We start from the raw sequence: 144,179 nt of genomic DNA on the forward strand, positions 1-144,179 counted from the left end.
AGGCAGAAAGGGGTATAAGAAGAGCACCTAAACCCCCTGAAAATCGGATTACTGCTGGAACCAAGGAGAAGAGCTGGAGAAACTGGAGGAGGAATACTGCCCTTTTGCCTGTGTCTATGCTTTGCTGGATTGGCCTGCAGTAGCTGTTTCTGCCTGAGACAGGAGAAAGACTGACTTTTGTGTGACTTCCCACTGGTGAAGAATCTCTAAGGTCTTGAACTGAGATTGCCTACTGTTGTTGAAGTCTCAGGGACATCAAAGACTTCTCTCTGCCAGCACCTGGGCTTTCTGTTGAGAGTCCTGCCTGCCAGGTGGTGCCCTAATCTGTCTCTGGACCCTGGAAAGGTGAAGCTGGTGCAAAAGGACAGAAATCTATGCAAAGACCGCCGTGCATGGAAAAATTTGACGGACCACCCACCTCACTGCTGATAAACAACGTATTGCTGGCCTCGCACCTAAAATCAACACTCCACCTGCATTGCAGGCTGGAAGATCTATGCAACATGGCTGGAGAAATGACTCCCAACACCCGCAGTGGCTGCTGTTAACGACGCAAGCCCCCACGCAGCATGGTTTCTTGACACCATGCGACCAGATCTAAACACAACATCGATGGGCACGGAAAATCAACTCAAAGCCTCCCAAGGATCTGAGGCGCCCGTCCAGATCGGTGCATCGCTCTCTTGCGGGAGAGGAGAAACAACTGCTGCCTACCTGAGCAGAGGACGAACGATGCATGGTTTCTCTTGCAAATGAGAAATCAATGCATCGCTGGCCCTTTTCAACACACACTCACCCGTGAGGCGTTATTGTGATGCTACCCAGGTACTTTTGTACAATAACAGAATTCTCACTTTTTTCTAAGGATTAAGACTCTGATTCTTTTTTAAATTTATATCTTGACTTGTGTATGTCGGATTTTTATTGTTTTGGTCTTCTTTTGCTTAGATAAATATTATCAATTTTTCAAAAATAGCATTGTGTAATTTTGTAGTGTTTTCACTGAGTTACTGTGTGTGGGTTGGTACAAATATTTTACACATTGCTTCTGAAGTTAAGCTTTCCTGCTTGTGCCAAGTTACTAAGAGGGTGGGGGGGGTTAACTGAGGGTGATTCTCCTTTGCCCTGACTAGACTGAGGGTTCTTGCTTGGACGGGAGTGACCTGACTGCCAACCAAATACCCAATTTCTAACAGCCACCATCTTCAAGAAAATTATCATTGTATTTTGATGGTCGCAATGAGTAGTGTAACATTTCTGCCCCTACTAAATCTAACTGTTTCTCCACTTCCCTGGATGGTTATATCAAATGTGCAATGGGGTTTCAAACAAGGAAATAGAACATGTGGAGTGCTGCCTCTCTGGTACCTCTCTGTTGGTAAGAACCGGGTCCAGGATTATGCCATCGGAGGAATCCGACACACACATTGTGTGTGAAACAGTGTAGGACCCTGTACAGGACTTGAATTCAGTACCCCTAGTCGTTTCCCCTGTCGATCTTGGATAGATTCCTTGTACTGCTTCCTCTTCACCTCATAGTAATGGCCCACCGCTAAGAAAAAAATATGCCAGGGGTTACAAAGGCCTGACCCCCTTCCTCGTCTCTCAACTCAACAAAGATGTAGAATCTATTTTTCCCAATTCAGTGGATCTAGATTTCTTCCAGAAGACCGTTTTTGTTAATGTGACGGATGTGTTTGAAAGTTTGCTTGCTCCTATATGTTCTGGGCTGGGGGCTATTGAAGACTTTTTATCAAGTGATAAGGCAAGGGGTGTTATTTCAATCAACAAAGCACACCCAATATCAGGTGCTGCTTTGGTTGAACATACACCAATTGCTACCTTCTTGAGCCCCTAATACAACACCTGGTCATTCTTGGGAGAGTCAGACTATCATGCCCTCCCTTGACCCGCTATGTTACCCTCACAATCTTGTCCATCAGAGGTTGTTTCTTGGTCTAGGAGGGAAGGTGGCCTTAATAGATTAGGGGGTGCTTTATACTTGGGCGGTCTTTCCAATTTTGTGCGGAGTGTGCAACATCCTTTGCATGAGCAAGCAGCAACTAATGATGCAGTTGGCCCTAATGATAGCTCTCCCTCCACTGCAACTTTTTCTGAAAGCCTACTCCAGGGAAGAAGAATCACAAGGATGCTCAGTAGAGGGGATGGTTGTCTGAATAAGGATGTGATCAACTTACCACCTGCCTGTAGCCCCTACATTGTAATACTGGTTAAAGCCCCACCTTTGCCCCAGTATTTTGTATAGTCGCCTGACCAGTTAAGGAACATAGGGTCTGATTTATAAGTCGGCGGACGGGTTACTCCATCGCAACGGTGACCGATGTATAATCTGTTGAAATCCAAATCCAATAGGGTAGAATGGGATTTAGATTTCACCACACGGAATATCAGTTACCGTGTTAAAGAGTAACCTTTCCGCCGAGTTCTAAATCAGGCCCAAAGTTCTGCGATATTTGCAGTGTAAGTCTATTTTTCCCAAATCTGGAACTGATAACATTTTAATGACAGGGTAGGCCAGATTGGCCCATCTAGAAAATCTTTAGAGGGGAGTTGTGTCATTAGCCATTTTAAGTACCCCAGATTGATCGTGGATATCTTGCACAAATTTTCGCCTGACCCTCCTAATGTGGGCAATGTTTATCCCAAGTACCTGTTGCCTCTTCATGCTGACTTCCTGATTCCCCTATCATTGGCAATCACCTTTTTTACCCTCACACTGTCAAATAGGTACAATATTCTGAATAATCTACAGGAGGTAGTCTGACTCTCACATGGAATGGCCACACCCAATCAATCATATTCAAACAATCTGTCATTCCCCATTACTCCATCCCCTTGCATTATATCCATGCTCCCTGAATATCCTAATGCTTCTGTACCTGGAATTATTTCTTCAGAAGGCATCAGGGCTTTAGTGATGTGCTATTGTCTGCCTGTTCTTACTAGCCCTCTAGCTTAACATAGCTATGATGGTCTATGTGATTTTGTTTCTTGGAATATATCAGGGCTCCAGAACAAGTTATTTTTGCTAGATTGGTTGAACATCACCTCCACTAAAGATATAGGCCCTCATTCTGACCTTGGCGGGCGGCGGAGGCCGCCCGCCAAAGTCCCGCCGTCAGATTACCGTTCCGCGGTCGAAAGACCGCGGCGGTAATTCTGACTTTCCCGCTGGGCTGGCGGGCGGTCGCCTTCAGACCGTCCGCCAGCCCAGCGGGAAAGAGGCTTCCACGATGAAGCCGGCTCGGAATCGAGCCGGCGGAGTGGAAGCTGTGCGACGGGTGCAGTTGCACCCGTCGCGTATTTCACTGTCTGCCCAGCAGACAGTGAAATACATGTAGGGGCCCTCTTACGGGGGCCCCTGCAATGCCCATGCAGTGGCATGGGCACTGCAGGGGCCCCCAGGGGCCCCGCGACCCCCCCTACCGCCATCCGGATCCCGGCGGTCCGACCGCCGGGATCTGGATGGCGGTAGGGGGGGTCGGAATCCCCGCGGCGGTGCAGCAAGCTGCGCCGCCGCGGAGGATTCAATGGGGCGGCGGTACACTGGCGGGACCCCGCCAGTGGTGCCGGTCCGACCGCGGCTTTACCGCCGCGGTCGGAATCCCCATTGGAGCACCGCCGGCCTGTCGGCGGTGCTCCCGCGGTCCTCCGCCCTGGCGGTCAGAATGACCACCATAATCTGTATACAGGAAACCTGGCAGGTGGATTCCCTGCATATTGAAGGTTTTTCCTCCCTATTTACTGCAGCAATACCATTGCTGCATGGTCGTGCTAAAAGTGATTTACAGATGTTCATTTCAAACTTATTACCTGCTACCATCAGGAGATTAGCTATGTCCAATCCTTATTACCAATTTGTGTTATTATCCTTGAAGCGGGGGAGAGACATTTTGTTAATTAATTTGTATAACAATGTGTTGGATTCCACCCGCTGTGATGTTGTCACTGCCCTCGAAGTGGATTTAGATGCATTTCTGTTGCTATCCAATCCTAATTGTTTAATTGTATGGGCTGGTGATTTTAACATCTAAAGATGCAGCCATCCTGCATGACAGGTGTGTGGCTTTACAATTTGGGTGGGAGATGAAGCATTATACTTCCCCAATACTGCATATGGAAAGGCTTAAAATGCTTTGATGTACAAATATGATCTTGTGCTGCTGGGGTAGCGCAACACTTCATCTAATATATAGACAGTCATATTTTCATTGGTAAAAGTGCACATTCCATAATTGGTGACTTCTTCCTTATCTCTACTGCTAGTCATTTAGTCCATAATATTGCAGTTGAACAGACAGTGGTGAATGATCATGATCCGGATGTGTTCTGTATGGCCCTTACGGCAGCCTGCCCTTTGGCCTCTAAACATGTAGCTAATGTTGTTTCAGTTAGGTGGAATGGAGCCCACATTAGATGCTCAGGAGTTGATCTTGTGAATACAAATGAGTTTCATCTCTGCCTAGAACTGGATGTGGATAATGTTGGTTTGGTTTGTGCATTTGAGTTGATTTCTAGAGCTCTTAATATTCTTTCAGTGCACCCTGTTAGGGCTGGGACCTCCAAGGTACATGGCTGGTTTAATCAAGTATGTACGCAGGCTGCCAGGAAGCTGAGTGATGTTCTCTATTGCATCCCTAGGAACTATCTAGTTATCCGAGTACTTAGGAAGCAAAACAACGTAGTCTTTTGGTGCTCGATTTAGTGAGGGGCCGACGGGTTACTCTGTTACAAATTTGACAGATATCCCATCCATCGTATTGCGGTCTCCATTGACTGCTATGGGATTGTAATACAGAGGACGTTATATCCATCTCATTTGTGACGAGTAACACCCTCCGCCAAACTCTAAATCAGGCCCTTAGTCTCTAGGGAAAAAGGACTTAAGGGTAGAGGCCTGGGTGAACCTAGTTCAGACAGCTGAGACTAAGGATGATGTTTTGTTCTGGAATACGGTAAATACTCCATTTTTGAAAAATGATTCCATGCCTGAATTTACTTCACCTGTCCCCTCTCCGGCCTGGATTGATAAGTCTGAAAGGGTCTTAGACCATTGGTTAATATGTTGACACATACTCATCCGTCTGTAGAGGATGCAGAAATAAGTATTATCTCTAAGAGTGGTAGGTCTCCAAACTTTACCTTGGACAAGGTCCTTGAAGTACTAAAATGTAGTTTCGGACGTAAAAGTTTCTGACCCGATGGGTTCCAGTTGATACTGTTAAAGATATGAGCGAGTTATGGGGACCCATTCTGACTCATGTTTTTAATGCAGCTGCAATGGGTATAATACCTAGTATGTGGGCTAACTCCATTATAGTCCCTATTTTTAAGAAGGGAGACCAGTCTGACTTGACATGTTACAGACCCATTTCTCTCCTCAATTCATCTGTTAATCTCCTGGGTAAGGTTGTTGTGCAGAGACTGGAAGATTAGGCTACTGATAACTCCATTCTGATGGATGTCCAGTATGGGTTCAAGAAGGGTCTTGATATGATGGAACAATGTGTAAAACATGAAGTTCTCTTTAGGAAGTATACTAAAGGCAAGCCAGCATCACTTTATTTGTGTTTACCTGACCTTAGCAGTGCATTTGACTTGGAAATCCACTTCATTGTGTGGCAGGCCATGCTCTCATATGGTGCCCCTGAAAATATAGTGTGTTTACTTTCCTAGCTGGATAAAAATCTTTCAACGAAGGTACGATATGGCTCCAACGGGGAGTGTTCCCCTTCTTTTAGGATTAGACAGGGCATGAGACAGGGGTACATACTAGCCCCATTTTTTATTTTCGCTTTATATAAACGGTATTGGTGATGATCTTCATGCCTTATAGGCAGATGGTCTAACTGTTGCTGGTCGCCTGGTCCCTGTTCTACTATACACCGACAATGCAGTCGTAATGTGTAGGACAGCAGTCAGCATTCAGTGTTCATTGGACATTTTTGGCAGGTTTAAGGCTACCTTGAGCAGAGTAACTGACCCACTGCACGCTGAGCCGCTGCAGCTTGTCCAATTCCTGTGTTGCCGCAGCTGGGTTCTGCTCTGTGGTGCCGCGGACTGCCGTGGGCATGCTGCTTGGAGGCTGAGTCCTGGAGGACCTGTCCGCTGCCACCTTCACCCGGGGTCGTGCCTACCTCCCGAAGGAGAGACGCAGCCTGTTTAGCAGTCTGGGGCTGGACAACTACGCCGACGTAAGGAGGACACAACGGGAGCAAGGACACATGTGGACAAGGACACAGGCGTGGAACTGCAGCTGCAGCTGCAACTGCTATTGTTGGCTGGAGCTTCATTTGTTGGCCTCTCACCTGCAGGTTCAGGGGCCAGAGAGGTTCTGCTCAGGGGCCCTCCGCCATGCAGCCACCACCCGCCACCAGCCATCAGCTTGTATACCTCCGGGGATCTCAGCGCTACGTGCTGTGCTGTGCTCTTTCTGGGCAAATGCTTAGTGCTTCTCCTTGTGCCCCCCACAGTCTGTGGGGGGGTGAAGGGCAGAAGGGGGTTTGAAGAGGCGAGGAAGCAGCGGAAGGAGGCTTGGAGGGTGTGGAGCCTTTACAGATTCACTAGATGTGCCAGACATACTGTATTGGAGAGTGGAGCTAGGAGCCCCTAGGCCTGTAGAGTCCCAGGACTCTCCCTCTCCTAGCCCCCCCGTCCTCCACTGGGGTGAAGAGGTTGGATGAGGTGCAGTAGCTGCATCTATAATTGTGATGGTAGCCTGATGGGCTTTGTATGAGTTTGGAAATAGCACTTTGTAACCATTGGCGCATGTGGTGCTGAACAGAGAGTTGGGCCCTGCTGATTGATTTGTGATTGACTTGCGAAACAGACTTATATACTGTGCTCGTGCCCACTGCAAGGGAGCAACCTCCTCTCTCCTGTAATAACATTTGTAGCTGTGTCTGCATCAAGGGACGTAGGGGGCCAGCCTAGGGACCTCAGGGCTGGAGCTCTTCTTGGAACTACATTGAATTATAATGAGCCTCACTTATTATGGATAAGATGTCAGAGTCCTAGTGGAGACCATCATAAGCTGATAAAGCCTGCTAAAACGAGGGGGAGCAAGCTACCCTGCGAGTGGAGGTGGCGTTAGTATTAGCAGGATAAGAATATGATAAGACAACTGTCAAACTATAAAATTTGTCTGCCACCTCTCTGCCAAGTCTGCTTGCCATCTAGAGCACATGCAGCATGTCAGCAAGGAAAAATTGGTCACACAGATTGTGTGGCGCAAAGAAGGGACCGAAAGGACCGAAGGGTGCTCCCAGGAGAAGGGGGGCACTGAGGGAGAGACGGCCCCTGGGGGCATCAGCCATAAGCCAAAATGGGGGCGACACATCTTAGTGTCTGCAACTAGAGAGTGCCCTGAATGATGCCATGAGAGACAATGAGGAAAGAGCTGCTGCAACACCATTAGGTGCATCGATTAAGGACTTTGTGGGGAAGTATTTTAAAAAGTCTTCCAATGCGTCAAGAACCCTTAAAGGGGGGAGCATATTAAGCCCTGACCAGAGTAAGGTTGAGCGGGGCCATATGAGTGGTTCTCAGACCCTAGAGTCACTGCAGTTTGAGGATGGGTATTTGGGAGGGGGTGAGACAGGCCGGGGGAGGTTTTCACTTTAGCCCAGGCTGTCTTCATCTTCATGCCCCCATCCCAATTAACAGGTAGGGACATCCTAGAAGGTTGGTCCTCGTTGTACTCAGAACCAGAGAAAGAGAGTAGGGGAAAGGAGGAGAAGGGGAAAGAGAAAAAAGAGGAGCAGGGAGAGGGGAGTAGAGATGTTAACAGTACGGGGAAGTCTGCTCCATCACCTCTTTCTTTTCTGAGTTGGCAATCAGAAAGACAGTCAACCCTTGGCTTAAACACCACTGCGGTACCCACAGATTCCCTACTTGATGCAATGTTCTTAATGCAACAAACTCTACAAGCAATTTTAGAAGTAATAACAGTAAACAATAGGTTGGGTAAAATGCATAAAAAATCGTTTACAAGGGATAATGGATGAATTGAAGCAAATGAACCGTTGTATGCCGGTACTGGTGTGCCCTGTGTCCGAATAAAGGGACCAGGAAACAGAAACATCCGATGAGTACAGTGAAGTAGTGTGCAAAGATAAAACAAAGAGGATAGAACCCTCGTCAGTATATGTCTCGAAGAGACCTATGTTTGTGATAAAAACGAGTCGAGGGCAGGGGGTGAGAGGCTATGGACCCTATAACCTACATTATTATACCATAAGAATTAAACAAAGTAAATTAAGAGAAAGTGAGAGGCAAAGATCAACAGAGCTAGGGGTGAGGGCTGCTTGATGTAAGAAATCAAGAACATTACCAAAAAATATAGGAAAAACGTCTACCCCCAAAAATAAGTTTCAAAAGGTTCCAACTGTTCTACAAATGGAAGAGTCTCAGGCAGTAACAAGGAAAAAGCATCCTCTCAAAATTGAAATGAAAGAAAGGAGGGGGAGCAGGTAAATGGAGGAAGGGAAGGATGTTAGAAGGTTGGTAGTAAGTAAAAAAAGCGGAGAAGATTATCATCGGAATAGGAAGGCAAAGGGGAGCCCCGCGCAATTGCCAAAAGTCCCGGAAGGTGGGAGGCTGAAGGAATGTGTAGGAGGAAGGGTGAGTAGGTGGGTTTATTTGGAGCCTTGGGGAAAGCAGATGGGGAAGAAAAGTCAGAGAAAGTTAAAACCCTTGAACCGCTCACGCCTGCTAGAAGACATGGCCCTGTGTCCAAGCTCATGTAAGATTGAGTCGGATGATATAAAACAAATAGGGTTCTTCTTAAACACAGAGGGGGCAGAGGTGACAAAGGTGCTTTTTTACTCAGAGTGTTTGAGACAATTGGTAGTGCAGGCAGAGATGGAGTTAGTAAAGGAGGGTGTAAGGTTGGTTCAAGTAAGTGGGCCGGAGCCTGGAGAAGGAAATAGTAGAGCTCTAAAGTGTCATGGAGGTTTGTTTCCCAATCAAGTGCAGTACAAGTGTAATTTGATAGGCTCAAAAGACCTAAGAGTATGTGTGGATGGTAACAAGGGTAGTTTAAGTGTAACCATAACAAATTAACATAAAAACCGTTTTGAGCCCATTGCAAACTATTGGGTTAGCTATAGCGAGGAGACGATGAGTGATCTAGATTAGGAATTAACCCCTTCGCACAGCATTCGGATTTTCTCTTGGAACCTAGGTGGCTACAAAAACATCTAAAACAAGATTTATTTAATGGAAGGCTGGAAAATGATGATATAGTATGCCTCCAAGAAACGTGGCTGTGCGAAGAACCCGCACCAGTAGATGGATTCATAAGACATTTCAAGTGAGCTACCCGCCAGGGCAAAGGCCGCCCCTCAGGGGGCCTAATTACCCTGGCTAGAATAGCCAATATATTTATAGAAGTGAAAAACAAAATGTTGTTGGATTCTGGCAGAACATATTGACCTATACAATACCATTTGCGGGTTTATGCAATTTCTGATAATTCATGTATATATTCAGCCAGGGATGACATTAGATTACGATGTTTAATGGGGGCTATTTGAGGAAGATCTGGAAGTGACTTGTATCAGCAAAGCAGAACTCCCTATATTAATATTGGGGAATTTTAACCATAAACTTGATCCCACTAGTAGTGATAAACTGTATAAGGAATTGTTGACAGCAGCACAGATCCCACAAAGCATTTTCCCCTGCACAGTCTGCACTGCACGCAATAAGTCCCTATTAAGAACTTTAGGATCTCTAGGTTTGTTTTGCATCAATGGTCGCCTGAAGGCAGATCGCCTGGCAAAGCAAACCTTTTGAATAGGCAATCAAATATGCCCCATTGATTATGCTATTATAAACACCTAGAAAGGTGCAAGATTTCAGGATTGTGCAGTTAGAGGCCAGTGATCACTGGCCCCTACAGTTAACTATTGGGTCAGAAATTAATGCCCAAATAAAAAGAGAACAAGTGATGACACTACAGGAAGAGTACCCACGTAGGATAGCGGCCTGTATTACTGAAAGTAGCCTAAAAACTCTTAATTAATTTTTATTAAACTATAGAGACCTAAGGATAGAGGAAAACCCCAGCAATATTTTCTGGGGCTATGATAGAGCAATAGAGTTAATAGTAGGCTGCTTAAAAGTAAAATTAAAAACGGCCTTGGAGTGCAAGATGAAGGGAGAAGCAAATAAGTAAAAAAAAAAAGACACTTGGTACGATCACGACTGTAGGAGCAAAAAGCTGAAGGTGCGGAGATTAGAAAGGGATTTTAAGTAAAAACGCACCTTGGATGTAAAACAGAAGCTCTGCTTAGAAAAGCAAGGCAATAAAACAATCTTAAGGCTGCTGAAACGGAAGTATGTGAACAGGAATTGGGAGGCAATGGTAGAAGTTATAAGTACATGAAACATGAGGGGGGTTTGGCAAAGTTGGTAAAGGAGGGAAAAGCTATAGGAAATATACGGTGTTTGGTCGGTGAAGACGACTGGAGCAAACACATAGGCAATATATATGGAGGCAAGGCTCTGGAAGGATAATGCGGAAAAATTAAGGTGGGTAGGAGTGTAAGATCAGCTTTCTCTCTGCAAAAGATAAAAGAAACAATAGCAGGGCTTAAACTAACTGAAGCAGCAGGCCCAGATAACCTTCCAGTGACGATAATAAAAAATAATGGAGACTGGTGGATTGAGCTCTTCTATGCTACTTATCAAAAAATCTTTGACACAGGTAGTTTTCCCGAGAATTGGAAGGGCGCTATAATTAGGCCGATATATATAAAAAAGATGATCCAACTCAACCAAAAAATTATCGCCTAATTAGTTTATTGGATTTTGGCAAAAAAGTCTTCTCAGAGGTGTTGTTGGATCAAATAAAATCCTGGGCAGAGTTAAATGACCTGATTCCGGTTGAGCAGGACAGTTTTAAAGAAGGGCACTAGACAGTCGACCATTGCTTTAGTCTCTGGTCATTATCCAAAAAACGTCATTTAAAATGCGAGGGAGTCTATTCTGCTGTTTTGTTGATTTCTATGCTGCATTTGACCTAGTGGATCAAAATTTGTTATGGAATATGCCCTTCCTCCTCCAGGGCCTGCATACACAAAATTGGATCGAAGTAATCTTAGAAACTAATGGTTCACTCTCAAAGAAGATACCCATAAGGAATGGTTTACGCCAAAGTTGTGTATTGGCCCCAGTACTTTAAGCTATATTTCTGTCCGATCTGCCAGGTTTGTTAAAGAATGTCAAAGGCCTGAGCCCAAAAATGGATGGAGTTCACATTCCTTGTCTTCTATACACAGATGACCTAGTGATAGTCGATATGACAGAGATGGGGTTACAAAGAAAACTAGATGCGTTTGAGTCCTATTGCAATAGAAAAAAAATATGGAAAAAACAAAAGTAATGGTATTAGGGGAAAAAGGAGAGAGTAATCTTGGTTCATGGGAGGAGAAAAGGTAGAAAAGATTGAAAAATAAAAATATTTAGGTATGTGGTTTGATTCAAATTTAAGATGGAATTATCACATAGAAGCTCTAAAAGCAAGAGCCCTAACATCAGTATGGGGATTAAAACAGTTTAGTAGAAAATACGGTGGACCGGCCCTAAGACCAGTAATTTCGGCATTTAATGCAATGGTACACTGCCAATTCCAATATGGAGCAGAAGTCTTAGCATTTTCTAGGAAGCTAAGTTGGGAAATGGAAGAAAGCAAATGTGTAAAACGTTTGCTATCTTTACCACCCTCAAGGATAATACAAGCCATAAGGGCAGAGTGCCAAATCACGGCACGGAGTTATCCGGGATTGCAAGCTACATTGAAATTCTGGCTGAATCTGACAGATGAGGGAATTCCCAAGATTGCAAAACTATGTAAAACAGAAATAAAGACAAGTGAGCTAAATTGGGCAGCACAAGTGAGAGGACAGCTAGGAAAGATATGTACCCTACTAGGTCTTAGTGTTAACCAATGGAATGGGGAACCAATTCGGAGGGCGGTGCTGAGCGATATGACAAATAGCAGTGCAAGAGAATTAGATTTAGAGTACTCTGAAAAGAAAATTTACACCCAGCATATGGTGGGAGTGTGGAGGAAGCTCAAAAATGTTGCTTATATAGCGGCATTACCCAATCGGAAATTAAGAGATACAGGGGGTGATTCTAACCCTGGCGGTCGGTGTTAAAGCGGCGGCCAACCCGCCAACAGGCTGGCGGTAAAAAATATGGGATTCTGACCCTGGCGGGAACCGCCAACACAGACAGCCACCTTAACACTCCGACCGCCACGGCGGTACAAATAAACAGCGCGGCGGTCACCGCCAACAGACAGGCGGCAGACAATGTACCGCCCACACTATTCCAACTCACCAATCCGCCACCTTTTCCGGGGCGGGAGCACCGCCGATAAAAACACGGCGGAAACAGACTACGGACGGGAAAACGCTCACCACTACGCACTCCACGAGGAAGGAGGACAGCATGGAACCCGAATTAAACATCCTACCTGCTCTCGTCTACCTTCTCATCTACCACGAGTACGAAGTCCGGCGCAGACGACAACGGTGAGTACTGCACCTACGACACACGGGAGGGGGAGGACGAAAGGTTACGGTCACACACATATGCGACCCCCCCCCCAACTATGTACTCACCAATGCAGCGCACCAAGTCACAGTGACACCACCCAAACACCCCTGAAAAATGCTAGGACATAATCATATTTGGAATAAATATTTATGTACCAAAAAGCTCCAGAATATTAGCGTACAACCATGAAAGATATCCACAACAAAACTAATTACACACACATCAGTGTATAACTGAAGTACCAAGTCCTGCACAACCTACGATTTCAGCATGTCCGTGGGCCAAAGTCTTGAGAAACAAGGGCAAAGCCCACACAGGAGACCTGAGTCCTTTGGAGAGAACACTGCAGGGGCATCAGATGTAAAAACTACAGGCACCTCAGGGGGAAGGGAAGGGGGGGCACCTCAGCCACATGAGTCCACGACGCCAGATCCACGAGGAGCCACCATGCCCACTGGACCATCCTGGGGAGTGCAAAGCCACAGTCTCTCAAGTCTCTGCAGTGGGTGGATTGCCCACTGGACCATCCTGGGGAGTGCAAAGCCACAGTCTCTCAAGTCTCTGCAGTGGGTGGATTGCCCACTGGGCCATCCTGGGGAGTGCAAAGCCACAGTCTCTCAATGTCTCTACAGTGGGTGGGCTGCCCACTGGGCCATCCTGGGGAGTGCAAAGCCACAGTCTCTCAATGTCTCTACAGTGGGTGGGCTGCCCACTGGGCCATCCTGGGGAGTGCAAAGCCACAGTCTCCCAATGTCTCTACAGTGGGTGGGCTGCCCACTGGGCCATCCTGGGGAGTGCAAAGCCACAGTCTCTCAATGTCTCTACAGTGGGTGGGCTGCCCACTGGGCCATCCTGGGGAGTGCAAAGCCATAGTCTCTCAATGTCTCTACAGTGGGTGGGCTGCCCACTGGGCCATCCTGGGGAGTGCAAAGCCACAGTCTCTCAATGTCTCTACAGTGGGTGGTCTGCCCACTGGGCCGTCCTGGGGAGTGCAAAGCCACAGTCTCTCAATGTCTCTACAGTGGGTGGGCTGCCCACTGAGCCATCCTGGGGAGTGCAAAGCCACAGTCTCTCAATGTCTCTACAGTGGGTGGGCTGCCCACTGGGCCATCCTGGGGAGTGCAAAGCCACAGTCCATCAGGTGGATAAATGTCCCCACTGGACAAGGAGGATGCATGGTGGGCACAGTGAACCCTGAACAGTGCCTGACAGGAAGGGCCCAGCGGAGCGGTGCTTGAGAAGAAGGGCCCAGCGGAGCGGTGCTTGAGAAGAAGGGCCCAGCGGAGCGGTGCTTGAGACGGCGGGGCCCAGCGGAGCGGTGCTTGAGAAGAAGGGCCCAGCGGAGCGGTGCTTGAGACGGCGGGGCCCAGCGGAGCGGTGCTTGAGACGGCGGGGCCCAGCGGAGCGGTGCTTGAGAAGAAGGGCCCAGCGGAGCGGTGCTTGAGACGGCGGGGCCCAGCGGAGCGGTGCTTGAGACGGCGGGGCCCAGCGGAGCGGTGCTTGAGACGGCGGGGCCCTGTTCAGCGGTGCTCTTCTCCACCGCGGGCCCTGTTCAGCGGTGCCTATCTCCACGGCGGGGCCCTGTTCAGCGGTGCTCTTCTCCACGGCGGGGCCCTGTTCAGCGGTGCTCTTCTCCACTGCGGGCCCTGTTCAGCGGTGCCTATCTCCACGGCGGGGCCCTGTTCAGCGGTGCTCTTCTCCACGGCGGGCCCTGTTCAGCGGTGCTCTTCTGCACCGCGGGCCCTGTTCAGCGGTGCTCTTCTCCACCGCGGGCCCTGTTCAGCGGTGCCTATCTCCACGGCGGGGCCCTGTTCAGCGGTGCTCTTCTCCACGGCGGGCCCTGTTCAGCGGTGCTCTTCTGCACCGCGGGCCCTGTTCAGCGGTGCTCTTCTCCACCGCGGGCCCTGTTCAGCGGTGCCTATCTCCACGGCGGGGCCCTGTTCAGCGGTGCTCTTCTGCACCGCGGGCCCTGTTCAGCGGTGCTCTTCTCCACCGCGGTCCCTGTTCAGCGGTGCCTATCTCCACGGCGGGGCCCTGTTCAGCGGTGCCTATCTCCACGGCGGGGCCCTGTTCAGCGGTGCTCATCCAGCAGGTCAAGGGAGCCAGACCTGGCCTCGACTCCCTGCTCAGTCGCCCTCGGACCGTGACGTTTCGGGACCCTTTGGGGACGGACTCCTGGCCTCCTTAGTGTCCTCCTTCCCAGCTGGGATGTGGCATGTGGGGTCCACCTTCTCCGCGCTCCTGCTGCCCTTCCGCTCCTTTGATGGGGCTCTCGGGCCCTTGCCTCCCCCAGATGGTGTGGGTGGTGAAGTGGCCGCACATTGCTCCTTGGGGGCAGCCCTGTCGGTCCTCGCACGGCGGTCCTTGGTTTTGCGGGTCCTCTTGCCGGGGGGGGGGGGGGCTGGACGTGTCCTTGCTGCAGCTCGATGTGTCACTGCTGGCAAAGGGTGGGCTCCAGAACCCAGGCACAACAGTGACACCCGAAGCTGGGCTGGTGGTGGCTGCGGTGCTCTTGGGACTCTTTGAAGATGGATGGGGGAGGTCATCGGGGGGAAAGAGGTTAAGGTTAGCCAGGAAAAGTTTTTTAGGGCCAAGGTAAAGGGTAGGAGGAGTGGAGATGGAAGTGGAGGTAGAGGAGGTGGTTGTAGGAGAGTCAGGTGTGCTGTCATTGGGTGAAGGTGCTGGTGCTGTAGGCTGTCGTGAGGTGGATGGCTGTTGGGTGGGTGGCTGCCTGCGTTTGTGTGTCTTGGAAGAGGGGGTGACAGACACAGTGGGAGAGGACACAGGGGACGTGTACATGGCAGTGGGGGTGGTGACTGCACGAGTGTGGACTGTACTGGAGGGTGAGGTGGTGATGGAAGCACTGGCTGATGTTGGGGTGCATGCAGGTGTGAGTGTAGACGTCACAGGGAGGGAGGAGGGAGACGAGGAGGAGGGGGACACAGGGGTGGCAGTGGCTGTTGGCATGTCTGCATCTGGGTGTTGAGGTGTGTGCAGGCTGGTCTGATGGTGTGGATGGGATAGGCTGAGGAACAGGAGACAGAGACAGGCTGGAGGCAGTCAGAAGAGGGAGGCTGGAAACAGGGACAATGGCTGCCGTCAGTGCTGAGGCCAGAGCAGTGAACGCTCGTTGATGGGCAGCCTGACCCGAATGAATGCCCTCCAGGTACGCATTGCTCTGTTGCACCTCCCTTTGCACACCCTGGATGGCATTCAAAAGGATCGTCTGCCCAACAATGAGCGTCCTTACCAGGTCAATGAGCTCCGCACTGAGGGCAGCAGGGGCAACAGGGGCAGGGGCTGAGGTGCCTGGGGCGAAGGAGACGCGCGCCTTCCTGGGCGAACCGGCACGGAGCGAAGACTGAGGGGCTGCTGGGAGGGCGGGGCTGGTGCGCTGGGTGGCGGCTGTACCTGTAGAGGCGGGGGTCACGGATGTTGCTGCCACCCCTAGGGAGCTCCCATCCGAGGACGTGTCGCTTTCGCTGCTCTCACCAGCGGTCCCCGTCGTGGTGCTCCCCTCGCCCTCCGGATCACTGGTGCCCTCGGTGTCTGTTCCTGGGCCCACCGGGGCCTTGTGTCCTGCAGCTCCCTCGTGCTCCGATGCCATATCTCCTCCGCCTGATGATGCCAATGCACACATGCACAGGAAGATGAAGAGAAAGGGTGGGGGGAGAAAAAAGAAGACCAGGTTGAGTGCATGCAATGTCAACACCGTTGGCGGAGAGGACAGACACAGGTGCCTAATGCACTAAGCCGCGCATTCGGGGTACACTACTCAGTACTACTGACTAAGACAACAGGCCAAGAGACGTCAAACGCGCACATGGGAGATGCTGGACCTTCAATGGCTGTACTTGTCACCCTACCGAGGTGGGGGCCGGGGGCACAGGGCCATGCCTAAGGGAGAGGACTACACTACAGAAAGCGCCCTGGCCTAATGTCACCCACAGCCCTCCTCCCCCACCCAGACGCCTCCACTGCGCAGAAAGATAGGAGAATGTGCTGATACTCACCCCCTTGTGTCTGCTGTGATGTCTTAAAGCGCCCATCCAATTCAGGGTAGGCCACCGCCAGGATCCGGGACATCAGGGGGGTCATGGTGCGACTGGCACCCCTCCTAGGTTGGGAGGCCATCCCCAGCAGTGTTTCTGCGGTCTTCCTTGTTCCGCGGCGGATGTCCTCCCACCTCTTGCGGCAGTGGGTGCCCCGTCTGTTGTGGACCCCCAAGGTCCGGACTTCCTTGGCGATGGCACGCCAAATGTCGATCTTCTGATGGGCGCTGACCTATTAGACATGTACAGGGTGGAAAGGAGGAACTCATCAATGACCTGCATGTTAGATGTAATTGGCCCCCCCCCACCCACTTTGTCATATGGCACATGCTCTCATCTGTCGGGCGTTGCACTCCTCATTCGCCCCCCACCCCACCAACTTACATCCACCCCAATCCACACAGGCATAGCCCATTCCATTAGCACCCGGTGTACTCACTTGTTGGTCTGGAGGACCGTAGAGTAGCGCATACTGGGGGAGGACCCCATCCACGAGCTTGTCCAACTCTTCAGACGTGAAGGCAGGGGCCCTTTCCCCAGGCGCAGCAGCCATTGTATCTTCCAGACCGAGGTCACAGCAGCACTTGCAGTATAGGTCCTCTCCTGTGGATGATCAGGTCTCGAGTGATTAAGCAGATAGAAAATGGCGGTCACGTCCGCGGCGGTGCGTACCGCGGCGGTGCGTACCGCGACCGCCGGCGCACTTCGTTATTGGCTGCTGAAACCCATAGGCTTCAATGTTAACCAATGCGGCTTTGCGCCGCGGTCTGCGACCGCCTACCGCCACGGTGTGCCCCGCCAGCGCATTGACCTCACATCCCATTGTCCCACTTCACAGGTCAGGCAGCCGCCATTTCAAGGGCCCACATGGCTTAATTTTGACTGCGACACACAGGCCTAGGCCTTGCATTGCCACACATACACGCCTTTCAACCCATTGCCATTCTTTAACTGTGCAAGCTGTCTGTACGTACCTGTGTTTTGGCTGACTCTGTGCTCCATGTTGTCCTTCCTAGGCACCGTCCGCTGGGACTTGCGATGAGAAGGAGGAATCCTCGCGTGTACCGACCGCTGGTGGACCTGTCGACAATGGAAGAACGCCATATAATACTTCGATACAGACTTGACCGTGCCACTATCCATGAACTGTGTGCCCAGCTAGAGCCAGCCCTGATGTCCCCCATCCGCCAACCCACAGGGATTCCCCCTCTGGTGCAGGTTTTGTCAGTTCTCCATTTTTTGGCCAGTGGGTCATTCCAGACCACAGTGGCCATGTCATCTGGAATGTCTCAGCCTATGTTTTCTAAGATTTTGAGCAGAGTGTTGTCTGCCCTGATGAAACTCATGAGGAGCTACATCATTTTCCCCGAGGAGGGTGACTTGCCTACAGTGAAGGGTGATTTCTATGCCCTTGGACACATCCCCAACATCATTGGTGCCATTGATGGGACCCATGTGGCTTTGGTACCCCCAAAAGACGATGAGCAGGTGTTCCGAAACAGAAAAAATTATCATTCGATGAATGTCCAGGTGGTCTGTTTGGCTGACCAGTACATCTCCCATGTAAATGCCAAGTTCCCTGGGTCAGTGCATGACGCGTATGTGATGCGAAATAGCAGCATCCCCTATGTGATGGAGCAGCTACAGAGACAACGTGTGTGGCTAATAGGTGACTCTGGTTACCCCAACCTGCCGTGGCTACTGACCCCAGTAAGGAATCCCCGGACAAGGGCAGAGGAACGCTACAATGAGGCCCATGGGCGTACTAGGAGGGTGATTGAGTGAACCTTTGGACTCCTGAAGGCCAGGTTTAGGTGCCTGCATATGACTGGTGGATCCCTAATGTACTCACCAAAGAAGGTGTGCCATATCATCGTGGCCTGCTGTATGCTTCACAACCTGGCTTTGCGACGCCAGGTGCCTTTCCTGCAGGAGGATGGTCCAGATGGTGGTGTTGTAGAAGCCGTGGAGCCTGTGGAGAGTGAAGAGGAGGAAGACTCAGAGGACGACACAGACAATAGGGATAGAGTGATACAACAGTATTTCCAGTGACACCCAGGTAAGATTCACCCACGCCATTTCCCAATTGCTTCTAGCCTCCTGCATCTGTACTTTCTGTAGTTCCCCACAGATGTTTTTCAGTAATTTTTGCCTTTCCCTTCCCTTCTCAGTGCTGTCTGACTCAGTACCTGACTTCTGCTTGGTTCGCCCATGAAATACAGCGTATTGACATTGGTATGTTGTCATGACTAATTGACAGAACAGAAATTGAACAGTGATATGTAATACATTTGTTAATAAGACAGCATGACTCAAAACAGATTATTGTGCAAAATGTGATTTATTTACAGTGCTAGATATCGGTACATGTGATTCTAAGGGTGATGGGTGGGGGTGGAGGAATATCCATGGCAGAGTCCAGTTCTCAGTCTCACAGGTGCATTGTTCTTTTGCCTGGGGAAGGATGGAGCATAGGCAGTTCATGGTTGGACAGGGTGGCAATGTGGGACAGTGGGAAGAGTTCAGGGGGTATGTCCTGCTGGCGGGGGTCTTGACATCCTACTCTGTCTTTTTCTTTGGTCTCAGGCTCCTCTTACGGGGTGGTTGTTCTTCAGCAGGAGGTGGGGTTCTGGGGGGCTGTCGAGGTGTTGGGACCTCCTGTCCACTAGCGCCGGCAGAGGTGGTAGGCTGTTCCTGGTCCGGCCTAGTGACAGGGGCCCTGTGTGGTGCACCATGGTCCCGCAACGCGTCCTCTATCCTGTGGAGGGCCAGGACGATGGTCCCCATTGCGGTCCCGATGATTCTCAGCTCCTCCCTGAACCCCATGTAGCGTTCTTCCTGCTGTGCCTGGACCTCAGTGAACCTGGCCAGTACCGTCGCCATCGTTTCTTGGGAGTGGTGGTAGGCTGCCATGATGGTGGTGAGGGCCTCTTGGAGAGTGGGTTCCCTGGGCCTCTCCTCCCCCCCCTGTCGCACAACAGCCCTCCGAGCTGCCCGGTTTCCCCCGGCCTCTGTCCCCTGGCCGGTGTGCCCGCTCCCACTGCCCCCAGGTCCCTGTTGTTGTTGGGGTGGTGGGTTAGCCTGGGTGCCCTGTAGTGGCGGACACACCGCTGATTGAGCTGTCCTAGAGACAGAGGCATGGGCCCGCTGGCTGGGAGCTGTGCTGGTGTCGGCAGAGGGGGTCGGGTCTGGTGTGGCCTGTAGCTGCCTGAGGGGAACCGACTGCCCAGAGGTCCCCGATGGTCCGGGCTGGTCATCAAGTTCACTGTCGACAGAGCTGCTATCCTCAGTGTGGGCCTGTTCCGGTGGTGGGATGGACAGTTCTGGACCCTCCTGGCTGGTGTGTTGTCGTTCGGGTCCTGCATGGGGTGAGAGAGTTTGGTTATTGTTTCTGTGTGTGCAATAGCGTGCCCTTGTTCCCCAGTTCAGGCATTCCCTTGAGGGAGGTGTTGTGAGGGTATTTAGTGGGGGGGAGGGGTTAGTGCAGTGGTCATGCATAGGTGATGGGTGCCCATGATTTGTGCTATCATGCAGGAGTTGGTGTTGGGATGGGTGGGTTGTGCTGGTGAGACATTGTCAGGGAGGATATGTGCTGGGGGGTTGGGGGTGAGGGTGGGGGTGTGGGTTGGCATGCTGGTGGGGTGGGGGGGATATAGTAGTTGAGATGGGACTTACCAGAGTCCATTCCTCCGGCTACTCCAGCGAGGCCCTGAGGATGCAGGATGTTCAAGACCTCTTGCTCCCACGATGTAAATTCGGGAGGGGTGGGTGGGGGTCCGCCGCCAGTCTTCTGGACCGCGATGTTGTGCCTGGAGACCATCGATCGGACCTTCCCCCGTAGGTCGTTCCATCTTTTGCGGATGTCCTCCCTATTCCTGGGATGCTGTCCCACCGCGTTGACCCTGTCCACGATCCGCTGCCATAGCTCCGCCTTACTGGCTATACTGGTGTGCTGCACCTGCGAGCCGAAGAGCTGGGGTTCCACTCTTAGGATTTCCTCCACCATGACCCGGAGTTCTTGGTCCGAAAAGCGTGGGTGCCTTTGGGGTGCCATGGGGTGGTGTGGGTGAGGTGTGGGGTGGTGTATGTGATGATGAGTATGTTGGTGTGTGGTCCTTTGTGCTACTATGTGGTGTGTGTGATGGTGTAGTGTGCCTCAGTGTGTCTTGCTTTGGATTGTCTGCTGTGTCTCTCTCTCCTTCTCTCAGTAATTCTGGTCGCAGGGGTTTGTGGGTGATGTGGGTGTGTGTTTTATAGTTGGTTGATTGTGTGGGAGTGGTGTGTGTATGTGTATCAGGTGTGTGTATTTCAAATTGTCCAATGTGGCTGTGTTTTGGTGATGTGTGTGTATTCTGACCGCGGCAGTGTGTAGCGCCAATGGAATACCGCGTTTGAATGACCGTCGTGTGGATTCGTGGGTCGTAATGGGATGGGCGTATTTCTGTTGGCGTGACGGTGGAGGTTTGGTCATCTCCAGTTTATCGCTGCCCGCCGATGTGGCGGGCTGCAGTGGAGGACGGATTTTTGGAGGTTTGGCCGTTGTGGGTCAGAATGACCGTGGCGGTTGACCGCGGCCGCGGCGGTGTTATGGCGGTTTTATGACCGGCGGTAAGGGCATTTTACCGCCGAGGTCAGAATCACCCCCACAGTGTTAAAATTTAGAATTGGGTTAAATCTTGCCTATATGGACCCTAAAGTAAAAATGGTATTTAGAGATGACCAGGGTTTATGTACATTTGGCTTACAACAAAAGGGTAGCGCCCAACACATTTTAGTAGATTGCTTATGGTTGTTAGAAGTGTGTAAACAGTTTTTAAAACCAACATTTAAGGAATATAATATTAATAATCGGGGCCAAGCGCTGACATTGATAACAGATGTGAGATCTTTGAATGTGACTTGCGCGCTAGGCCGTTTTCTAGTTGCAAGAAGAGACACCTTAGCGGGACTTATATAGGACTTGCGAGCAAGAAGACAGTATGTAAAGTTTAAAGTTAGGGGTGTCTCTTTTTAGGCAAATGAATTATATTACAAAGAAGGTGCTGCCTTATGTTATATATGTTGTATTATTGTCCGATTAAATGCACAATGAAATTTATAGGATATATTTTACATAGAGCTGAGGGTGGTAAAAACTGGGATATTTTGATAGGGGTCCTCCCCCACCTTGATATCTGTATAATTGGTTTGAGGGAAAAGGTGAAATAATATAGCCTTAGAACCCGCCGTAGCGGGCTCTACCGGCTATTAAAGGCCCGCTCCTGAGTTAAATGCCCGAGCCGAAGGCGAGGGCATTTAACAAGGGAAAGGGCCTTTAATAGCCGGTAGAGCCCGCTATGGCGGGTTCTAAGGCTATTAGAACATTCTGCCACTCAGGGCAGAATGTTCTCTTAAAAAAAAAAATTGCTCACGGAGCCCAAGGGGATTAGAATCCCCTCGGGCTCCGTGAGGCTTTGTTCACAGCTGCTGCTGTGAACAAAGCCCATTGGAATGTTGGCGCTGCGGGCTTTTACCGGCCAGTAAAAGCCCGCAGCACTCCATTGTTTTCAATGGAGCTGCCAACTTCCAATGTTCTAATTTATGTTATACTATTTTGTACAACCCTGTCTGTATTGCCTTTTTAGTATTTTAAAGGTAATCTACATTTGATAACCGAAGTTTTATTATTCTTAATGAGTGTTAATTGTAATACTGTTTTATGATGCATTTTTATGGTCTAAATCAGACCGAATAAATATATTTGACTGACAAAGGCTACCAGGAAATGAAAAATGAATAACTTAAAGACATTTATAATGCCCATGGGAAAGCTGCCCAGAATGTTAGAATGTTTTTTTATATAGGGTGCACCTATTGCAAAGATCAACTCTTTTTGTTGTCTCAATATCCTCTTCTTTATCAATGGTTCATGAATCCAACATATTCAGAATGCACAACTAAAATTAAACAGAATATGTGAAGGTGTGTTTAGGTTTTCGTCACCCCACTAGGGAGATGATTACCATCTAAAAATTGTGAACACTGTCAATCACACTGTTTGGTGGAGGCGTCTGGGGTTCTACAACTAAGAGCTCTTTACAGGCAGAGAACAATGCCTTTTTAAAGCATCTCCTGTGCTTTCCCTCATCATCATCATTTGCTATTGTTCATAAGGAAGTAGGATTATCCCACCTGAAAGATCTGTTGTCACACAAACCTATAGTATTGTAGCATTCAACATGGGCCAAACCTGAGACATATTTCACAAAAGCAATTAATTGGGATTGTTTTATCACTAGACCATGCTTTTAACATGTCACAGCTCTTCTATATCAAAAACACCCTTTAGTTGGTGTGTGGCTTCTCTGGGCCCTTGGAGCCCTTGAGATATCTCAAACCCCTGAAGTCTGAGGTCAATGTTATCGTTCTCACTTAAAGGCAGAAAAATGAGCACTTGCTGAGGCTCGGAAACCCATGGTTATTACATATATGTGGCATGGCCTTCCCAAGGGAGTTGAAATGTGCCTGTCCCTAGTGACTAATATCCAACACCGTTTTGTTTTGCTCTAACAGAACAGGGATATTGAGCTTTGGTTCTGTGCCCATGTGATGGTACCTCAACACAGCACACTCAGCACTTTATGCTTTTCTGTCAATTTTATCATGATTTAGGAAAGCCACTTTTTTAGATCAATTTTTTTTGCAAACTACATCAGGGAGTATAATAGTGCAATGTACCTACTGTATTCCATGGAGACTCTCTCAATATGTTTTAGCATTGTCTCTTACATCTGGAAAGCAATGTCTCTTAGGAAAAGTTTCCTTTTTAACTGTAGTACTGTTTTCTTTTATATTGGAGCATTGATCAATTTTAAATACATTTTTTACTATTTAAATTTTTTCAATGTTTTATCATGTATTTTAAGATGTTTTGCATCTAATATTTGTTCTTTTATGGTTTCTGTTGAAGTACTGAATAAAGATTTGAATTGATATTGAATCAACCATGTAGTGGAAATCTTATAAAATCTATTGCGCTACCCATCACTTTCTTTAAGACCCAGGGTCAGGAGTTATTCTTTCCAAGTGAAAACTGAAGCCTCACTCAGATGCTCGCCTTTGGTAGGGAACAACTGAAAGGACAATTGACGCTCATATGTGTTTTTTTAAAGTTGTCCTCTATCACAATATCTGCAGATGTGGATCCTCTCCCTCTTTGAAAATAAAACCTTGTGAGAGATTGAAAACCTCCTGAAATTATTTTATCTCTGAAATAAAAATGCTATCACTGACAATCATGTGAAAGTCTGACTTGATCACGACCAGAAGACAGAATTCTTTATCTCCAGGTCCTTACAAAAACATCCTTGAAAAAACCTTCCTCATTGAACGCGGAACCTTCTCTAGATTAGAAAAGGATGCTTCATATTTCCCTAATTCCTTAAAGAAATATCACAAAAGAAATGGCCCTTTCAGGATTTTGCATTGTCTATAATACAAACCATATGCTTGATCCAGCCTCTAACAGTCAATAGCAACATAAACCCCAGTTAATACCATGTAAAATACATGAGAAACTAGTCAGATTGCATGAATCAATTTATCCTGGCATAATTATAGAGATTCTTCTATCCCTTTCTTGGGGTATTTCTTAAATTTCTGCATATCTCTAGCAATCATTGGGTACAATTCAGGAGTCTAGCTAACTTTTTCTGCCACCACATATCTTGAGAACGCAAACTGTAAAATGTTTCTTAGCTCTGCCTCCAGAGGTATCTTTAACTTTGAATGTAAATATTTGGCATGTGTGTGGTATATGGCTTGTGTGGGCTCAGCACAGGGGTGGAATGCTCACATAGTTCTGCCTCTAGCTGAGGTCACATATGACCTCATATAGAATGTGGAGTGTTGATCTTGTTGGAGGAGAGCAGAGAGGAGAGCAGTTGTGCTGGGCTGTAGTGGATGGGATGCTCCAATAAAAGGACCTGCAATACTTATTTGGAGACTCTTTGCCTTTTTTCTACACTGGCGACGAGGGTCTTTGGAGCATCTTAACATTATTTTGGACCCTTTCCTTCAATCTCCTTTGATCCGCCAGGAGGTTCTTGCTGTGCTAATCGGATTTTCACTGGACTTATCTGGATTTTGAAACTGGTCTACTGCTCTTTGGGCTTCGTACTTCTTCTTAAGGTATTTTTCTTTATTATCTTTGTTTTTTTTGGTAAATTCTCATCAAAACCTTAGGCCTACCCGGCCAACGTTTTTGTTTCCACGCGTTCCCTAACGCATTCTATTTAATTTTCTGGCTCGCGCTACTCTTGCGCTGGAGCCGTTTCTCCGATCGCGCTCAGGAGGGCGCGGTTGCATTGGCTTAGAGTTCACAGCTAGCGCTCTGCTTGCACTCCAGCCGTGTTGTACACTCGCGCTCAGGAGGGCGCGAGTGCATTAAGGTGTTCACGGCTTTCGCTTCTTCCGTGTTTCACCCGTGTTGTACACTCGCGCTCAGCAGGGCGCAAGTGCATTAAGCTGTACACTCGCACTCAGGAGGGCGCGAGTGCATTAAGCATAGCACGGTCAGGATCTGGCACTGTACCGTGTTATACGCTCGCGCAATAGCGCGGCTCACACAGTAGCGCAAAAGTAATTTATTTTGGATTTTACTTTAAATATAAAGGAAGACAAAAGTGTACTTACCTTTTCAAAACTTCTACTGATACAGCAGAACCTCGAGTTGTTACTTGCTCGGTCTGTGAACATCATCTCTAAAAAATAAAAATAAAAAGGAGGAAAAAAAAAAAAGGAAACAAGGGCTATTTCCTCCAGAAAATGAACTGAGGGGAACCTCTTTATAAACATCGATTTGTCTACAAGTGATCTGAGTGTATGCAGTATAAGAGAATAGTGTATAGAAGCATTTTCTGACCTAACATAATGCAGAATATTCCACCACCTCCTTTCTTTCTAACAATACCAGGAGAACCAATAATAAAATGGTCCAAGTGGAAGAAAACATTTCTTCATTATTCCAGAGTTTGTGAAACTAATTTATCAAATGAAAGGAAAACAGCACTTCTTATGCACTGTCTAGGTTGTGAGGGTCAGGAAATATTTGAAAGCCTTCCTGATCCGGGTGAAGAGGCCACAGACCTTAATGAATTCGAGATATGTTTAAAGAAACTTGATTTACATTATTTTCCTAAAGTCAGTACAATTCTGGAACGTTATCATTTTGGCATGATGGAGCAGAGACCAGGTGAAAGCATTGAGGAGTACATCACTGCTCTTAGGAAACTTGCTTCTACATGTAAATTCGGGATCACGATTGAAGAAAGGATTCGTGATCAGTTCATGTTGAGATGTGCAAGTGACAAGATCAGACAAGAGTTATGGAGCAAGGATGATCCAACGTTGCAAGAAGTCATTGTTCTTGCCAAGAGTGTGGAGCACACCATGGCTTGTGTAGAGGAACTAGAAAAGGAAAAGAAAATTGAAGTGAACAAAATTACCATATAAAAAGAATCAATGAATACTAAAGGCAACAACGTTGAACGAGAAGATGACAGAATTGATCAAGGAGTAGAGAACTGTTACAAGAATGCTAGGTGTTTCCGTTGTGGGAACATAGGACATTTTGCATCCTACAAAAAATTTCCAGCTTTGAACTCAACCTGTAGGTTATTCAACAAGAAAGGACATTTCGGTAAATGTTGCAAATCACAAAAGAGTCAGGCAATGGTCAAGATAGTTGAGGACTGCATTTTATCAGTATCCATGAGTACGGAAAAGAAGAAACATCCAAAGGATACAGTAACCATTCTTGGTGTATCGAGCGAAATGTTATTTGACTCTTGGGCATGGTTGACGTTGATCTCCAACGAAGTTTTTGATGAAAGTCTGAGTAATAAAGTAAAGCTAAAAGATCCTGATCTTGTTCCTGGTGGCTATGGAGGTCAAGTCATTGATCTGAGAGGATATTTTGAGGCTGAGATTACCTTCAAGTCGAACACTATTTACGGGAAGGTTAATTTTCCTGTTAAAGGGGACAGTGTTCTAAGTTGGCCTCATCAGGAAGGATTGAGGGTCATTCTGGATCCTAACTCACCTTCACCGGTCATGATCAAGGAAGACTATGTTAATACCTTGCATCGCATATGTGAATTAGAGGCGATGGAGCAAGTGTCTTTGCCTGGATTTATCGAAGAGTTCAAAGAAGTCTTCAGTGGAAAATTTGGCTGCTTGAAGAGATACACTCATGAGATAAGGTTGAGAAAAGGCTCTGTTCCTGTGGCAGCTAAGGTGCGTCCTGTTCCAATCTCTCTAAGAGATGATGTGGAGAGAGAGATTAGGAGATTGTGCGATGAGGGTATCATTGAGCCGGTGGAATCGTCGGAATGGATTTCGCCTATTGTTGTGGCAAGGAAACAGTCTGGAGAACTGAGGCTGTGCGTTGACTTGAGGAACCTCAATAGATGTGTTGTCAGCGACCAGTTTCCTTTGCCTAACATCACAGAAATGGTCATGATGCTGTCCGGTTCCAAATACTTCAGTAAATTTGATCTGACCTCTGCGTATCATCAGATTGAATTACACCCAGATTTGCGTGATTACACCACGTTCATTACTCCGTTTGGTACATTTAGATTCATAAGGATGCCTTTTGGGTTAGTTTCAGCAGCTGCTGTGTTTCAAAGACTTATGTACAATCTGTTTGGCTCTGAACCTGGAGTTAAGTGCTTCCAGGATGATATTTTGATACATGGAAGTACTTTGGATGAGCACGATCTGAGAGTCAGGAGGGTTCTAACCATCCTCAGAGACCATGGGTTAACTCTTAAGTTAAAGAAGTGTTTTTTCAGAAGAACAGAAGTTGAATATCTTGGGCATAAGATCACAGCAGGAGGGTTACGTCCAAAGGAAGAACTGGTAGAAAACATTTTACACCTACGTGTTCCTGAAAAAAAAAGAAGAATTGTTGTCATTTCTTGGGATGATTGAATTTCATGCTACATTTTTACCTAATCTAGCATCTAAAACGGTGTGCATGCGTCAACTTTTGAAGAAAAATGCTGAATTCTTGTGGGACGAAAGGTGTCTGAGAGAGTTTGAGAATATCAAAGCGGAGTTATCTTCTATTGGGTCATTGGAATCGTTTGATTCTGATAAGAAATGTGTGATAATGACTGATGCGAGTGAGAGAGGATTGGGAGCAGTGTTACTACAAGAAATGGACAATCATGATCGTAAACCTATAGTATTTTGTTCTAAGACGCTGCGGGACCGGAGATCAACTACTCCACCACAGAAAAGGAGGCTTTGAGTGTGTATTGGGCAATTAATAAACTCAGAAATTTTGTGTGGGGTAGAGAGTTTGAGATTTTTACGGATCACAAACCTTTGGTGGAGGTGTTTATGAAGAAGGGCCTGGACATGATTTCTGGTAGAGTTAGTAAGTGGGTTATCAGTCTACAAGATTACAACTATACTGTGCATTATGTCCCAGGTTCCTACAATAAAGTTGCGGATTGTCTATCCAGATTAAGCTCAGAAGTAGAAGAGTTTCCTGAAAAAAAGGGATTAAAGGATATATCTGTGTGCAGCATAACCAGTAGTGTAGTAGAACAAGAAGAGTGGGTAAAGGCTGTAGCAGAGGATAAGATTTTGCAACAGGTGTGTGAGAAAGTCAGATTTGGTTGGGGCAATAGTGCTAAACAGGACAAGGATCTGTGTGGTTCCTGGAAGGTGAAAGATTAATTATCAGTGGAAGATGGTATCCTGTTACGTGGATTAAGATTGGTGGTTCCAGTAAAGTTGAGAGGAAAAATTATTGAACTCGGGCATGAAGGGCACCAAGGTATGAGCAGAACAAAGGCAAGGATTTGTCTGGATTATTGGTGGCCAGGTATGGATTTGATGGTGGAGAGGGTGGTAAGGGAGAGTGTAGACTGTTGCAACAGTGACAAGGTTTACAAGACGAGGGTGCCTCCTATGTGTGTAAGAGACATGCCACAAAAACCATGGGAAGTAGTGGCAGTTGACATTGTAGGACCGGTGCATGGTAGAGGTGGCTCCAACTATCTTATTGTTTTGATTGATCAATTTTCCAGGTGGGCAGAAATTGGTATTTGTGGCACCACAGAGACTAGAAGGATAATTGAATTTTTTAGGGATGTTTTTGGTCGAGAAGGTTTGCCCAATACCATAGTGACAGACAATGGTCCACAGTTTGTTTCAAGTGAAATGAAGGATTTTCTTCAAAAGTTTAGTATTAAGCACAAGAAGTATTCACCATATCATCCAGAAGGGAATGGGACAGTGGAGAGGTTCAGTAGGTTTGTGAAGGAATGTATACAGCTGGAGGTTGCGTCAAATAGGGACTGGAGAGATGGTCTGAAAAGATTTCTTCATGCTTATAGGGTAACTTCTCATTCCACTACGGGTAAGGTTCCTTTTGATCTTTTCAGAGGTCGCAAAGCCAACACTCCGCTTTCACCTGCGTGGGTGAGTTGGGGAAAAAATAATAGGTCACTAGAGAGTGTTGTGGATGTGGAGAATGAGTATGAGAAAGTATGTATACAGAAGAGGAAGGTGTACTATGATGACAAGAAAAGTACGCATGACTTTGATGTGAAAATTGGGGATCAAATTTTAGTTAAGAAACCAACTTTGTGTAAAGACAGGAGTACATTTTTAGGACCGTTTGAAGTTGTTAAGCTTTTTATGAATGCCGTGAAAATTAAGGACGGAAGAGTGTGGAATCTTAATAGAGTTGTCAAATCTATAGGGAGAAGTTAATGATGTTAGTAGTATCTGTATTTTCTTGTGTTTCATTTTTTTTAAATGTATTTTCTCTATGTAGATTATGTATATAGTTTCCTTGGGGTTTCTTTGTAAAGAGGGATGGTGTGTGGTATATGGCTTGTGTGGGCTCAGCACAGGGGTGGAATGCTCACATAGTTCTGCCTCTAGCTGAGGTCACATATGACCTCATATAGAATGTGGAGTGTTGATCTTGTTGGAGGAGAGCAGAGAGGAGAGCAGTTGTGCTGGGCTGTAGTGGATGGGGTGCTCCAATAAAAGGACCTGCAATACTTATTTGGAGACTCTTTGCCTCTTTTCTACAATGTGCTCTAATGGTCACAACTCTCTTGATATGGGATGATGACCCCACCAACCCCCCTGATGAAACATTTCTCCACCTTGGGAGTCTCTAACCATCTCCTTCCTCTCATTACCATTTCAAAACCTATCACCTAGTATATCCACATCCATGCCAAGAGAACATTGCAGAAGCAAGACATCCTGCAATGTATCAGTGTCTGGTCCATCAGATACTATCATTTTAGAAGGTCTAGAGGTACCAACCTTCCTCTCCCTAAAGTTTTTTTTTTTACTTTTAGTCAATCCATGCCTTGCAGAAAACCTTTTGTTTCATCATATAATATTTCCTGGATATGGTGTGTATTACAGGAGTTTTAATTGTGGTTATTTGTGAAATAAGCTTTATTTTTCTATTACCCATTCTTGACTTACCATTCTCAGAATCAGACTTGGAATGAAAATGTCCATCTTCTAGGCTCTCTCTGGTAACCATTCTGTTCCTTGTCTTTTCTGTATTTGTTTTTAACAAAAAGCAGCTTTAATCTGCTCAGCCATCATTCATGTGACATCATTTGCTATTAAGGGCCTAATTTAGAGTTTGTCAGATGGATTACTCTGTCACAAACTTGATGGATGTTCCATCCACTGTATTACAATCTCCATAGGCTATAATGGGATTGTAATATGGTGGATGGATATCGGTTATGTTTGTGACAGAGTAACACATCTACCAAACTCTAAATCAGGCCCAAAGTGTCTAATCTTTTCTCTTGCAAATCATTGCTTCCTAATGCTGACTCAATTGTATCAACAAAATCCTTAAAACACTCATCCTCTTTTACATAAAACTAAGAGATAGATCAGCATCTTGTCACACCTTTATTTTCCCCAAACCAAGTGGCAAATCAACAAACTAAAACAGATATTTACAGTAATAAAATGATCAATCCAAACTACCCAACATATCTCAAAGAAAGCATCTTGTTTTTTTTTTTTATGTCCACTACTTATGTACGTGCACCATTAACCCTAACAGGAGCCACCTTTGATGAAGAAAACAAACAAGATGGAGGCACGCACTCTAAATCCCTGCAAGTTGTAAATTCAAAACATTGCCACATTATAATCCAATAATCTTACCACTACAGAAAAACACAAAACATTCAGAATAACTTTATCAGCAACCTTTATCTCACTTTCAATAGCATATCTCATTCATAATACTCAGTGAGACAGAGCAAAAATAAAGGTGACATCTTTCTGGAAGCACATTACAAGAAGCTGCATTTTAGGAGTCTTAAAGTAGTGTTCATCCTAATTTTCTGTTACTTTAGAAATGGGCTGCTGACTTGAAGTAGATGGTAAGGGGTAGTGCACATAGTCAGATCCTCTGATCTGAACATAAAACCAGTTTTGACCACATCCTAAAAGCCACAGTCCATCTCAAACTGCATTGTCACATCACCGCTGAAAAAGAACACAAGAGACCCCAGATATTATGGCCTTCTTGAGTATCATTAGTGAGTTCCAGCTTTAACCTTTATAGCTACAGTACCAGGTCTGGATCTATTCATTCCTCTCCTTGCATCTCCCAGTGAAAAACAAAAAGAGTGATGAGGGAATGCTTAATCCAACAGTAATTACTGTGGATATCATTCCATTGTATTTGCTCTCCCTGTTCACAGAAGTGGGCAAACTATATGTAAATTGCCTTTGGTCCCATCCCAAAAGTGGCTATGATAGACGAACAGTCTACCCCCACAAGTAAGCAAGTAGAATAGTACTTTGTACAGTGCAACATGGTAGACCGGAAGACATCTGACTTGAGCAGTGGATGGCAAACACTATTGGCCTATTCACAAACTGCATTTAGTAGAATGTTGTGGAACTACAAAATACTATTTACAAAACTTCATGTGGAGTTTCCGCCTCCAACTTTACTATCTTTTTTGGTGGATCGATGTCTGCTCCAACTGTGGAGTCTCTGCACACGTAAGCATATGTTTTCACGGTAAATATAGGAGAGATGGGGAGTGGCTAGAAAATGGTAAAATCTACTAAAGGGAAAGGGAATAGAGAGGAGTAAGGAGAGGAGAGAGTCAGGGAGGGGTTTAGGGAGATATAATGACCCACACACTAAAAGGTAAAACTATTGTTGTTCACAAACTGCACTTCTAAAGTTACTTCAGCCAAAAAGGGACCCAAAGCTGTAATAAAGTACTCCAGCTCAGAGCATACGTAAGTCTAGTACCACATATTGCCAAGCATTGGTAATGCAACATGCTCTCATGGAAATCAATGGAGTTAGGAACTTAAAATAAAACCCAGAGGAAATGATGCTTAATAAAATCAATGTAATGTTTATAAAGTTAAAAATATAAATATATACAAATTAAAAACTTATAAAAATAGTACATATTTTTATTTAAACATTACCTATTTTAGTAATCTTTTTAATTATATTTTTATAAATATTTTTATATAATGAAACATTTAATTAATGTAAATTGTTGAGGTTCAATTTTTACAATTAATCATTTAAAGAAAATATATTGCATTATCGGTTTTAATTTATTATATTTAAAATAATTAAATGTTTAATTGCAAATTAATTTGATTGTGCAGTAGCATTATTTTACATTTGCACCTTTAAAATAAATACATAAAAATATTTTGTGTTGATAATTGGCCTAAAAATATTGTACAAACTTTTAACAAAACATCGTGAGACTGCAAGTGGATGGATATCTTCATATGAAGAAGTGCAGGGAAATGTCAAAACATTTCTGACACTTCTAATAACAATGTCAACAATAATTTTACTTTAGACATTATTATAGAATATTTATATATGTTTATTTTAAATGTCGAACTAAAAATAAAAATAGGTAGAGCCTGCAACTATAATACTGTTTAATGTTTGACCCAGGAGAATTGTGTGTTTCTACAGCTTAGTTATAGTTCCTTACAACCAAATGTGTGACATGTGATTACAAGGATTAGAACACTTGTAACATACCTGGTAATGAAATGAGTGAACACAAACTGCCCATCTCCATATGGAACTCATTTCAACAAGACCCAATCACAGCCAGGCTGACCTCACAAGAAAGGAACCCACAAGCCAAACCTCTTCTGTCTTTATTATGACGTCTTTATAGGTTTACCACTTCTTTTGAGGAGGGACTATTTGAGGAGGAGGAGAGAGAGGGTTTACAGGAAAGGATCAACACATTTGGTTTGTCAAGTGAAGGTGTCATTGACAGATGCTACTTCCCACATGATGCTATCTAGGACATGGTTGTGATTTGGAGCAAGAGAGAAATTCACATCCAGATAGTTCCATAGCTATCCCACCCTATGTCAAAATGCAAGTGCACTCCTTTTTATTGCACTGGATTTTTTTCTGAGAGTGTCCTCTGACAATATTGACTTCTCACAGGCAAGACAGTCTCAATGCTTGCACCATGTTAATGAGATGCATCAACAGAAGCGTGCACCAGTTTATCACAATGCGATATTCACTGGCAGAAAGGCAAATGGTAGCAAGGAAATTCTATGTCTTTGCCCACTTCCCTTGTGTGCTTGGTGTCATTTACTGCACACATGTGACACTTCAGCAACCTCACCACATAACGCACCTTTTCCACATCAGACACCTCTGGAACTTAATCAACATGCAGGCTACCTGCCTATGCGCTGGATACCCCTAAACTAATACACCCCAAGAAACACCTTAATAGCATGCCCACAGTGGTGAATCAGAGATGGTGTTAAACCTCAATTTCACGAGGCATTGTATCTCACAATAAGGTGCAAACCAAAATATCAGAAATACAGTAAAATAGGAAAGGACAGACTCAATAAGTGAGTTCTAGGGCACAATTAGAACATTTATAAAGATTTGTTGCAAAAGTTTAAAAGGTAGAAAACATAAAATATAAAGTGCAGATGCATTACGTCATTGACATGAGGGATCTCAGTAATAAGACAATGCAGCATAATAGGCAAAATCCCAAAATAGTCTGAATCCCAAATGAGCAGCAAAATTAGGAAATTAAACAGCATCCCTAGCAGCATAGGAAAGTCATCTGGCTCACCCCCAAAGATTGAGGGTTTTTGTAGGAAATCTTCTCATTTAACATCAAGAAAACTGGAGATTGAGCATGGTGTGAACAAAAGACATACATCTTCAACAAACCAGAACATTGAATTAAAAAGTGTCGTAGAGCCTTACCGTCTAGGTTCTATCCCGCTACATGAATATTGATTCATCACCCTCTAAGCTAGCATCATTCCGTGATGTCGTGCAGGTAGAAGTCCCTTGGAGAAAAGTAACATTACTGATCCAATGCTAGAGAGTCTTCTCCAAGAACAGTGTCAATTAGAAATAAACAAAGATGACTTGCTTGATCACATGCAGTAGAAATAATAAAAAAAAACATGAACATGATGAGATATCCATTTTAAACCAGTTGGCATGGAAGCCTAGCTAAGGCCTGGTTAGCTAAGCCAGGAAAATTTCACTTTAAAGGATTGTATCAGATCATCTTAAAACAATAGCATCATATCAGTGTATGCATGTGAATTTGAGTATTAATCAATATAGTGAACATTGTTAATAATGCACAAACCTGATTAGTGTACAAAAGGCCCCGGCAACTGTGATGCCTGAAGCTGCTTCATTGTTGTGTCTGCTGCCTATCCTAAAAGCTCACATGACAGTTTCTATTTCCGACAGTTGCTTCTTGTGCGTTATTTGGTTTCTGGGGATTTTCATGACTAGTGGCTTGTTGGTAAGCAAAAACATCTCACACTGGCCTACATTAGCATTCGTGGATAACATATCAAACATAATTAGAAATCAGAAATTAGAAATCATTACAACAGAATTACCAGGCACTACCCTGGTACAGATGTAGGTAGGCTTGATATACTACAATTTCAAAAAATGTCCCTGTATTAAAAAAACACAATTTGATTTTTGCAGATGATGTCGAGTATACTATCTCTCCCCATGTCCTCACACCCTACAGATGTGCAATCATAGTATATAGCCAGAGTTACAATAGGGCATGCATGCATACACAAACACACTCATGTCAAACATTATAAAATCATAAATAAGCACCACTACATTATATCCAGAAACCATCCCTGCCTATATTTTATTACTCTTTACCATTTCTGGGTCCTGGACTACATGAATGGTGTCTTCTTCCAGCTTGAGGAGTGTCTGACCTATGGGTGGATATTCTCCTCCACACACAGTATGGAACCTACATTCAGGGCAGAGATTTCTACCTATTGGAAATAAACAGGTAATGACATACAGGAAGTCAGCCATTTTGTTTCTATTTTGAGCCATCTTCCCCTCTAAGCTGCATCCTCTTCTGTCTTTCAGCTTCTTGCCACAGTCTTGCCCCCACCTTAGTTGAGGGACATGAAGAGAAATACACCCCTTTCTCAGAATCAGAATTAAATATTGTCACAGAGGAGGTCATAGCCAAGTACCCTAAACGTTATAGGGGACCTGATACACAGCAGAGCCCCTAGCACTGGGAGTACATTTATCGCTGTGCCTGTGTTAGGGCCCAGGACTTTATGGGTTTGTCTTCCCCACCACACACACAGCACCCTGGCATGACCCTAATGTACAAGAGGGTTCTGAAAGCTGCCTAGCCAATCCCTCATGTTGAGCTGGAAGAGCTTGAGCAGCAAAGAGATGGTAATTACATTTACATCAGAGCTTGGCACATAGGTGTATGTGACTTTTGCGAATGCAGTCCTGTCATGTATTCACTGTGAGCTTTGTCATAATCTGAATTATCATCACAGAGGAGGAATCCAGTACTTACTGGGTTAGTGCACAATCATTGGGAATTACTAAATCTGCCACCAAGAGATTATGGGCAGAGGCTAGAGAGACATGTGGGGGGCAGTGGATGTCGGCACCAGCAGCGAGTGGGAGGGAGTTGTTTGTTTACTTTGGGCCTTGAGCAAGATCAAACGGTGATATCCCAAGAACATGCCCTATTACCATCTGGATATATCTACAGCCCTCCTTAACTCCTCCTAATTTATCAGGGTCTTTAACTGTACACCCAAATCACCTTTTTCTCTGTCAGAATACTGGTTGGACAAACTTCAAGCAAAGTACAGAAGCACGAACCTGTGGTCCACTGGCCCAGCAGGAGTAATGTACTGAAGGGAGCTCAGAAATAGCCAAATGTGTTTTCAGGGAAGATTGCTCATGAAGCGTGCTGTCCCAAAAGAGCCCTGAGGAGAAAGGGGTTTCACATATAGATATGCCAATCTGCTCTTGTGTTATGGATCAGTGCCTCAGCTCGGCCTATCTTAGATGGGCTTTCGCTGTTGAATCTGATCACACTAGAATATTCTGCTCTTCTGACTGTGTTAGAAATGGGGTCCCTGGCTGGCAGTCAGTTTGCTCTCTGTCGAAGCAGGGACCCTCACTCTAGTCAGAGTAAGGGAGAAGCACACCTAGGATAACCCCTGCTCAACCCCTTGGTAGCTTTGCACAAGCAGTCAGGCTTATCTCAGAGGCAATGTGTAAAGTATTTGTACAAACACACACAGCAATACAGTGAAAACACCACAAAATCACTCAACACCAGCTTAGACCAATAGCCAGTAAGTATCTTAGTAAAACAAGCCCAAAACAACAAAAATCAAACATACACAAGCAAAGTGATGAATTTTCAAAGATTAAACTTCAATATAGCACTCAGAAACACAAAAGCTCCAATTTTGTGTTATCACAGCAACAATCCAACGCCAATGGTGCCGGTTATGGAGTCACACAGACCCCCCAGATACAGTACCTTTGGTAACAAAGAAACAAGCCAGTGCACGGAGTTGAGGAGGTGAGGTGTTGTGGGATCTGGTGCAGCATTGGTTCCTTATTGCAGAGCAGGGGAGGTGATGCAGTGTTAGTGAGAAGCGTTGGTTACTTACGCTCCGGCAGAGTCGATGTCTGGTGGGTCAAGACGAGGTGTATAAACCTCACACAGTCGCGGTTACGCCATGGGGTTATAGGTGCTGCAGTGGAGTCAGGTGTCACGTATGTCGGTGACATGGCATTCGGGACTCACAAAGTCATGGGACATCAGCGGGACTGTGGCAGCGTCAGGCCTGAGATATCAGGCGGGGTCATCACACTCCAGTGGGGACCATGGCTTCAACTGCAGGTGGCGTCATGGGGTCAGGTAGCAGCGTCAGTCTTGGCATCATCCAGAGTCAGTGCAACTGGTATTTCTTGTTTTTCAATCAGCTTTCACTCCCAGAGGCCCAGAGACTGGAATAGGAACCACCTGGTGAGTTAGGATCTACAGCAAGTGAATCCAGAGTCTGGTAGATGAAGTCTTTGCTGTCCCTGAGACTTCTTAACAGGAGGCAAGCTCAGTCCAAGCCCTTGGAGACACTTCACAAGCAGGTTTTCAGAAAGCAAAGTCCAGTCCTTTCCCTCATAGGCAGAAGCAGCAGCAGCAGGCCAGCACAGCAAAACAACAGGCAGAGTGGAAGGTCCTCCTCAAGCATCAAGCACTTCTCTTTGACAGAGGTTCCTCTTGATCCAGAAGTAATCTAAAAGTCTAGGGTTTGGGGTCCACTACTTACACTCATTTCTGACTTTGAAGTAGGCAAACTTCAAAGGAAAGTCTCTGTTGTTTACAATATCCTGCCTTGCCCAGGCCTGTCCCCAGACACACTCCAGGAGGTTGGAGACTGCATTGTGTGAGGACAGGCATAGCCCTTTCAGGTGCAGGTGTCAGCTCTTCTCTCCCCACTCTAGCCCACGAGAGTCATCAGGAAATGAAGGATACACCTCAGTTCCCTTTGTGTCACTGTCTAGGGGGAATTCACAAACAGCCAACTTTCAGTCTTACCCAGACATGGATTCAGGAGGCAGACACTGGCACAAAATGGTTAAGCAAGAACATGCCTACTTTCTAAAAGTGCCATTTTCAAACTGGCAATCTCAAAACCAACTTTACCAAAAGATGTATTTTTAAATTGTGAGTTCAGAGACCCCAAACTTCAATCTCTATCTGCTCCCAATGGGAAACTACACTTAAAAGATATTTAAAGGCAATCCTCATGTTTATCTACGAGAGGGATAGTTCTTGCAATAGTGAAAACTAAATTTGGCAGTATGTTACTATCAGGACATGTAAAACACACCAGTACATGTCCTACCTTATAAATACACTGCACCCTGCCCATGGGGCTACATAGGGCCTACCTTAGGGGTGACTTACGTGTAGTCAAAGGGAATTTTTGGGTCTGGCAAGTGGGTACACTGGCCAGGTCGAATTGGCACTGCAAGTCTGCACACACAGACATTGCAGTGGCAGGTCTGAGACAGGGCTACTCGTGTGGATGGCACAAACAGTGCTGAAGGCCCACTAGTTGCATTTGATTTACAGGGCCTGAACACCTCTAGTGCACTTTACTAGGGACTTACTAGTGAATTAGATATGCCAATCAGGTATAAGCAATCACCAATACAATTTAGAAAGAGAGCACTTGCACTTTAGCACTGGTTAGCAGTGGTAAAGTGCCCAGAGTATCAAAACCAGCAAAAACTAACTACAGCATAGGGTCCAAAAACAGAAGGTCAGAATAAAAAATTACAGGGAAACGACACCAAGAGATGCCAGGTTTAACAGACTATCTCGGCTTACGTTACTACAAAAAGTAAAAGACTGTCCAAACATGCATTCTAATTTAGCAATACACATTAGCTGTTCAAATACCCAACTATCTTTACTTTTTTAAGATGCAGACCTTTGTTCAATCATACTTGAATGCTCATATATATTTTACAAGTCTGTTGTTACTTTCTTGCAGCTTCTTGTGTTTCTTTCGAAACCCTGTTACTGCACAAGGAAAATGGCATTAATGAATTAATGATATCTTGGAATTAAACTCTAATTTGAAGTGTGTCAATTTAAACTGTTTGCAATGTTTGTAAACAAGGGCTTGCTTATTGGTATCAATGACAAGGCCATCACTTATCGTATCTCTTTCTTTTTATCAGAAGTTCATCCAATCTAAAGACGAACTGCTGGAGTCAACCAGAGTCATCTCCCCTTAGCAATTGAGGACTGGAAATCAGGTAAGTCTGCAGATGCATGTGGCTTCCTCAGCTCAGCTTACCTCCTCATCGCTCTCTGACTGCCAAGAAAGGCGTGGCTGCCAAGAACACGTTTTTTATATCTTTTGGTTGTCCAGGCCCCCAAGATGGGGCCAATGTTCCAGAATGTTCCAGAATATGCTGGAAGAATCTACCAATCAGAAATGTTCCAGACTATTCTGGAAAAGTCTACTAACCAAAGTGAGTCTCTAATGAACTGACATATCACTGTATACTACCCTGTAATCACTTTGTCTATCAAGTGTTTGCACAGTTGAACATATTTCAGTGCCCATAACTTTTTACATGTATCCAAGACCTCTTCTATGCCCATACGTCTTGTGTCCAAACTTTTGTTATGGAGGTCAACAATGGCTTGTGCTGTTTCAAAGGGCTGGTCATTACCCTAACAATCAGGGGGGCATAGGTGGTCATGGAATACTCCCAGTTCCCAACTGGAAAACACTTCAGCCTGAAAGCCCATACCCCTTTTGTGCTGCACAATCACTTCCTCAAGATTCTGTGTCAGTTGGGGCATTGAAGCAGGTATGATGGTGTAGGTGGTTAGCAGCTATTATGTTTTGCCTGCCTCCCCACCCCACCCCACCTTCTGTTGTCCTGTTGCCCAGCTTTTCTTTCCTAACTGTTTCCCCTGCTACCTCTTCTTTTATTTCTTCCTGTGGGGTGTCCGGTCCTACCGTGGACAGCCAATTTACATCTGGGTCAGAGGAGGATATCAAAGCCATCATAAAAACTGAGAGTGAGGATGGTCCAATGACGTGTGCCCTGACAAAGTTGTTGGTGTACAGCCTTTATGACAAAGCACGTGTTGGCTACGCAGGTTTGTGGAATTCAAGAAAACTACCTATATGATTTAATCTACTTTGAATACATCAGAACAAACAAGTGAACTAATGGACAATTTTGGGCTTTGTTGATGCAATTGTTGTGAGCTACTTTACTGCATACTACTATTAATCTTTGTTTTTAGAGATTTGGCTGGAGGGATTTGAATCTATAATATAGGGGCCCTCGTCCCCTTTTTGTGCAGTATTTGGTGGCTTCCACATCCCTCCTTTGAGCTAATACTAATAAGAAGTGCACTTTGAACACACACAGGTTGCACTTTTATGGTCCAGCCCCCAATTGTTTGTTGCTTTTAGAAAGTTATTATGTGATTTGTGATGAACAATGCAGGTATGAGCGAAAGGCAGTTTTAGATGAGAGCTTGTAGGTATGTTTTTATAGAGATAGAGCTGCCACATTTTCCAGATTCATGCATGATTAGCCGGGCCACTGACAGTTTTTCTTAGATATCTGGGACTTTTGGTCTTATTTAACTCATTATCAACCCATGGCTGCAAGCCCCATAACTCAAAGAAAAAATTGGGACTGCCTTACCTTGTCACTCATGGATCTCAATAATTTGCTAGTTAGGAGAGCAGGGGGAGCGATGGTGATATGAGTTTACCAGAAAACACATTAGTGTTGCCCTGAACAGGCAGTCCATATAGCAGAGGCGGGGGGGGGGGGTGCATGGTGAAGAAGATATTCTTCTCAAGGGTTGTGAGAAGCAGACAGGTTCTGTTGGTCCTCCAGAAAGAACTTAAGCCAGCTCAATACTGGGGAACGTCTCCCTGGCCCGTCTCCTCTCCTCTTCCAATTTTTTCTGACAATGCCCCATTGTTCGGACCGCCTCCTCTAATACATTGCCTGAATCCGTCAACTCCTTCCATAAGGATGACTTCTTTTTTCTTCTGATAAAGTGAAGAAGAAGCCCATGTAGTTGCTTGCAGTTTGTCATCCCAAATTTGACCAAAAAGGCTGCCTCTTCGACACATACAGCATTGTGACTTCTCAGAGGCGCAGTGGTGGCTGCACAATCCCGAAGATGTAGAGGAAAGAAATAGAACCTGTGGTGTGGGCAGTATTCATATAGTTGTTAGGGAATGTGTGTCAGTCGATGCCAATTTATTTCAGGTGGATACCATTTTCCTATTAATGGCTATGCAGAGGTCTGCTATGCACTGCCATGCAGAGGTCTCTGTCCCATGAGCAGAAACTCTACCCTGTGTGCAGAGATCTCTCATTCACTACCATTAGGAATCTCTGCACTCTTGGTTGAGTATCCGCCGGAGTGCAGTGATTCAATAAGATGAAAAATACAGTCATAATTTACATGTAGTAACTATATATTCATAAATTAAGATTACAGTGCTTCCACCCCTAAATTGAGAGACTGGAAACATTTAAGTCTACACTTTTGAGTAACATTGAACTTGGATTTTGTAACTAGCCAAAAGTAATATATTTACTTCAAAGTGTAAGAGTAAACTACACATGTAAATATACTCACAAATGTACTTTACTTTTGTCAATAGCCCAATATATTTTAAAACTAGCCATCTTAAAGCATCCAGATGCAAAAAAGTATTCTGCCGCACTATCTTTTATAATATAACGGTTTGAAGGAGAAGACATTCTTGTCACTCCCACTAATGAAAGTGTAAAAGTATCTTATAATGAATATCTTATTACGTCCCTGTTCTTCTTCTCTTGTTGTCATAGCAACAATTATGTACTGCTCATTATATGTGACCTTGTATTTGCATTCATTGGTGCTGGGAGTTCTCTTGCCAAGGTTACTTGTGAAATTGTATAGGTGATTCTGGGTCACGTGAGCATTCGTTGGCCTCTTCTGTCTAATTAGTCTTTAAATATAAGGTTAGAAAAGCGTTTGCCGAAGCGCCTTGGTTAATGCTTATCCCAGACTAAAGAAAAAAACGTCCTTTAATTAAAAAAAAAATGACAACTATGTGGCCATACTTCAACTATTTCTCACCATTGTTCACGTTTCAGTTTCAATGATAAACAGACACAATTTGTATGGGCCAGTTTGCTCGATTTTGTTTTGTTTTGTCCATCACCTTTGGTAAAAATGCACACAAAATTGATGAGTTGTGAATCCTAAAGCAACCATAATATTTGCTGCAAGTTTGCTTGTGCCACTTTGAGCCAATCAGGATAGATCGTCAGGCTTTATATACCAGTGTACTTGAGCTTTATGTGTAACATGTAACTAGGAATAAATGCATTCAATGTTGTACCTGAAAACACAGCGGCGGTTCCTCCTGATGGGTAGAGGAGCATCGCCCCACCTGCAGCAAGAGCCGCAGGAAAACACACTGAATAATGAAATGGTGATTACTATTTTATTATTCCAGGCTGCAGTGCTGGCCCACGCTGCTGTTAAAGCGCGTATGTGTGAGGGGGGGGGGGGGGGGGGGTCTTCAATAGCAGCATGCTGACTGCTGCCTGTGCGTATGCCGGATAGTCAGGCTGTCTACAGCTGGCCTATTTGACTTGGGCAGTGTAGACCCAGTAATCCCAGGGCTGTGAAACAGCCGGGAATTGCTGGCACAGGCCACAAGGATCAAAAGCAGCACTGGGTTAGCCTGCTTCCACGACTCCTGGAGCTGGGCTCATGCTGAAAACAGCATAAGAGCATCTCCAGGATTGGTTGTTTGTTGGCACGACAGGAAGTTGTGAACCACTTTTCTGCTCGTCACCGAGACTAGTAGGAGAAGGAGAGGAACACAGCATGGGTAAGCCTTTTCTGCATTGAGCCACCACCCGCCCCACCGTTCTAAAATATTACTAGTCCTGTTGTGAAAACATGAAGAAGACTTTTTTGTATCAATGAACATTGTTCTTGCCGAAATTCTACGATTCCCTCCAATGACATTGCATGATATCCTCGCTTTTTGATAAATAATTCTATTGATCTATACAGTAATTATTGGTAGCTCCTGGAACTCCATAGTTACACAAATGACAGGTGATTGCAATATACAAACAAGTATTTTTTATATATTATAACCGCCTCATTTTCCTTTCTGTTCCAAGACTTTAATAGAACTCATTATAGATAAAGAAACATCACGTATTATATCAATATCTTTATAGAGCTGGCAAAATTCAGTTTTTCTGTGCAGGAAGAAAGATTTTGATTCATAACTAGAAGCTGATTTTTTGGAATTCTGGTTTGTGACGTGGCAGCAGGGAACAAAGAAAAAGCTGTACATAGACAGTGTTAGTCATTTTTGGAGGTTTGTCTTCGAAACATTGAACTTTAGATTTTAAGTATGTATCTTTCTTTGGTGTGGCCTTTGAGAATGGGCGGTTCTGAGAAGTGTAAAGTGTTAGATGTGACCTTTTTTGCCCACTAAAAAAAATTATGGATCAAGAGGACTCTGGTACTGGTTTTGAAATGAACCAGAAAAAAGTACGACACATCAGGGGCGGCTGCTTTGCAATGGCAAAGGAGCGTCCCCCCCTGGCTAAGCCAGAAGCTGAATGATAAAATTATATTTATTTACTGTTTTATCTTTCAGCTGTTGGCTGAGCCAGCAGCATTTTTAGGGAAGGGCAGGCTGGGCCATGGATGTGGAAGCAGGGAGGAGGAGAAAGTGCACCTAAGTGCACATATATGGTTGGCCGGCCGTCTCAGGCCAGCCAAACACACATGCACACTTAGGTTTTTCCAGCCCAGCTGTGTTTAACAGCTGTGCGGAAGAAACTTCACCGACCCCAGGGTTGCGTATGAGCTGCAGTCCAAGCCACTCAGACCAATCCTGACGCTGCTTTAATGCTAGGTTTAGCCTGAAAGAAGCATCAGGATTGCTGAGGAGCCTGTGCTGGTGTCCCAGTGAATGCTGGGACACCACATCGAGGGAAGAAAGAGGAGCAATGTGGCAGGAGTCGGCAGTGACAGCAAAAGGTACGTTTTAATTTTTCTTATTCCTTCCCCATTCTTGTTCCTCCCCCTGCTCAACTCCCTTCTTGCAATTTGCAGTGGCCACTGCTGCTACAAATGGAGAGCACCAGCTTTTGTACAACAGAGAAGATTACAAGGCTCCGGGGGTATGTGGGATGTGTGGAAGCTCAGAGTAAAAAATAGCTTTTAAAGTTCTTTCCTATTGGTCAGGAGCGAAGGTGACAGTCGTCTCAGTTATAGAGCTGCATTGAAGAGCCTTTTTGGTCCTTGCTTTGATTTTCATCAGGCCTGTGCTGTCCATGGCACAAGCGGAACCAGTGAAGGAGAGTTTTGCTAGTTAGTTGATCTACTGACTAGTTGTAGGAAAGTCCTCCTTTTTGCCCTGGACACCCCCAAACCTTTTGGACAGATACTGGTGGTTAGTGACCCTTGGCTGTGCCCTGGGTACTGCTTACCAGTCCCAGGGCCAGTGCTCTGTGTAAAGTGGATCTGCAAATTAGGCTAATTATAATTGCCAAAAATTAACCTACCTATAAGCCCCTAGTATATGGTAGGGCATGTAGGTTTAGGGATCCCAGCATAGGTAGTGCACCCATAGGTGCACTGCTGAGGTGCCCAGTGTCATTTTAAAGGCAGGTCTGCCTTGCTGGCTGCTTTTAAATTTAAGTTGCATTTGATTTTGGAATTAAAAGTACTTCCAAAGTCTTAAACTATCTTATTTTTACAAATTTGTCACCCCTAAGGTATGCCCTATTTGCCCCTAGGGCCGGGTGCCATGTGTCTATAAGCAGGGACCTTATAAATATAGTTTTATAAGCCCTGGTAACGTAAAACACCCAAATGCGTTTTTTCCCCTCATTGTAGTGAATGGCCTCCATAGGCCAGAATGGGGAGACTTTATTTTAATTTATAAAGTCCCCTTAAGTGACAGATGACACATGTTTGGTATCAAATTAATTGTTATAATAAATCCCACAACTTACAATTGTTGGATTTAATATAACATGTTCAGATAAAGAGCTTTAAACGTTACCTAAAATGTTGCCCACTTCAGGCCTGCAGTGTTTTTGCTGCTTTGCTCTAATTGGCCAGCGTCTGGCAGCCTGGCCAGGCTGCCTTGATGAGGTGTGAAGTTGCCTGGCTCAACACAAAGAGATGTGCCTGGGGGAGGAGATCTTCCCTCAGCAGATGGGGAAGCAGGAAGGGGTTAGGGCTGCCAAACAGGTCTTCAAAGGCAGGGAAGGACATTTGGAGCAACCCAGCACCTCCCTCACATCCTGCAAATCCAGACAATTAGGTGCCTCATTGATTAGATTAGGAAAGGGCAGGAGAGGAATGTGTTTAGGACTTTAAGCCACACCAGTGGGTGGGCTCAGCCAGATGTAACCCCCAAAAATCTTTTTCAGCCATGATGGATTTTTGAGGAATGGTGCTCCCTGGGATTGATTTTTGCCACACTGCTGGGGAAGTGGTCGTCACAGGGGGAAGGACCCTGCACCTGATTGGAGAACCAGGACCCCCCTGTTTTTTACCCAGGAACAAGGATAAAGCTGGCAGACCTTCACCCACACCTCAGATCCCTACCAGGAATAACTACAAGAGAAGAAGGACTGCCCTGCTGGACCCCTGACCTGCACCTGTACACTGCACTCTGGAGGACTGGATCAGCCCCACAATAGGGGTTCGCCACAAGAAGGACTTTGCCTGGCTTCAACTGGTTCACGGAGGGACTCCCTGTTTGCTACAGGTGAAAACTTGCTAACCAGAGTCCCCTGCACCAACTCCTGAAGAAACTGACCAGCTGAACACTGTCCAGTGACCAAAAAGGAGATTGTGCCAGGTGCATTCTGGGAGTTGTAGTCCGCACCCTCCAGGAGCATCTCAGAGCTTCTGGAACCTTGGGATGAGCTGTCAACCTCAAAAGAACCTTAAAGGAACATCTGGAAAAAGATCCAGAAGTTTGGAGAACTTTTGGAAAAAAGCTCCATAAACGGAAGGACCCGCCGTGCCGCGCCAACTCTTGCCGGCTTGCCTCAACCGCAACCCACCCTGCTTTGCAGGTTTGTCCAGGTGAAGAAGATCTCCAAAAAAGTGACTAAGTCCGAACGTAGGAAGTTGACCGGGATCTCCCCAGGCCGGGTATCCGAAGAGGGCTCCAGGGACGTCGGATCAAGATTCAGATTTGCCCCGGTCGAAGGATTTTCATCTTATAAAAACAACTAAGTCCCAAGGTAAAAATCTCCACCGAAGGCTCCCGTGACGCATGACTGAGGAAGAGTTCCAGGAGGTCAGATTGGACTAGCGACTTGGTCCCGGTAAAGAAATTCTCCAGAAAAACGACTAAGTCCAAAGGTGAACCTTTTACCAAGGTCTCCCACTGGCTGTAGCCAAGCAGGGCTCCATCGCAGTCGGCCTTAAAATTTGGCTTTGCCCCGGTCGAAGTGCGACCAGATGACCAGATTGGCGCTATTAGTTTCTAAGCGCTAAAAAGCATTAATTCTTTAAAAATTCATATCCCCAGTTCCCTTTATCTGATTATATTCGGTTTGGTGTCATTTTAAACCTAAAAATATTTCCTGTTTTTATAACTTGGTTTTGGATTTTTAAACTATTTCCTGTGTTTTATTTAATTACTGTTTTGTGATATTTGAATGCTTTACTCTTTGTCTCCTAATTTAAGTCTTGTCGCTCATTGCCAAGCTACTAAGTATTGATCTGGGTTGAAAATGATTGAGACCTAACTGAACTTAAGTGGAGGTTGGTGACCTATTGCTAAGTGTAGGTACTTACCAATAACCCATTTTCCAACACTAGTACAGATATTTTTGAGATACGAAGCATGAGGAGGAGCATGAGGAGCAGAAAAAGCTGGACTATTTAACTGTGTACTTGAAAGTATGTGATGTAAAGAAAGGTTATGATGTGCAACTGCCTTATCTTCAGGTTTACTTGCGTCTTTTGTCTAAATTCCTTGAGTAATACAAGAGGGCTAAATTATCCTTTCTTGACTCCTGCACAAGTCACAAATCACCTTCCACCACCCACATATACCATTCTGACCAAGGGTGGTTGATCATGAACTGTCATATGTTGCTGTAGTGCCTCAGATTCTCCAACATGCACAACTATGACTGGATCATAAGCCTGCCTCAGACATTATAAAGCAGTCCCTTTACCTTTTTATGCCTTCTGATTCCTGCACCATTGAGTACTTTTGCTTCTTAGTCCTCTAGTGCCATCTTTTGAGTGAGTTTTTAGTGTGGACTTTTGGAAACTGGGGGGCATATTTACAAAATAATCATGTAGCCTAGTGCTTCAAGCCATCTTGCATTATTGGCACCTTAGCCACTGATGCAGGCACCCTTGCATCAAGGGTTGCTGTTTTGAAAGGATGATTGTTTATGTGCAGGAAGTGACACCTTCTTGCACATACACAATCATTAATGGTGTTTTCCTCCTTCTATGTGTGCTGCAGAATGAAAAAAATGAGTAGGAATAAAAATATTTTTCCTCATTGTGCCACTTTTAAGCCACCCCTAGGGTGACGTAGGAATCAGACGCATTCTCAGCTTGTAAATCTGGGAATGTGTTAGATTCGATGGGTGTTGCGTGGGAACACCCACAGCAGCACCCATGGAACACACCCTTTCACACAGATTAATTTGTGAAAGGGGCCCATATTTACAAGGTCATGGAAAGACACACAAGGCAGTTTCGTGTGGCCTTGTAAATATGGACCAGCACACTGCCACCGGAGGCATCAAAAAAATTATGCTCCGGTGATGCTAGGGGCGTGTAGAAATGTTCTAACTTTCTAACTGGCTCCTTACACCACTACACCAAAAGACCAGTAACCCAACCTTTTCAAACCAGAACAAGCCAACTCCCTATTACCAAAGGTCTATATCCTTGAAAAGGTACATGCTGTGACTGTTATTGACAGCATAAATATGGTGAGCACTAATGTTGCTCATATCTGTTCTCCTGAAGTTCTCAATTACAAAGTTAAAGTTTTCTAGTGCACATGGTTTTCATAAGTGCACATTGAAGATGCAAAATGTCAATATCTCAGGGATTTCACCATCTAAGTTTTCTGTAACACTGTTGAGACTTGCTCCAATAACTGGCAGTGCCCTATAATTGATTGGATACTCAAAAAAAATAAAGGAATACAAACCCCAAAAAGCCCCTAAAAAGGGTAATCAGTGTAGGCAATGCCCTGTTAGGTCCAGCATAGGAGTAACAGGTGAGGCTGAGCTGGCCAGCATTTCTTCCTGATGTAGTCAGGGATTTAGCAGTGGAGGATCAAAGTATAACCTGAGGGCCTAAGCAGACGTAGAGATGGTTACAGAGAATCTTTTTAGATGCATGCAATTGAGCTAATCCTTAATCTTGGCCGGTAGCTTCCTGACAGTGATGACTTTTGTTAAAATAAACTTAAATATACATTTAAATATAAAGTAGACATTAATGATTGGAAGATGTTCAGTCAGCATTTTAAGTGGTGTGTAAAGGTATGTAATGCATACCATACTTTGGGGGTCATTCTGACCCTGGCGGTAGTCAACGACCGCGGATGCTCCGCCAACAGGCTGGCGGTGCATCCCAGGGCATTCTGAACGCGGCGGTACAGCCGCGGTCAGAAACGGAAAACCGGCGGTGTCCCGCCGGTTTCCCGCTGCCCTGAGGAATCCTCCATGGTGGCGCTGCAGGCAGCGCCGCCATGGGGATTCCGACCCCATTACCGCCAGCCTGGTTCTGGCGGTTTTGAGCATGGGCACTGCAGGGGCCCCCTAACAGGGCCCCACTAAGATTTTCAGTGTCTGCATAGCAGACACTGAAAATCGCGACGGGTGCAACTGCACCCGTCACACCCTTCCCACTCCGCCGGCTCCATTCGGAGCCGGCATCCTCGTGGGAAGGGGTTTCCCGCTGGGCTGGCGGGCGGCCTTCTGGCGGTCGCCCGCCAGCCCAGCGGAAAACTCAGAATTACCGCGGTGGTCTTCTGACCGCGTAGCGGTATTCTGCCGGCGGAACTTTGGCGCCAAAGTTAGAATCACCCCCTTTGTGTTATAATCCCTAACAAACTGGTAAAGGGTGATAAAGGAAGTCCAACCACATATACATTGGTTGCCTGTTGTGTTTGGGTCAAAGATCATTCACTCTACAATATTTTCACCAACATGCTCCACCTTACTATCTGCAAGCTGAAGCCCTTTGATTGTTCACAGCCCCCCTGTGCAGATGAGCTGAGTGTGGGGTATGTTTTTCTGTCCTGGCCCTTCAAATGTGAAACTCTTTGCTGTCAGACAGCTAATAACATTGCCCTCTATAGGGCACTTAATATTTATCGCTTCTGCTAATTGCTTTGCATACTTCCTTCAATATCCAGTTTGCTAGGGATAGTTCTAGGGCCAGATGACTGTGTGCATTACTGACAAGACCTCTCTCTCTTTCTTTCTTTCTCTCTCACTCACCTACTCACTCACTCAGAAGATAGCAGGAAACTTAATCAACAACACCTGCCTTTAATTACATGTAATTGTAAATTATATTTATGTAGTGCTTACTACCACTGACGAGGCATTGAACTGCTTTCACCTCCTTACTTCTTCCCCCATTCAAATTCATTGCTATCATCTTATCCCTATTCTAAATTCTACTGAACACAGAAGAAATTCAAGAGAACAACTTTTACTAGTCTACTAACCATTAACCTCTAATGTTGGTTTCTGGAGTAGCCTGGCATCAGACCACAGCAAATAATACACTAAAATGCTGTCCAGTTACTTTTAATCAAAATAGCTCCCAGCTTTTTTATAGTGTCATGGTCAAAATTACAAGCTGTTAGTGTGGGAGACTCACATCTTCCCTGGTCCTCCTCCTTTGTCAAAAGAATACACTGGGATCTTGAACTAGAGCATTTGAAAGCTCTCCAGGTACATTGAGTGCATTTAAGTAAAGTATACCGGTGAAGCTGTCGGCTTCCTATCTTACAACTTTGGCATCCTGCTACAGCAGGGATGAGATCTATGCAGTGCAATTACTTTTAAAAAGAAAAAGAGTCGGGGCTTGGCCAAGACGATGGACATGGCGGCCGCAACTTAGTTCGTCTCCATGCTGCCACCCGTCATCCTCCAAGATCCTGCAGCACACAACTTAGGATTCATCTCACATGAGGCACAGCGGGTCGGCGGGACCCCCAAAACACTGCACAGCCAAAATTTGAAGCTCTGCATAACAGTGGAATCGCTGTCAATGAGGTGAAGCATACTGCTCCCATAGGCTGAGGCCCAGAACAGACGGGGCCTGGTGGGAGTCCAACGAGAGGGTGTGGCTGAGACCTGAGGGGGGCACAGCCTGAGAGCTCAGTCTCACTGTGACCCACGGACCAGAGGCATGAGCTCGGGCCGTTCTCAGATCCCCCTTGGGGGGCATGCTGGGCCCGGCCAGAGAAGATGACGAGGGCATACGGGCCGCAGCGGTGTGCCTGCTGTGGACTGCGGCCACTCAGAAAGGTGACATTCATCAGCGAGCTCAGACAGGAACCAGCGGGGCTCAGAGAAAACATTCACCACCACATTGATCAGGTAAGGACCACTGGATACTAGCTAGTGGGGCCACAGCGAATAGCACATCCGGACAGACTTGGGGCATACCTGGGGTCAGGAAAAGCAACATTACCCACAGTAATATATCGCTGGGACTGAATAGGCCAATCTAAATCACACTCAATGTGCTTTTAATTCAGCCTCTTACAGACAGGACATGCTGTCCAATGACATGCAGGCCCTAAGCCCCAAACCCATGCAGAGGAAGTGGTAGAAGAAACCAGAGGGGACACTCAGGCGCCATGAGGACACAAGGGTCTCAGAAATAACCAGCCACTAGGTATTGAGCACAACCACTGAGGGAGTCTAAGGAGGCTGCCCATCATGGCCCCAGTGTATGCACACATGTGAACTGACTCCATTAGGGGGTAGCTTAGAGGTGGGATGTGTTGGTTACAGAGATGTCTACACTAGGCTTCAGTGCGGTTTGTGACCTGACAGGTCCCTCCTTGTTACTAATAGACTTAGGCACGTTCAGGAGACAATCTCCTGGTGCAGTGTGTACATGAGCCAGTAGATTTGGCTGACTGTAGATCTGACTGCTTGTGCCACCCTGGAGTTCAGTAGTGTGGGACAGGTGGGTCAGAGTTAGATTAGAAATGTCAAAGCACTGGAGCAAGTGCCTAAGATTGCCTGTGCAACATGACAAAGGACAAGGGACCAGCAACAGCAAAACAAGGTACCCTAGATTAATATGCCCAACCTAGTGGCCCTCCACCACTGACAGCGCAAAATGGTCAGACATGGGCAGTCCTAGATAATGCAGCTTTGCTAATCACCATCACCCAATCACGACATGAATTGATGCCAAAATAGGTTCTGTGGTCTCGAAGGTGATTCTGCTGCAACAAGGCCTCCCCAATGCAGTGGAGAGGATTAACAAGGTGAAGGCCCAGTTCTCTGAAGTAGAGGACTCATTTACAACATTGCAGGCTACCATGTCCAAGCATATGTCTGTGACCAGGTAGTTGGTGGCCTGCGTAAAAGATGAGGAAGGAAAGGTGTGCCACAATAACCTACACTTTGTCAGATTTCCAGAGGGGTGGGAGGGTGCCACGCTAATTTTTTGAATCAGTGGCTTTGAGACTTGCTGCCAGTGGTCACCCTCCCCCCATGTTTTGTGATAGAGGTAGCTCACAGGGCTTTAGTATGCCAGCCTCCTTGCGGGGTCAGACCCCATTGAGTTACTATGAAACTGCTGAATTATTTAGACAGAGACACCATCCTGAAACATGCCTGATCAGAAAAAAAGATCAAGTACCAATCACACATCATTATGATATTTCCAGACTATACCAGGCTGGTTCAGCAGTGGCATCAATCCTTTCAAGCAGCAAAACAGTGTCTTCCTGAATTAAATATTAAATACATGCTTCTGGATTTGGAAAAACTAAAAGTGTTATATTAATTCCAGTCACTCTTTTTCGACTCCCCAGAGAGTGTGTTCAAGTAGACAGATGAACAGATCCAGATTAAGCCTCATACACCTCCTCACTTCCCAAAGCGACACATCAAAGAGGGACAAAAAGGCACCAACTGCTCACCTCCACAGATACAGCATGAGATGGCAGAGCTCAAGGATTATGGATGACATGCCAACAAACAAGGGGGCTCCCTGACTTCCCGGGCCTGTGGTGCAGGATCTCCTAAGTGACAATGCGGGGTATACCCACTAGATACTAATATCCTAGATTCTGACAGTCTTTGATGCTACGTGTAGCTGCACAATACAGTAGCCAAGACCTTATGCCCTTCTACGCATAAGTTCATGTCGAAAATGTGGATCCATTGTCTGGGCCAGAAGAGTCTATCTGTTGGGGCCTGCCGACATCACACTCCGTGACAGATACTTCAGGTTTTCAGAGTATGGGATGCGAGGTGTTGTGTATCAGTTGTTCATGTGGCACATATTGCAAGTCTGTTGTTTCATTAACGCTGCTACTAATGATATGTTCAAATGTTTTTCCTTTCCTTTAATCTCTTGATTGGTACCTGCCAGACAATTGTAACAAGACATAATCATGTGTTCCCATCTGCAGATGAGTTCCTCAAATTTAATCAGAATGGAGTTGTGGAATGTAAATGGCCTACTTGATAGGATGAAGAGAGAGGCAGTTCTGAAGCAGGTTAGAAGGATGGGGGCCAACAACTTACTAGTGCAAGAGACTCACCTCATAGGTAACAAGGTCTCATGCTTGGCCAGATGGGGTTATACACAAGTTTTCCATTCAGGGTTCACACAAGGCTCAAGGGGCACCAGGATCCTCATTAAACAGACAGTCCCCTACCAGGATCCTAATTAAACAGACAGCCCCCTTTCAGCACCAGAAGACATGGACTGATAAATACGGGGGATAACTAGCAGTCACGGGGATGCTCCATGGAGAAACTATCACGTTGCTGATTGTATATGCCCGGCCCGGCACACTTCTTCATAGAATTACTGACATTGCTGTGTGGAAAACTACCAGATGGACTTGTGATAATGGGGGGGGAATTGGAACTGAGTTATTGCCCCAGAGTTAGATATATGGCACCCACAGGGGTTGCCTCCAACGTCAGGCCAGATGCCTTTATCCTCCCTTGTCTCAGCGCTGGTCCTAGTGGATGTGGGGAGCGAATAGCAGCTTCTGTAACGGAGAGTGCCGCACAGATTGAAGGACATAACTGACCTTGAGATGTAAATCTTGGAGCTAGACCATCACGGTCACCATCCAGATGGCCAGCGAGTGTGTAGACAACTCAGCTTGGCACAGCAGCAGTGTGACCAGGCCCTGATGGAGCAGGAAAGACTGGCATGGCAGGCCTCTCAGATTTGTATTTATCAGAGGGGTGATAAATCAGTTCAGTTGCTACATAGACTATGTCAGGGTACCCCTGAAGCACCCCCTTATCCTCTTATTAAGAGTGTGGGAAGTACCCCTCTTGAAGGTCCAAGAGACATAGCAAATGCCTTTGTGACCCATCTAGAAGGGGTCTATGCCAAGCAAGAAGTAATCTCAGAGATACAAATAGAAGAGTTTGTTTGGGCACTGCCACTGCAGTCCCTATCCCCAGGGACATGTGAGTCAATGGAGACTAGGCTCACAAAGGAAGAACACCTCAGATGTGGTAGCTGACATAAATTCGGGCAAGACCCCCAGGCTAAACGGCTTTCCAAGTGAATTCTTCAAAGTATATATTCCAGGCTTCAGGCTCATCTCCTGGAGGTGATACTGTCTGCAGCGGCGGTGGGGATCAAGCCACCAGATTGGTTCCACATAGAGATTGTGGTCTTTCCCAAACCAGGGCACCTGGCAGAAGATCCAGCATAATACCGCCCTATTTCTCTCCTGAACCTAAAGGTCAAGATACTTGCCAAGGCCCTGGCAAATAGATTATTACTCACATCCTGAATTTGGTCCACCCCGATCAGTCCGGGATCATGCACCTCAGGGTCACCTACCACAATATAAGAAGAGCCTATCATGCATTGGTGATTGTTGATGGGCTGAGGGAGCCAGCGATGCTTCTTTGGGCCAACATAGACATGGCATTTGATTCTGTGAGCTGGACATATCTGTTTATCCTCCTACAATGCCTCAACTTCATCCCACAGTTCCTCTCTTATCTCTGATTGTTATACACGGACCTGATGGCATTGGTATGGGCTGGCGTAGGCTAGGTCGGATATCTTCTCCAGACAGTGAGGAACAGGGCAGAGCAGCTCCCTTCCCCCCACTACTGTTCGCTATGGCTATGGAGCCACTTGTGGTCTGAATGCAGATGGATGCGCAGGTGCGGGGCTTCGAGTGGGTTCGTGGGTTGTCATATAGGATTGCACTTTACACGGATGATGTTTTGTTCTACATCACAGCCCCTGACACAACGGGACCTCAGCTGCTGAAAATAATGTGCATATTTGGTTAAACCTCCAGCCTCTACCAGAATCCCTCCAAGTCCACAGTATATGCTGTAGGTCAAGGCCAGCATAGACTTGATGAGGCAAGTGATATATGGGGGGCTACCGACGAGTTCAAATACTTGAGCATGTACATATCGACAGAGGAGACTCTTATATGGATAATAAATATAGAATCCTTGCTCACACAGCTAAATAATGACATAAAGATTTGGTTTGGGCTCCCACTGTCATTGACAGGACAATGGGTGATCCTTAAGGTGGCCTCATTGTCCAAATTCCTTTACCAACTGTAAAATTTCCCATTTGATATTCCCTGACAATAGTTCTGTAAGTTAAACTCTATTCTTAGCGCCTTTTTATGGAGGTGTACTCCCTGCATGGTGCTCCGTAAATGCTTCGAGTCAACATACTGTGGGGGCATCGCAGAGGCAGATATTGAGTCATATTACCTAGAAGCCCACCTTCAGATCATAAAAGATTGATGGTTTGATATACCAGGGGACTCCCCATATGCATGACACAAAATGGCTTCCACTGCAAGCCTATTTATATGGGGGAATGAGGCGCTACACTCCCAGTGGTGACAAGGGTGGTCCTGAGATTGTGGCATTTGACCATTAGTCAGAAGAAATGCTGGGACAGACTGACAGAACAGACACCCCTGTTGTGTGGAGCTATGTTCCAACAAGTAGCCGCATTAGAGGGATTCCAGAAAAGGGATCTTTTAGGGATTGTCACGTTGGGAGATGTCATGAAAGGCACAGGTATGCAGTTCTATCATGCACTCCAGGCTGAGTTCCACCTACACCACAGCCAGTTTCACAAGTTTTTGCAGCTCTGTTAAGCACTGACTCCATATATAAGGCAATTGCTTGAGCACCCAGAATTTACTCTTTTAGAGGATAAACTTATTATGGAGTATTTGGGCAATAATAAAATTCCCAAGATTGATTAGACCATTATATATAACCAGCTGGCTTTGTTTGGAGCCTTACGAGCTGTGTAGGACGCCAATGTAGGCAAATTAGGAAATGAAGACTAGTCAAAGATTCTGGGTTCTCCTAGAGAGGTTACCATAGCGGCATAAATCCGGTTGATCCAGTTCAAGTACATTCACAGAGTGCTACAGGCTCTGGCGTGACTGCCTCTCCTGAGTGCCTCTGATGAGGGGCTGAGGGAGGTACCTTCATTCATAGAGTATGGAGCTGCCCAGAATTAGAGACGTTCTGGTGGAGGGTGGACGCATGCCTGGGGAGGTCCTTTTGTGGCGGATCCTAACTGATCCACAATTGGCCCTCCTACACTTTAAGGAGGATCTGAGTGGGAATAACTATAAACTAACCCTCCTAAGGGGCATATTTAAGAGCGCCTAGCACCTCCTTGTGCCACATTAGCAGAATTTTTCTACACTAATGTTGCCCAACGAGGCCAAAATCCCTGCACCATATTTACAAAGTGGCACAATGCATGCATTGTGCCACTTTGCAACTCTTTGGACCACATTATGCCTGCGCCAGGCATAATGGATGCAAAGGGAAAGTTTTCTTGCATAATTTTTTCAGCACTTTTAACGCCTGCTCAGAGCAGGCGTTAAAAGGGGGCACACCATTGTTTACAATGGGCCCCTATGTACTCTGTAGGAGTAGAACCAAAATGTTGGAGCTACTCTTGCAGAGTACATCAATAGCGTCATAAAAAAATGACGCTATGGCCTCGTACCCTGCGCCATGGTGCACCGTCTTTTAAATATGGCGAACACATGGTGGCAATAGGTGGGTGATAAAATGTGCGCAGAAAGTTTTCTTAAATATGTCCCTTACTCTGGGTCTGATGCACACTAAAACCAACATAGCTAATGAATGGAAAGCGGTAGCCCCTCCTTCAATGTCGGTGTGGAAAAAGGGAATGGACCAGTGCATGGGCATGGAGATTGTGGTGTAGAAAGCTAGTGGTTGTCCCGCAAAACACCAACAATATGGAAGAGGTGGTCAGAATATAGAGGACTTGTCCTAGCACCGTCCAACAGATCCCTCAACTCATGGACAATGAAACTAAGACATGCCACTGCCAAAAAGAGACAGCCCCACACTAAATTGAGGAATATCATGGGCTACATTGTCAAGAAGGGGTATTTCATTGCTTCTTTGTCTCACAGAATGTACCAATAAATTGAGGGTGGGGTTGGGGGAAGAATTGCAGGACAGTTGTTTTTAAGTATATGATATATTGGATGTATTTGCCTATTTACAATATTGGCCATCTTGGCCATGTTGTAAACTTTCTATATACCTCAATAAAATGTGTTCCAAAAGAAAGAAAAAGATCCTCATTGTCAGACTATGAGTGCATGACAGACTTAAAATGTAGAAAAGAAGGAATTGTCAAGTTTGAGGATGTTATTATAAATTCACCCTCCCCTCTTTGGCAAGATTGATTTTCTTAAGTGAACCCGTCCACCCTTCGTGTCCAGGGCAGACCAGGGATAGTTGTGAGGGAAGTTCCTTTACCATTTGATATTTCTGCCACTCCTACAACAGACCATGAAGAGTGTGTGCACAAGTGGGTGGGTGCACTTATCAATTGTGAGTGGTGACTGACATTTCTTCCTCTCAAAGCTCAGGAAAAAAACTGAAAGATCATTTACAAAGCCAGCTTTTTCTACTCATTTGCAAACATATTGATGCTTGTGTTTAAATACAAGGGAATCAAACTTGCTGCCATCTGAACAATTTCCAGAGAAATTCCTGCTAATCATGTTAAGTTCTATTTGAGAACGTTAATATTAAGAACTTTGGGCCTTATTATGAGTTTGGCAGTTGAACCTCCTGAAATCCAATACGGCGATGGGGAGGCGGCCGTCAATTCTTGTTCTTCATTATATTTTGTTTTCACGGAACGTAACTTTTTTTCCTTGTGACAATATTTCTCTTCAAACTGCGATGCACCTCATGTTTGGGTAGATTTTATTTGGTTCTCAGATGAAAGTTTCTTGTACCTGTCCTCAAATGTGCTACATTTCTTAGACCAGACTTTCGCTATTTACAGACATTTATTGGTCCTTTAATATGTTTTGATAGAAGATATTTTCTGTCTGCTGCAATAAGGAAAAGGGACATAATGGCTTTGTAAAAACAGTAGCAACTTTATTTATCATGTATTTTTATTCTCATCGTTGACATGTTTCGAATCCAGTTTTGGTTTTGGTTTTGCTTTTACGTGAATAAAGGTTTAAAGATGAATGGAATGCAGGCACACACAACACAACCTTTCTGATAAATGCTAGGGTGTCTTCTGTCACTCTTGCTCCTTGCATTAGTATTAGAGCTCTTTTATGTAAAATGTTGAGAATATCACTCCCCTAACATGGACACTAATTCACCAAACGCCTTGGGTAGCGGAAGTGACCTCACACAACACACCATCTTTACTTTCACTCAAACACATATGCTTACAGAAACACACATTCATTCATACACATACTCTCTTTTACATAAGCACACTCTCACCCACAAGTATGCACACAACATACATGTAAAAGTGTTTTTAATGTACCTCAGCTACCAAGAAGGGTCATATTCCAGTTAACTGTAGTCAATAATTTATTACACTAACAGTGAATATTATGTTATTCACGATTAGTGTAATTAACAAATTGGTTGAAAACAAGGAAGTGGAGCTCCAAGCAACATTCATAAGGACGAGCTGCCCCTATGTTCCTGGCACTGATTTTGCAATCTCTGAGTCCAGGAGTCTCAGAGGCAGTGCCAGGGGTCTCAAGGTGTTAACTGCGGGTCACCACTGCAACCCCTGGCGACCCCAAATGATGTCCATGTCCCCTAAGTTGTATGTATTTCCCCAGTAGTTAACTTTTGATGTCACACTATGCAGAAAAAAAAGTGCTCTTCCTTAAAAGCTATGATATAACCTTGGCTTCTATATTACAGGAAGTAATCAGCTACAGAATATAAGCAGGTATGAAAATCAATTGGAATAAGACCACGTTATTCATTGATACTGAGATACTGTTCTGCAAATAATTGTAGTCCTGTCAGTGAGTGACTGAAATCTCAGGTCAAAAAGTGGATAAAAAGTCCTGGGTAATTGGTAATACTGCAAAAATGTTTATATCTTTTCAGTAATATTCCTGTCCCTTTAAAGACAACATACTTCAAAGTTTGCAGACCAGCGCGGGCAGTGAGTGGACGAAGCAAGATGGCGGCTGGTTGAGGCGGCTGGTCAGCGTCTCTCTGACCAGCCTAGACATAGTGGGGGACGGAGAGGGGATCTTGAGGACTATGCTTGCAGCAGTCGCGGCTGTGCTTTTATAGGCAGCTACTCTGTTGGTAATCTTGCGCAGCAGGCCTGGGGTTGCAACATTGTTTCAAGGGAAGTTACTCTTGCTTGACAGCTGGCTGTCAGCAGCAGCTCAGGGCAATCAGCACTACCACGGCAGGCTCAGGCTTCGGAGCCAAGGAAGAATGTGACGGAAAGTAACTAGCACCAAGCTGGGATTTGTTAAGTCGAAAGCTCCCCTGGCGGCTCCGTCCCAGATGATTTTGACCGACAACAGAAAAGGTTCAGCCTCTAGCAGAGGCGTACTGCTGGGTGGGTATCCTCTTTTAGCAGCTGGAGATATGAAAAGTAAAGGTGGTGCAGCAAAACCTCACAGATCTGCAGGGTCAGTGCTGGAACTCAGGAGGGTATTAATATTGGCATTGGTGTTGAAACTAAAAGCAAGGGGCCCTCTACTGACGGTCAGCCAGAATTAGTGAATTTGATGGCTCAAACAGGCTCCCCTCCTCAGGGAAACCAGGAGAACCAGGCAAATTATCAGGGGGAAGAGCAAACTGGGGCCACCGGCTTATTAGCCTTTCAGGTACATATTTGTGTAGGCCCCAGGAAAGTAGCAAGGGGCGACAGGAAGAAGCAGCTGATGCCTGGTGAGGGGCAGGTGATGGTGTTCAAGATGGCTGAGGGGGCCAAAGTGGGGAATAGGAACCCACATGGCACGGAGGGAGAACAAGGACATGAACATGCCATGGCAAAGACAGTATCTCCCTCAGATAGAGCCTTCGCTGTCTGAACTGATAGAACTGATAGGTCTGGCAGACCAAAAAGAGGGTCACAACAAGATAAGAGAGCCTGTAATCAAGCGATATTCACCAGTTCTGACCCAGAAAGAAATGAGTATTTTTTCTCTCTGTCAGAAGCCTGAGAGGGGTATGAAGTCTCTAATGGGTCAATTTCCAGTGATAGTGAAAGCTTACTGGAGGATCTGTCAGGTGCATCATCCGTCTACACCGCAAAGAAGGAGGTTAAATGAACAGGGTTGATATCTACAGCTAGTAACGGTGTAAAATGGGACTATTCACCCTCTGAGCAACTAGAGGGTAGTAGAACAGACGGGAGGCCAGATGGACTTTCTGAAACCTCTATGGCATCCTCCCTACATTGGAAATTATCTTTCAAAGCATTATGGCACATCGTGAAGAAACCAGAGCCGACAGCCGTTGATCACAGGTAGCAATTCAAAAGCTGCAGAGGGTGGTTTGTAAGATAGCTAAATCATGCAATGGCATTGTGGAACGAGTTGCTGATCTAGAATCCCAAACTGCTGCCTTGGAAGGAGATAACGCAGGGGCTATAGGCCAGCTCAGCTTAAAGGCCAGGAATCCGAGCTAGTGGATATACAGTGGAAGCTGGAGGACCAAGAAAACAGGCAAAGGTAAAATAACTTGCATGTGCTTGGGATTCCAGAAGGAAAGGAAGGCACAGATGTGCTGACTTATATGGTGGACTTATTCACCCTGGTTTTCCCTGAACTGGAAGGCTGGAACTGGACCTACGAAGTTCAGGGGGCACATCGAGTACTAAATCACAAAAGAGAGTACGGGGTTTTGGAATTACAAATGGATTGAGAGTGTGCTAGTTGCGTCACTACACCAATCTTAAATCTCGACTAGAGATAAATTGTGGATGGAACGAGGGGTGGTTTGAGGTCTGAAGAGGGGGATTTCCTTTACGGACTAGGTGGTCTCACACACTATATAATGTCATGCTTCATCATATGACCACCTAGCCCCACCCACGTAGGACAATACCACCTGGGCGGACTCAACCTCGCTGTTAAAGGAACAGGAGGGAGTGCGTAAATTAGTTTGATTTCTGGAAAGGAGGGATCCAGCTGTGCTATGGGAATAAAAACACCTACTCAGATACCAGGGTGAGTTTAATAGAAGGTTCTGTGTGGTGTGATTAAAAGAAGTGGGAAACCAGTGTGAGAACAATGACTCACAAGGTCACCTATCTAGAGAGAGTAGCTGACATGTTTCTGCCCTTGTGTTTGAGCTATGGAGGGTCTCTGGGCATTCATCAGGGCGTTGGATCCCTGTTGCAGATGCTTATAGCGCGCTGCAGGTTTTATCGCAGTAGGAAAAAAGGTGGGAAGGGAAGGAAGGGCCTACCTTAACCAAGGGAATACCTGGGGAGGACCCTAACAGTAGAGGCTACTAGCCTCTGGTATCCTGGAGAGGGAGCGTCCCCTTATAGTCAGACTTGCATCAAAGGTGGGCGCTCTCTGTGCGCCTATACCGACCTCTCTATCAGGACCGATTGGCACATCGAGTACCACTGGTGCGGAAGCAGCCAGTAAGGGACAACAGTAAACCTCGGGCCCTCCTGGTCTATATGGGAAACCTTCTTCTGAGACAGGACATGTTTGAAAAGGCCAGGCCGGATGCAAAATGTAGTGCGGGGGACTGTCCCTTTTTTTGTAAGACCGGACTTTTGCCACGTAAAAGTCAAAAGATGCTGGCAATTGTGACAGCACATCAAGACCTTCCAGGATATAGGTGCTCAGGTCTTTTTACTGAACCTGGTTTGGTTGAAAGTGATCCGTGGGGAGCACCTTGGCATCTTTATGTCCGAGATCAAGGCAAAATAATATTTGCTGGAATTCATGTAATAGGAGGTTTTTGTGTTCAGTCGGGGAGGGAATCTCTGTGTCAACTTGATTTCTTTCCCTGTTCGTAGGGAGGATGTTTTCTTTATTCATTTGGGGCTTTGTCCTTGGATTCTGGGTCTCTTCCGGGTTCTGCATATTCAGTGGGTTTAAGGGTATAGGTCAGAGGATTCGTGCAGATCACTCCAGACCAATTGTAGGTCTGATTGCCTGAAAAGGGTGGGGGGATAAGGAGGTAAGGAGGGGACGGCTGGTAGGGGGAGGGATGGAGGAAGGTAGCGGTATAGGAGGGGGGAATGCCAAGTGGATTAAATGGACCAGATGGTGTAGGATACAGAATTTGACAGTATTCAGAAAGCAAGATGGGGTAATAACCCTGTTTTGTGTATAAAGTATCCAGTGGGTAGATTGGTGATCTGTTCTCTTGAACAATAAGGTGAAACACCAGAGAGTAGCTGCAATTTTAAGATCCTTTGATGCTGATGTAATATGTATGCAGGAAACACATCTGCCATGGGGGAAGAGAGACTTGCTGTCCATCAGGGGATATACTTTAGCTGCGTGCACAACTCAGAGTACCACAATCAGGGGGGTTGCAATTTTTATCAGGAATAGCATCAGACAGTTCAAACGGATTAGGGTTGATAAAAGGGGAAGGCGGACAATCGTGGAATGGGGGTTGGGAGTGGTGATCTGTTCTATTTATGGTCCTAACCTGGACGACAATAAAATATTTGAAGAACGTGAGGAGGAGCTAGCCGGTTGTCCTGCTCCATTGGTAATATACTGAGATTAAAATATACATCTGGGGGTGGGGACTCCTTCTAGATTCAAATACTGTGGGAGGAAGCCCCATGTACACTGGGCATTGGAAGCACTTAATCATAGCCATGGGGTGATAGATGTGTGAGAGATCAAGAAAACCCCTGACCCAGGCAATACATATTTTTCTGCTCCACATAAGAAATTTGTTAGACTAGATCACTTTATTGTCTCAACTAGTTTGGTTAGTAAGGCAACCATTAAGAAGATGCCAAGGCTTTTCTCAGATCATAATTCTTTGATTCTAGAAATTGCATGTCTAGCCTATCCCAACATTTCAATGAAATGGTAATTTGACAGAAGGTTGCTATTAAATGAGGCGTTCATAGAGCACATGAGGAAATGGTTCATTGAGTTCTTCGAATTTAGCAGATATAATGCCTCAAGGGGAATGGTCTGGGATGTGTTTAAAGCCAGTCTGTGAGGTGAAGTTATTAACTTTACAGCTTTTAGTAGGTCACAGGTGGCTGAGGTGATAATTGGGTTCTATCATAAACTTGTGAGCCTGGAGGAGAGTCATATGGAGAGAATCATGACCAGCCAGGAGATGGGGCAGATTCCAGTTCACATTTTGGCAGTTAAAGCTGAGATCAAAAGCTACTTCTCGTAGAAGGAGGCAATAACGTTTCAGGTTCATAGAAACGAGTGCTATGAATATGGGGATTCAGTTGGGAGACAGCTCACATTACCAATCAGACAAAAAGAAGGAAGTAAGGGCATTAAGGGGATTAAATGCAGGATGGGTCTTATGTTACAGATACCAATCTAATTATTAAGGTTTTTGAGGGTTTTTACTAAGCACTTTATCATGAAGAGCCTTCAAATTCCAATCTGGGCAGAAGGGCACAAACTGTAAAGGGGCAAATTCACGCCAGAGCTAAATAGGGAATTGGAGGCAGATATTACAATGGAGGAAGTTTTTGATGCCGTAGCATCTTTGGCCACTGGCAAAGCGCCAGGCCCTGACTGAATTTCCCTGGACTTCTATAAGGCCTTACGCAATGAGCTGGTCCCCCTCCTTCTGGGCCTGTTTTTGGATGTGCAGCAGAATGGGAAACCTCCTTTGTCATGGCAGGGCACTGATATTGTTATCTTCCCTAAGAAGGGTAAGCCCCTGGACAACTCAGCATCATATAGGCCTATCTTCTTGATTAACACAGATGCCCAGGCATACTCAAAAACACTGGCTGTGTATTTGGGGAGGGTTATTGATCGGATGGTGTCACCATGGCAACATGGGTTTATCCCTGGCCGGGATACCACCGATCACATAAGATAAGTTATCTCTCCTTTTGACATAATGAATTATACTGAGGGGCAAATGGCCATGATCCTCCTCAATGCAGAAAAAGCCTTCGATGGAGTATCATGGCGATATTTATGGCATGTAATGGGGCAGAAAGGAATAGGTACAGGCTTTATAGTGGCAGTCAAGGAAATGTACAATACCCCTTTTGCTATATTGCAGATTATGGGGGCAGTCTCAGGAATGACAGCAATAAGCATGGCCACAAGACAGGGATGCCCATGCTCGTCCATGTTATTTGCCATCTATATTGATCCATTCATAGAATTACTTATGCAGAATAAGGACATCAAACGCCTGAGCGCCTGGTGGTAGTGTATGGGAAGTCTCTGGCTATTTATTGAATCAGGAAAAAATGGACGTAGTCTGTACTGAGAATATTACATTAACAGATGACTGACGGGTGGAAAGCGCCACCTGTCTTGGGATCACTATAACTTCTAAGGTTTCCACTTTGTGTTAAAGGAATCTGGAACCTATGATATGCAAAATCGACACAGACCTTAGACATATCAAGGTACTACGTCTTTCAATTATTGGCAGATATAATGTTCTTAAAATGCTCATTTTCCCTGGGTACAAATATTAGGTTTTGCAACTCGCAAATTGTGCCTTTATTGCTGCAGCGATAAAAGAAAGGAAAAGTCTTGATTCTAACTGCTTATCACCTTGCTACAAATTTGCACAGTTTGGCAAACAATATTTTCAATGACCAAATGACTATCTGATTAGGTATGCACATTTTAAGAGGTTGCAATTATTGTACTGATCTTCTTATGTACATCTATCCCATTTGCTATTTAATGATGTAGAGTTCTGCAAATAATATTTTAAGTTTACCAAATGATTATTTGATCAGGTATGCACATTTTTATTGGCTCCAATTATTGTAGTGATCATTTTATGTACACATATTCTACTGCTATTTATTGTTTTTTTTTCTCTTCCATCTTTTTAACCTATTAATTAACTTTGCACATATGCTCTTTTATGGATTTATATAGAAGATCAGAATAACGATTTTCTGAGTCTTAGCGACTTGCAATCTGCAAGTCGCAAAATCAGATGTGCAACAGTGTCAATGACACTGTTTGCGATTCCCAATAAGGTTGCAAATGACCTACCTCACAAATATTCATCCGGTAGGTCGCAATTTGCGACCCCATTGGGAATGGCCGCCTCACAGGGCTGGTGGGCCGCTGGCGACAGTAGAGCACCATGTCTGTGACTGCTTTTAAATAAAGCTGTTTTTTTTTTTAAATGCAGCCTGTCTTTTTTTCCCGAAAAATTATTTTTGCTACCCTCCCATTTGCGAATGGGTTAGCACCAATTTGAAATATGTGCTAACTGTGATTGTTTTGTGACCGCATTCACGGCCACAAAATAATCATAAGTCATACTGCGACGCACACCCCTTCCCAATTGCGACTCGCAAACCTATTTTATGATTCGGTAAATAGATTACCTAATTGCAAAATAGGTTTTGTACATATGAAAATGCATTTTTTGTTGCAAACGGCCTGATTCTGCGAATCGGGCCATTTGCAACAAGAAAAATGGCCCTTAATCTTTTTCGTGCTATTCCTTTAGCAGTGAAAAAGCCCTTACTGAAGAAGTTGGTTATTACCTGCACTATCATTTGGCAATATCCGAGGGTCAGGCGATCCCTTTAGCATCTAATTCTCCCGCAAGAAAGGGGGGTTTGGCTGCACCCAGCTTTTTTATTCTATCATTGGGCTGCCCTCCTCCAACAGATGGGAATATTGTTGTTGGTTGGCAGTAGAGAAGTCAACAACCCCTTGACTGGAATAGTTACCCCAACTGTATATAAGCTTGTGCATTGAAATGCGGCGTCCGGTTGCCTCCTTTGACAAATTGAGCTGAGCTACGTCAAGAAGGTCCTGTTCAAGTGTGTGTGAGATTGGACTGGAAGGTCTGGAACAGAGTTAAAAAGGTGTTTAAGATCAGACCATACATCCGATACACCCCGTTGTGGCATACAGCATTGTTCCCGACTTATTTCTATGATATCATGGGGAGAGGATAGGAATGGTTGGGTCTCTGTAAGTTAGGTGACTTCTTTGACTCAGATCACATATGTTCATGGGCTGGGCTTCAATCAGAGTTTGATATTCATTCTAGGTTTTTGTTCAACTAATACCTGTTTTGAGCCTTCATGAGCCAGGTCAATACTGACATAATTTCTCTGGACAGAGTATAATTGGTGGAAATAATCAACCAGCAAGAATATAGGAAAGGGCATATCTACAAGCTCCTTAGAGATATAGGCCCTCATTACAACCCTGGCGGTCAGTGATAAAGCAGCAGTAATACCGCCAACAGCCCGGCGGAAAAAAAATGGAATCACGACCATGGTGGAAACCGCCAACATAGACAGCCACTTTAACATTCTGACCGCCACGGCGGTATAAACAAACACCACAGCGGTAACCGACAACAGACAGGTGGAGGACAAAGTACCGCCCACACTATTACAAGAGGCATATCTGCCACCTTTTCCGGGGCGGTACCAACGCTATCAAAAGTACGGCGGAAACAGTACACAGAAGGGAAACCACTCACTTCTCGACACCCAAAGAGGAACCAGGACGTCATGGAGCCCGAACTACAGGTCCTGCCCATGCTGGTCTTCCTCCTTCTGTATCAGGAGCAGGAAAGATGCTGTTGGCGACCACGGTGAGTACCGCACCTACAACACAGGGGAGGATGGGAGGGAAAAGAGAGTGACACACACACACGCAACACGCAATACCCCCACCCTCACCCTCACCCACAACACCATACACACAAATACATGCAGCAACATTACATGTACACCCCTCACCCCCTGGAAGAACGCAAGGGCAAAAGGAAATTATTGTAACAAGTGTAATCTATTAAATATCCGAGAGTGCAATTTCAAAAATCTGTATGTACAAATATGCACACAAACTACACAAGTCCGGATATTACTCAAACATCGTCCGTGGATCAGTGTCCCAAAATACATGGGCAAAGCCTACACAAGATACCTGACTCGAAATGGAGGGAACACTGCAGGGGCATTAGATTGAAATGAAATAGGCACCTCAGGGAGAGGGGGAGGGGGCACCTCAGCCGGATGAATGCACGACGCCACTGCTCCACAAGGGGGCTCCATGCCCACTGCTGTATCCTGGGGAGTGCAAAGCCACAGTCTCACAAGTCTTTCCAGTGAGGGGTTTGCCCACTGCTGTATCCTGGGGATTGCAAAGCCACAGTCTCACAAGTCTTTCTAGTGGGTGGTTTGCCCACTGCTGTATCTTGGGGATTGCAAAGCCACAGTCTCACAAGTGTTCCCAGTGGTTGGTTTGCCCACTGCTCTATCCTGGGGAGTGCAAAGCCACAGTCTCACAAGTCTTTCCAGTGGGTGGTTTGCCCAATGTTGTATCCTGGGGAGTGCAAAGCCACAGTTTCACAAGTCTTTCCAGTGGGTGGTTTGCCCACTGCTCTATCCTGGGGAGTTCAAAGCCACAGTCTCTCAAGTGGATGCCTTTCTCCACTGGTTCTGGAAGGGGATTTGTGCCCAGAGTGCTTCATCCTGCCAAGGACTGGGGAAGTAGATGTGATTCTCCACTGGTTCTGGAGGGGGCTTTGTGCCCAGAGTGCTTCATCCTGACAAGGACTGGGGTAGTAGATGTGATTCTCCACTGGTTCTGGAGGGGCTTTGTGCCCAGATTACTTCATCCTGCCAAGGACTAAGGAAGTGGATGTATCTCTCCACTGGTTCTGGAGGGGGCTTTGTGCCCAGAGTGCTTCATCCTGCCAAGGACTGGGGTAGTGGATGTGATTCTCCACTGGTTCTGGAGGGGGCTTTGTGCCCAGAGTGCTTCATCCTGCCAAGGACTGAGGAAGTGGATGTATCTCTCCCCTGGTTCTGGAGGGGGCTTTGTGCCCAGAGTGCTTCATCCTGCCAAAGACTAGGGTAGTGGATGTGATTCTCCAGTGGTTCTGAAGAGGGCTTTGTGCCCAGAGTGATTCATCCTGCCAAGGACTGAGGAAGTGGATGTATCTCTCCACTGGTTCTGGAGGGGGCTTGGTGCCAAGAGTGCTTCACATGCAGTGTGGCAGGTCCCATTCCCTCACATGGGTGTATGTGCCATGAGATTGCCTGGGAACAGATAGCATGATACGCCATGGAGGCAGAGACACACTCCACCCTGCTGCGACTTCGCCTGCCACCTGCAGGTACAAACAGTGCTGAGAGTCATGCCTCATGGACGCTGGGCAGGGTCCAGTATGTCTCCTGCAGCCTCGGATGGCTGCCCACTGGGATGATTGCCATGTCAACTGTGGTGGCACTGTCTAAGCACGTCGCGGGGCTGGTGGCGGTGCTGGCGGCGGTGTCTGTGGCGGAGGTGCTGGCAGTGGTGCATGTGTCTGCACCTGTTGAGCGACACAGCAGGACGTCTCCTGCAGCCTCGGATGGCTGCCTACTGGGGATGATGCTGGGGACTGTTGCTGAGGCAGCAGACGTGCAGGTAGTGGTGTTGGTGGTGGTGCTGGTGGCGGTGTCCACTGCCGTACAGGTTGGTGTAGTGGTTGACAAGAAGGGGTGACTCTGGTCCCTCAGTCGGAGCCACCATGCCCTGTCCTGACCTGCTCTTCGGCTTGTGTCCCTTTCCCACCTTTGATGTTGCTGCTGGTGTCTTGCCACTGTCCCCTTTTGGTTTGGAAGAGCCCTTGCTTGCTGGTAGGTGCGGCTTCTCCCTCCGGCATGTGGGCACCTTCTTCACCTTGGCAGGTGGCGGATTGCCTGCTCCTTGGCCTCGCTAGGTGGCACACTGGCAGCCCTGATGGGTTGCGCCCGCGATGAGACCGGAGTTGCTGGGATCACGGTGCTTGGGGATTTAGTGGCTGAGGTGCTGGGCTGGGTCCTGGAAAGCCTGGCCCTAGAGGAAGGACGGGGTGGTGTAGGGAAGAGGTCAATGTTAGCCAGGAAAAGTTTCTTAGACATACTGGGATGGGAAGATGAAGGGGGTTTGGGAGTGGAGGAAGAGGTAGTGGTTGTAGGAGGTGTATGTTTGCTGAATTTGGGTGAAGGTGCATGGGCCGGAGGCTGTTGTGAGGTGGATAGCTGTTGGGTGGGTGTGTGCCTGCGTTTGTGTACTTTGGGAGGAGGATCACAGACACACTGGGAGAGAACACAGGGGATGTGTGAATGGTAGTGGGGGTGGTGAGTGTACGTGAGCGGTGTGTGGTGATGGGTGTGCTGGTGATGGAGGTAGTGGGTGAGGATGTAGTGCATGCAGGTGTGAGTGGAGACGAGACAGGGAGGGAGTAGGAGGACGTGGAGGAGGGGGACACAATGGAGGCAGTGAATGTTGGCGTGTCTGCATGGGTATGATGCTTGTGTGAGTGCCTGTGGGATGTGTGGTGCTTATGTTTGTCATGTCCACTCTTGTGTGTTGATGAGTGTGCATGCTGGTCTGATGGTGTGCTTGGGATAGGCTAAGGTACAGGGGATTGGGTCTGGGTGGAGGAAGTTGGAGGGGGGAGGCTGGACACAGGGACAATGGCTGCCATCAGTGCTGAGGCCAGAGCCTGAAATGCTCTCTGTTAGGCCGCCTGCCCAGAATGAATGCCCTCCAGGTATGCATTTGTTTGCTGCAAATGCCTCTCAACACCCTGGATGGCATTCAAAATGGTCGATTGCCCAGCAGTGAGGAATCTCAGGAGGTCAATAGCCTATTCACTGAGGGCAGCAGGGCTGACTGGGGCAGGGCCTGAGGTGCCTGGGGCAAAGGAGATGCCCAGCCTCCTGGGTGAGCAGGCACAGCACACAAGCTGAGGGGCTGCTGGGAGGGCGGTGCTGGTAGGGGGGTGGCAGCTGTACCTGTTGATGCGGTGGGCACAGAGGTGCCCGCCACTGCAAGGGAGCCCCCATCAGAGAAGGAGTCGCTGTCACTGGTGTATGCGCCTCTCCCCACTGTGGAGCTCCCCTCGCCCTCTGTCCCACTGGTGCCTTCAGACTCCGTACATTTACCCTCCAGGGCCATGTGGGATGCAGCTCCCCCCTGCTCCGGTGCCACTGCTCCTCCGCCAGATGATGTTAATGCACGCAAGAACAGGGTGACAAAACAAAAAGGGGGGGAAGACAGAAGGGACACATGGTCAGTGCATGCAACACTACTTCCGTTGGCGGACACAACACACATGGAGCAGCCCTATGCACTAAGCCATGCACTAACAGTGCAGGGGAAAAGCACATGCCCAAGTGGGACTCTGTCTTGACCCATTTCATGCAAAGCTGGCACCCATGGGAGCCTGACTAGGTGTAGAGGACAAATACCACCTTTGGGGTTGGACTGGGAATGAGGCTGCAAAACAATGGATCTAACCTTTGCGTGTATGCCCTTGCCTAGGGGAACCCACAAGCCACCACCCCTACCCAGACAAGCATGCAGAGACAGCTGAATGAGAGTGTATTCACCCCCTTGTGGCTGCTGTGATGCCCTCAAGCACCCATCCAACTCTGGATATGCCATCGCCAGGATCCAGTACATCAGGGGGTCATGGTGCGACTGGCACCCCTTCCATGTTGGGAGGCCATCCCCAGCTGGGTCTCCGCCGTCTTCTTGCTCCAGCGGGGCAGGTCCTCCCATCTTTTCCGGCAGTGGGTGCTCCGTGTATGGTAGACCCCCAGGGTCCTCACTTCCTTGGCGATTGCACGCCAAATACCCTTCTTCTGGTGGGCGCTGACCTAGAGGAAAAGTGAAGTAAGAATGGATGTTACCATCCTGTACAGTTCTTCTCATGCATTGCCTACAAACCTCCCAGCCTGGCCCAGACATACATACACACACACTATTCTCACATGCTGGCCTGTACCCCTCCCCTCCCTCTTCCATCCACAACACTCCATACAATCATGTGCCAACCACCATGCTCACAGTGTACTCACCTGTTTGTCTGGAGGACCGTACAGTTGCGTGTGCTGGGGGAGGGCCCCATCCACTAGTTTCTCCCACTCTTCCGAAGTGAAGGCAGGGGCCCTTTCCCCAGAAACTGTAGCCATCGTCGCTTCCAGACACAGGTCACAGCTGCACTTGCAGTGTAAGTCCTCTCTTGTTGAAGGTCAGGTATCAAGTGAGTGAACAGTTAGAAAATGGTGGCCACGTCCGCGGCTGTGCGTACTGTCACCGCCGGCGTACATGGTCATTGACTCCTGGAACCCATAGGGTCCAATGTTAACCAATGCTGAATTGCGCCACGGTCTTCGACCGCCTACCGCGACGGTGTACAACGCCAGCGCAGTTACCTCATTTCCCTTTGTCCCACCTTACAGGTCAGGCAGCCGCCATTTCAGGGGGCCACATGGCATGCCAAATAACTGCATCACACCTATTTAGGCCAGGAATACGGACAGACAAAGGCACATGGAGAAATTGTAAAGTTTTTGCAAAAAAACATTGTGATACCTTAGTGTTGTATGACACTCTGCTCACAGTTTTCTTCCATAGGGCAAGTCCGCTGGGGCAGGTGATGAGATGGCGGCATCCTCCAGTGTACAGACCCCTGGTGGACCTGCCGACAATGGAAGAGAGACACATAATTATCACTTACAGACTTGATCGTGCAACAATCCAGGAACTCTGTGCCCAGTTGGAGCCAGACCTGATTTCAGCCATCCGCCGTCCCACAGGAATACTCCCTCCTGTCTGTACTCCATTTCCTGGCCAGTGGGTCTTTTCAAACAACAGTGGCCATGGCATCAGGGATGTCCCAGCCAATGTTCTCTAACGTGTTGTCCAGGGTGTTGTCTGCCCTGCTGAAACACATGTGCAGCTACATTGTTTTCCCTCAAGTGGAGGATTTGCCCACAGTGAAAGGTGACTTTTATGCCCTAGGACATATCCCCAACATCATTGGTGCCATTGATGGTACACATGTGGCATTTGCCCCCCCCCCCCCCAGGAAAGAACAGGTGTACAGAAACCGGAAAAGCTACCATTCTATGAATGTGCAGATGGTGTGTTTGGCAGTCCAGTACATCTCCCATGTGAATGCCAAGTATCCTGGCTCAGTGCATGACGCTTACATTTTGAGAAATAGCAGCATCCCTTATGTGATGGGGCAACTCCAGAGGCACCGTGTGTGGCTAATAGGTGAGCCTAAAGTCCCCACACAGTTTCATTTGGTGTCTGGGTATGGGAGATTCCCTAATATTTGGAGGATATCTAACAGTTGTCCCTCAATATTTGCAGGTGACTCTGGTTACCCCAACCTGTTATGGCTACTGACCCCAGTGAGGAATCCCAGGACAAGGGCAGAGGAACGCTACAATGAGGCACATGGGCAAACTAGGAGGATAATAGAGCGCACCTTCGACCTCCTGAAGGCCAGATTCTGATGCCTCCATCTGACAGGTGGATCCCTATACTACTCACCGAAGAAGGTGTGCCAGATCATCGTGGCATGCTGTATGTTGCACAACCTGGCTTTGCGACGCCAGGTGCCTTTTCTGCAGGAGGATAAGCCTGATGTTGGTCTTGTGGCAGCTGTGGAGTCTGTGGACAGTGAAGAAGAAGAAGATGTAAACAACCGAAACAACATCATCATGCAATACTTCCAGTGAGACACAGGTAAGAAGATGGAACTGCTTCCCACATCTCATACTATTGTAGGAGCTAGCATAAGTCTGCATCTTTTCACTCTGTGTATGGACCCTGACTTGTCACTTTGGCTTTCCATTTCACAGATCTGGTTCCCAATTTGTGCCCTCTGCTATGTTTACTCCTGGCCTACAGCTGTGTAACATTGGTATGTGAACAATTACATTGACATTGCTATATTCCAGAGATTTTGCAATTACACATTTGTGAAAGCACAGACTGACTCCAGATTGTTTTGTGATTCAAGGGTGTTATTTCTGTGCAAATAAGGGGGCTATGAAATGGGCTGGGGTGATGGTGGAGGAATGTCCATGGCAGAGTCCACTCTCTTGGTCTCACAGGTGCATTGTCCAATGGGGCATAAGAAGTGGAGCTATGGCAGTTTAAGATGGACAGGGTGACAAAGTGGGACAGAAGGGTGACATTCAGGAGGGTCTTATTTCCTGGCGGGGTCTTAGCAATGTTCTCTGTCTTGTTCCTGGATCTCAGGGACCATTTGCGTGGTGGTTCTCCTTCTGCAGGGGGTGGGGTGCTGGTGGACTGTTGGTCCTGTGGCGGTGCCTCCTGTCCACTAGCGCCGGTGGAGGTGGAGGGCTGTTCATCGTCCAGGCTAGTGTCAGGGGCCTGTTTGTGTGCCACTGAGTCCCTCATGGTGTTGACAAGGTCTGCCAGCACCCCTGCAATGGTGACCAGGGTGGTGTTAATGGACTTCAAGTCCTCCCTGATCCCAAGGTAGTGTTCCTCCTGAAGCCGCTGGGTCTCCTGAAACTTGGCCAGTACTGTGCCCGTGGTCTCCTGGGAATGGTGGTATGCTCCCATGATGTTGGAGAGTGCCTTGTGGAGAGTGGGTTCCCTGGTCCTGTCCTACCCCTGTCGCACAGCAGTCCTCCCAGCTTCCCTCTTATCCTGTGCCTCTGTCCCCTGAACCCTGTGCCCACTGCCACTGACCACAGGTCCCTGATTGTCTTGGGTTGGTGAGTTTGCCTGGGATCCCTGTAGTGGTGGACACACTGCTGATTTACGTGTCATGGGGACAGGGGGATGGGCCCGCTGGGTGGGTGCTGTGCTGGTGTTTCCTGAGGGGGGAGGCTCTGTGGTGTTTTGGGACTGTGTCAGGGGAACCTACTGTCCCGAGGTCCCTGATGGGCCGGGCTGGTCATCTTGATCCAGGCGTGCAGAGCTGCTGTCATCACTGCGGGGCTCTTCTGTAGGGGGACTGGATATGTCTGGCACCTCCTGTCTGGTGACGTTGGGTATGGGTCCTGTTGGGGTGTAAATGCATATTTTTAGTATCTGTGTGTGCCATCTTGTGCATTGGGTGAGGTACCCTCTACTCCTGTGCTAGCGTCATTGTGTTAGCCCTTTTGTCATAGTTGGTTTGGGGTCTGTGTGGGTTTCTGTACTGGACATGCTTTGGTGACGGTGGTCCATGTATAAGTGTGGCATGCAGGGCCTTGGTATTGAGATGTGTGGGTTGTGATACTGGGACATATGCAGTTGATGGGTGATGGAGGTGAGGGTAAGAGTGGGAGTATGTGAAGGCATGCAGGGTGAGTTGGGGGGATATAGTAGTAAAGATATGACTTACCACAGTCCAGTCCTCCTGCTACAGCAATCTGGTGTCTGGATACAACGGAACGTACCTTCTCCCGTAGGTCGTTCCACCTCCTCCTGATGTCATCCCGTGTTCTTGGATGCTGTCCCACTGCGTTGACCCTGTCGACAACTCTCCGCCATAGCTCCATCTTCCTTGCAATGGATGTCTGCTGCACCTGTGATCCGAAAAACTGTGGCTCTACCCGGATGATTTCCTCCACCATGACCCTGAGCTCCTCCTCAGAAAACCTGTGGCGTCTTTGAGGTGCCATGATGTGGTGTGGGTGATGTGTGAGGTGCTGTCTGTTGTGATGTGTTGGTGTGTGTTGTTTGAGGTGCGTGGATGTTGTATACGTGGTGGTGTTGTGTGTCTGTGGATGCTGGTGTTTTGTTAGCTAATCTCTCTCTCTGGCCTTCTTTGAAATTTTGGGTTGTAAGGGTTTGTGGGTAATGCGGGTGGGTGCTTTATATTGGATTGGGTGTGTGGGTGTGGTGTGTGTATGTGTATCAGGTGTGTGCATTTCGAATTGTCCAATGTAGTTGTGTTTTGTAAATGTGTGTGTATTTTGAGCGCAGCGGTGTGTACCGCCAATGGATTACCGCGGTTGAAAGACGGCTGCGTTGATTGGTGGGTCATGATTGTGTGGGCCTATTCTTGTAGGCGTGATGGTGTTTGTTTTGTTATCGCCAGTTTATCACTGACCTTTGGTGTGGCGGACTTGTGTGGGTGTCTGTATTGTGGCGGATTCCGAGCTGTGGGTCGTAATACCTGTAGCGGATTTCCGCCGCCGCGCCGGTATGTTTGCGGTCTTCAGCACAGCAGAAAGAGGGTTTTACCGCCAGGGTTGTAATGAGGGCCATAATGCCGAATGATATGGAAAAAATGGAAGCTCAGTGGTTTAGACAACATGGGAAAGGTGATGTGGATCTATATGCGTCTATCAAGGTAGGCATGAAAGTCTTCCTCTCATTTAGTTTGAAAGCACAGCACTATAGAACAATCTTCGATTTTTATTATACCCCAGCAAAGCTCTTTGCTTGGGGTAAAAGGGCAGATGACTGCTGCTGCTGGTGTAGTAAGGGCACAGTGGATATGCAGCATATTTTTATGGGTGCAAGAAGCTATCCTGCCAGAAGGAATTTACAGAGGCTTTTTTGAATAAGCTGTTTGGGGAGGCATCCTCAGTAGCCCACTGATGATGCTTTTTGGACTTAATGATTGTAATACCTATAGCATGTCCCAGTCTTAGGGGGTCATTATGAACACGGCAAAAACAACTGCTGTGTTCATGCTGGCGGTCAAAACACTGACCGCCAGCGACCCCGGAACCCCACTGGCCTGATAATGAACCTTTCTGAGAGCCGGTGGGCGGAAACATTGTTTCCGCCTGCCGGCTCATAGAAAGGCTCAGCCATTGACAACGGCTCCATATGGTGCCGCCGTCAATGCCTCTGTGCGGCAGGTGCAGTTGCACCCATCATGCAGATCACTGCATGACCTGCGCGAAGGGGCTCTGCACTCGGGCCCCTGCACTGCCCATGCAAAGTGCATGAGCAGTGCAGGGGACCCTAGGGGTGCCCCGGGGCACCCCTTCTGCCAGCCTTTTCCTGGTGGGAAATGAAACATTATCCGCAGGGTAACACAGCTACCCTGGCGGATGGTGTTTCAACCTGCCACCAGGCTGCCTGACGGCGGGAGCCTGGCAGTGGGTGACGGCAGGTTCAAAATGAGGGCCTTAGTTTATATTCGTTTGTATGTCTGTAGCCCATTGTTAATTGCCGCGGATTTGAAAAATACTGACCCTCCCACTTTTGGGGCTTGGTTAGGGTGACTCATGGGATCTATAACATTGAAAGGTCACTCTACAATAGTAAGGGTAGAAGGGCTAAAGACCGGCACAAGAAGATCTGGTTCCCCATGAATAAATGACTGAATGGATCTCTTGGTCAGGTGGGAGATTTATTTGGTAAATTGTGGGGGATGAAAGGAAGTCGGCAGGGGGAGAACAAGAAGCTGGCACTTCCCTCAGTCGGAGGAGGTGAGGGCCACACCAACAGATTTTCTGCCTCCGGGGTGCCCAACTGACAGATTTTGTAATCAAACTTTTCTGTTTAAACATCTTTAACTTCTGTATGTGGTGAAAACAGCTATCTTTGCCTAAGTACTAATCTCTCTTTTTATGGCTGTTTTTCCGTAGTGTCACCCACTACAGTGTTAAAATAAAAGAAAATAAAAATCGAAGTTTGCGGACCATATTAACAAAAATGGTATGGGCTGGAAAACAGACCAGGCTGAACTAGGAGATATTAACCTTACACTAAGACAAAGGAGAATTGAATGTTCCTGACTTCTACAGGTATTATCTGATAGCACAGGCACATCTTGGAACCTACTAGATGTCTCCTGAATGCCATATGCTACACTTGGTGGTGGAAAAAGACCAAGCTGATAATAAACTCTTCAGACAGCCTTTGATGTTTAACTCCCCACACATACAGCACTATTTCATACGATTAGATGTACTAAGTGGGCTTCATGGAGGGACAGCAGGGAAGTAGGCCTTTGAGTTTACATAATCGAGGTATACTGCTCATAACCAATCACCTGTTCAGCCCGACAGACGACAAGACAGACGACAAGAAGGTGATAGAAATGCTTAGTTGTAGGTAAATCACCCAGATGCCCCTCCTGTTCTGGAATGGGATCTTCCTTACTACAGAATCCAAAATATGTACCCTTATAGTAATAATAAAGGCCTATACTCTTTTCTAATACTTCATCAACTTGATAAGTATGTGTTTTCCACATTTCCAGAAGAACCAAAAGAATTTGAACCTTTAACACTAATTATAAAGTCACTAATTCAGTTATGCCTTTAAACTTTATGGACTATTCATAGCTGAATGTGTCAATATCATGCATCCTTCTAGAAGCAAACAAAATAGACCCTGGGAAAACCATTGTTGGTGACATATGGGAATATTGATGTAGTCAACCAAAAAAAAATTCAGTGACCCGTATGCATACGCTGATTCACTGTAATGGGTAGATTTACTAAAAAGTGGTGCAGCTCGGTGCTGCGCCAAGTTTTGCAGTGCTGCGCAGCTTTAGAAATGCAGGGATGTGTCTTATTTACTAAAATACTGTGCGCCCCTGTGTTTCCCCTTGTGCTGACACTAAATTTAGCTGCCAACGCAGGCACACTTGCACCATAGTGAAAGGGTGTCTGCTTTGAGGGGATTGATTGCTTATGTGCAGGAAGGTGTCCCTTTCTGCACATAAACAATCTACAATGACGATTTTGCACTTCTATGCAGAATGCAACACACATAGAAGTAGCAAACTGTCATTTTGAAGGATTGTTTATGTGCAGGAAAGGACACCTTCCTGTACATAAACATTGATGCATGCCCTTTTGCTATTTCTGTGTGCGCTGCAGAATGCAGCACACATGAAAAAAACAAAAACGAGGAGGAATAAAAGTATTCCTCCTCGTTGTGCCATGCTAACATCACCCTCGGGGTGACGCTAGTTTTTGGTGCTGCCAAAGATTTATGCCTTCTTGTAAATCTAGGCAGCCTCAAAAGCATTGAGTGCGACGGTGAAACGCCCACAGCAACACACATTGTACACTACTCTGATACAGAAAACTGTGTAGGGGAGCCAAGTTGCTGTTAAGCCACAAAAAGTGGCTTAGCTATACATTGTAAATGTGGTGCACTGCACAGCTCCACCGAAGCGTCTCAAAAAGTGATGCTCTGGTGACGCTAGGGCCTTGTAAATCTGGCCGTGAAGTTTTGTGCGGCATATATTACTCCCCTATTCTCCTCAATTAATTCAGTAATACTATAATCCCAAGATGTCAAAGATCACCATTTTACAGCTGACTCCTTACATCTTGCATTTCCATTCCCTAGAGTTTTTGCACTTTGGCAAAAAGTAATGGAGACGATAATTAAAATAACACTGACTGCTTTGCAGTAGCGGCTTGCGGGGGGTGGAAGAGGCGGGGCAGCCCGAGACGGCCGGCCAAACACACATGCACTCTGAGGGGCTGTGCTGAGCACTCCCCCTCACCGCTCATCACCCCGTGGCTCCACCCCCTTTACTAGAAAACAACCATAAACAAAGTTTATGATTGTTTTCTGGTAAATGTTTTGCAGCTGCTGCTGCTGGCAGGGGGAGAGGGCGACCCTCCTCCCTCCAAACAGAGGAGCCGCCACTGCTGCTTTGTCATATCTCCCGAACAGCATTAGCTGATTATGTGAAGACTATTAAGCCCCAGTTCTGCGCTTAGACGCTATGCTACTGCTCTCGGCTAAAAGGAAGGTAGCAATGAGAAGCTTTCAGCGCCCAGCTCCAAAGATGGAAGATTGTTTATGTGATTTATTGAAATGAACCAGTGGACATGTTTGCACTATTTCAGCACCAATGTTCCAGAACACATGACATTTGGAAGTCCCTTAGATGATACTTAAAAAATATAAATCAAACAGACTCTGGATAAGGAGCTAAATGTTTCAAATTCATTTGTGCATGGCTTTTATCCTGAATTACATACATATCACTATAATGGTGGTCTGGGATATTATTATTTAGATTTATTGAGAACAAGCCACTAGATGTTGCATGATCACTGAACATACTCTTAGTAGTTTTTTTTTGTTTTTTTATTCTAATTCCCGTTCCTTTACCTTTTTTAATATTTTTATTTGAGTTTTGCTAAATAAAAGCAGTACATTGAAAGGATGCATACTGAGTGTCATCCACCATAAATGCAGTACACAAATCAATAATAACCAAATTTGAGAGGGTATACCAATGGTGCTGATACACATACAACAGTAAAATTAACTCCTTATATTTTCAAGAATGTACAGCATCATTTTGGCTTGACAAAGAACCTCCAACCTTCCAGCAGTGGCTCTCCCAGCTACAGGCTTAATTTAATCTGGAAAGGGCTGTATATGTTAGAAAAGGTAAAGCTACTAAGAAGGGTAAATCGATCTGGGCACCCTTTTTGAATTGGCAAAGGAGCTTGTCTTCTTGATTCCTTCCACTAAAAATCTGTGATTGAGTGATTTCATAATGGCAGATGGGGCTTGTTTACTAATAAATTAAAAAATTGTTGAGAATGTTGCTTCTTACTGTTTAAAAGTTAGATCCTTGTCTTCCTTTTACATGCCTGATACTTTTGATCTCTTCACACCCGAAGATTATTTACTTTTGAAAGTATAAGGAGTTAATATGCCACTGGCACAGCAATAAATACAAACTCCTGAGCGGCACTCGGCTCTGATTGTCTGTGTATTCTCATCAAAATGAGTTGAGGGGTCAAATCAATTAATACTGAGACAACACGAAAAAGCTTTGAGATCCCTCCTTACAGTGGTTTAAGGCTATGGCAGCTACCAAACATGTGAACAATGTGCCCCTTTGTGTATTGACAATAGTGGCGTGTGGTGCATTTTGTCCCACCCCAGCTGGCTGTTTTCCGAGGGTATAGTACAAGTCAAAAAAAGTCTTGTAGTGTTGCACTTGCAGATTAGCAGAAATTAAAATAGTTTGTGCCAGCTCTAGTGTAGGAAAGTACCCTCTTTCTTGGCATGGTTACCCCCTTTTTCTGCTTTATGTCAGTGTGTTTGACTGTGTTCACTGGGATCCTGCTAACCAGGATCCCAGTGATTATGCTCTCTCTCCCAAAACTCTGTATTTCATCCCACAATTGGCATACTGGTGCCCCCATATAAGCCCCTAGTATATGGTACTGAGGGCATTGGGGTTCCAGGGGATCCCTATGGGCTGCAGCAGTTATTCTGCCACCCATAAGGGAGCCCATGCAAAGGGTTCTGCAGGCCTACCATTGCAGTCTGCGTGAACTGGGTGCATGCACCCATTTTCACTATGGGTCACTGCACCAGGTCACTATAAGTCACCCCTATAGTAGGCCTCTCAGCCCAGAGGGCAAGGTGCAACTACCTGTGTGTGAGGGCATCCCTGTACTAGCAGAGGTGCCCCTACAAACTCCGGATCATTTTCCTGGACTTTGTGAGTGTGGGGGACTCCATTTTACGTGTGTACTGGACGTAGGTCATTACCTATATCCAGCTACACAATGGTAACTCCGAACCTAGCCATGTTTGGTATCAAACATGTTGGAATCACACGCCGATACCTTTGGAAGTATTGGTTGTATGATTCCATGCCCTCTGGGGGCTCCTTAGAGGACCCCCCAGCATTGTTCCCACAGCCTTCTGAGGTTTTCCAGGCAGCCCAGCTGCTGCCACCTCACAGACAGGTTTCTGCCCTCCTGTTGCTTGAGCATCTCAAGCCCAGGAAGGCAGAACAAAGGATTTCACACCCTCTCCCTTTGGAAATATGTGTTACTGGACTTGGGAAGGGTACCCTCCTCAAGCCATTGGTATGCTCTGAAGGACACATTTGGTGCCCTCCGTGCAGAAACCAGTCTCCACGGGTTGAGGGACCTCCAGTCTCTGCTCTGGCGTGAAACTGGACAATGGAAAGGGGAGTGACTCCCCTGTCCACTCCACCCTAGGGATCGTGTCCAGAGCTCCTCCAGAGGGTCCCTGGGTCTTGCCATCTTGGATCTAAGGTTGGCAGGGAACTCTGGGAGCATCTGAGTGGCCAGGTCAGGTAGGTGACATCAGATCCCTCTCCTGATAGGTGGTCACCCAGCTAGGTGACAAATCCCCCTTTCAGGGCAATTTATGGTCTCTCTTTTGGGTGCTTTCTCGGATTCAGCTTGCAAGATTCCACCAGGATTCCTCTGCATCCCTTACTTCGGCTTCTGCCCAAAGAAACTGCATCTGGACTCTCCAGGACCCGACAAACTGCAACAAAGACGAAGACTTTGCCTGCAACATTGTTTCTCCAGCTCCTTCCAGCTTCTGCAACATTTCCCCCATCGTGCATCCTTGTGACAGCCCATCTTCAGTCTGTACAGGAAGAAAAGAAGGAATCTCCCTTGGAGTGAAGGAGACACTCCCTGCATCTGCAGATACCAACAGCAATGACGACCGGCTGCGTGGATCCCCTCCCCTGCTGAGCTGCGTGGATCCTACATCACGGGTGGTGGTCGGAAGAGGTACAGACGCTCCTCTCTACCAGCTGTCCAACTTGGGTGGTTGTAAACCCTTGCCTTCCCACGCAGGACAGTACCACTGTGCACCGGCTTGTGTGCGCTTCTTCCAAGGGGTCATCAGGCATTGTGTAGTTTGAGCCCCCAGCAGTCCTTACTGCGACACACAGCTCCCTGAGTGTTTCTCCTGCAGTGTGGGACTCCTTTTTGTAGTACTGCATGGGCACCATTTGCACCTTCTCTGGGACTCCAGTGTGTGCTGCCTGTGCTTCTGTGGACTCTCTGTGAGGCTGAGGGTCCCCTCTGACTCCCCCTCCTGGGTTGAGACCTCCTGGGCCTTGCAGGACCCAGGCAGCACCACTTTCCACTAACCGTGAGTTTTGCCTGTGCCAAGAGCTGTTGGTGGAATCTGAGCATGAAAACCCGACTGTAATCTTCCTTCCAGCATGGGACATCACCTGCATCCTCCAGGAACTCGACTCCGACTCCAGTCCGGCAGTGCTGACTTTCCTTCCTCACCGTCGACCAACTTATGCATACTCAGCTTGGTGGGTAGGGGCTCCTGACCCACTGGACTCTGCTGTGCCTTCTGAACTTAATCCCCTCTTCCTCTTCAGGAATCTACCATTGGTTTCTTGCAGTCGCCTCTGGGTTTTGTAATTCTCTTCTTTTCTTCTAATTGGGTGTTTTTGGGGAAATTCTAGTCATTTACTCCTGCTTCCCTGGCCGCTGGGGGGTGTTGTGGTACATACCTTTGTGTTTTCCTGATACCCCCAGCGCCCCTCCACACACCCCACTTACCTAGGTGGGGGTCAAACTCTTGCATTCCATTTTTTTGGTATATAGTTTATGCTCCCCTAGGGCCACTATTCTCTATTGTGTTTTATATTCTCTGCACTGTTTTCTAACTATTCTTTTGCCTATTTCTGACAACTAGTGTATATATCTTGTGTATTACTTACTTTCTAAGGGAGTATTGCCTCTATAGTATTTTTGGTGCCATGTTACCGTAGTAAAAAGTATCTTTATTTTTGTATTCTTTCATGTGTGTAAGTGCTGTGTGACTACAGTGGTATTGCATGAGCCTTGCATGTCTCCTAGATAAGCCTCGTCTGCTCATCCACATCTACCTCCAGAGAGCCTGGCTTCTAGACACTGCTTACACTACACTAACAGGGGATACCTGGACCTGGTATAAGGTGTTAGTACCTTAGGTACCCACAACATACCAGGCCAGCTTCCTACATCTAGTGACTCCAGAAAAGAACATTCAGTCGCCCCCAGTATGTTCTGCTATTTTTCGGCGTGCTTACCCAGATCATCCCCAGTAAGGGCGATTATATCAATGTAGAGTTGACTAATGGAGCATGGATCCCTCCCAACCAGATGGTCCAGCAACTCGAACTTCTGGAAACCTCAAACAGCCCCCCACCTTCACGATTTAGAAATTACCTGATTTGCAGATACTTAACAAAATCTTTCTGGGATATCATTAACCTGTCCTGCAGCTCTTCAAATTAGACTATTCTGACAGGCCAAAAGAAGCCCACCCAGTTGGTGACAGGGGAGCCCTGAAAAATATCTGGTAGGAGTGAGTTTCTTTGTATCAGGATGTAATAATGATAATGCCCCAGCCTCAGTTTTTTACAGAGCGCAGCCAGACCTTATCGGCCCCGTAAACCATCTTAAACTGAACGTTTTTGAAGTAGCTCGGCTCTACTTTTCGTAAAAGACTTCCTTTGGCTTCTTTCCCAAGAAGGACCTCATATATCAAAGGTATTCCAGCCCCCTGCTCCCTAAAAAGTGGACCCATATATTGAAGAGCAGCAGCCCAAAAATAAAGTTTAGGATCCGGTATGGCTCAGCTGCCTCTTTCTCTGGGAAGGGTTAAGTATTTAAGTGCACATCTGGACTTCAAGTAAGCCCATGTAAACCAAATGATAATCCTATTCATGGCTTGCAGCCAGCAATTATTAAATTCAAGGGGGGGGAATACAATATTTTAGGCAAGAGGATCATCATAATGATATTGCAGTGGCCCATTATAGATAAATTTAGGTTGTCCAACATGTGCAGTTCTTTACCTGCTTGCATCACAACTGGAGCTAGATTGAGTTCAACCAACTGATCCAGTTCAGCTGTTATAGTGGCACCCAAATAAACAGCCCTCTTCACCACCCTACTATCACTGAGTCCTACATAACGTTTGATGACTACCTGAGTCTTGCATTATTAATCGAGTAACTAGAGAGTTGCCCAAATACCTGTGCTATTTACTCTATCTGTACTAGTGCCTCCTCCGGGCAAAATGTTACAATGGTCAGGTCGTCCATGTAAGCAAGAACTTTGGTATCCCAGCCTTGGAACTGCATGGCAACAACGTAGAGGCCAGCTCCAATTTCTGAAAAAAAAGATCAATATACAGCGCAATAATAGAGGGGAGCACTGACAATCCTGCCTTGTACCTCTCAGGATGCAAATCCCACCTGACTTCCCTCCTCGCAGATTTATACTAGCACTAGGATTTTGATGCAGTGTCTTCAAAGCCCTAATATAGCCCGGTCTCATACCATATAGACCCATGATGTGCCATAGATAGACCCAGGAAACCCTATCAAATGCCTTTTCTGCATCTAGCAGAATTGAGGCCATGGTGATCTTGGAAACCATTGCTGCATCAAAAATAGCAATGATTTGGTGAATGTGATCTGTAGTGCTGCTCCCAGGATCAAACCATGTTGCCATGGGGAGACTAATTTGCCAATAAGTAAACTTAGACATGTATCGAGGATTTTGGAGTAGATTATTGACACTTTATTAATAAGCGCTAAAAGCCGATATGATCCTGGGCCATCTAAGGCTTTGGTTTTCTTTGGAAAAATTATGATGTTACTGAAGCCCAAGAATCTGGGATGGGATGCCCCTTCTGGATCTGGGAGAATATAAACAACAAATACATTTTTAAATAAGGGAAGAAGGTTCTATGGAACACCACTGTAATCTTATCCCCACCAACGGCTTTTCCTGACTAGAGGTCCCAAATAGCGACCTGCAACTCCTCCATCAAGCGGGGGCTTCGGGCAGTTCTCAATCTTCTCCACCAAGTGTCCCAAAGGGAGCAGAAGCCGAGAAGCACCTTGTGTCCTCCCATAAAGAATATTCTTCTTCATCTTCTTTATACAACCTCTTGTAGAAGCCCCAGAATACCTCACAAATTCCATCAGATTCAGAATCCACCTACCACTAGAGACCGAACCTCCCTCATTTCGACTTGAGTAGTTCTTTGCCTAGCATGGACAGCCAATTGATGGCCAACCCATTCACTATACTCATAGCTCTCCCTTTTCCAAACTAAATATTTTGCCGCAGTTGTATTAATGGAGATATCAGCAATTGCAGCTTTAGCAAGAGCTACCCTATTTAGAGCCCTATGAAAGTCATCAAGTACAGAGGCTGCTGCAGTTAGCTGAGACTCTGCTTCCTGAAAAGCCTTATATACCTCACCCAACCCCTGCTTCTCTTTTTTTTGTTGACTTAGTCCAACACTGAGAGTTTTGCCACACACATCGGCCTTAAAGGCCTTCCAGACAGCCCCAAATGAAGCACTCCTACGATTAATCTCCAAACACTCTGGAATCCAGTGCTTCATATGTTTCAGGTTATTCTCATTAAAAAGAATGGCATGGACAAAGGTCCATGTTAATTCTGTCCGCAGCAGGCCAGCCGCATCTAATTGTAATACTAACGGACTATGGTCTGACATAATCCTAGGGATTTTTTTTATCTTAGTCCTGTGTAGCAGAGTATGAGAGACAAGCCTGTAATACAGCCAGGAATGTGACCTTTGTGGTGCAGAATAGTAAGTGTATCCTGGGTCTGATGCTTTAAGCCTATGACAAGCATATATCAGCCGGTGATTATCCATTAGATGAATAAGAGACCTCAAAACCTTTGGTTTCCGGCCAGTGTATACCTGTACCCCTTTTGCTAGCCATCCCCCAATTCCATTAAAACTAAAATCCCCATAAAGTACACTTAAGGTATGCCAGAGGGCCAGCTCATTAATCGAACACTGCAAGTCATCAATGATAGGCCCATAAACTCTCGCTTAAGTGAAAAGCCCATTCCCACCCTTACACTCCATCTCCCTAGTTTATCGCCTTTCATATGCCTAAAAGTATATGCGTTGCTCCGGGACAGAATGGCGATACCTCAAGTCCACATTCCCTGTGTTGTATTCCCTACTAACTTAAAACACATAGCTTCCAACACATGCTTCGAAAATGTGTCTCTTGCAAACAAATTAGCCTACAATACCTTGAGTTCGTGGCCACCTTTCTCCTTTTCCCACTATCACTCAGCCCACAAATATTGACAGATCCAGTTTTGTAAATTACCCATCCTTATTCACCCAAAACAAGTCCTGCATTACTAAGTCTGTGAGTTTTACTTGCTTATCTAGTCTTCTGCAGCATTCTACAATGGTCATGGTAGTTTTAGAGTTTCACCCAATGTACAGCTAGCCTACCCCATCCCTGCCCAACCCCGGATCCCCCACTCCAAGCCGCCCACCTCCCCGAATCCCACCAACCTACCAACCACCTGCCTCCATAGACCCACCAACTGCCCATCCCAACCCCCCCAAGCCTACAACACCCCATCCTATCTCACTCACCACCATCTCAAGTCAATCAGAATCCCTAGAATCTGAGTGATGACCACTGGAGCCGCCCTGCACGTGCTCCCACCCCAGCTCGTAAAATTTCAACTAGAATTGATACCACACAGTGATGCTCCACATAACCTGATACCTTCTCCCCCCATATTAACTAAGATCCCGATGACCTACACCCCCATCATGTCACCCCTCATCTGTTCCCCTTACCCCAAGCATTAGCTACAGCAAGCATCATTTTTTTACTATAGCTGAAAGACCTAAGAAAATTAGGAATCATTCCCTGCCTCACCAGATAACTCGTTCATACACTCAGTAGCTTTTATTTCAGACAAGAATATTTGTGTTTTTCTTTAAAGTTAACTTTCAAATAAGCAGGGTTTATCAAAAAAAGCTTCTCCACCCATGTCCTGAAAGGGTTGAATGAGCCACCTAAGTCGCCACCTTCTCTCCACTGTGGCATGGCAAAAATCCAGACGGGCAAAAAAAGTTTGTCCATCATGATTCCTCTTGGTGTTGGGGTGTGTTTTTTAAAAAATTGCTTGGTTTGTCAGTTTGCCCATTGCACCCAGCTCTTTATGAATTAGTGGAAACCGGTGCGCCCACTGAACTTCCAAGTCCCAGTTTCAAGCGGGCACATCAAGAAAGGCACCTTTTGAGAAATTTACCATACATTTTCTACTGTCACTGCCCTCTATTCCTTCTGCCAAGCCCAAGAATTTCAGATTATTTCTACACTGCTGGTTTTCAAAACCTTCCATCTTCCACATAAGGTCAGACATCTGGGGCTGCTGCAATTCGATTTGACTTTGAAGAGCCCCTACATAGTGTTCCAGCACTTCTGTGCGCTCTTCCACTGCCTATAGCTGAGTTCCAATTTCCGTACAAGATTTGTTAACCTTTCTAATTGCTTCCTGGACTTTTGTTTGTCCAGACGAGCCCTGCGACTTTCATTGCGAGTCTCTTCTAGTATGAAATTGTATGTAAAACTATGCTTGGGCTCCCCTCGACCATGGAAGCCTGGTGATCCAGATTCTGAATAGATCAATTTCATTGCTGCAGGGAGTCTTTGGGGTAGATTTGTCTAGTAATGGAATTGTCTCATTTCAGCACTCTGGCTACTGGGGATTTGTTCTGTGCATCACTCTTCTGTTTTGAGTTTGCCCTTCTGGTTTTCTTTCCCCAGTTTTTTTTTGTTTTACAGTGCGTGGTTCGCCCTCATTATTACATAAGCTCATTTCTGAGACCCCCAAAACTCCTGAGGAAACCAAGAGCATATTATTGTCCATGCCGCTAGGATCTGTGCTGGTGGATTTGGAATCATCCTTAAATGAGAAGAACGTGTCTATATGTTCTGGGGAGCCACCCACTATATTCTGCCGGGGGACCAGACATTTACCATAACCCAATTTGCTCTGCATAGGAGTAGAGATCGCTTGGCTCTGTGCCTCTGAAAGCAAACAGGAAGCCTGATCCTCTGACAACTTGGGGCCAGCTGTAGCGCAAGCACTAACCTTAGCCGGTTGTGCCCCCACAACCTACTTTCTAGGTTTAAGTGGAATCTCCACTGGGGGCATCACCACTTCAGACCCAAGCAGATTAGAGCCTACTACACTGCTACCTTTAGTCCCTAGTGCCTGCATGACCTGCATGGCCTCCACGGCAGTCTGTATAGCAATTACTGCTGGTGCTCCCTCCATCATCCCCATCTGTACTCCCGGGGTGCTCTGGGGCTCCTTACCAGCTTCAGGATGCAATGGTTTGCAGCCTTCGCTTGTTGTCTCAGCCACCGTTTGGGGGTGTTGCTAACTGGTATCTCCCCGATTTTCATATGACTGTTGCTTTCGCTTCCTCCAACCAATGCCAGTTTTCCCAGAGTCTGCTGCGGTTCCCCAATGGCTCCTGTCACTGGGAAGTAATCCACAATAGAATGTTGTGAGTGCTTTACTTGCTGGGATGACCGCCCCCACTGTGAGTCTCCCTGATTAGGCTCCTTCCCATGCACCTGTGCTGAAACTGAAGCCTCTGTTGTAGAGCCATTTTAGCGATTCTTTTTTTAGAATCTGCCACATTCGTGATGGTGTTTTATTTTCTTTCTCTTGTCCTTTTGTCTAGGAAAGCATTACATTTCTTAGCATGATATTCTTTCACTGTGCTTTCTTCAAGGCTGCAGCAAGATAGAATTGTCTGCACAAGTGGTACACTGAGTCTCTAACATTCACAGACACACACATATTTTTAGGTAGGGGCACTTTCTCAGAATATCAGTTGTTTGTATTATGAAAACATTTCTCTGTCTAATGCACATTAGAGGAAGGTTCCAGCCAGATGACCATGACTGCATGCTGTCTGACTTCATTACAGCTGCTCCCTGAGACCATTGGTTCCCTGTCCCACATGGGGATGGTGTCTCTATATATAACAGTCTTCTTCACTACTGCCCTAATCAGGTATGGGGGATGATGCCTTCCCAGGGGAGAATCCTGAAGGGCAGATTAGGGCATATCCTACTGTGCTCTAACATAGCTTAGGTAGGAATTATACATATGGTGCATAGTGATAGTATGGTGGGACTTTTCCTGTGTTTCACTTTTCTTGTCACCATTTTGCTTATAGTATGTTTCATCATTCTAAATATTGCATTTCTTGTTATTTTTTCTAGGATGCAGCTGATTCAATACATATTACGGAACCATTTCCTGCCTCTGTTTGTCTTTGAATGTGTGAGACTAATGTAACTGAGAGAAAAGAATGAGATCTGATCTACCACGATTTCCCTGAGAAGTCACAATGTCATGTGCCCGGTTGCCACAAATCATCCCCGCTCTTGGGCAGAAATGAGGTGCCACTAGCTGGCCAGGAATGGATTACGCTGCCAGTTGTCACATGGTGTGGCATTGGACTCAGTTCCCTATTGTTCAGGTGATGCTAGCACCAAAATCCAGAAGCCTCCTTGGTACAATGAGAGCCAACATGACACCTCCTTCCTCCTATGGAGTTTCACTTCGGATTTCCTAGCCCCTCGATCCATCACCAAGTGCGATACACCTGTAGTCTGCCGCCTGCTTGCTTTTCCATGCAGCATCTTTGAAGCTTTCGGCAGCATACTTTATCAGCAAAGCCACTGAATCCTACCCCCTGTTCAGCGTGCAAGCAACCAATAGAGAGACCCAGGCAGTTTGTGGGCCAGGATAATCAGCACAGCCTGATTCACTGCTGTGCACCACCTATGGCAACTGAGAAGTGCTCTGCTGAAAGGGGGGGTCTCATAAAAAAGAGTATGGGCATTTCTATTCCCCACGTGCCCTAGTTCCTTTTCACTGCTTCTGATGCATCCACTCATTCTCACGGGGCAGATTGATGGATTACTCATATGTAGTTCATTGAGATCAGGAGCTGGGGGTGGGAACCTCTTGCCAGGCATGCTAACCGATCGCCATCTTGCTTCCCTCTCAATAAGTCATGTTCCTTTTCATGGGTCCTTACATCGGGCATCAAAATATTACTGTATGGGTGCAGGTATCAAGACTATTAGGATTCAATTTGTTATTGTTTCACCTGTGATCTACACCTGACAGTCCCTCATATGAATTTAATCACGTAATAAATAAGACAAATAGACCATTTTAACATATATCAAAGATGCAATTTACTTTAATTGGAAGCTTTATATCTTATATGTTTCTTTGTTAATAAATATAGTCAGTCATGTTCCTGGAGCTAAATGATGAGAGAGGACTTTCTTAGATGCTCCTTCTTCTAATTGTGCTGATCATACTCTTTAGGACTACTGGTATGCTCCATGTTAGAAATGGGGTCTTTGGTTGGCAGTCAGCTGACCCCCTGTCCAAGCAAGTACCATCACTCTAGTCAGGGTAAAAGTGAATCACCCTCAGCTAACCCCTGCTTACCCCCTTGGTAGCTTGGCACGAGCAGTAGGCTTAACTTCAGCAGGTTAGGAGTAAAGTATTCATACTAACACACACAGTAACTTAATTAAAACACTACAAAATGACACAACACAGGTTTAGAAAATAGGAAATATTTATCTAAATAAAACAAGATCAAAATTACAAAAATCCACAATACACAAGTCAAGTTATCAATTAAAAAGCAAAAAGGGCCTTCATGCAGTTTTAAACACACACTAACACTGTTAGTGTGAAAATGTACCTTAGGTGCGTCAAAAATAAACCCGCACGGGCGAGTGTGCATCAAAAAGGGTTTGCAATGCTTCGATTTCACTCACGAGGGAGACCTTGCATCGTTTCTCCTTTCGTCGGGTCGGGCATGTTGTTTCTTCTTTGCGCAGGAGAGCGATGCATCAATTCGGTCAGCACTCTCAGGTCCGGGCAGCCCTTGCGTTGTTTTTACACGCTCAGCAGTGCTTGCGTCGTAAATGCAGCCACACAATGATCTGAAAACCACGCAGCAAGGGTTGCGATCTCACCAGCCTCCGTCAGCAATGCTGTACCTCGTTTTTCCAGCCCCGGGTGTCGATCTTCGGGTCGCGTTTCTTGAGAGCGTCGATTTTCAGCTGTAAAGCCGGTGGCGCGTCGATTTTTCAGCCGCAGATCGGAGTTGCGTCGATCTTTTACCTGCACGGCGTTCTGTGCATAGATTTATTCCTCTTAGGCTGCCAGCTTCTCCTTTCAGGGTCCCAGGAACTGGATGGGCACCGCAGGGCAGAGTAGAAGTCTAACCAGAGATTCCAGGTGCTGGCAGAGAGAAGTCTTTGCTGTCCCTGAGACTTCAAACAACAGGAGGCAAGCTCTAAATCAAGCCCTTGGAGATCTTCACAAGATGGAAGGCACACAAATTCCAGTCTTTGCCCTCTTACTCTGGCAGAAGCAGCATCTGCAGGATAGCTCCACAAAGCACAGTCAAAGGCAGTGCTCCTCAGCTCTTCAGCTCTTCTCCAGGCAGAGGTTCCTCTTAGTTTCAAGAAGTGTTCTAAAGTCTGTGGTTTTGGGTGCCCTTCTTATACCCAATTTCTCCTTTAAGGTAGGCCTCCTTCAAAGCAAAGTCTCTCTTGAATGTGAAATCCTGCCTTGCCCAGGCCAGGCCCCAGACACTCACCAGGGGGTTGAAGACTGCATTTTGTGAGGACAGACACAGCCCTTTTAGGTTTGAGTGACCACTCCTCCCCTCCCTCCTAGCACAGATGGCTCATCAGGAAATGCAGACTACACCCCAGCTCCCTTTGTGTCACTGTCTAGTGTGAGGTACAATCAGCCCAACTGTCAAACTGACCCAGACAGGTAATCCACAAACAGTCAGATTCACAGAAATATTATAAGCAAGAAAATGCTCACTTTCTAAAAGTGGCATTTTCAAAGACACAATCTTAAATTCAACTTTACTAAAAGATGTATTTTTAAATTGTGAGCTCAGAGACCCCAAACTCCACATGTCCATCCGCTCCCAAAGGAAATCTACACTTCAATCAGATTTAAAGGTAGCCCCCATGCTAACCTATGAGAAGGACAGGCCTTGCAACAGTGAAAACCCAATTTAGCAATATTTCACTGTCAGGCCATATAAAACACATTACTATGGCCCTCAATACAACCCTGGTGGTAAATCCCGCTTACCGCTGTGCTGAAGGCCGCCAACATACCGTGGCGGAAATCCACTACAGGTATTACGACCCACATCTCGTAATCAGCCACAATACAGACACCCACACAAGTCCGCCGCACCAAAGGTCAGTGATAAACTGGCAATAGCAAAACCTACACCGTCACACCAACAAGAATAAGCCCACACTATCACGACCCACAAATCAACGCGGCGGTCTTTCAACCGCGTTAAACCATTGGCGGTACACACCGCCGCACTCAAAATACACACACTTACAAAACACAATCACATTGGACAATTTGAAATACACACACCTGATTCACATACACAGACCACACCCACACACTCACAACACTATAAAGCACACACCCACATTACCCACAAACCCTTACAACGACATTTTTGGGAAGAAGCACAGAGAGAGAATAGCCAACACTACACCAACATCCACAAGCACACCACACCATCCCTCATTCAACATCCACGCACTTCAAAGAATACACAGCAACACAACATTTCACACTGCACAACAAACATCACCTCACACATCACCCACACCATATCATGGCACCTCAAAGATACCCCAGGTTTTTTGAGGAGGAGCTCAGGGTCATGGTGGAGGAAATCATCCGAGTAGAGCCACAGCTTTTCAGATCACAGGTGCAGCACACCTCCATTGCTAGGAAGATGGAGCTATGGCGGAGAATCGTCGACAGGGTCAACGCATTCGGACAGCATCCAAGAACACGGGATGACATCAGGAAGAGGTGGAACGCCCTACGAGGGAAGGTGTGTTCTATGGTATCCAGACACCGGATTGCTGTACAGAGGACTGGCGGTGGACCCCCACCTCCTCCCCCACAACTAACAACATGGGAGGGGCAAGTCTTGGCAATACTGCATCCTGAGGGCCTCACAGGAGTAGCATGAGGACTGGACTCTGGTAAGTCAAACCTTTACTACTTTCACCCCCCCCTACCTGCATGTCATCACCTACCCCCACCCTACCCCTCACCCCCATCACTCCAACACCTCACATATGCCCCACTATCACAGCCCACCAATCCCAAAACCAAACCCTGAATGCAACACCAAAGCATCGACACCCATTGCCAAAGCATATCCAGTACAGACCCCAAAACACCAATCACTCAATGGCAAACACAACAAGGCAAGCACAGGAGTAGAGGGTAACTCACCCAATGCGCAAGATGGCACACACAGACAGTAAAACTCTGGATTTACACCCCAACAGGACCCATACCCAACGTCACCGGACAGGAGGTGCTATACATATCCAGTCCCCCCACAGAAGAGGCCCACAGTGATGACATCAGCTCTGCACGCCTGGATCAAGATGACCAGCTCGGCCCATCAGGGACCTCAGGACAGTCGGTTCCCCTGCCACTGTCACAAGCCACCACAGACCCTCCCCCCTCAGGAAACACCACCACAGCACCCACCCAGTGGGCCCATGCCACTGTCCCCGGGACACGTCAATCAGCAGTGTGTCCACCACTACAGGGACTCCAGGCAAACCCACCACCCCAAGACAATCATGGACCTGGGGTCAGTGGCAGTGGGCACATGGTTCAGGGGACAGAGGCACAGGATAACAGGGAAGCTGGGAGGACTGGTGTGCGACAGGGGGAGGACAGGACCAGGGAACCCACTCTCCACGAGGCACTCTCCAACGTCATGGGAGCATACCATCATTCCCAGGAGACCATGGGCACGGTACTGGCCAAGTTTCAGGAGACCCAGCGGCTGTAGGAGGATCACTATCTGGGGATCAGGGAGGACTTGAAGTCCATCAACACCACCCTGGTCACCATTGCAGGGGTGCTGGCAGACCTGGCCAACACCAAGAGGGACACAGTGGCACACAAACGGGCCCCTGAAACTAGCCTGGATGATGAACAGCCCTCCACCTCCATCGGTGCTAGTGGACAGGAGGCCCGCCACAGGAACAACAGGCCACCAGCACCCCACCCCCTGCAGAAGGAGAACCACCCCGAAAATGGTCCCTGAGATCCAGGAACAAGACAGAGAACATTGCCAAGACCCCTGCCAGGAAATAAGACCCTCCTGGTTGTCACCCTTTCTGCCCCACTTTGTCACGCTGTCCACCTTAAACTGACATTGCTCCACTTCCTATGCCCCCATGGACAATGCACCTGTGAGACCAAGAAACTGAACTCTACCATGGACATTCCTCCACCATCACCCCAGCCCATTGCACACCCCCCTCCACTTGTTGGCACAGAAATAAGCACCCTTGAATCACAAATCAATCTGGAGTCAGTCTGTACGTTTACAAATGTGTAATTGCAACCTTTTAGAAATCTAGCAATGTCAATGTTCATGTTCACATACCATGGTTACATAGTTGTTGGGCAGCAGTAAACATAGCAGAGTACACAAAGTGGGACCCAGATCTGTGAAATGGAAAGCCAAAGTGACATGTCAGTGTCCATACACAGAGGTTAAAAGGCAGATTTATGCTATGTCCTACAGTAGAATGAGATGTGAGAATCAGTGCCATCCTCTTACCTGTGTCTCACTGGAAGTATTGCATGATGATGTTGTTTCAGTTGTCTGTATCTTCTTCTTCTGCCTCTTCTTCTTCACTGTCCACAGGCTCCACAGCTGGCACAAGACCAGCATCAGGCCCATCCTCCTGCAGAAAAGGCACCTGGCGTCGCAAAGCCAGGTTGTGCAACATACAACATGCCACGATGATCTGGCACACTTTCTTCGGTGAGTAGTATACGGATCCACCTATCAGATGGAGGCACCGGAATCTGGCCTTCAGGAGGCCGAAGGTGCACTCTATTATCCTCCTAGTTCGCCCATGTGCCTCATTATAGCGTTCCTCTGCCCTTGTCCTGGGATTCCTCACTGGGGTCAGAAGCCATGACAGGTTGGGGTAACCAGAGTCACCTGCAAATATTGAGGAACAACTGTTAGACATCCTGCAACCATTAGGGACTCTCCCATACCCAGACACCTATGTCAACTGTGTTGTGACCTTGGGCTCACCTATTAGCCAGACACAGTGTCTCTGGAGTTGGCCCATCACATAAGGGATGCTGCTATTCCTCAAAATGTAAGTGGCATGCACTGAGCCAGGATACTTGGCATTCACATGGGAGATGTACTGGTCTGCCAAACACACCATCTGCACATTCATTGAATGGTAGCTTTTACGGTTTCTGTCCACCTGTTCATTCCTGCGGGGGGAAAAAATGCCACATGTGAACCATCAATGGCACCAATAATGTTGGGGAGAAGTCCCAGGGCATAAAAGTCACCTTTCACAGTGGGCAAATCCTCCGCCTGAGGGAAAACGATGTAGCTGTGCATGTGTTTCAGCAGGGCAGATGACACTCTGTACAACATGTTAGAGAACATTGGCTGTGACATCCCTGATGCCATGGCCACTGTTGTTTGAAAGGACCCACTTGCCAGGAAATGGAGCACTGACAGGACATGCACTAGAGGGGGATACCTGTGGGATGGCGGATAGCTGACATCAGGTCTGGCTCCAACTGGGCACACAGTTCATGGATTGTGGCACAATCAAGTCTGTAAGTGATGATGATGTGTCTGTCTTCCATTGTCGACAGGTCCACCAGGGGTCTGTATACCGGAGGATGCCGCCATCTCATCACCTGCCCCAGCGTATGTGCCCTATGGAGGAGAAGGGTGAGCAGAGGGTCATACACAAGGTAGGTTTCACAAGGCTGTTTAGCACAATCGTGAAATAATCTCTGTGTGCCTTTGTCTGTCCGTATTCCTGGCCAAAAGTGCTGTGACGCAGTTAGTTGGCCTGCCATGTGGCCACCTGAAATGGCGGCTGCCTGACCTCTAAGGAGGGACAATGTGAAATGAGGTAACTGCACTGGCGTTGTGCAGCATCGCGGTAGGCGGTCGAAGCATTGGTCATCATTGGGCCCTATGGGTTCCAGGAGCCAATGACGATGCATGCCGGTGGTGACGGTACACACCGCCACGGACATGACCGCCATTTTCTATCAGTTCCCTCACTTGATACCTGACCTTCAACAGGAGAGGACCTACACTGCAAGTGCTGCTGTGACCTGCGTCTGGAAGCGACAATGGCTACAGTGTCTGGGGAACGGGCCCCTGCCTTCACTGCGGAGGAGTTGGTGAAACTGTTGGATGAGGTCCTCCCCCAGTACACGCAACTCTACGGTCCTCCAGACAAACATGTGAGTAAACTGTGTGCTTGGTGGATGGCACATGATTGTATTGAGTGTCATGGATGGATGACACGGGGGTGGACAGGCCAGCATGTGAGGATGGTGTGTGTATGTTTTTCTGGACCAGGGTGGGAGGTTTGTGGCCAATGTGTGAGAAGAACTGTATGGGGGAGTAACATCCATTTTTACTTCACTATTCCTCTAGGTCAGCACCCACCAGAAGAAGGGTATTTGGCGTGCCATCGCCAAAGAAGTGCGGACCCTGGGGGTCTACCATAGACGGAGCACCCACTGCCGGAAAAGATGGGAGGAACTGCGCCGCTGGAGCAAGAAGACGGTGGAGGCCCAGCTGGGGATGGCCTCCCAAAGTGGAAGGGGAGCCTGTCGCACCATGACCCCCGATGTACCGGATCCTGGCGGTGGCATATCCGGAGTTGGATGGGCGCTTGAGGGCATCACAGCAGCCACAAGGGGGTGAGTATAGTCTCATTCAGCTGACTCTGCGCGGTTGACGAGGTGTCCGGGTGGGGGAAGTGGGCTGTGGGTTCCCCTAAGCCAGGGCAGACGCGCCAAGGTACATCCATTGTTTTGCAGGCTCAGTGTCACTCGAAACCCAAAGGTGGTAGTTGACCTGTACACCTAGTCAGGCCCCTAAGGGTTCCAGCTGTGCATGAAATGGGTCTAGCCAGAGTCCCCCATGGGCATGTGCTTTTCCACTGCACTGTTAGTGCATACACCAATGCACAGGGCTGCTCCCTGTGTGTTGTGTCCACCAACTGTAGTGGTGTTGCAGGCATTGACCATGTGTCTCTTGTGTCTTTCCCCCCTTTTTGTTTTGTCACCCTGTCCTTGTGTGCATTAGCCTCATCTGGTGGAGTAGCATTGGCACTGGAGCAGGAGGGAGCTGCAACCCACATGGCCCAGAAGGGTGAATTTACAGAGTCTGAAGTCACCAGTGGGACGGAGGGTGAGGGGAGCTCCACGACGAGGACAGGAGCAGACACCAGCGACAGCGACTCCTCCTCTGATGGGAGCTCCCTTATGGTGGCGGGCACCTCTGTGCCCACCGCAACAACAGGTACAGCTGCCACCCCTCCTACCAGCATCGCCCTCCCAGCAGCCCCTCATCGAGTTTCCTGTGCCCGCTCACCCAGGAGGGTGGGCATCTCCTTTGCCCCAGGCACCTCAGGCCCTGCCCCAGTCAGCCATGCTGCCCTCAGTGAGGAGGCTTTGGACCTCCTGAGATCCCTCACTGTTGGGCAATCAACCATTTTGAATGCCATCCAGGGTGTTGAGATGCATTTGCATCGAACAAATGCATACCTCGAGGGCATTCATTCTTGCGTGTCGGCCCAACAGAGAGCTTTTCAGGCTCTGGCCTCCGCACTGATGGCAGCCATTGTCCCTTGTCCAGCCTCCCCCTCCAACCTACTCTACCTAGACCCAATCTCCTCTACCTCAGCCTATCCCAAGCACACCATCATACCAGCATGCACACTCATCAACACACAAGAGGGGACATTGCAAACATAAGCACCACGCATCCCACAGCCACTCACACAAGCACCATCCCCCTGCAGACACAGCAACATCCACTGCCTCCACTGTGTCCCCCTCCTCCACGTCCTCCTTCTCCCTCCCTGTCTCGTCTCCAATCACACCTGCATGCACTACATCCTCAGCCACTACCTCCATCACCAGCACGCCTATCACCACACACCGCTCACGTGCAATCACCACCCCCACTACCATGCACACGTCCCCTGTGTCCTCTCCCAGTCTGTCTGTGAGCCCTCCTCCCAAACTACACAAACGCAGACACACACCCACCCAACAGCCATCCACCTCACAACAGCCTCTGGCCCATGCACCTCCACCCAAATTCAGCAGACGTACACCTCCTACAACCACTACCTCTTCCTCCACTACCTAACCCCCTCCATCTTCCCATCTCAGTGTATTGACGAAACTCTTCCTGGCTAACATTGACCTCTTCCCTACACCTTCCCCTTGGGCCAGGTTGTCCAGGTCCTGGCCCAGCACCTCAGCCACCAAATCCTCCAGCCCTGTGGTCTCAGCAAGTCCAGTCACATCGCGGGCGGCACCCATTAGGGCTGCCAGTGTGCCACCTAGCGAGGCCAGGGATCAGCCCATTCCACCACCTGACAAGGTGAAGAAGGTGCCCACATGCCATAGGGAAAAGCAACACCAACCACCCAGCAAGGGCTCCTCCAAGGCAAAAGGGGACAGTGCCAAGGGACCAGCAGCGACATCCAAGGTGGGGAAGGGACACAAGGCGAAGGGGAAGTCAGGACATGGCACGGAGCCTCCGGCTGAGGGACCAGAGTCACCCCTTCTGGCAACCAGAACAGCAACCTGTACGGCGGTGGACACCGCCACCTGCACCAACACCTGCACGTCTGCTGCCTCAGCAACAGTCCCCAGCATCATCCCCAGTGGGCAGCCGTCTGAGGCTGCTGGAGATGTCCTGGTGTCTCCCTCCACAGGTGCTGACGCACACTGACACTGCTGCAACCACTGCCACCAGCCCACGACGTGCTTAGACAGTGCCACCACAGCTGACATGGCTAACATCCCCAGTGGGCAGCCGTCCGAGGCTGCAGGAGACGTCCTGGACCCTGCACAGCGTATATGAGGCACGACACCCAGCACTGTTTGTACCAGCAAGTGGCAGGCAAAGTCGCAGCAGGGTGGAGTGTGTCTCTGCCTCCATGGAGTATCATGCTACCTGTTCCCAGGCAATCTCGTGGCACACACACCCATGTGAGGGAATGGGACCTGCCACACTGCATGTGAAGCACTCTGGGCACACAGCCCCCTCCAGAACCAGTGGAGAAAAGCATCCACTCACACAGTCCTTGGCAGGATGAAGCACTCTGGGCACACAGCCCCCTCAAGAACCAGTGGAGAAAAGCATCCACTCACACAGTCCTTGGCAGGATGAAGCACTCTGGGCATAATGCCCCCTCCTGAACCAGTGGAGAAAAGCATCCACTCACACAGTCCTTGGCAGGATGAAGCACTCTGGGCACAATGCCCCCTCCAGAACCAGTGGAGAAAAACATCCACTTGAGAGACTGTGGCTTTGCACTCCCCAGGATAAAGCAGTGGGCAACCCACCCACTTGTGAGACTTGAGAGACTGTGGCTTTGCACTCCCCAGGATAAAGCAGTGGGCAACCCACCCACATGAGAGACTTGTGAGACTGTGGCTTTGAACTCCCCAGGACCCAACTGTGGGCATGGAGCCCCCTCGTGGAGCAGTGGTGTCGACCGTTCATTCGGCTGAGGTGCCCCCTCTCGCCCTCCCACTGAGGTGACTGTTTATTTTCGATCTGATGCCCCAGCAGTGTTCTCTCCATTTCAACTCAGGTATCATTTGTGGGCTTCGCCCATGCACTTTTGGACCACTTGTCCACGGACAATGATTGCAATACTATCTGGACTTGTGTAGTTGCTGTACATATTTGTATATACTGATGATTTTCATTTATCTTGGCCTACCTGATTTTTCAATGATTACTCTTGTTACAATCATTTCATTTTAACCTTGTGTACTTCCAGGGGGTGACGGGGTGTAAATATAATGTTGTTGCATGTATTTGTGTGTATGTTGTTGTGGGTGAGGGTGTTACGTGTTGCGTGTGTGTGTGACACTCTCTCTTTCCTCCCCCCTCCCCCCTCCCCTGTGTGTTAGGTGCAGTACTCACCGTGGTCGTCACTGAATTCTTTGCTGCTCCTGGTAGAAGAGGAGGTAAACCAACATGGGCAGGACCTGTAACTCGGGCTCCATGACATCCTGGTTCCTCGTTGGGTGTCGAGAGGTGAGTGGTTTCCGTTCCAAGTCCTGTTTCCGCCGTGCTTTTGATGCCGTTGGTACCATCCCGGAAAAGGTGGCGGATTGGTGCCTTGTAATACAGTGGGCGGTACATGGTGTTCCACTTGTCTGTTGGCAGTTACCGCCGCATCTACCGCCGTGGCGGTCGGAGTGTTATAGTGGCTGACTATGTTGGTGGTTTCCACCATGGTCGTGATTCCATTTTTTTTACCGCCGGCCTGTTGGCGGTATTACCGCTGCTTTACCACCGACCGTCGGAGTTGTAATGAGGGCCTATATGTCCTACCTTAACCATACACTGCACCCTGCCTTGGGGCTACCTAGGTCCTATCTTAGGGGTGCCTTACATGTAAGAAAAGGGAAGGTTTAGGCCTGGCAAGTGGGTACACTTGCCAAGTCGAATTTCCAGTTAAAACTGCACACACAGACACTGCAGTGGTAGGTCTGAGCCACAATTACAGAGCTATTTGTGTGTGTGGCACAACCAGTGCTGAAGGGCCATTAGTAGCATTTGATTTACAGGCCCTGGGCAGCTCTAGTGCACTGTACTAGGGACTTACTAATAAATCAAATATGGCAATCATGGATAAACCAGTCACAGTCACATTTTGTAAAGGAGCACTTACACTTTAGCACTGTTTAGCAACAGTAAAGTGCCCAGAGTAACAAAAACAGCAAAATCAGAGTCCAGCACACATCAACAACCTGGGAAACAGAGGCAAAAAGTTAAGGGAGACCACGCCAAGGATGAAAAGTCTAACACGATTCTCACTCCTCATCTGCATTAACCATCTGAGGGGTCTGTGGCCGGTATGAACTCGGAAGTGAGTCCCAAACAAGAATGGTCTTAGCTTCTTCAGTGCCCAGAGCCAAATGCTTCACGTTCTATGGCACTCCACCTACGTTCCGGGGGAAGTAACCTCCTGATAATGAAGGCTAAGGGTTGATCTAGGCCCTCTTCGTTAAGCTGTGAGAGTGCTGGTCCAATACCATGCTCTGAGGCGTCTTTTTGCACAATAAACTCCTTGGAGTAGTCAGGTGCTTTCAGCACAGGTCCTGTGCATATGGCAGCCTTCAGGGCATCAAAAGCGGTCTGGCAAGCCTCAGACCAGATCACCTGCCTGGGTTGCTTCTTTGAAGTCAACTCAGTCAAGGAGGTAACAATGGTACCATATCCCTTGACAAACCTCCTGTAGTATCCTGTGAGACCTAAGAAGGCTCTCACTTCAGTCTGGGTCTTGGGAGGCTCCCAAGCCAGAATGGTATCAATCTTAGGCTATAGGGGTGCCACCTGGCCACTCCCCACCTGGTGTCCCAAGTACACCACAGAACCCTGCCCTATTTGGCACTTGCTTGCCTTAATAGTGAGGCCTGCCTTCTGCAGGGCCTCTAACACTGTCCAGAGATGTTGCAGGTGTTCATCCCATGTGGAACTAAACACAGCAATGTCATCCAGGTAGGTGGCACTGAACTCATCCAGCCCAGCCAACACCTGGTTGACCAACCTCTCAAAGGTGGCAGGGGCATTCTTCATCCCACATGGCATGACTTTAAATTGAAAGTGTCCACCTGGGGTAGAGAATGCTGACCTCTCCTTGACCCCCTCAGTTAAGGCAATCTGCTAGTACCCAGATGTTAAGTCAAACGTACTGAGGTACTTGGCAGCTCCTAACCGGTCAATGAGCTCAGAAGCTCGGGAGATGGGGTGTGCATCAGTCTTGCTGACCAGATTGAGTCCCCAGTAGTCCACACAGAGCCTGAGTTCTGGAATGACACCAGGTGCAGCAGCCATTCGGACCAATACCACTGGTCTGGCCCAAGGACTGCTGGAGTGCTCAATAACCCCAAGGGTAAGCATTTTGGATACTTCATCGTTAATGAATGCCCTGACCCTGTCAGTCACCCTGTAAACATTTTGTTTAATGGGTGTACTGTCCCCAGTGTCCACATCATGTGTGCACAATGTGTGACTCCTGGGATCAGGGAGAACAATGAGGCAAACTGTTCCAACACTTGGTGACAAGCACCCTGCTGCTCGTCAGTCAGGGAGGGGGAGAGGATCACTCCCTCCACAGACCCATCTTTTTCTCCTGTAGACAGGAGGTCAGGAAGAGGCTCACTCTCCTCCTGCACCCCATCATCTGTCGCAAAGAGCATGGACAGTTCCGTCCGCTCAAAGTGAGGTTTGAGGCGGTTGACATGCAGGACCCTTAAAGGGTTCCTTGGAGACTGCAAGTCCACTGGGTCGATGACTTCACTCTTGCGCTCCACCACCTCAAATGGCCCAGTCCACTTATCCTGGAGCTCCCTGGGCTCCACTGGCGCCATCACCCACACTTTCTGACCAGGTTGAAACTTGACCAGAGTGGCATTCCTCCTGGCATACTTCTAGGTTCTCCTGTGCGAGACTACTGAAGCGTGCAGTCTGGTTTCTCAAAGCCAGCTTGTAGCTAAATACATCCTGGGGGGGTTTACTAGGAACTTTCTCCAAAGCCTCCTTCACCAGACTCAAAGGTCCCCTCACAGGGTGGCCATATATTAGCTCAAAGGGACTAAACCCAAGTCTCTTTTGAGGCACCTCCCTGTAGGCAAACAGAAGGCATGGCAAGAGGATGTCCCACTTCCACCTCAAGGGCTCTGACAGGCCCTGAATCATGCCTTTCAAGGTGCGGTTGAATCTCTCAACCAGACCATTACTTTGGGGGTGGTAAGGTGTGGTGAACGTGTAGGTCACCCCACACACCTTCCACAAAGACTTCATATATGTTGATATGAAGTTTGTACCCCTATCAGATACCACTTCCTTGGGGAATCCCATGCGGGTAAAAACCCCCATCAGTACATGACCCACCACAGAGGAAGTGACTGACCTCAGAGGAATGTTTTCTGGCTACCGGGTGGCATGGTCCACCTAGACCAGGATGAACCTGTTGCCCTAGGCTGTCCTGGGGTAAGGAGGCCTACAGTGTGCAGCAGAATGCTTGTGCATCTGGGACAAATAGAAGTGGTAGACAAGCCTCCTATAGATCTTGTCCTGCCCCAGATTTCCTGCCAAAGGTACATCATGATCCAACCCCAGTAGGAAGGCCCTGAACCACTGGGGTACCACCAGCATACAAGCTGACCCAGACTCAGGAACCTTAGGCTCACTGTACAGGAGGCCATCCCCCCAATAGATCAGGTGAATACTGGGCTCCTCGCCAGCCACCTGGGCTGCAGCCTGCTGCCGCAGACCCTCTAGAGTAGAGCAAGTTTTCTGTGCATCACAGAATGCCACCCTGGTGAGTCCCCCTTCCTGCTGCCACTGCGACAGCTCAGGGACCTCCCCCAGTTCAGCCACCTGTTCCTCTGTAGGCTCCGGGGCTTCACGCTCAGGTTCCGCCTCCTCCCGGACCGTGGGAACGTCTGGGGCCGGTTTACCCTGCCCCCTGCCCTTCCTCTTCTTGGTGGTCCCCTGGGCCACTGTTTCAGGCTCCAGGGGCTCTTGACTCTCCTGACGAGCTGCCATTGACCGGGTGGATACCCAGACCCACCCAGGCAGACCCAGCATCTCCAAGTGAGACCTGTGTTCCACCTCCTCCCAAGGGGAATCCTCCAGGTCATTGCCTAGCAAACAATCAACAGGCATGGTTGGACTCACAGCTACCTTCAAGGAACCTGAGACCCCCCCATTCAAAGGGAACCTGCGTCACTCTGCACAGGCGCTCTGAGTTGTCCACTGCAACTACTTGGTGAAGTACCCGGGGATCAATCTGCTATTCAGACACCAGCTGACTCCTCACTGTAGTCACACTAGCTCCTGTGTCTCTCAGAGCCTCCACCCTCTGTCCATTGATGGTCACCCACTGCCTGTACTTCTTAGTGCTCTCAGGCACAAGGGTTCTCTGGACCATCTCACTGTCTCCTAGTGAGACAAGGGTCATCTCAGCTGGCTCCCACCCACCTGGAACCAACTCCTCCCCAAGCGCTACACTGGCCAAACCCTGGGACAGCGCACCAGTGGGTGCCGGTGTACTTGTGGGGCATTTGGGGTCCCCCCTCACATGACCCACCTGGTCACATGCATAGCACTTACGTGGGGGACCACCGGCCACTGGCTCCCCTTTGGAGAACCATGGCTTCTTCTCACTGGGGGGTTGGGAATCCTTACCCTCGGAATCAGTTTGAGGCCCTTTAGAGAACTCCCCCTGTCTACCCTTACCCCCCTTTCTTCTGATAGGGACCCTGCCCACCCTTGGCGTGGTCTTCCTCATACCTCCTTTGAACGCTGGTGCTCGTCCAGCAGTCTGCTTCCTGCACAAGCTTCCTGGGATCAGTTAGCTTGCTGTCAATCAGGTGTTGCCGCAGCTCTGGAAAACCTAAACTGTACAAGTGCTCTCAAGCAATCAGATTGTAAAGCCCCTCATACATAGTTACCTTACTGCCCTTCACCCAACCATCCAGTGACCTGCAATAAGAATCAACACATTCCAGCCATGTTTGGGATACCTTCTTCTTGTAGGGCCTAAACTTTTCCTTGTACTGCTCAGGGGTGAGACCATATCTTGTGAGTAGGGCATCCTTCATGCTAGTGTGGGTGAGATTCTGAGCATCCCCTAAGTCTGTCAGTGTATCCCTCCCCTCTACATCAAAGTGCTTCCACAGACCCACCCCCCAATGAGCTTCAGGGACCAGGTTCATATGGAGAGCAGACTCATACCCCTTGAACCACAAGTATATGTCGTCCTCCCTTTTATAATCCTTCACAAGATCTTTAGGAATGTGCACCCTCCTTTTAGGCTGCACTGCGATGTGGTTGCCACCATCCATACTAGACTGGCTCCTCTGATCCAGCTCCCTCAAGCTGAGCTCATGAGCCAACAACAAATTTATTTCCCTCTGGTGCTCCCTCTCTGCCTGTCTGTCCTGCAATTCTTCAGGGGTCAGACCCTTAGATGAGACACTGCTACCTTCCCTGGAGACCCTCTCACTGGGTATACCAGGCCCACCCACAATAGCATTGTGTGTGGAATGCTCTTCCTCCTCCTCCTCCTCTTCCTACTCTGTGTGCCCTTCAGTGCTCTTGGCTGTCACCCAGGCTCTCCGCACCTTTTGCAGCTCCTCCTTCTTGGATGAGCTCTTAATGGGACAGTCAAAACTTTTACAGAACTGCTTTAACTGAGCCTTGGTATAGCTATCCAATTTCTCTAGGTCAAAATCAACTCCAACTGATGCATCTCCAGATTGGGACATAATGAAAAGTAAAAAAATGTGCAAAGTTCCAAAAGGCAGAAAACAAGTTCCCAAATGAAGTTCAGAAGTCAATCAAAGATTACCACAAAAATGGATGTAGGGACAAATCCAAGCAAAAGAGAAAAATAAAAATCACAAGACAAGTAGTATGTGGTCACGTAGTGGTCTGCACTCAAAACAGTAGTGTACACTTAATCACTGTATATCAAGTACAAATACAAGTCCAGTCCCAACCGCTGATCACCAATGTTAGAAATGGGATCTTTGGTTGGCAGACAGGTTACCCCCTGTCCAAGCAAGGACCCTCACTCTAGACAGGGTAAAAGAGAATCACGGTCAGCTAACCCCTGCTTACCTCCTTGGTAGCTTGGCACAAGCAGTAGGCTTAACTTCAGAGTATTAGGTGTAAAGTATTTGTGCCAACACACACAGTAACTTAAAGAAAACAGTACAAAATGACACAGCACAGGTTTACACAAATAGGAAATATTTATCTAAACAAAACAAGACCAAAACGACACAAATCCACAATACAAAAGTCAAGTTATCAATTAAAAAGCAAAAAGAGTCTTCATGCAGTTTTAAACACACACTAACACTGTAAGTGTGAAAATGTACCTTGGGTGCGGCAAAAATAACCCTGCATGGGCGAGTGTGCGTCAAAAAGGGTTTGTGATGCGTCGATTTCACTCACAAGTGAGACCTTGTGTCGTTTCTCCTTTCGTCGGGTCGGGCGCATCGTTTCTTCTCTCCAAAGGAGAGAGATGCGTCAATCCAGTCAGTATTCTCAGGTCCGGGCAGGCCTTGTGTTGTTTTTACACACCCAGCGGTGCTTGCATCGGAAATCCAGCCGCACGATGATCTGAAAACCACGCAGAGTGGGTTGCGATCTCACCAGCCTCCGTCAGCTATGCTGTGCATCATTTCTCCAGTCCCAGGCATCGATCTTCGGGTCGCGTTGCAGGCGAGCATGGATTTTCAGCCGCAAAGCTGGTGGCGCTTTGATTTTTCAGCCGCAGATCAAAGTTGCGCTGATCTTTTCCCCGCACGGTGTTCTGTGCGTGGATTTCTTCATCTTAGGCTGCCAGCTTCTCCTTTCAGGGTCCCAGGAACTGGGTGGGCACCACAGGGCAGAGTAGGGGTCTCTCCAGTGACTCCAGGTGCTGGCAGAGAGAAGTCTTTGCTGTCCCTGAGACTTCAAACAACAGGAGGCAAGCTCTAAATCAAGCACTTAGAGATCTTCACAAGATGGAAGGCGCACAAAGTCCAGTTTTTGCCCTCTTATTCTGGCAGAAGCAGCAACTGCAGGATAGCTCCACAAAGCACGTCACAGGTAGAGGCAGCTCTTCTTCCTCAGCCCTTCAGCTCTTCTCCAGGCAGAGGTTCCTCTTGGTTTCCAGAAGTGTACTAAAGTCTGTGGTTTTGGGTGCCCTTCTTATACCCAATTTCTCCTTTGAAGTAAGCCTACTTCAAAGCAAAGTCTCTCTTGAATGTGAAATCCTGCCTTGCCCAGGCCAGTCGAATTTACAGTTAAAACTGCACATACAGACACTGCAGTGGCAGATCTGAGACATGATTACAGAGCTACGTGTGTGGGTTGCACAACCAGTGCTGCAGGCCAACTAGTACATTTCATTTACAGGCCCTGGGCACCTCTAGTGCACTGTACTAGAGACTCACCAATAAATCAAATATGGCAATCATGGATTGTAGGATGCTGGCCTGGCTTATAGTGGCTACCTTGTGGTACTTACACCCTGTGCCAGGTCTAGTTATCCCTTATTAGTAGATTAGAGGTGTTCTAGCAGCTTTGGCTGATAGAGGTAGCTATAGCAGAGCAGCTTAGGCTGAACTAGGAGACATGTAAAGCTCCTACTGTACCACTTATATCACTTAGTACTGTATCATAAGAAAACACAATACTCAGAGTTACTAAAAATAAAGGTACTTTATTTTAGTGACAATATGCCAAAAGTATCTCAGAGGATATACTCCCTTAGGAGGTAAGTAATATACACAAACAACCAAAATCAGGTAAGTAAACAGTTAGAAAAGTAGTGCAAACACTGTAGAACACAATAGAATGCAATAGGAGACAATAGGCCTAGGGGCAACACAAACCATATACTCCAAAAGTGGAATGCGAACCAGAATGGACCCCAGGGCTAGTGTAGTGTGTAGAGGGTCACTGGGAGTGTAAGAAACCACTAAGGGTGTCCAAGATACCCCACCACAAGACCCTGAAAAGTAGGAGTAAAGTTACCCTACTACCCCAGAAATACATTAAAATCGAGATAGGGGATTCTGCAAGGACAGCAACTGACTGCAAAGCACTGAAGACGGATTCCTGGACCTGAGGACCTGCAAAGGAAGGGGATCAAGTCCAGGAGTCACGCAAGTGTCCGGGGGGCAGGAGCCCACTAAACCCCGGATGAAGGTGCAAAAGGGCTGCCTCCTGGTGGGAGAAGCCAACGATTCTGCAATGACGGAAGGTGCCAGGAACTTCTCCTTTGGTCAGAAGATGTCCCACAGCGTGCTGCAAGATGCAGAGTTGATTCCACGCAGAAAGACCGCAAACAAGCTTTGCTAGCTGCAAGAGTCGCGGTTGAAGGTTTTGGGTGCTGCCAGGGCCCAGGAAGGACCAGGAGGTCGCCCCTTGGAGGAGGAGACAGAGGGGCACTCAGCAATACGGAGAGCCCACACAGAATCAGGCAGCACCCACAGAAGCACCTGAACAGGCATTCAGAAGATCTGAGCATGACGGTCAACTCAGCACAACAAAAGAGGGTCCCATGAAGTCGGAGTCCAACTCAGCGAGTTGGGCAAAGCAGAACAGAGTGCTGGGGACCTGGGCTAGGCTGTGCACAAAGGAAGTCTTCCAAACGTGCACAGAAGCCCGAGCAGCTGCAATTCACGCAGTACACAGGATTACTGTCTGGCGTGGGGAGGCAAGGACTTACCTCCACCAAATTTGGACAGAAGGGCCACTGGACTGTCGGGGACACTTGGATCCAGCTCCTGTGTTCCAGGGACTACGCTCGTCAAGATGAGAGGGGACCCAGAGGACCGGTGATGAAGAAGTTTGGTGCCTGCATTGGCAGGGGTAAGATTCCGTCGACCCACAGGAGATTTCTTCTTGGCTTCCAGTGCAGGGAGAAGGCAGACAACCCTCAGAGCATGCACCACCAGGAAACAGTCGAGAAAGCCGGCAGGATGAGGCGCTACAATGTTGCTGGTAGTCTTCTTGCTACTTTGTTGCGATTTTGCAGGCGTCCTGGAGCAGTCAGTGGTCGATCCTTGGCAGAAGTCAAAGAGGGAAGTGCAGAGGAACTCTGGTGAGCTCTTGCATTCGTTATCTGGTGAGATACCCACAGGAGAGACCCTAAATGGCCCGCAGAGAAGGATTGGCTACAGAGAAAGGTAAGCACCTATCAGGAGGGGTCTCTGACGTCACCTGTCCATTGTGCCCTCACAACTCTGCATCCAAGATGGCAGAGGTCTGGGACACACTGGAGGAGCTCTGGACACCTCCCCTGGGAGGTGCTGGTCAGGGGAGTAGTCACTCCCCTTTTCTTTGTCCAGTTTCACACCAGAGGAGGGCTGGGGGGATCCCTGAACCGGTGTAGACTGGCTTATGCAAGGAGGGCACCATCTCTGCCCTTCAAAGCATTTCCAGAGGCCAGGAGAGGCTACTCCTCTCAGGCCCTTCACACCTATTTCCAAAGGGAGAGGGTGGAACACCCTCTCTCTGAGGAAATCCTTTGTTCTGCCTTCCTGGGACTGGGCTACCCAGGCCCCAGGGGGGCAGAAACCTGTCTGAGGGTTGGCAGCAGCGGTAGCTGCAGAGAAAACCCCGAAAAGTTAGTTTGGCAGTACCCGGGCTCTATGCTGGAGGATGGTATTAGGGTGACAATTCCATGATCCTAGACATGTTACATGGCCATGTTTGGAGTTACCATGGTGACGCTACATATAGGTATTGACCTATATGTAGTGCACGCGTGTAATGGTGTCCCCGCCCTCACAAAGTCCGGGGAAATTGCCCTGGTCAATGTAAGGGCACCTTGGCTAGTGCCAGGGTGCCTTCACACTAAGTAACTTTGCACCTAACCTTCACTAAGTGAGGGTTAGACATGTAGGTGACTTATAAGTTACTTAAGTGCAGTGTAAAATGGCTGTGAAATAACTTGAACGTTATTTCACTCAGGCTGCAGTGGCAGTCCTGTGTAAGAATTGTCTGAGCTCCCTATCGGTGTCAAAAGAAATGCTGCGGCCCATAGGGATCTCCTGGAACCCCAATACCGTGGGTACCTAGGTATCATATACTAGGGAATTATAAGGGTGTTCCAGTGTGCCAATGAGAATTGGTCAAATTAGTCACTAGCTTCCAGTGACAATTTTAAAAGCAGAGAGAGCATAAACACTGAGGTTCCGGTTAGCAGAGCCTTAGTGATACAGTTAGGCACCACACAGGGAACACATACAGGGCACACTTTATGAGCACTGGGGTCCTGGCTAGCAGGATCCCAGTGACACAGGCAAAAACAAACATATATAGAGTAAAAATGGGGGTAACATGCCAGGCAAGATGGTACTTTCCTACATGGATACACCAACTACATACACATTTTGTTAAGGAGCACTTGCACTTTACCACTGGTTAGCAGTGGTAAAGGGCCCAGAGTGACAAAAACAGCAAAATCAGAGTCCAGCACACATCAACACCCTGGGAAACCGAGGCAAAAAGTTAAGGGAGACCACGCCAAGGATGAACAGTCTAACACGCCTGAATTTACTTTCTCCTACAACCTAGGGTTGGAACTGTGAGAAATTGGATTCTTGGTAGAGTAGCTTGTTAACCCTTCTAAAGCAACAACCACAATTCCTGTCAGGGTGAGCCACTAAAGTCACTAAAATAGCCTGTGCTAAACCCTCTGGTAGTATTACGTAAAAGCAGTCATGACTAACTTAGAAGCAATGTGTGAATAATTTAAGCAGCACACAAACAGAAAAATCCCAGATCAATTTAGAAAAATAGAGAACATTTTAATAAACTGTTTGACACCAAAATGACAAAAATCCAATTAGTACAACCTGGGTTATGAATTTGTTAAAGTTTAAGGTAAAAGCTAGTGAGTAAAAGATCAAAGCTGTAACTGTGGACATCTAGTCGTGCAAGACCAGATCAAAGTTGAAAAATATGCTTGAATGCAATGGAACATGAGTCAGGTACAAGGAGAGGATTGGGCCCCGTCAGGGCTTACCTTCGGACTTAGAAGACATTTTAACAAAAGGTGGAACTTCAGCAGAGAAAGGCTGTTGGTGGTATCGGGGGGCATTGTTGTTGTCAGGGAACCACTTGACAAAGTTGTGGTAAAGATTTCCATTTTCAGACATAGCCCCTCATTACGGGTCAGGCCACTTGTGCGACTTGAACACCGTCCGCTGTACAAACAGTTCACCGCAGGGCAGGTGGGCAGAAACAGCGTTACCACCCACCTGCCCTGTGGTGAACAGGGCCTTAACATTGACGCTGGCTCCTAATGGAGCTGGCGCCAATGTGGCAGTGCAGTGGGTACAGCAGCACCGGTTGCGCTTTCCACTGCCCATAATTCGGGCAGTGGAAATGCGACAGGGCTGTCCATGGGAACCACTGCATTGCCCATGGCAAGTGCATGGGGCTCCTGGCACTCCCTTTCTGCCAGCCTTTGCATGGAGGGGCTATCGCCATGCAAAGGCTGGCAGAAAGGGGACTTGTAATCCCCAGGGCAGCACTGAAAGCATCGCTGCCCTTGAAGATTACAACCACCAAGACCGCCAGGCTGTCTGCTGGCGGCAACCTGGTGGTGTCGGTAGCCCAACCGTGGCGGCTCCACCACGGTCATTATGTCGCCGTCGTAACGCCACTTTGGGGGCGGTTCGACCACTACTGTGATCCTGGTGGTCTGATGACTGTTAGGATCATAATGGGGCCCTTAATCTCTGTTTTGGGAGTCGAAAATCACCAACTGGGTGAGGGTGGAGGATGAAGCCAGGAAGGATGCCAAGAGGCTGAATACCCCTTCTGCGAAGGACCGCTGGATAGGATTTGCTGTTGTGGAGAAGAACGTAGTAGATGCTGCCACAAAGTCAGCCCAATCAGAGATGCACCTTGGGGGGGGTAGATGTGCAGGTTGGTTTCAGCCTCCTGTCCACTCCTAGGACCCAAGTTTTAGATTTTGGCTATCTAGGAACCTTTAACACCATCACCAAGGGTGTTAGGACTCACACTCCTAACGCACGCTTCTTGCTGCTCCCTCACAAAATAAATCAGCATGTATGAAAAAAAATGAAACATGTCATGAATGTGTTTACAGCACAGCACTTCCTTGTAACTTGTGAGAAAAATGATCTTCCATCTGAAGACCGAATATTACATTGCATGTTTGTTTATATTGATAAAAGCAAGTCTTGTCCCATTTGTGAACTGTGTGCCAAACAGTTTATGGAGCCATCGAATTCCTTCATATGAATCACCAGAAGTGTTTGATGACTAATCACTAGCATGTATGTCACGACTCATCACCAGTACAGCGTCGACACCTTTCATGATTGATGACTCATCACCACCACCCCAGTCTATAAATAGAACTGCCAAGGGGTTTCCTGTGCTTGGCATCCTTCGCTCGCAGGTGTTCCCGGTTCAGCTGGAGTTCCATGATTCTTTCAGGAGTCATCTTTTCAATGCGAGGCTTCATCGGAGCTTCCCTCTCTGGAGCGGATTATTTTTTTTACAGCGGCTGGGGAATTTAAAAGCAGTATTCCATCTTCCTCAAATAATCAAAACATTCCAGGAGAAGTCGGTTCGTAAGTAATTCCCCTCATGTCTCCCTGTTTTCAGCCTTCTTGAGGTTAGTGACCTTTTGGTGCATTATGAAAGACATTCGTCGATGCTGAGAAACCCGTGATACAAGACTATTTTCCAAAGACAGCTTGAGAAGTATTTTTAAAAGCAGCATTGAAGTTAAGTGTTATGAACTCCTGAAAAGACAAATTCATAAGTTTGATTTTATAATGCTTTTGTTGTGAGTTACAAAAGCGTGCTTAATATTTAAGTAATTGAGCGCTAATAATTATTGTGACTTTGCTGAAAGACTTGGTAATTGCCCAATCAAATGATAATAATATTGTTATTTGGTGAAAGACTCTGTGATATTTATAGTTGTTTTGTTTTTTGTTTGTTTTTGGTCTTAAAATTCCTGCACCAAGCCCTGAGGCAACTTTCTTAGAACAACAGTGAGGCTCCTTCGTGAACCAGTGTTTTGTTTCTCTTCCCTTCCGAAATTCCTGTTCCCTACCCCTTTCCCCTAGAGGCTATTCGCTCGTTCACTGTTCATTTCAGATACGGGAGAATAGTTTTTAGGGTGAGGGTTTTATTCTCTTTGCTTCCATGGAACCTGGAATTCAGGTGAGTGGACATGGTCTTGACAGAAAGTCAAGCACACGAAAATTAAGTGCGCCCGAGCAAAGATGTCTCAGACAGAGGTCAATATGGAGGATCTTGCACGGGCTCTGACACAGGTTCAGGCTGAGGTAGCGCAATTGAGGGAGGAAAATTATTCCCTTATAGAACAACTTGAGAGATACAAGATTAGAGGGGAACAATGGGTAGGTGCAATTCCTAGAACAGACAAAACCTTTCTAAAGCCACCAACCTTTGTTCCTAATAAACCTGCTAAACCTGAAGAAGCAACACCTATGAAACTCACTGTAGTGACACCTATACCAGTTCCACTGGCTCTGCCCGAAAGATTCACTGGTGATAGTAATACATTTGATATATTCATGAACTAATATTACTTGCAGTTTTTGAGCAGGCCCACAGCTTTCTGGAAGATGCCGCAAAAGTTGCTTTTGACCTTTTGTACCTTGCAGGGAATGCTGCTAACTGGGCTATCCCCTTAGTCCAAAATGATGACCCTCTTTTGTATAATTTCCCAGATTTTCATGCCCAAATTAAAGAAACTTTTTTCTCGACACACCTTCATGCAATCCAGTGATAATGAGTTATTGAATTTGAATCAAGGAAATAAAGACCTCTTAACATACATAACCACTTTCAATAGATTAGTGTCAGAAATTCATTGGCCAGAGAGTAAAAGAACCTCATTATTTTATTGGGGACTCCGAGATGAGTTGAAAGACGTTTTGTCTTAGATAGTAGAACCGCCCGAAGATTGTGGTGAACTTATCGATATAGTCGTTAAACTTGATCATCGATTAAATGAAAGAAAGGGCAAAAAAGGTAGAGGAGATACTACAGGTCTTAATGTTGTATGTGCTGAGAAAAAAGAAGAGACTAAGAATCAGGAACATAGTGAACCAATGCAAATAGGGGGTATCTGTTCTCCATTATCCATAGAAGAAAAAGATAGGAGACATTCTTTGAAATTATGTCTCTATTGTGGCAAAGCAGGTCATTTTGCACAAGAATGTCCAGTGAGACCCAAGATCAAGGCACCAATACTCAAAAGACAGTAGCTTCAGTAAACCTTTCCAGTGAAAATTCAGAAAAACTAGATAGCCCAAGGAAAAGTGAGGTCTATGCTTTGAGCAAAGACAAAAGTCCTCAAAGGGTTCCAGATATACTCTTCTTAGACCTCCACGTCATTTCCTAATATCAGTGACCATGATTTTCCAAACCCAATTAAGAAAAGTCCAATCTATTCTTCTTGATTCTGGGGAACAGATAATTGTTTGGATATTTCATTAGCCAAAAGGTTAGGGATCACTTTTCTCCCCAAACAAGACCCTGAGGCTGTTCAGGCCGACGATGGTTCTGAATTATCCTCAGGATTAATAACTTATTATTCTGAACCTATTACAATAGTCTGTGACAATGGTCACTCTGAATCAATCAGCTTTGATTTAATTGACACTCCTGCTGTTGGAATTAGCTTAGGACTACCCTGGTTTCCACGACATAACCCAAGGATAGATTGGGATATATGGACTGTGACACTAAATTCTCAATTTTGTCTTCAGAATTGTTACCAAGAGGCAACAAGCTGGGATTCTCCCTTGTTATGTACGGTCTCATCAACCACCAGTGACTGTTTGCATCCAGAACAATATCAGGAGTTTACGGATGTGTTCGATAAGGTTCAAGCAACCAGTTTACCACCTCATCGTAGTTTCAATTGTAGAATTGATTTGGTTCCAGGTGCCGCACTACCTTATAGTAGGATATATGCTTTATTGGAGCCAGAAACAACGTTTTTAAAAGACTATCCAGACGAGCTCTTGGCAATTGGCTTCATTCGCCATTCTCCTTCCCCTGTTTAGTCTCCTTTGTTTTTTGTCCCAAAGAAAAATGGGGATCTTAGGGCCTAAATTGACTATAGAGCCCTTAATAAGGTGACCATAAAAAACAAGTACCCACTTCCTTTGATTCCGGTCCTTCTTAACCAACTTCACAAAGCCACAATCTTTACCAAAGTTGACCTTCATGAAGCTTACTACCTCATCAGAATCCGCGAGGGCGATGAATGGAAAACGACTTTTCGCACAAAATACATTTTCTTTTAGTATTGTGTGATGCCGTTTGGTTTGTGTAACGCCCCCGCGGCATTTCAATTCTTTATAAATGACGTTCTTAGTGAATTCTTGGATCACTTTGTGATAGTCTATATAGACAATATTTTGATCTACTCACACAATGAAAAAGAACATGAGAATCATGTTTCGGCTGTGTTACGCAAATTACGTGAACATAATTTGTATGCCAAGTTAGAAAAATTACAATTTTATGTTCCTCAAGTGGAATTTCTAGGGTTTGTTTTGTCAAAACAAGGGGTCCAAATGGATTCAAAAACGATTGATGCTATTTTACAATGGCCTCAAACCATAAACGTAAAAGAAATCCAGATTATACTTGGCTTTGCTAACTTCCATCGAAGGTTTATCACCCACTTATCTGACACTGTAGTTCCATTTACTCGATTGTTACGAAAAGGAGTACCTTTCAAGTGGACTCCTGAAGAACAACAATCTTTTGACTCATTGAAAGGAAGTTCTACTTCTGCACCCATATTAAGGCATCCTGACCACTCTCTACCTTACTATGTAGAAGTGGATGCTTCACAAGTGGCAATACGTAAAATCCTTTCTCAGTGAAATTCTGAAAGTGGGAATATGCATCCAATAGCCTTCTTCTCTAAAAAACTTTTACCGGCATAACAAAAATAGACAGTAGCCGAAAGAGAACTTCTAGCCATACAATTGGCCTTTCAAGAATAGAGACATCATTTGTGGGGAGCACGTTTTCCAATCACTATTTATTCAGATCATAAGAACTTACACTTTTTTAGATCTGCAAAAGCGCTGACCCACGACAAATGAGATGGGTTTCTTTCTTTAATGAATTTGATTTCACAATTACTTATAGACCCGGTACACAACAATTTAAGGCTGACGCCCTGTCACGTCTTTAAAACACCACAACACAATCAGATACAAGACAGATAACACCGATTCCAATGATTCCCCCAGAAACAATAATAGGTAGTTGTTCAGATGAGCTCCCATTCATGGACACATTAAAACAAGAATTGCAGAAGGAAAATATAGAACAATGGTTAGCACATCCAATCCAATCAATTTCTGACAATCTATTTTATCATGATCAGGATTTCTTTATCCTTAAAAATCTGAGAGAACTGGTTATTCAATGGTGTCATTCGTCCTCCTTGAGTGGATATCCGGGAGAATGTAAGACTAAGGACTTGTGCACATGACGGTTCTAGTGGGATTCCCTAGATGCAGGTATAAAGGAATTTATACAAACATGTCCCGTATGTGCTTGTAACAAACCTTCACACACCTCCCCATAGGAAAACTCATTCCTCTACCAGTACTGCCAGCTCCATGGCATACTATTAGTATGGATTTTGTAACAGATATAAAGATAGATGAGGGGAATGTATGTATACTAGGGGTAGTGGATTTATTCTCAAAAATTTCCCATTTCATTCTTCTCACTAAAATCCCAACTGCTAAAGAACTAGTTGAACCTTTTATAATGCATATTGTCTGGCTTCATGGCCTGCAAACTGTAATTATCTCTGATAGACAGACACACTTTGGCCCTCATTACAACCTTGGCGAGCAGCCTCGGCCGCCCGCCAAGATTGGACCGCCGAGCAGCCGCCTACGTGGCCGCAAACCCGCCGGCCGCATTACAACATCCCAGCTGGGCCAGCGGGGATGTCGGCCGTAACATTGCAGCCAGCTCCTAATGGAGCCGGCGGTGTTGCGGCCGTGCGACGGGTGCAGCTGCACCCATCGGGCTTTTCGCTGTCTGCTGTGCAGACAGTGAAAACCAGGGTGGGGCTGTGCCTGGGGGCCCCTGCACTGCCCATGTCATGTGCGTGGGAGGGGCAGTGGCCCCCAGGGGCCCCACAACTCCCCTTCCCGCCAGCCTTTCCATGGTGGTCTCTACCGCCATGGACAGGCTGGCGGGAAGGGGAGTCATAATCCCTAGGACAGCGTTGCAAGCAGCGCTGCCCTGGCGGATTATAACCGCCGGGCCAACGATGGCGGAAAACTGCCAGTCCCGGCGGTGTGACCGCAGCGCTACCGCCGAGGTCATTATATGGCGATTTGTACCGCCAGCCTGTTGGAGGTACAATCGCCAAAACAACCCTGGCGGTCTTTGACCGCCAAGGTTGTAATGAGGGCCTTTGTGTCTAAATTTTGGCAGGAACTATGTTCTTCTCATCGCATAGATCATCGGTTATCCTCTGCGCTTCATCCACAAACTTTTGGTCAAACAGAGAGAACTAAGCAAACCATGGAACAGTTCCTACGTGGTTTCATTACCACCTTAACTAGCAGTTGGTTGCAAGCACTTCCCTTAGCCGAATTTGCATATAACAACAGCGTTCAGTCGGCTCATAACATGTCACCTTTTTATTGTAATCTAGGCTATCACCCCAAGTGCATACCATTCCTACCATCCCAAAAGGTACCTCCAGTACATGCACATTTATCTGAATTACAAAACATCTGGAATAAAACACAAAAACCCCTACTTGACACCAAGGAAAAGATGAAAGAACAAGCAGACAAACACCGTACATTTGCACCAACATATGCAGAAGGTGATCAAGTATGGCTAAGCACCCGTTATTTATCCATACCAGGGTTTCGTAAACTACAGCCTGGGTTCATAGGTCCTTTCACCATCACCAAAGTCATCAACCCTGCAGCTATTAAACTGAACAGTCCCAGTATAAATAAAATGCATCCAATATTTCATGTCTCGTTGCTCAAACCATTTCTCCCCACCACCTTCCATACTTAGGGATAATCATGAAGAATTCAAAGTCCATCGCATTGTTGATTCTTGTAGACGACAAGGCCGTCGCTTTTATCTAATAGACTGGAAAGGCTACCCACCCAAAGAGCAGTCGTGGGAACCAGCCACCCATGTCCACGCCCCACAGTTGGTACGTTCCTTTCATGCACGATACCCCTCAAAAACAAGGCCAGTGAAAAGGCCCTTGGGGGGAGATACTGTTAGGATTTGCACTCACACACGCACACTTTTTGCTGCTCCCTCACAAAATAAATCAGCATGTATGAAAAAAGATGAAACATGTCATGAATGTGTTTACAGCAGAGCACTTCCCTGAAACTTGTGAGGAAAATTATCTTCCATCTGAAGACCAAATATTACATTGCATGTTTGTTTATATTGATAAAAGCAAGTGTTGTTCCATTTGTGAACTGTGTGCTAAGCGGTTTATGGAGACATTGAATTCCTTCATATGAATCATCAGAAGTGTTTAATGACTCATTACCATCACAGAATCCACACCCTCCATGATTAATAACTCATCACCAGCATGTGTCTGATGACTCATCACCACCACACCAGTCTATAAATAGAACTGCCAAGGGTGTTTCCTGTGCTTGTCTTCGAGTCTTCCTTCGCTCGCAGGTGTTCCCGGTTCAGCTGGAGTTCTGTGATTCTTTCAGGAGTTGCCTTTTCAGTGCGAGGCTTCATCGGAGCTTCCCTCTCTGGAGCGGATTACTTTTACAGCAGCTGGAGAATTTATGAGCAGTATTCCATCTTCCTCAAATAATCAAAACATTCCAGGAGAAGTCAGTTCGTGAATAATTCCAATCTCTTCTCCCTGTTTTCAGCCTTCTTGAGGTTAGTGACCTTTTGTTGCATTATGAAAGACATTCGTAAATTCTGGGAAACCCGTGATACAAGACTATTTTCCAAAGACAGCTTGAGAAGTATTATTAAAAGCAGCATTGAAGTTAAGTGTTGTGAACTCCTGAAAGCATCGCTCGATATCTATGCAAACTTAAATGTTTATTCTGATTGTTTAGGAGCAAGTCTATTCTGTGAAAACAAATAACAAAAGACAAATTCATAAGTTTGATTTTATAACGATTTTGCTCTGATTTACAAATAGTTGAGCAATTGAGCCCTTATAAGTGTTGTGACTTTGTTAATTATTGTTATTTTGCTGAAAGACTCTGTGATATTTGTAGTTCTTTTGTTTTTTATTTGTTTTTGGTCTTAGAATTCCTGCAGCAAGCCCTGAGGCAACTTTCTCGAAAAACAGTGACACTCCTTTGTGAACTAGTGTTTTGTTTCTCTTGCCTTCCCAAATCCATGTTCCCTATTCCTTTCCCCAGGAGGCTATCCGCTTGTTCCCTGTTCATTTCAGATATGAGAGAATAGTGCTTAGGGGTGAGGATTTTAATCTCTTCGCTCCCACAGAAACTGGAATTCAGGTGAGTGGACATGGTCTTGTCAAAGGGTCCAGGACTGGATGGGCACCACTTGGGGATTAAAATGCACTCAGGCTGGGTCATGGTGTGGGTTCAAGATGATTGGAGTCTTTGTTGGTCCTGAGCCTCCGATCAGGAGGCTGGCCAACTAGCCGTTGGAGTGACTCTGGTAGTCCTGGGTTTAAGAAAAAGGAACAGGGCTCCAACAGCAAGTCAGCATCTGAGCTTTCAGGGCAGGCTTCAGGCTGCAAAGCAGTCCTTCCCGGTGTAGCAAAACTCTTCTGAAGTACACAGCAAGCCGCAGTAGCAGGCAGTCATCTGCGAGCTGTTCTGAAAGTCCAGAATGTGAACTGAAGGATGGGGGGTCTGAGGGTCCTATTTTTATACTTGGTGCCTTTTTTGAAGTAGGAGAAGTTTCTAGAGTGCTTTGAGTGTCCTGCCTCCCCCACTCAGGTTCCGACCTGACTGCCTAAACAATGTAGGAATGAGAAGTCCTTCATGTGAGGGCAGAACACAGCCTATTGATTTGGAAGTGGGGCTGTGGCTAACTCTGCCCCCCCCCCATCCTGCAAGTGCTGGCCCATCTAGGCACAACTAATCCTTCTATTGTGTAGCTATCTGGGTGGAATAAATGAAGTCCAACTGCCAACTACACCTTGTCATGGGATCCAGGAAGAGGCTGCTGGTACAAAATATCTAAGAATGGAAAATGCCAACTTTCTAAAAGTTGCATTTTCAATAGTGTAACTTAAAATCCATCAAATACCATTGAAGAGGGTTTTTAAATGACAATTTCTGAGACACCTAACATGAAATCTCTACCTATTCCCATCCAAACATTAGCACTTATTAAATGTAATAAAGGCAAACCAATGTTATCTTATGGGAGAGGTAGGCCCCACAGTCGTGAAAAAAGAGTTTGTGAGTTTTCAACCACCAGGACATTTAAACATTAAAGGTACATGCCCAACCTTTTAATGACAATACACCCTTTCCCATAGGCTACCTAGTATCTACCTTAGAGTGATCTACATGTAATAAAAGACAGTTTAAGGCTTGGCAAGGGGGTTATTTTTCCAAGTCAAATTATTAGTTTAAAACTGCATTTATGCTGCAGTGGCAGACCTGGGACATGTCTTAAGGGGCAACCTAAGTAGGTGGTATACAATGGGTGCTGCAGGCCCACTAGTAACATGTAATTTACTAGCCCTGGGTATATGGTATACCACTTTACTAGGGACTTATGCATAAATCAAATATTTCAATCAGGTGTAAATCAGTTCTACAATGTTTTAGGAAGTGAGTAAGCACAAGAACCCGTTAGTAATGGTAAAGTGCACAGAGTCCTAAAGCCTGCAAAAATGAATTCAGAAACATAGGTGGGTAAAGGCAAAAAGTTTGGGGGAAGACCGCTATCTGACTGACAAGTGTAACAAAAACATGTATTTTTTTCTATATTTTAACAATTATTACAATGTTGGATTGGCCACAAGGAAATGTTCATAAATATGATAGCATGCATGTACATGGGATTCCATCTTTTGAGCATAAGAATTTTAGATATGTTAATTGCATACCTATCCCTTTTTGGGATTTTGTTTTACAAAGAATACAAAGTAGATGTTTTTGTAATTTTTATTCAATTGATTAGTTCATTAACATCACCTTGACACCCTTTACAAGATCATACTTTTACATCAGCTTAATTTTGATCTCAATCTGATTATTATCAAAATCTTTACCTTCTTGTGTGTATTTTTTTATTACACAACGTAGGGCATGATTATGAGTTTTGCGGTCCCAAAGCATAATGGCACTTCCAAGTTATACTCTTTCAAGTCCCCCCGGATGATGTATTAAGTCATCACAAACCTTTTGTTTCTTGAATGAGACTCTCTAGAACTTTATAGTTTTCATCAGCTTTTATCTAGACTTTTTGAAGTGTTTCAAATCATCATAATATTTGACTGGTTGCCTTCCATTTCAACATCAGATCTCTTGCTTTTCTTTCCCTGTTCAACCTTCACTCTCTGGAAAATGTTTTATACTATCACCAAAACTATTGCACATATGGCAAGAAACAACAAAGGCTTTAGAATTAAACCTACAGCTCCACTTCCTAATTTTCCAAAAAACCTGCCTATAGCAGAAAACCCATCTCCAATTGCTTACCAGGCACTGGCTGATTCCAACTCATTATAATCTTTCATCAACCCAGAAATATTCTGAATATACTTCTCCAGATCCTTGCTTGTGTCCGGGATGTAGGAGCAACATTGCTGTGCCTTGAACATCCAACAGGCTCTGCTCTCCTTTGTGAGTAACAAATCTAATACAAGTCTATTTTGCAAAAACATAGATCTTATCTCTATCATCTCAGAATTTATGACCATCAAAGCTCTTGCTGTGCTAGTAGATAATTTATCCACTATGTTAGCCAGGCTGCTGATCTTCAGGTCATTCAAAATCACCTCCACAGATGGAATAAATGCACCAGATATGTTGTAACCCACCACTTCTCTAGCACTAACACCTCGTTTTTCATCCAGAACCTTTGGCCCAAACAGGATCATCAAGATTTTCTACATGATAAATCGTGGGCAAATCTACACCTACATAACAAGTACCACACATCTCTTGTGCAGTTTAAAATAAGCATGCTTTCCACAAATAAAACAAACTCCAGGAATGACAGCATATTTGTCATACAATTATATAATTTTCCCTTATGTTTCTAATCTAATGCTATTGCAGCTAAATTACTGGCTAACTTGACACCCATTCTCCACCTTAGTCCATTTATTCTGACTTTGGAAATTCTCATCAAATTTTGGGCGAGCTTTTAGTTCCCTTCTTTGGTCTTCAACCAAATTTAAAAACATCTTCTCAACTTCTGTCAACATGCATGCTAAATTGTGTCAGTGTGCGTAAACTGTGTCTAATGTTGCAACAGGTTTAAAGAACCTTGCAATTATTTTTGTCTCTAAAGGAGCCAGACATTGGTTCAAATGTTCAATTATAGGGATCTCTGAAAGGATTAAATCACAATTAGGAAAATAATATTGGTAATGACTTGTCCTATAAAACAGACTTAACAAAAGACTGCAGGAAATCCCATAGGTCACAGGGATATGGTGATATGTAATACCCTCTGATACCAAAGCAGGTACTTGTGTGCATACATAGCAGTCCCTTGCCCTCATTGTGTCAAAGCACTCATAAAGCAGGCTAAAATATACATTTGCAGAATATTCTCCTCTAGGTGCACCTAAGTATATCTTAGACAGTCTTCAGGGCTGGATGTTGGTTGGGGAACACTAATGATATATTCTTTTCCTATAGAAGGTGTAGGGAAAACACTCCTATTAGCAATGCTACTAATACAGTGAAGAGGATAAGCAATATTACATCTGCTACGTACCTACGTCTACTCTGATTTGGCTCCATTACTTCTCTAAAATCAAATCTAGATTGGGTGGAATGCTGCAGCAACAGAAGATTTCTCCATTAACTCCTCCTGTGCAAAGAGCAAACAAAGTTCAAAAGATTTTGGAAATATATACAAATCTTCATGCGACTTCCCTAACCCTACTCTGTGTCCTTCTGCGGGGCAACCCTCTTTCTTCTTCTATTCGGGCTTAGGTATTCTTCTAAATGCCTTATCCCAAACAAAATAAGTATCTCCAATATATAGTTCAACCTCATTGATGGCTATTAATATTCAAGATACAGTTCCAGCAAAATATTCAGTTCATGGAGATTCAGTGCATCTTGAATCATGAACCCAATATTTCCAAAACTCTTTATCTGCATCATTTGCAAAATAAGTCCACTCAGGTGAAGAGTACCTACGACTAGGCACTCTTGTTCTTCTCGATCTCTTCACTGCCACACTCTCATCCATGCTTTCACTTAAATCAGAGTCATTAAGGTCTGAAGGTATTGATTATGGCGCGTACTCTTCAGGCAAGGTCACCTTTTCTCTTTCCTGTCTTCTGGGCCGTGGGTCTCCAGCTTCCACTCACCTCTGACAGCACTAGGTCCTTCGTCAGGGTCTGACTCTGAACTTGACTCATTCACCACCACGGAACAAGAGTCAGCTTGATCAACTTCAGTTTCGGTTTCAGCAATGGCTTGTTCCAGACCCCTCCTCAGACCGAGCAAGTGCTATTTCATGCTCTGTTTGACCCCCAAGAGCTTGACTAACCTGCTCCTCTCATCTCGCTGAAACCACCAACACTTCTGGAACAGGTCCTGTCATATCAAGGGGACATGTAACTCTGTAAGTATGGGAAGCATGAATCAAGTTGGGGAGACCTCCATACTTTAAAGCAATCATAGTGTGCTGTTCGTCCCGTGACACTTCCTCTTGAAGTCTCTTTACTTCTTACAAGGTATCAGCTGTAGTCAAAAAAAGGCTGTAGTTAGTCTCTTCCACTTTCTCATTGGTATACTCTCCATTGAAGGTGCAGACATTGTGTGTGCAATACTTTGCAACCTCATCAGTGTAATTATTGCCCAGTCACATGATGTGCACTAGTGCAATGTGCGTGAAACTTGACCACTGCAACCTGCTCAGGCAATTTCAATACGTCTAGGAGGTTTCTCACTTGCTCGCCATTCCGGACAGGAGACACAGAGGATGTCATAAGCCCCTTAATGGGACCATAGATGTCCGAAGTCATGTTTGCCATCAAAGCCATGCTGACTATCTGTAAAGATTGTCACTTTCAATTGGTCTGAGACACAGCATGCCCTAGCAAGAGCATTCACTTTAGCCACTTGAACGGAGAATACCTCCTGACGCCAGGAAGCTTCAACAACTCCTGTAAGGGTACAGACAGCATAAGCTGCTCTCAAACTTCCTCCACTGACTTGTAAGAATGAACCATCTACATAGAGCTCAAAATCAGATTCAGCTAATGGCTCATTTCTATATCTGGTCTTGGATTGGTGCACATTTCAGGACCACTTAACATTCTACACCATTTCACCTTCTGGCATGGTCAACAAATTTGAGGAGTTTAAAACCACAGCATTTGACAGTTACATTTTCAGCCGCCAATATTGTTTGTTCATATTTGGTGAGACAGCTGCTTGTCATAGGCTGGGTTTTAGTCTTAGTCAACAGTAATTCAACTAATTGAGGCACATACACAGTATTTTCACGTCTCTCTATACTTGTGCTGGAAGATGTCACAACCTTGAGATAGACAGGCAATGTAGAAGCTGTGGAATCTAATGTAGCAGAGAAGTAAGCCACAGGACTCTTGGCATCTCCTGGGTTTGCGTGAGAACCAAGAGAGAGCAACCCTCCCTCTCACTGTAGAAAAGTTGAAAAAGGTTGTTGTAATCAGGCATTCCTAATGCTGAGGCACGGAGGAGGCTTTCTCTCAGCTATAGAAAGAAATCAAACAATTGATATCCCAAGGTACCGGATCAGACACATCCTTGTGTGTCAGCCTGTATAAAGGCATGGCCACCAGGGAAAAATTGGGAACTCCACTGACGACAGTAGTCCCCTATTCCCAAAAACACCCTCACTTCCTTTTGTGTTGTCGACGGTCTCATTTTCAAAATGGCGGAAATCCTCACTCTTTTCTCAATGTGATGGTAAAGATATTGCACTTCTTTCTAACAGTACTGCAACTTTCCTGGGAACATTTTATGTCCATTCTCAGCTAGGCGGTTCAACAGAGCAGTGGTATCCTGTTTACGTGCCTCCTGGGTATTTGATGCCACCAATATGTCATTAATATATTGTATATAGACTGAGTTACAAAGCATAAGAAAAGATTCCATATTTTTCTTAAGAAAGTGGTTGAAAATGAAAGGGCTCCCCATGTACCCTTATAGGACTCAGCACCATGTCATAACATGATTTCCAAACCGAATCGCAAAGAGGAATTGACTATCCTCATGCAACAGGAAAAAGGCTTGACACAAATCAATGACAGTGAACCACTCAGCCTCACATACAGTGCTTAATTTGTGCTTGTTGTTTCCGGTGCTGAGCACCGGCACTTATTTTTGAGGGCCGGGGCTTATTCTTCTGCCTCAAGCATTTGCTGCGAGCAAAAGACACATATGAGAAAGACGGATGAAGGAAAAAATGAAAAAGCGTCACATAGAGAGAAAACAGAAAGCTGCAAGAGTGATATGAAGGGGCAGGGAGTGGCTTTATATGGATTGAAGTGGCCCCAGATGGCTTCAGGATTACGCTGCCTGAGTATTCCACGTCCACACATTTAATTGCAGCAACTGCGTGTTTGAGGAGGGCTTTGGGCACCGGCACCTTTTTATTTACCAATAAAGCACTGCTCACATACAATCTGGAACAATATCACATTTGGATTTGATACCACAGGACAACAAGGAATGACTATATTGTTCACTTTTCATAGATTCTGTCCAATCGTGTGCTTCCTGCTCAGCTTCTGTATGCCCATAATGGGGGAATTTCAAGGACTGTCCACAATTTCCCTCAGGATTCCCTGCTCAATCATAGACTCGATCACGGGATGAATCCCTACAGTTGTCTCAGGTGTCAGATTGTATTGTGGTGTTTTCAGGAATTCAGCATTTGGCTTTACTGTTATTCAGACAGGCTCAACTCCTTCAATCAATACAATGTCTTCTCCTGAAGAATCCAACACTTCAATTTTAACTGTGTCTCTCAAATCTAAAGGTAAATCATCAACATGCAACAATGTGAACAAGGTACAAGAGGACACATCATTTGCTAATTTGAAGGCAGCATCCTCATCATGAGTTTGCATCTCTGTGCCTGCTGGAGTACAACAGATGGTGCAAGTTAATTGGCAGAGTAAATGCCTTCCCAGGAGATTTAATGGGATAGAATCACACACCACAACTCTGCCTCTTTCTTCAAAATATCCTATTCGCACCAAAACGTGTTCAGTTTCCTGGGTTGTCATTTGCTTGCTTGCTACTCCTACAACTTGGACTAATATTCCAGAGAGGAGTAGGGTTGGAACCTCTACTGTTCTCATACTAGAGCAGGTAGCACCAGTGTCCATGAAAAATAACATTGGGTAGCTATCCACTGCGCTATTTATAGTTGGACCACTCTGGCCCACTTCCAAGACTGCACCAAGTACACAGTTTGGCTCCCCTCTCAGGCACCGTCAGGCTGACTGACCGGAGCCATTGCCACTTTTGTTTAAATAGGGGAAATCGTTGGGAAGCATTCCCTCCCTGAAACATTTATGTGCACATTCAGAACCTAATTGGCACTGGGGCTAGATCTCACTGTGTTCTGTTGTGGCATTGGAGGTTGGTGAACTTGTGTCATTGGAACTTGAGTCATGTTAAAATTTTGACTTCTCTGTTTCAATACATTCTGCATTCGTGCAGTGTTAGCATTCTGCTGTGATGCAAATCCTGAATTTTAGAGCTGATTAGCCTGATTAAAATGAACTCCCCGCTTCCAGTGCCCCATCTTGTTACAGATGTGACAAAGGGTTGTCTTTTTAAAGCTATTAATATCCATTCCAGAACTAGAATCAATAGACATCCCTCAACCTCTACCTGGTATTGGAGTTGGTCCTAGCTGATATACACCTTGCATGACACTTACATTGCTTGCTATCAGCTGATTCTGACTGGTCCTCTGAGCTGCTTTCATCTGGGCAACCATAGGTTTTACCTTAAGATTATTCTGTTTCATCTCAGGTTCTTCACTATAGTATTTGGCATACCGCAGGAAAACAACAACTGGCTTATTCTGGCAGCAAATCAAATGCTGCTGAATAATCATGCTAATCTCAGGTCTTAATCTTGTCACAAACCTTGACATAAAAGTCCCATATCTTTAGGCTCAAGGGTCTCCATCCCACAATACTGTGTGAATGCCTGCAACAGTCTCGCATGAGTCATTTTCTTGGATTTCTGAGTCTTTGTACCAATTTGAACTCAATCTGTATCTTGAGGTGGGACCTTTTCTTCAAAAAATGTCATGTTCGGCTGATATTTTTTCATCACCAGCGGTGAGGGACAATTTCTTATGGCACTTCTCATCACCTCCATCTTAGGCCACTGAACAACTATTTTACATTGCACCCACAATTCACCTCGACCGTCAATGTCAAACAACATATTCAAATCCACCCACAGCACCTGTGATATTTTCATAAACCTCTCAACCTGTTTATACCACTCCCCTGGCTTATGTCTGAAATTTGGGAACTCAGTGGTAAATGCCACAAGGTCACTCCTACTCCAAAGCACGTGCACATAATCTCCACTAGGCACTTCTCCCAAAGGGAAGTTAGTAATGCCTTCCGCTGCTCCTGTAGGAAGTGGCTCTCCCGGGGGCTTCTCATCGTCTTTCTTTTTCACCCACCTAACTTCCCATTTATCTACCTCATTCCACTTCCAAATACTTTGGACCAATTACCTAATTTGAGTTTTCATTCTTGGAATTCTCATGTAATTTATGTATTTTTCATTGGAATACACTCAATAGCTTCTTTGCAATGCTTCAGTTTTATTCAAAACTACCTTATACCTTTGCGCTAATTCCTCTAGTTTGACATGAAAATGACCCGCATGCTTGGTAATGTCCCTAAACATAAACTCCAGTTCCTTCTCATGATAGATATCAAACTGTTTTAAACCACGGTTTCCATTAATCATCTCATTCAGTTCTATTTTAAGCTTCAGCGCATCCATTAACTGTGATATGAGAAGTGATGAAACTGATCCCTATCTCAGTTGTGTACTCGCACTTTCACTTGAAGGAGTACCTTCATTAAAAGCTCTCTCCTACTCATCTATTTCATTAACACTAATGATTCAAGTCAATGCAGGAATTTCAGTAATGTTATTTCCCTGAGTACCGCTAGTAGAAATTAAAGCTGGCTCCCAAATGGGAGTTCCAGTTGTTAGGATTCTCTGGTAAGTAAATATAGAGGTACCTCCAGAAACATTCAGAGTTGCATCTGCACTTGCCCCACATGGAGAACTTGTATGTGCTGAAATTAGAGAACTAAAGGGCCATAGGTATGAAGCAGTTTGCAGGTTGCAAACTGCCCATTTGCTTTTTGCTATGTACCATCCCTATTTTCAAAGTAGGTAACTTGTTATTTACTCGCAAAATAGGGATTGCTAGTCGCTATTAGGAAGGGATGTGCCAAGAGCGTCCCTTCCTAATAGTGAGTCGCAAGGCCATGTAAGAATGTTTTGTGACCGGGAATGTGGTCACAAAACATTCTCAGTTACTACCAACATCAAGTTGGTAGTAACCCATTTACAAATGGTAAGGGGTCCCAAAGAGACCCCTTCCCCTTTGTGAATGGGGGTGCAAACATTTTTGAAGAGCAGGCAGTGGGTCACTGCCTGCTCTTCAAAAATGAAAAGAAAACTTTTCAGTTTTCTTTTTGTAATGCATCTCATTTTCCTTCAAGGAAAACGGCTGCATTACAAACAAAAAAATGACTGTTTATTTTTAAAGCAATCACAGACATGGTGGACTGCTGCCCCCAGCAGACCACCATCCCTGTGATTGTAGCCATCCCCAAATGGGTCTCAAATTGCGACCTGCCTCATGAATATTAATGAGGCAGGTGTCTTGTGACCCATTTGGGAATCGCAACCAGTGTCGAACACACTGTACTACATCTCAGTTTGCGACTTCCTAATAGCTAATCACAGAGATTCACTATTAGGGAATTGCAAAACACTTTTTATATACAGCTGGCCCAAAATCTCTCATATTTGGATTAGTAGGAACTCCACATTGGCTGTCAACTGTATTTGGAACAACGTGATTACAGACTGATTTCCTTGAGCCTTCAATTTTATACATAGGAACCAAAGGACCAATGGTGAATGGAACTGTAAGACTATCAACATTATTCGTAGTGGGATCAGCTTAGGTACACATTCCTGACTCTTTATTTTTCTGCTCACAAGGTATACCATTTGAAACAGTTACCACAGGACTAGAAGTTTACCACCCTCACTGCCACAGAGGCAGCACAGGAGAAGGGACTGGATATACCGTCAGAGGACTGCCCTCATTGACCTCAGGGAGGAGGAGGTCATCACCTACTATAGGCTTAGAAGGCTGTCATTTATCCAACTCCTATACCAGATTGCACCAAGGCTACCGACAACATCACAGGGGTCCATCAACATCTCTCTGCAGGTCAAGATGATGTTAGTATTAAACATGCTGGTGGCTGGCTCATTCCAAACCACCACATCCAGAGTGGCAGGACTATTGCAGCCATAATTTTCTTAATTCCTTCCCTACATCCTTGATGCCATAACTAGCCTCACACCTCAGTACTTCGTGTTCCCCAACACACATCGAAACAACTGGAAAACAAGCAGAGTCTGTGCCATTGCTGGGTTTCCACATGTGTTGGGCCGATGAACTGCACTTATGTGAAACTGGTGTCTCCTGCTGCTACATCCCACCTGTATCGAAACCGGAAGCACACATATTCCATCAACGTGCAGGCCATAGTGGACCATCTGGGAATGTTCATCATTCTGCTGGCAAAGTACCCAGGGGGTGCTCATGATGCATACATCTTCAGACATTTCATCATAAACAAGCACTTCCAGAATGGGAATGGCCTATTGGCTGGTATGTACATCCGGAGACCATGACCAACCTCATGACAGTAAAATTTGTTGGAGAAAGTAACCATATTTGTGTTGGGTGAATGAGACAGTGCATACATAGCAGGTGTGGGCCTCATACTTGCACCATACCGTATGGCAAATGTGAAATACAGCCCTCCAGGTCACACATGTTGAGACCTGCTAAGCCATTTTAGGCCCCATGTACAAGAGGCCTACACTGCCGGAGTATCAATATCCATGAACGTCCGGTGGAGCAGGCCTCTCAATCATGCCTATGAAGCAACTCAAAGTCACCGTCCATGCCCTTGCATCTCCTCATAGATATGTAGTAAAGCAAGGCAGTGCAAAGCGCTGCCTATGCCTTACTCTGTGTCAGCATTATATTCCATGGGCCTTGCGGTGAGTTTACCTATGCCACACCAATTGCATTTGAAACATTCCCAAATGTAGAGGGACATGGGAAACTAGAAATGTGTAAACAAATGTATGCCTCCCCAGTGGAAGTGTTATAAGGAGAAATAACTTAATTTGTCATTGTTAGTTACTCTTCATATGTGTGCTGCTTTCTGCAGCACACGTTTCAAGAGGCAAAAGCCTACCTTGTTTGTTTATGTGCAGGAAGGTGTCCCTTACAGCATAAAAACTATTGAGCCCACAATGCATACACAGTTGTACCATGGTGCAAGGAAGCATGTGTAGTCACTGTTCACCAATACATGATCTTCCACATGCAGAAGGAACACATATGTTCTGTATTTCATCAATATGACACATCCATGGCCTTTTCTTTTGATGCAGGGCAGTTCAGCTAAGTGACTCCCTGTGCTGCCCTGTGACAAAAACCAAGAAATGAGGTCCTGTGTGTGTTTCAAAATGATGGGGAAATCCTCAGCAATGCAACACCATGTAAAATGCTATGTCACAATAACATGTTGAAGGAACAGCCTCCATTTTTGATGTCTGTGTGTCCACAAGTAACTCCCATAGTCATGAAGAAGGTCATGTGTCCAATACCTGTGAAACTGAAAAAGTACCAAATATTTGACCATGCCAGCTCATGTGTACCATGGGAAATTGGCTAACTCATCATATTAAAACACCTGCCATCCTGTGTCTGCTTCATTTTATGCCACACAAACCTACTCAAACAGTCATCCAAAGGTTCAGACTGTGGAGCGAGCTACACCCTCATGCATAAAGTTCAACTCATAGACCAGGGAGCCATACATTCACCATTCCGATAATGTCCTGTCTTCGTGCTGTGCTGCCCGTTGTCTGCAAGTGCAGGTGGGAAGCCCAGGACACTGCATTATGTAGACAAATATGTCCTAACAAGTGTCACTTCAGAAATCCCGACAGTAGTCCCAAACAAACATAATTTATTTGTGTGAGAAAAGTATCTCCTCAGTGGCTATCCAACTGTCCATTAAAGAGTCACCACAGCCATGGCATTGGCACTCACAAGTTTGACAAATGGTAAGTGTAACACACAGGCCAGTATACTCTAATGTGTATCAGTGTTAGTCACACCAAAACTGAAAGTACATGTGTGTCAATCAGTACACATCCCATACTGGTTATAAAGTGATTGAACCATTCAAGAAAAAAACAGAATGTACATGAATGTGGGCACATCGACCGTCATGACCAATGTCTGATTGATCCCCTCCTGTCTTTTCAGTTGACACGGATATGGTCTGCAGCCATGGGTCATGACCCCATGTGCACATCCTCAGACTGAGTCACAGTGTAGCTACAATCATGCCTTCAGCAGGACCCGGTCTACAGTTAAGCAGACTTTTGGTGTTCTTAAGTCATGCTTTTACTGTATTGATATGTCTGAGGGTAGATTGCTCTACTCCCCCTCATGGTTTGTGAAATATTCCTTGTGTGTTGCATTTTACGCCACATCTGTGTGCAGACCAATGTCCCATGCGATGATAAAATGTGGATCCTGAAGGCCCATCTGAGGAGAAAGAGGAAGATAAGTACCAACATCAAAATGTTGCAACAATTGCTGGGACACGGTAGAGGGACCAAATTGTACACAATTTATTTTCAGATGCATGAAACTAATCAAGGTATCACAAATGTATGGACTACATGGAAATAAGTGTAATAAAATGACAAATAATGTTTGAACACTAACAATGTTGAAGCAATCTTACTTCCACGTTACTGTAAACCACAAACATTTCACATCATACATGCTAGTAATTGGCATACAACAAAGGTATGTAGCAATGTGTAACAAACAGGGCTGGACAACATCTTTTAATCCAAACAATGTGTGCATGCCAATGAATTGTGCTAAATGGGGGGAATAAAGACAACACACAAAGATTGCAGTTTGGACAGCTCATGATCCATTGCAGTCTAATGAACATCAAAAAAACACTTTCAAAATTGTGTGATAAAGAAAATATTGTCCATTGACTGTGTGTGTGTTGTACAGCTACCCATTTGCACAGCCCCATACTTGTGGAGGATAGTAGAGTTAGCTCAAAATCTGATGCCTGTCAGCTGAGGCACATAGAATGTGCATGGGAACCCAGTCCAACCCATACTATCTACATATGCTACATCAATGTGTGCAGACACATAAAATACATTGTGACACATCACAGCAAACATATAATTGCAAAATACTCAAGTGTTCCATTACAAGATTGACTACCTAGGACCAATGCTACCACGGTTGCCTCACTACGCTAATATGCAAATAGACCAAGCAGGGATTTCTCCTAAGATGCTGGTGTTTTGCACTCTGATACAAAAAATAGGTTCACTCCTACAACTATATTTCATGTGTGAATGTAAAAACACAACACAAATAGTCTGATTATGAAACATTTGCACAGAAGAATAACTAAATGCAAGGTGAATCAAGCCAAGGTACCATGCACTGACGCATTCCAGGTCAGAGTGGCAAAATATGATAATAAATACCCAGATGAACATCTTGTGTGAATGCATACCCACATCTTAAGTACAAGTAACTCCTCAATATAGCAAGGTATTGTGATGCATGCCAACAGCAAACAGATACCTCCCTGGAATAAATAACACTCTTTTAGGCTAGCCAAGCTTGCCTCATGATCACCAAAATATTAGAAAAAATGTATGGCAAAAACTAATGTGGATTGGCACTGTGCACATGCAACACATAACCTGTGTGGCTCATCCTGGCCTTATAGCTGTGCAGTAGATCAATAACACAACGTTCCACTTGCAAAGAATTGGTTACCTTTAAAAGCAAGACTTAGATAATATATTGACCAACCATACAAGTCAATTGTAACCTTTCAGGCAAGAATGTAATGCACTATACTTGAAAGAATGATATATGTAGTAAAACAAATGCAAACAAAAAGGTGCTCCAAGTGATGGCGCAGTGAACATGTGCTATTTAGTGACAAAAACATAGGATATTTATATTCAAAATATACAATAGATATAATGCACAAAATGCCCAATCCTCAGCGGATTACTGTATTAAAAGATTGAAACCAAAGAATTAGTATAATAACCTAGTCCTGTAAACAAACATTACAGCCCTGGATGGGTGAAAGGTTAAGGTTGACATTTCAACCCCTTGTTTAGGATGAATCTATTGGGGTCATCATCAGGACAAACAAAGGTAGACACCTGTGTAGAAAGGAAACAAGGGAAAAGGAAAGAAGAAGATGAAGAGAATCAAACTAGTTCCAGTGAAGAATATACCACTGATTGTACAAAATCTGGACATACACTTCTTACCAAACCAGACAAAGTCAGGAAGAAAAACTCATGAAAGCAATCCCATTCACATTGTTTTCTATGGGGAATAAAAGAAAGTATCATGCTCGGTCAAAGGGGGAACTAATCCCAAATAGAAAGAGAGAGAAAATAGAAGAGGAGAAACTTAGTAAGAGAGAATGGGATAGGGGTCAGGTTAAAGCTAGCAGATGATCTCACATGGTGGATACTCACCCCCAATCCAAGGAAGAGAGGGTGGTGCCAATCAAAGATAACTGACTAACTTGAAAGTATGGAAAGAAGTGATCAATAAAATAAGTGACAAATACTCCATGTGTATTCAGTTCACCACCTCTGGAGATACACAATTGCACTGAACTTAATATCACCTAAGAAGACCTCAGTGTGCTGTCTAAAGAGAAGTGCAAAATCTCAAACTCAAGAAAGAAAGCACAACCAACTTAGAGAGTTAACTATACATTCCTCCATTCCTTACCAACCTTACCTGAATAGAACAAAATGCAAGGAAAATGCACTATGCAGCAGCAAAATCAAGACAAAGATGGGGCAAAAAATATATATAGCTCACAAGGGGTCAGCAATTGCAAAAATAAAGTGCTGAAAACACTGCCACCCATAATACAGTATGTCAAGTCTGCATCTGTGTTTTACAGTTCAGAGAGGAGGGGATGAATCTCTCTCCCCCGGTGTCCAGTCCTCCAAGAATGCCAGTATGTCAACCGCCATGTCTTGCCTTTTAGGTTAACCAATTCTTAACCAGTGGAACACGTTTTGAATGTTTTAATTACCCTTTTTCTATGGCGCCCCATTTTGGGTTTGGTATGCAGTAAATCAAGGTACCTCAATAGGCTGCTTGATCTACTCTGTGTCATGGGTGCATTGAATGGGACTTGCAGGGGGTATTGCCAGTCAACACACATGGATAGTCAGGATGACTCACGTACATTTTTGTATGTAAACATCGTGTAGTAGAAAAGGCTTATGCCTTCATCCAATCTGTTGTCAAGTTCCATCATCAAAGTTATCTCTGCACCTTGCTGCACATAGAACATACATTGTCTTGTTTGGCATGTTCCAGTATGCTGCAGGATTCAGCACACATGGAAATTGAAAGGCCAAGAATGTTTGGTAAGCCCTTTCTGGTTCTGTGTAAATTTTTGGCCTAGGTTCATGTGAGTCTGATAAACCGGGTCCGTTTCAAACTCTATGAATGTTAAATGTGAGCCCCCATGGCAGCGCACATGCAACATCTCCTTGATGCAGAGTCAAGCAGTGCTATGCATCACGCTTTCTTGCCTTACACAAGGATTATGAGGTCACGCATAGGCATGCATGGTGTCTTCACATCAGTAATAGAGAGTCCAGCGCACCTCAACATTCAAAAAGGGAGTCTCCTGTGGTTCAGGATCCTTGTGTATGAGAACCCTAATGTCAACAACTGAAAAACACTCATGGCTAGATTACCTACAATTTCATGTCATCATTGCACCACTGTTGAAGAACATCCATTACACAAAATGCCAGTAGAGAAGCCTAAAGCCAGGGAAGGGGCAATGTGTCACACCTTGTGTGTGCTTGAAAATAAAGTTACTGCATCTCAGCGTCAAGTGCTGCAATGCATAACATTTCATTCTATAAGGCATTCCGTAGAGGGGAACACGGCTCTTCCCATGCAACTACCCACAGATTTCATGCAATACCAGATTAGATAAGGTATGTCCCCCGGAGATTGCATGATTTCTCCAGGCATCACGAAGGATGGTGTGACTACGAGAGAAATATGTCTGTGACATTGTCATTGCCTCTTTCGATGTGGGGTATTTCTGCCCTCTCCATTCCAGGTAACACAGTGTGTCAACTTGCCTTTCTGCACAGCATTGCATCAATGATTAGTCAATAGACCCCTTCACATGACAGCAAATAGGAAAATGTTACAATGTGTGCCCTATTATTCACACCAAGTGCTATATCAGAGAAGTGTTGCAGTGGCACAACAGGCATTTGTCCCTGCTTTGTTCTTCCCCTGGCACTTCGGAATGCCAGAAGGTGCTGCTGACGTTAGTGTGGATCTTCATGAAGGAGCAATAGTGCTGGGCCACTTATATTGGCTGTAGTATGAACAGAGGGTGATCCCGCTTTTGCATTGGGTGTGGCCCCATGCAAATTAGTGAATCACTTTGCCTCTGCGTCTGTCCTGTATCAGAAACACTGACGTAGAAGCAAAAAAGATATCATGTGGCGCACTGACAGTTCACCCCTTGATGGCAGCCCCCTGGAGGGGTGTGAAAGTGGGTTTTAATGCCCCACCCAAACATGCACTTGCAGGTGAGTGCAGTCACTCACTGCACTCGACTGCAAGGGGATCTGTGAAACCCCATAAAATTGCATTGCGCAACACAGAGCAGCTTCAACATACTGCTTTACACTTTAATGTGCAGCCATCAGGGTAATGCAATTTTACCCCAAACCTGGGGGTAGCACATTCAATAAATTGGGTGAATTTTCACAGTTTGTGCAGGGCGCACCTCTTGTAAAATGTGTTGTTACACAAATAGAGGAAGTGCCCGCTGTAGTTAGTGGGTCCCCAGTAATGCAATAAGTCACTCATATATGTACTCTCAACATGCAACACATTAAAATACATCATGCATGTCCTCTCAAATATTCTCACACAATACATTAATCCCTGTAATTGTTTACATGCATGGTGACACTCACCTCACTGTAAAACACACATTTGGCCCATTGCACCGATAAAAAAAGACACATTAGCATAATGTGTGATTTTTCACACCCATCACATCAGCTGGATGTCACGCATCCCAGCTGATGCATCAGAAATACAGCAATGTGACTTGTCATGCCTTGTGTTAAAATGACGCATTCTTTATTTTTCCATTGGAAGCGTGGAAAAAATGATGCATTTGGTGAAAATGTGATGCATCAATCAAGGAAATGATTATATGGCTCTGCCATGCTGCAAAATAGGAAGTTTAAAGTTACGTTCACATTGCCTCACAGTTTTTCTGTCTGTGCTTGCTGGAGAGTGTTTTGGTGTATTTTGGTCTTGTTGTACTATGTGCTGTCCCTGTTGTGTCCCTAAAGTTTACATTGTATTTGGTAATAGGTTTTTGTATTATTGAGTCCTGTGCATTGTCAGGTGTCTGTCTTTTTGGGATTTAGAATTGTTAGGGGTAGTTGTGGGTGTGTAGGATATTTTTGGATTTTTTTAGATAATTTTGTGTTTGGGAGGGACATGTCTGCGGGGGCAGGGCACGCAACATGACTGAGCAGAAGTTTGGTGGGTTCCTGTGGCTCATCAGACACTACCTCCCAAACTTGATTGCCAATGGTGGCCAAGTCATACAGGGCTACCCAAACCAGGAGAGGAAGGCAATATGGGAGGAGGTGTGGCAGCACATGGTTTGGCTATTCAAGGTTGAGCATTTAATGCACCAACTGAAGCATCGACCAAAAATGTCATAGGGCCAGATGTAACAAAAAAGGCATTTGCGATTCCGAAATAGCGATTTTTAAGAAATCGCTATTTCTGATTCGCAAAATGCAATGTATCATATTTGCGATTCGGTAATAGCGATTTCTTAAAAATCGCAAATGCTGTTACCGAATCGCAAATTGCGATACCGGCCCCATTCGCACCTATGGGCCTGTAGGCCTATATTTGCGAATATTTTGCATTTCCCAAATTGCGAATTCCTAACTGGAATTCGCAAATTTGGGAAATGCAAAGTCCAGGGCGCTGGGGGCCTAAGGCCCCCTCTGCTGCACCCCAAGAAGTTTTTTAAAGACATGTAACGCACACACATGCCAAAGGGGCATGTGTGCGTTACAAGTCAATTTTAAAAATGCATTTTTAATGCATTTTCAAAATTTGCACATGGTTACCACCAGGTTCGACTTGGTGGTAATAGTGATTCCTTAATGCCCAATTCGCATTAAGGAATTGCTTGTTACATGTGGTTTAGAAATCGCAAATAAGTATTCCTTAATGCAATAAGCCTTGATACATCTGGCCCATAGTCTCCTAAAATATGTGGTAGTGCATTCATAAGTGAACATAGCTTGGGATGGTTAAACTTTCAAATGGTGTCAAATGAACATTGCTACTGTAGTCGCCCACATTGCATTCTATGTCCATTTTGTATGGCAACTCCACACAGGATGTGAGGATTCCCAACACAGTGAAGACAGAAACAGTAAGTGTAGCAGGCCAAATGTCATCATTCCACACTTGGTAATGTAGTTGAAGGCCTAACTCATGTTGTCTAATGCCACATACTCAATACATAGACATACCTGTGCACTGTCTTCTAGACAGAAATGCCAAGGTGTGTTTGACCAGAGGCATGTCTGCACAGCACAGCACAGTCATCCTGCAGTCCATTGCACAGTTCACCTTCTGGTTGTGTTACCCTTGAAAGTTTGGCAAATTTGTCTCACCCAGGCTTACACTTTGGCTAACAATTGCTACATACATCACAAGATACCTGCGCAGATGAGATGTAGAGCATGCATGCGTACACCCACTATATGGATTTGCTGAGTGTCGATGTGCAGCAAGGTGACATTAATATCTGACACATGGGTTCAGTCACTTGGCCGTGAAGAGGGACACATGCTATTACTTTGTCTGCATGCAATAAGCCATGGCATGGTCCACCATGAATTTAAATTAGTCTATATAGGAGATGTATCCAACATCTCTGTTTGATGTGAGTTAGCTATTCAGCCTCAATTCATATATCAAATACCAGGGACATGGTGAATCTATGTAGCAATGTGTCCTTGCCATATAGGGTACCCAATGTTGTGCCACAATACATGTACTTTTAATACATTTCTCATTTTACTTCCCCCAATAGCCATAGACTCAGGCCCTTTGTTGGCTGCAAAAGAGACCCAAATGATAAGTATTAGGGATACTTGTACCAAACATGTGTACACAACAGCATTGTTTCCAAGCATACTCTGTATTAACATGGTTATACCTGGATGCAACCCGACTATGCAATTGCAATGGCCAATGTTTGCAAAATCTTTGTACTTTGGCTTTAGTAAATTGGGAAATAAGAATTATTTTGTAGACGGATGGTCACTTTATCCTTTTGAATTAAGGATTTTGGCAATGCCACATGTGATGTTTGATACTTAAATATGATTGAAACAGTTCCTAGTTACCCTCTGTGTGACAGATTTTCATTCAGCTCCAACAGACAATATGACCCTGGAGCAGAAAAGGGCCCAACTCATCTGTGCTGAATGGTTTCACAACATCCGTCTAGTTGCAAAGGCTTATAGGAGAATGGGGAAACAAATATTGAGGAGAGGGCAGCTGGAACATGGCGCATCACACCTCAGGGACCAGCCAAACCTGACCAGCCAAGCCAACATCAGGATGTCGTAGAGGACCATAGTATTGCTGCCAAACCAATTGCAAGCACATTTACCAATCAGCCCACTGGGCCAGCAGTGCACCAGTCAAAGACCCCAGGACAGACTACCTCCTTTGAGCATATGATGTTGAAGGACATCAAAGAAAATTGAGAGCACATAGGAAGCAAGTCATAAGATATGGGCGCTCACAGTGAGTCAATATAATAGCATTAACATTCCAATTTTAACATGGTGCTCCTGACAAGAGGATCTTCCTAACTCCTCTAATGTTTCCAGGGAAACTCACAATGACAAAACCACAGCTGTCAGGGCACCCATGAATATATAATTCCAAGTAAGTAATATATCAATATGTAATGTATAATGGCATTAATACCATGGAGAGTTTCAAGCTCAATTTATTGTTCAACAAAAAAGTTCATCATAGTAACCACAGAATTGTCCTTTGACATCCATGTTCATGTAGTAAACACAGTATTGAAGTCAGTATCCATGTAGCACATACAGCCACAGCCAACACGTGTTTCGTCCTATGAGAACAGTACTCTCACGGACTTCATCAGGGCTTAACTCAAATTATATCTACATGTATAACCAGTATCATTAAGAACCGTCCAGAGTCTGAGTAAAATATATATAATATCCAACATTAGGATGCAAATGAAGTATTCAAGAACCGTTTCCTATCGTATACGTAAGTAGCCATCATCAAGAAAGGCAACGACCGCGGTCAAAATTCCCCCGCGGCGTCCTCTGTATCGGTACTTAATCTCGAACGTCGATGTTGAAGGACATGTCTGACCTCAAGTTCTGTGTGGCAGGCCTTGAATACGAGATGGACACAGGCATTCACATATTACAAACTCTGCAGCAGGCTGTGGACCAGATTTCCACACAAACCTGTGCCACAGGGACCCTTTCTGTCCTTCCCCATGTTTAATATATTTTTTTAATACTGTTTTTATGGCATTGTTTAGGGAGAGTTAGTGTAGGCATAGTTTAGGTATAGTAGTTTTAACATTTTAGGTGGGGTGGGTAATTTCTTTGGGGCTAGGGGTGCATAAGGTATTTTGTGGGTGGGGGTTGACGTGTTGGATGTTTCATAAAAAATATATCAATAAATCATGAAAAATACAAATATATATATATACTGATATGTTTAGGTAGTTTGTGTATTGGTGTAATGCCTGTTGCTTCTGTATGAAGATGTGTAATAAGAGGGGTGGGGGTTGATGTTTAACATATCGTGTTATATTTGTAGAATAAGCTAAGTTAAGATAAGAACGTTTTAGATGTTTTTAGGATAAGACAATGTGGTTTAGGTAACAGTTTAGTTTAGGTAAAATTTAGGTTAAGTAGGTAAGGTAGTATAGACTAGATAGTTTTATGTAGGATAAGTTTTATAATTACATGAAATATCTTTAAATTCTTCATAAAGGTCTACCTCGTGTATACTGAGTAGGTATTAGCATATCTCCCTAGATCAAGGTAACTACATGTGTTTGGCTTCACTAGCAGTGTTTTTAGAAATGTGTGGCTAGGTGAAAGACCTTTGGAGAGGAATATGTCAGATTGGACATGTAATAACATAAAGATTTAAAAAAAAAAGTTGCACTCTGTAAGTGGTACTCTTAATGTGAATGGGTAGACAGACCAAAACAGGCATTCCCATTCTGTTGCTCTGTGTGTGTAAGCCATGCCACATGCATTGGCGGGACGGTGATCTCAAACCCCTGTCACTATTCCAGGAGCTTCTTGGTCACACACTGATGGCAGCCCCTTACACACTGAGCTTTCCATCATTTGCTTGTCAGAGCAGTGTAGTTTGTTGGCTAATATCCATGGATAGGCTACACACCAGTGCTGTGACTTAACTCACCATCAACATTAATTGCATGCTACTCGTAGCACTACATGCTTGGAACCTTGAGTGACTACTTGCTAGTCTACATACACATGGGGGTCACCTGATCTATTTCCCTCAGCCGGTGTAGCTTTATTCATGGCTCCATTACACATGTGTCCCTTTGGGGAGTATTTGTTGTCTTTGTCTGACACAATCCACCAACTTCTATTTAGTCCATACTCCAACAGACATTCAACATACAGGTTGGACTCACTGCATTTATTTACATGTGCAAATATTTGAAGGATTTTAGTGACAGTTCTTACAGCAATAACCCCAGTTTGTTTTAGCCATTCGATGTCCGGGCAGAGTCCATGGGTGATCCACTGCATGTGATATGTGGAGTAGAGGAGTGTTTCAATGAGGAGGAGAATCAACAAATTGCCAATAGGAAATATAGGCCACATTGACAGTCCACAAATGGGTGAGTTCAAAAAGTGGACAGCAAATTGAGGACAGTACCAGTTGTGAAGTTCACGGGCATTGTCATCAGCACAGGGCAAAGACGGAACTGGCAATTTGGCACAGAAAAATGCTGCCCAGCTGTTTTATGTTGGAAAGAGGTGAAGTCCACATCTTCCTCCTCTGATGTGTGTGGTGCTGGAGGCAACAGAGGCACACACACATCAGGGGCAGAAGATGTAGAGCCCCGGACCGCAGCAGCATTTCTCTGTGACAACAAGTGAGGTAGCACTGCACTGAGAAGGGCATCCTGGTTTTCCAGCACAGCACCAATGTTGTGGTGGTAGACACCCATGAACTCCCTCTCCATGTGTCCTGCTCCCTCTCCATGAACTCTAGGATCTTGCAGATTGTCTCCAGCTGTGTAGCAACCTCACTGGTGCCACTTTGGAAGGGCAATTGTTCATGCCTCTGCCTCATGACACAAGCAATGTCAGCCAGGGACTGTTGCAAGTCCACAGAGTGTAGTGTAGCTGCCTCATGTAGTGGCTGAGGTGTCCTCATTTGGATTGAGGCACTTATGGACTGTCTCTAGGGTGGCCGCCATGGTCTCCACCGCCACCCACAACACATCTACCATTTCCTGCTGGACTCCTACCACAAAACATTGGAAATCTACTTGGGGGTCTTCAGAGTCCAGATCTTGGGGTGGTGTGGCAGGTGGTGTTTGTTGTGTGCTGGGTGGAACCCCTGGAGACCCTGCAATGCTGTTGGACCTTTCTAAAACTGGAAATGGTGTGTCAAAGGAGGCCAGGATTTACTGGAGGGTGTCTTGGTCAAGGGTTGGCAGGCTATGATCCTCAGCCAGATCGTCATCTCAGACAGGCAGCTGCTCAGAAGGTGCAAATACATTCTCTGCAATGGGAGAGAACAATGTTAATGGTGTACTTTGACAGATGTTTACAGGAATAATCTGAGTGAGTCTGATTTTCTAATGTTGGACTTTCAATACAACCTTGAAGCATAGGATGTTTGTTACATGGAGTCTTTGAGTCCAAGTTGCACTGTAGTTGCCTTTCATATAGTAATATCTTGTATTTATTAATGCAACCACTGTGTGACCAGGCAGACGTTTGAACTTGTGTCACATATTGCAACACAGCTACACAGGTCACTGGGCCTACAATTCCTGAACATATGGGAAGAGGTCACAGGTCCACATCTGCCAAGGTGATTTGCATGATTTTTCATGATGCCTGTAGTGACTATGTTTTAACATGTTGACCCTACTACTGTTCAGATTGCAACTAATCCCAAGGGTGGCTGCATTCCATGTAGCTATTACTCAGCCCACTGCTGCTGTGCAGGTAGTGTAGCTTTGGTCATGATTTTGTAATGATCCTGCCATCTGGGTTTTACATTGTACACTATGGTACTTTGCCTTGTAATGCTGTCTACCATGTGCACTCAGGTGCTCAAGGGTTGATTTTGTAACACTTATCTTGCACACTCTACACACCAAAAAACATTGCTAGACTGCAGGGCTGTGTGAGGACATGTACTTACCATGTATTTTCTATTTCTGTCTCCTCATTGAAATTATTTGATACACTTTTAGCTCCATCATTGTGGAAAGTGGGCTCTGTGTACCAAATCTGAAGCTATGATCAATGTCACACTAGGTAGGCAGCTAGCACTGACACTCACTCCCATTGATAATTGCCAGAATTGGGTATCTGCACAGTGTGACACGTCCTTTGACTCAGGGCCACTCACTTGTACATGTACATGCCTCCTCTGCCGCTCCTCATTTGGTGCCAGGGACTCAACTTAATGCCACACAGTGATGTAACCCAGATCATACATTGACTCTCTATGCCTACAACATCAAAAATATGTGTGACCATACCCAATGCACTAACATGGCTGGCTGTAATTGAGGGCTATGGGTCAAGCTGTACCCCACATAGTAGTAGTGCTGGAATAAGTGAATTGTATCTACCCAGGTTTGCAATATGACTGAGCACATCCACCTCCATTTCCAACCATGTCTGACTCCTGCTGTTTTTGGAGGTAGACTAGTTTTTAATGTCCCTTGATAGAACCCTATTTCACATCCTCCAACCGAGACACACATAACATAGTGAGCCATTTTCCCTTCAGATGTTCTCCTGCCACATGCTACATCATCACCCAGGACCACATCACATGTAGGATGTTGTACCCCAATGGGCTCTTCACTGTCATCCCCTCCCAGCTGCATCACAAGTGTGACACATACAGACACAGCAGTGCATGTGTATTAGATAGGCTACCTTGTAGAAGAAATATAGATTCTGACATCCTTGCTGTGCAATGTCTCCCTAATCAGATACAGTGGTAGTTCAATCTACTCAGCCAGCACATACAATGCATTGCACACCCCTGGGCCCACAGGTGTGACAAATCAGCTTTGGTTTTACCACACGTGGCCCTCTGATGTGCATCACTTGCATTATCCCTGATCCAGTCAGATTTATTACATGGCATGAGAATTGGCTGTCTCTACCATGTCACTGACACTTGTGTGGTCTCACCATGCATAGCAGGGCAGCTGTGTGCGATGTATTGTCATGCCAGGTAATGTACACATGGCTCTTGGCATGTTCCTATGTGTTTATACTTCACATATCCCACACTTGACCACCCTCTCAGGTGAGCTGATTCTCCTTTGACAAGCACATGCCTTTGGTTTCCATTACAGTACATATTTGGTTTTATAGGCCCATGAATGACACAGTGGCCTTATGGTGCAAGGTGGTCTTCATTGTTACAGTCAGGCTGTATAGGGTTCAGGTGTCCATGCATGATGTGCAGTTCGAGTCAAAGGGACATATATTGATGCAGCTTCCACTACTGGAATGTCACTTTTTGTGACACACCAGCAGAGCAAGCTGCAGACACATTGCTACAAGGCCACAAGAGGCCACTTTGCATGGCTTTTCCAGGGCTTGTAGATATTCAGTGAGGCAAGGCAGCACAAGTTGATGCGTTGCTTACTCTGCATCTGGGGGGCATAGCAGGGGTTTTGAAGTGTGTTTTTAGAGGCAATATACATGTGTTTTGTTGTATTCCCTGATCTCCAAGGTTTTGTGACCCGGGGAATGTGACAAATTCTTACACCTCCCAACGGGAGCTGTAACAAAGAGTGATATCTTTTATTCTTCTTGTTTTTTCTTTTTTTCTGCATCTCACATAGTAAGATAACAAAGCCTGACATTATCGTTTCTGTTCAGGAAAATGCCCCTTCATGCACAGGGACAATCCTGTATGTGATGCAGGCATCCTTTCAACATGGATGCAAGGGTGCCTTCATCTGGTGCTCGACAGCCAAGTGCTCATCAGTGCAGAGGCAGAGGACATGAATGCATGTTACACTGTTGGTACAGGCCATTCATTCCTTTTCCATGTGGCAATGGGCAGAGCAGCAAGGTGACTTGCATTGCTGCCTTGCACCACTTAGCTTGTGATTGAGCCCCGTAGTTCTGGTGACTCACATTGTGCCTTACATTATATGTGCCAGGATACGCAGGTTGACCTGAACTGGATACATGTGATGGAACCTGACCGTGCTGTCCAACATTTTACTGGGCAGCGTGAGTGACATTTCTGTGGTATTTGACGGGGCATGATCCAGATTCCTTCTCTTTGCCCTGCAGACACTGCAGTGGAGTGCTTAGACATAGGTAGCTGAACATTACCTTTTTGCACCCATTGCGCCTTCTTAATATTTACCCTGTGTCTATGGTTGTTCTGCGTGTGCTGCTCGTTCTGGTCCAGGGATTCCAGCCCCCAACTCATTGGGGTGACAGCTGCCACCCACTCCTCCAAGGCATGTAGTTCCTCCTGGGGTGCAGGGCTCCCCCCTTCTCTCTGCATTGCTGCCTCCAGGTTGATGGCCAGGTTCTCCTTTGTCCGGTACTTAGAATCGTCCAAGCGCTTTGTGCAGTCAGTGTTGGCCCTCTTTGCTTGTCCCACACAATTGATTCTCTCCACAATGAACTACCAAATGGCCTCTTTCTTCCCCAGTGGCAATTTTGAGGTGACGAAGAGCTGAAGTTGGTGCTC

This window comes from Pleurodeles waltl, chromosome 10 (genome assembly GCF_031143425.1).
Source record: "Pleurodeles waltl isolate 20211129_DDA chromosome 10, aPleWal1.hap1.20221129, whole genome shotgun sequence".
Lineage (NCBI taxonomy): Eukaryota > Metazoa > Chordata > Amphibia > Caudata > Salamandridae > Pleurodeles > Pleurodeles waltl.